This window comes from Xenopus laevis, chromosome 3L (genome assembly GCF_017654675.1).
Source record: "Xenopus laevis strain J_2021 chromosome 3L, Xenopus_laevis_v10.1, whole genome shotgun sequence".
NCBI classification, from domain to species: Eukaryota; Metazoa; Chordata; class Amphibia; order Anura; family Pipidae; genus Xenopus; species Xenopus laevis.
In genome coordinates this window covers 21873250-21989116 of record NC_054375.1, presented here as the reverse complement: position 1 = coordinate 21989116, position 115867 = coordinate 21873250, and the positions used below count along the sequence as shown (strand labels likewise).

Here is a 115867-nt window from a genome sequence, read left to right as displayed (position 1 = left end):
GGTCCCCAAATAGTCAAGGGATAAAATATACTAGCTGTAGTCCAGCAACATCTGTGTACCAAAGATTAAGAAACAAGGCGTTTTGATGGTGTTGTGGTAAGAAATATTTAATAAATAAGAGTACATGTATTTTTATAGGTAGCTATAGTATACAAAATTCTTATTTCAGTACCTTGCAGTTTTTTTTTACGTTAAAAAAAACACAATGCACTTAAAAATATTTTTTAATAGAACAGTGCTAGTTTATGGCAAATATATATGCAATGCAGTCTACTTTCATCTCCTAATTTCATATATTTATTATGTGCGTATATTTATTAATAATGAGACTCACAAAAAATTTATATAGCCTTTTTTTCCATTTCCATTGCAAGGACCACTGGATTTCTTAACTCTACTTAGTATATTATGGGTCAGCATCAATTTGATTAGAACAACATATCATATATATATATATATATATATAGCAGCACTCACAGGGCTTGATTCGAGCCTTCTTCAGGAAGTGAAGAAGGCTCGAGTGTTAGAGCCAAAACGTCGGAATAAAAACCACTTTTGTTTGCACGAATCAAGCCCTGTGAGTGCGGTTTTTTGGTTGCTATCTGTATTATTATATAACCAGCACCCAGGCAGATGCCTATTTTTTATGTGAGTGCTCCAGTTTGCTTGTTTTATATATATATATATATATATATATATATATATATATATATATATATACACACATACATAATACAACCGGTGCACTCGAGACCATACCTCATCTGCCTGGGTGCAGGTCAAAATTAATACAGGAAGACCTGAAGACGGCACGAGTGTTGGTGCCGAAACTTTGAATATAAATTTTTCTCTATTGTTTTCACTTGAAAAGTCCTTGGAGTGCTTTTTTTTAAATTATATATATATATATATATATATATATATATATATATATATATATATATATATATATATATATATATATATATATATATATATATATATTATAGTCCATAGACTATTTTCATTAGATAAGCCACACAATATGTTTTTCTCATCAAAATGACTGGCCCTAAACATATGAAGCTATAGTTTTCTGGACTAATTTCTGATTTGCTCCCATATTGCTTCTAATTAAACTATGTAAATTAATGGAAATTGAAACACTTAAAGGGGTGGTTCACCTTTAAGTTAACTTTTAGAATGTTATAAAAAGCTTATTCTAAGCAACTTTTCAATAGGTCTTGATCAATTTTGAATTATTTCCAGCTTTCAAATGTGGTGACTGACCCCATCTAAAAACAAATGCTCTGTAAGGCTACATATTTATTGTTATTGCTACTTTTTATTACACATCTGTCTTTTAGGCCCTCTCCTATTCCTATTGCAGTATTACTTAAATAAATGCATGGTTGTTAGGGTAATTTGGACCCTAGCAACCAGATTGCTCATATTGCAAACTGGAGAGCTGCTGAATAAAAAACTAAACTAACTCTAAAAAACGATAAAAAAAATTGCATTTGCAGGAATTGCAAATTGTCTCAGAATATCACTTTCTATATCATACTAAGATTTAATTTAAAGGTGAACAACCCCTTTAAAGGTGCCTTCTTGAATAACAATTTACTATAACTCCCACAACAATGCTTAGGAAATTAAATGGATATGAAATGTGTTTTTTTTCTTGTTTGGCTTTGCTTGGCATTGCAGCATGCAAAATATTGGTGATTTTTTAATAAATGTGCAAAAATACTACAAGCAGAGCATTCATACAGCTTGAATTAAAACTGTGTATTTACCTGTATCATTCACAAATCTTTACCATTTCTCAGTGAATGATAGAAATGGATAATCTATCAAACAGATAAATCTGTGATTATTTTGAATTCAATTAATGTGAATGCCCACTTGCACGATAATATTGACTTAGGTGGCCCAGTAATATAGTTGCTTTGTCAAAACAGATTTAAAAAATTTACCTAGAATCAGGATTTTTGTAGACGCATACAGTTTCCTCCATTCTATTTGTGAGGTTTATTTTTATATAATACACATGTATATCCTGTAAATTGTATCCTTATAAATGGTGTAGTGATGTCATTGGTTAGAATCTGAGCTTAGTGATGTCATTTCTGTTACACAACTCACTAAAACTTGTGTATTATAATAAATAAAGTACCCCCTGTTGCAAAATATGAGCATATTAGAAGTAAACTCGGAGTTCCGTGACCTGTGTAAAAACACTTGGCGTTTTGCTTTGTGCCTTTATATGGTCATGGAACTCCTCAGTAACTTATAATATCTTAATAGTTTACAATAGGAGGTACTTTATTCACTATATATGTTGGCATTATCATGACATTCATTATAATACACAAAAGCCATGAATATCTTGTAAATTATATCCTTATAAACGGTGAGTTCTGATGTCATCAGTTATAAACGGTGAGTTCTGATGTCATTTCTGTCACATGACTCACCGAAATTTGTGTATTATAATAAATAAAGTACCTCCAGTTGCAAAATATGAGGATATTAGAAGTTACCTTGGAGTTCCATGACCTGTATAAAAACACTCGGCCTTCGGCCTCGTGTTTTTATATGGTCATGAAACTCCTCGGTAACTTATAATATCCTTATATTTTACAAAAGGGGGTACTTTATTCACTATATTATGTACAGCTCTGTATCCATTATATGAGGAAACCAGTGTTCCCTGCAATTCGTGTTTTCGGGCTGACGTCACCTCTGCACTGGTCTGCACGAGAGTCGATCTTATTTAAATCAATAGAGATGGGGAACTGAGCGGAGCCCCTCAACCTGCAAATAATACGCAGGCAAAGAGCAGCGGATGCCCTTGCCCTAAACCTTTCTGCCTGTACATGTACTATTTTGGAAAGAATTTCATAGTATCTATGCATGCAGTGGCGGTCTTCGAGGTGATCCACTTGCGAGCTTCTCAGTATACATTGATCAGAAGATGATGACACATCATGGACAATTTATGCTATTGAGGGTTCTCTGTAGGTTGTCATATGTCAGGCTGCTGCACAAATATATTTATTATTCCCGTGGTTTTTTTTAAAGACCAGAGTTGTGACTAAAGAGAAAGCAGACCTTGCAGTAGCAAGGTGGCCCAGACTGTGGGGTCTGCTTCCTCTATAGTAAAATTAAACCTCCTCCCCAGCCACTCTCTCTTACTGGCAAGGAAGGGAGAAGCAAGTTGGGGAGGGAGTGGGTGGAGGAGGGGCATGGGCAGATGCAGCATGGGAAGTGGGAGCGGGAGGGTGGTGATGGGAGTGCCTCCCTCTGAAGATTTTTTTGCAGGGGGGCCTGGCTCACTCTAGTTACTCCCGTTAAAGACATTTCTATTCATTCTCTGATGGGATAAAAATGGCCACTCAAAAGGTTCAAAGTTAAAGTGGACCTGTCACCCAGACAGAAAATGCAGTATAATAAAAGTCCTTTTCAAATTAACATGAAACCCAAATTCTTTTTTTCATTAAAACGTCATCACATGTTATAAATGCATTTTAAGATTTCAGCTGTCAATCATATATTGCCTGCCCCTCCTCTATGCCTTAGGCAGGGCAGGCAATTACTTTCACTTTCCATTTTGCATTTCCTACATATCACTGCTCTCCTCACATTCCCCCCCCCCTCCCTGCTAACAGTCTATAATCGTGTAGCTAGTAGTAATGAGCATCAAGTCTCCCATTCTGGCACATAAACAAGATTTTAAAGGTGTCACAAAGCTTATCTTAGTAACAGTGTCCACAAAATGGTTGCTGCTTGCTTTCTGTGGTTGTGAATTTTTTATAATAATGTAAGAAAAGTTTGTTTTGCTTTACAAACACAATAGATAAGAATTTAGTATTATTTCTTAGGGTGACAGGTCCCCTTTAACAGGATACAACCCCAGGTCAAAGGCACATGATACAACAAAATAGAAATGATGTATCCCATTACTCAAAAAACTTCCATAGGAAATATAAGTTTTATTTAAAGCTCCATATTAAAAAAAATAATATACATACAGACCCCATGGTGTTCTGCCTTACGTGTTTCTTGCACTCCGGTCATATGCAGTACAGGAAGGTATGAAACGTGTAAAGCAGATTATTGTGGGGTGTGTCTGTTTTTTTTTAATATGGAGCTTTGAATAAAAATTATATTTTTATGGACGTTATTTTGAGTTATGGGATATTTTGGTTCTTTTTTTTGCTGAAGAACATTTATCAAAAATGATTTTGTCGTGTTTGATTAGTTTGCATAATCTTGAGCAATCTCCCAACAACCGAATCTGACTTTAAAGAAAGCTCTCAAATGCGTTCATTTTTTTCATGTTTGATCAAATAAAAATCTGCTGTAATTTACATGAATCCCAGCGTTCTAAGCTGTCTCCGGCCATATAAGTCGTTGACATCTTGAAAAAAAATTTGAATTCTCGAGAAAATTTATTTTTTTAATCAGTTCCAAAAATTTGATTATGCAATTCTTATTTATTTCAATGGTATTGGTATCTCCCTAAATCTGACCTGGAGAGTTTGGTTTATATTCCATTTGAGGTTTTATTATATCATGAATCTGTAAAATCAGAATTTAATGACCCTGAAATCTACAAATTGCCTGACATTGATCGGCAAGTCATTCGTAAATCAGGGGGAAACTTTATTACCTTGCATTAGCTTTATTAAACAGGAACCTCTGACCTCAACCTTTGGAAAATATGTCCCATGTTTCTAAAAAGCTCACTTCAGTGGCTGCCATTAACAAGGATGTAGTTAAAATGATTGAAACAAGTACCTAAAACTATTTAAGATTTAATAATTTTTTTGTGAAAATGTAAATATTAGCATCTGAAAATTCCAAGACCAAATGCAGTAGCACAATAGTGTAATGTAACACTGATGGTGTGTGCAGGAGAGACATTTTAGACCAAGCGTTCTTTGGTCAGGATTATCTGTAATTGCACAGTTGGTATTGCCAAGTGCTTCCATATACTCCAGCTCAATGAAGAACCATGCTGCTTTCTTTATGCAATTATTTTATATAATGGCAGTGTAAACAAAGACAAAGCTGTAATTAAAAAATATAATCTTTTGCATGAAAATAGGCAAAGGTTATGGCAACTTTTTTTTTCTTATTTTGGCTTGTAAAAGAAGAAAATATATAAATATAATATATATATATATATATATATATATATATATATATATATATATATATATATATATCTTTTTCTGTTTGTACATGGAATGTAAACATTGTTGTAATTATATTATATATACACACAAAGTATATATATTTAATCCCACATATGTTCATGGCAAATCAAAAAAAAATTAAAAATAAAGTTTTCTGACATTTTCTTTAATGAGACGAAGTTTTTGTTTGCAATAAAAAAAATTTTTGGGGTGAAGTTTTCCTAATGGATGAATAATATAATACAGGTTTCCCAATCAGCGCATCTGAAAAGCGAGTTTTACTACCCTCTGTATGCATCACTGGCTTCAATCAGCATTACTGTATACAGGATGGGTAGTATACAGGTAACTCCTGGCTTGCACATCATTTAAAAGCCAGAAGTCTTAGGGGTCACCATGCACTATAGAGCACTCTACATAGTGCCTGCTAATAGCAGTTGTTAAGTATAGGCTTTTTAGAACCTGACCATTCCTTGCACCAGATTTTCAATATGTTGCAAGGTACACAACACAGATAGGCAAGAATTTGGTGAAGGTTCTCTCCAAGGACCACTCCACTTTTGAGTTTACTTGCTTTCTAATTGCTTAGGTGACAAACATAGCAAGAATTCTAAAGGTATAATCTATTTACAAGTATGAACATATTCCCAGTGAAGATTATAGGAAAGGAACTTTAACTTTTAAAAACGTAATAGGATTCTTCAAGGTGAGAGAAGTAATTGCCTCTGACAGGTTAGTCGATAATAACAAATATTACACAAATAACAGATATATACAGACATGGGATCTGTTATCCAGAAACCCATTATCCACAAAGCTCCAAATTATGGAATGACCATCTCCCATAGACTATAGATTGTATCCAAATAATTGAAATTTTAAAAAAATATTTCCTTTTTCTCTGTAAAAATAAAATATTACCTTGTACTTAATCCAAACTATTCCTTATTGGAAGAAAAACCAGCCTACTGGGTTTATTTAATTTTTAAACGATTGTCAAATAGGCTTAAGGTATAATGATCCAAATGACAGAAAGATCCGGTAAACCCCAGGTCCCGAGCATTCTGGATAATAGGTCCCATACCTGTACAAACAGGTAAAAAAGAGAAACAAAACAAAAACTCTAATAGGAATGGTGCAGTAGCTTCTGCCCTGTATACAGATGCTGAGATGCTAAAGTGCTGTGAGAGACTAACACATTATGGGGGCAAATTCAGTAACCTCCGAAAATTCGCCAGCGATGGCTTGGCTCACACCACAACACTTTGCCAGGTGTAGATTTGCCTGGACAGGGCTAATTTACTAAAATCTGAAGTTGCGTCCAGGGTGATGAACGCTAGCCTTAGTGCGCCAAGCGAAGTTGCGCTATCGTTGCCTAATTTGCATACGGTGGGAAGTTAAAGTTGAATGGACGTATATGTGGCAGCAAATACATTACACTACACAAGCCCGGGAAACCTTAATAAAAGAAAATAGAGTTGTTATATTGCCCTACACATGAGCCCAGTGTACAGTTAATGTGCCATGTGTAGGGAGGAAGCCAGTTACCCCCAAAATAATGTATGCTCTTTTGCAGCCTATCACCCTGAAAAAAGGAAGACACCCACTTTTTTGGGACTTAGAAAAATTTTCAACTATTTTTTTAGGAAGTCCTATCTACTCTATTGCACTTCGCCTGGTCTGCGTAGTTACGTCCATTCGCCAAAGCGCAAATTCGCCAGTCGTTAGGGATCAAATTACCGCTAGAGTCTGAGGGGCAAATTCACTAAAGCGCGAATCGGCTAACGATAGTGTAACCGCTTTGCTTGACGAATTAACGCTAGCGCAACTTTGCTACCTTTCACCTCCCTGAGCGCAACTTCGGATTTCAGTGAATTAGCGGCGCCCTGTCGAAGTGCGGCCAAGCCAATGCTGGAAAAACTTCAGAGGTAAGTAAATTTGCCCCTATCTCCTTCGCTAGCGAAGTTATGCCAGCGACTGTTAGCAAATCGGCAAAGTACCGAAATGACGTCACTCTGGCAATTTTCGCCCGCGTTAGTCACTTCGCACTTTAGTAAATTTGATAAAGGAGGTTCTATTTCAGCATGGGTATACATTATTTATAGGATAAGCAGTAAAACTAAGGAATACTCTTATTTAGCATGTTTGCTAAATGCATTTTAGTTATATTTAGTTTATAAAAACAAAGTTAAGAGAAAATGTCATAATTGATACAGACATTTCCTAGCAAGCTGCACTTGATTGCTTCCAGTGTACACCAGTTATGAGAAGAAAGAAGGACTTCAGCATTTGTGCTCAGCTGTGGGCAGTACAATCTTTCTATAGGCTGGAGTACAAATGGGAACAGTATTCCAGCCAGTGGAAGAGCATGTGCAACCAGCCCAGCATGACTGACATCTGCTTCTGTGTGACAAGGAGACATCTGGAGTGTCTGGATGGAACAAATACTGCTGGGCTGGGGGAAGTTTTGAAGTACAGGTATGGGACCTATTATCCAGAATGTTAGGGACCTGGGGGTTTTCTAGACAACGGATGTTTTCATAATTTGGATCTTCATACCTTAAGTCTAATAGAAAAGGATGTAACCATGAAATAAAACCAAATGTCTGGTTTGCTTCCAATAAGAATTTAATATGTGTTAGTTGGGTTTAAAGGAATTGTTCAGTGTAAACATAAAAACTGGGTAAATAGATAGGCTGTGCAAAATAAAAAATGTTTCTAATATAGTTAGTTAGCGAAAAATGTAATGTATAAAGGCTGGAGTGATTTGATGTATAACTTGTCAGTCAGACACTACTTCCTGCTTTTCGGCTCTCTTGGTTTACACTGACTGGTTACCCTGGTTACCAGGCAGTAACCAATCAGAGACTTGAGGGGGTGCCACATGGGTCATATCTGTTGCTTTTGAATCTGAGCTGAATGCTGAGGATCAATTACAAACTCACTGAACAGAAATGTACCATTTGGCCCCCCTTCAAGTCGCTGACTAACTCAGAGTTATAGAGCTGAAAAGCAGGAAGTTGGATTCTGGCTGTTTTATTAGACATCCAGTCACTCCAGCCTTTATATATTACATTTTTGCCTAACTAACTATATTAGAAACATTTTTTATTTTGCACAGCCTATGTATTTATCCAGTTTTTCTTTTCACACTGAACTATTCCTTTAAGTACAATGTACTGTTTTATCATTACAGAAAAAAAGGAAACCATTTTTGAAAATTTGGATTTTTTGGATAACAGATGGCCTTTCTGTAATTTAGATCTTTCTGGCTATTGGGTTTCCTGACTACAGATCCCATACCTTTACTTTTGACAGAAACTACCAGGACAGGCCTACATCTTTAGTTAACTTGCCCTGTGGAAGGAAACTGGGGTAGCCTGAAGAAATGGATACAGACAGGGAAGAACATACAAAATGCTTGCAGTTCAAGTGGATCTTTCGCCCAGACACAAAAATCTGTATAATAAAAGTCCTTTTCAAATTAAACATGAAATCCAATTTCTATTTTTTATTAAAGCATTCATAGCTGTTGTAAGCTCATTTAAAAATCTCAGCTGTCAATCAAATATTGTCTGTCACTCCTCTATGCCTGAGGCATAGAGGAGGGGCAGACAATTACTTTCATTTTCCATTCAGCACTTCCTAGATGTCACTGCTCTCCACACATTCCCCGTACTTTTCACTGTTTAATTGTGTAGCCAGGACATGGGGATGGATATTAGGTCCCCCATTCTGGTGCACAAACAAGATTCTGAGATGATGCAAGGCTTGTCTTAATAACAGAGTGCACAAAATGACTCCTGCCTGCTTGGTATAATTATGAATTCCCAGACTGAAGGAAACAAGATTCAGATAATTTGTATTGTGTAATTTAAGTTCATTTTGCTTGACTAATGTTATAAAATAGGATTTTTAATAATTTTTTTTGGGTGACGGGTCCCCTTTAAAGGAGAACTAAACCCCCCAATAAGCCCTATCCACTACAATACCAATACCCTCACCCTCCCTCCAAGCAGCATTTTTTTTTAATGTCAGCAATATGAAGCATTGTTAAAAATACAATTTAGATTATAGAAACTTGATCACAATAGAACTAATGGAAAATTGATTTAGGTTTCCTTTTACTCACTCCCTATCCCTGTAAACAGGATCATTTGCTTAAAGGGAGATAAAGATCTCGGTGAAGTAAAACTGTAAATTAAAAGTGGTTTCATTTTTTTTAGGGAAAAAAAAAACATTTCAAGAGGAATCACGACACTTGCCTACCCACTGTAGGTCTCTCTTAGCTGTAGGGACCCAATGATACAACTCTACCTCATACATAAAGCATATTACTACCCAGCTAAGTTACATCTCATATTTCCCACATTCTCCTCTGAATGTCCCAGGTGTCATGCCCAGCAAGCCTCCCTTAGGCATAATGGTATGGGACTGCATTGTCCAGACACAATACTGGCGAGAAGTCCTTGATAAATTAGACACGATCCTAGAGACTGTTGAATCCTAATTAGCCTGAAGCCCATTCTGAGGCCTATATGACCTTTGAATTCTGGTTCATTCCAATGCAATTTTCTCTCTCTTATTTGAAGGAAAAGGTAAATTGGAAATAAGGGAGACTCGTTTAGGGGACAGGTGACATAATTTGACTGAAAATGGTAGAAGGGTTTGGGGACAAGGGAAATCTGGGGATTAGTATCTTATTGATAGCAGGAACGTCTTATACAAATCAATATACTTCTTTATCAGGTTTCTTAACAGGTAGGATCAGTGTATTTGCTGGACTACTGCATGGGATAAGGACACCTTGACAGATAAGGTCTCGGATTACAGGGGCAATTCCTCTTTGAGCTGCTGCTCCCGAGAACTGCAAGAGTATGTCTATTTGGAACTGGCCTTCACATACCTCCAAGGTATTCTTTATATTCAACACACAAAAAAAACCTCATTAAACAAAAATGGAAGGACCCCCCCACCCCCACGGCACTGTGGCTCCTGGAGGTTAAACATCTTTGATCCCTTGAGAGTCTCCTATACCAAATCAAAGGCAGCCTCAAAAAATATAAAAAAATAAATAAAATCTGGGACAAATGTTTGGAGTGAGTGCATAATTAGTCATATTCATTGAATACATTGGTATAGGCCGTCACTGTGATATACCTTGTGTGCTGGTAGTTTATTATGGCATTTGTCACCTTCACATCCTCTTATCAAAACGGGTGATGTGTTAAATACTGTATGTAAGTATGACTTCAATAAACCCCCTTGCAAACAATTTTTGCGAAAATAACCCCGATTTTGACAGCCTTCACACAGTTTTAATCTGCCATCCATCCACTTTATCAGTTTATTTGCACAGCTTGGAATTCTCTCCAGCTCATTAATATCCTTAAGGACTGGAGCACAAAACAATTATAGGACAGGGACGTATGAAGGCAAAATTATGTGTTCATACCTTGTGTTAATGCGCATTTTAGTGCAAGACAAAGCTTTGATTGGGTAGCAACTGACACAGTCTAGAGCTACACAGCTTTTTATACAGAAAAATCCCCAAATATTTCTCATTAAAGGAGAAGTGAAGGCTAAAATTAAGTAAGCTTCAGAAAGGTCTATTATTAATACACCAGTATACCCTCAAAGTAATGCTGCCTGAGTCCTTTGTCAAAAGAAACACAGCATTGCTTTCCTTCTATTGTCTACACATGAGCTTCTGCATCAGACTTCCTGTTATCGGCATAAACCTCCAGGGCAGGATGTGAGCATGCTCAGTTTGCTCCTCTCCCCCTCCCATCCCTGCTGTAATCTGAACTCAGAGCTGTATGTGAGCAGGGAGAGACTGAGGCAGGAAGTGATGTCACACTAAGCTTATATGGCAGCTTCTATCCTAATCAAACAGAGTGTCTAGAGCTGATACTAAGGTATGGTAAAGCATTCTGCAGAATAAATATATACCATTATAGATTGCACTATTGTGTCTAACCTGTTGGCAATAAACTGTCTTGGAGCTTTCCTTCTTCTTTGAGTCCCCCATACCACCATTTAATGTAACACTTGTTATTTCTACCAAAGTGTATAACCTTGCATTAACATTGAACCTAATATTTCAGCTTGCTGCCCAGTTTTCCAGTTTATTTAAATCTGCAAACTTAGTCCTGCACAATTTCATATTATCAGCAAAAATTGAGTTCTCACAATACCAACCTCAGCCATTAACAAACAAGTTAAAAGCAGAGGGCCAAGGACAAAGTCGCCACCCCCCACAGTAATACACCAATATTTGATATATTTCGCACTTTTCCTTGAGTTGGAGAAAAAAAAAATAAAAAAAAAAAGCATACATATATTGACACATATGGAACGGATATTCAACTGTATAATTACTGCCCACCTTAAAAAAAATGGTTTATATAAAATTTAAAAGAATAAAAAAATGTTCTCAAATCTCGATATGCAAAGTTATAGGAGGGTTTGGCTTAATTTTGGATTCACACTAGGTTTCAGCAGTCAGACTCCTGCAATGTGCTAGGATTTGGGCAATTCCCAGGTTCAGTGCATTTTTAAATATACTCCATAACAAGAATGCAATCGAGGCAAAAAAAGCCACACATGCTCTTAGTTTTAAATAAAAAAAACCTAGAACTACAATATTTATCACAGTGCAAGTTGTTAGACATGCTTCTATTATTTGTCCTGTGAACATGTGATATATTATAAACAGTACCTGTCAAAAAGAAAAGGCTGCATATCGAGGCAAGAGATTCTCCCTGGGACACAATGTTGGAAAAAGACATGGCCAGGATTATTTCATGTATTTTATTTTAAGCTTGCCAAGACTGGAATGAGAGATAAATAGAAGGCACAACAATTTTGTTTTTTTAAAGTTTTTGTTTTTTTACAAACACAAACTTAAAACATGAAGAAAAAAAATCCCCATTGAGATAAAAAGTGTTTTTTTCCCCCACAAATTCAGGTGTTGTAAGAGTCAAAAAAAACAACAAAATTTGAGTGGTAAAACAGTAGTTTCACTTTGTTAAAACTTCTTGATCTCGCTGTATAATAATAAAAAGAAAACTTCTAGTATAGAAAATTCCAATGAACACCTTTTATTGTTTTGCAGTAAACAGCACGAATGTAGATTCAGTAGCCGGAGTGAATTCTTCACTGCTAATTACAGCTTGAAAGGATATACTATCAAGACTTGAATACTTTATGCCTGGAGTTAGGCTCTCCTAGAAAAGGATTTCAATCGGGCGCCATGACAATATTCCATCAGCCAAAACAGTTTCTAACCAGCTTCCAGACTGGTGGAAAGTTTCAGTCCACTCTCCTGAAAGTAGGGGGGGGGGAATTGTTTTGTTTTAAATCCTTTTCTCCCATTATATCAAGTTCAACAAATGCTGGATTCTGGGATATTGATCAAAAAAGGAAAAAAAAATTATCCATAAAATTGAAACACAGGCAAGTTGGGACAGATGAAGTTTAGCAGTCTGTCACAAGGGCAAAAATGCCAGTGTACCCTAGGCCCAATTTTCAGAAGGCTTTATGACAGAACTGTACCCTTTCCTTGTGGGAGACCAAAAAAAGCCCCACAACCCCCACCCCAAAACATAAATCACTGGCGTGGGCCTTGATTACCCCTTCCAGCCCCAAAGCCAGGCTTCTGAGACATTGCTCCACGGGGTGGTCCTCTTAGACCTCCCCCAAGACCACCGCGTGGTCCTCCTGGGCCACGTGGTCTGTCAACGCGGCGGTCACCCTCTCTTGCAGCCCTTGTTTTCTTCTCTTCAACATTCAAACGTACATCTGCTCTGAACATTATAGGCTGTGGAACAGGAATACAAAATATAAAAGTTAATTTTAAAATTGTTCTTCTAAACATCTTGAAATGAAAAGTTGCTTAAAGGGATACTGTAAATGGAAAACATGTTTTTTTCAAAACGCATCAGTTAATAGTGCTACTCCAACAGACTTCTGCATTGAAATCCAATTCATTCTTAAAAGAGCAAACAGATTTTTTTTATATTCAATTTTGAAATCTGACTGGGCTAGACATATTGTCAGTTTCTCAGCTGCCCCAGTCATGTGACTTGTGGAACTACTTTCTGTCAGGCTGTAATTTCTCCTACTTAATGTAACTGAATCAGTCTCAGTAGGACTGTTCTTAGATCTACCAAGCAGCTGTTATCTTGTGTTATGGTCCCCAAAGACGCAAAGATTTTTCTTGCCAAACGACTGATTTTAGCGAAGTCCAACCAAACCTTCGAAATTATTGTGCGGTTAGTGGGATTTGAACGATAGTACATCTTATGATTTTTCGGCCGACATCAGAAAATTGATCGGCCGGGTTAAAAAAATCTTTATCGGTCCCAGTGCAATCTATCTATGTTTGCAGGGACAAGCAGGCAGCTACCCTTTGTTTTCCTGGCAAATGGTCTTTTGGACAATTCGTACGATCGTTTCGAGATAATCGTCGTCTCACAATGACGGTCGGATCTTTTAAATCTTTTTTAATCGTTACATCTATGGCCAGCTTTAGGGAGCTGCTATCTGGTTATGACCGCTTAAAAATTACAGTTCTGTTTGCTTTACGCGGTTGCCAAAACCAATTTAAATATCGAAGCATGTACCTATTTACCTTTTTTCTTCTAAAAGTGGTATTTGCACAAATTTGTTACATTAATGTAATATATTCTACATAGAAAATTACCCGATTTCCTAGGATCTTCTGAACTGGTTCAGCATCATCAAACACCACAAAACCAAAGTTAGGAAGCTTGCCTCCACTGTTTATCCGGAGTTCAACAACATTGCCATAAGCTGTGATTTAAAGAGAACTCATTAGAATGCAGTTTGAAAGAAATCTCAAGCTGTATACAGCTGTTTTTTGCCACATATCAGGAGATTTGTGAGAGATTCGGGACTTACTCTGAAAGAACTCCTTCAGCTCAGTTTTATCCACATCATGAGGCAGGTTGCCCACAAACAGTTGATGGCTGTCTGGATACCTATTGATACGCCTTGTTTCTGACTCTGGCTCTCCTTCTCGTACTAAAAGGGTGGAGGAAATTCCTTTTAAATAGTGGTAAAACCTGAAAACAATCCCATGTACTGCAAAGTTCTTTTCTTTAATTATGTACTAAAAATTGTGGGTGGCATACAAATTTATAGTATTTTAGCTCCTAATCTGGTTTCATGGAACCGGTAGAGCAAACGTGTTCACTTCAAATACAAACAGCTTTGTATTTGGTTCCATTTAACCCCCATAACACAAGTCTTACAGGTAAATTTCTGGGACATTAGTTCAATTTGTAATCTTAATAAAAGGTTTACATATGCACAATGATAAAATAAAAAGGCATGAATTGTTCCCTTAATTCTGCAAACAGTTAAAAAAAAAAAAAAAACTAAACCAGACACAGAAAGTCATTAAAGGGGAAGGAAACCTAGTCGGCGCAAACCCCCCACCCCCCCTCCCGTTTGTTGCCCACCCTCCCTCCTCCCCCCTGGCCTACCCGTCCCGCTGGGCAAATGCCCCTAACTTGTTACTTACCCTTCTGCGCAGGTCCAGTCCAGGGAGTTCACAGACGACATCTTCTTCCACGCGATCTTCTTCCAGCTGTGAACGGCGTTTTGGCGCATGCGCAGTAGGACCATTTCGTCGGTACGATCTACTGCGCATGCGCGTGGAAGAAGATGTCGTCTGTGAACTCCCTGGACTGGACCTGCGCAGAAGGGTAAGTAACAAGTTAGGGGCATTTGCCCAGCGGGACAGGTAGGGGGGGTGGGGGGGTAGGAGGGGCCCCTACTTTATCCCTTACCCGAAGCCCTGAGCTAGTGCTCCTGTTAACAGAAAACTGCCCCAGCCCAGGGCTCTCCTCCACAAATGAGTGTCAAGCCTCACTTGGAATCACAAAGAACTTTCGGAATTATGAGTAATTGGGTGTGTCCAGCAATGTTTTAAATGCCTTGGTAGCACTTGTGTTTGATATCCTGATGAAGGGAGGGTGAAATGAACCCCCCCCCCTAAACGTTGATGCACATGAGGTGGCAATAAAAGGGGCAAGCTCCCCACCTGCGACAATATTGGTGTTGTGAAACGCTTTTCCTACATTCAATTACATGTGACTGACGTGTGCTGACCGTCTAGAGGGATCTGCACAACCAAGCTGGGATCATACGAGAGGCAAGGAGATGCGGCAATTCACAATATTGAACCTCTTCCCCACAAAAACACAGGCATATTCCTGCTTCTTCCTTCATTGTGCAGAGTTGTACATCCGTCCCAGCCCCAGCATTGAAGAAAGAAGCAGCAGGAATAGGATTGCTTTATAGTATTTGCCGAGTACACGGGGCCGGGGAGGTTTTCCGATAACATGATCACTGGCCTGGGGTATACGGTAAGTGATTACAATCACTGGATGGGTGTCTCTACATTTTAGACTTCAATAATCCTTTATAAAATGAGCAAAAATGGCATGTCTCCTCCCACAATTCCTTAAGTGAGGGTTTACCACAAGTTACAGCGCTGTGAGGCAACATCACGGTTAAACAAAAAGAATACCCTTGTGCTTTTACAGAAATACACTACAGTGAATCAGATTCACAAAGGGCTTTGAGCTTTAGAAGTTCAGCAACATTTAGGGTACACACATTGCATTTTCAATGCAAATGTTCTAGAAAACAGTCAAGTTCATCCAAAGAAAATCAACAGAGGGATGTGCAAAGTAGCCTTAAGTTTAATAAAAGAATGAAATATAGAGAAGCCTTGCAGCCGTAAAAGAAGGATAGTATAAAAAAAGCCACTTTTACATTTGCTCTAAATGACTGGAGGCAAAGTAGAAGAAGCAATCAAGTTTTACCACAAGCGTAATAGTACCTAATAGTACCCCATTGATATACTTTGAAAAGAAAAAAAAAAAAGTTGGAGTTCTTAAACTCAATCCCCCCCCACAGTTGCATTATGAAAAATGTAATAAGCAAATTTCCAGGAATGATATTTATGAATGTTATCTAACAATAATTTACACTTGACTATTATTTAGAATTTCATATTTGCACAAGATTGCTTCTCAACCCTAAAAAATTGGATACATAACACTCACAAGGCCTGGGTCCTCTGGGAGGTGGTACTGTGGTTCTCTGTTCTCTTACTCTCTGATCACGTTGTGGTGGCCTCTGTGTTGTTGTCTGGGCTTCAGATTTAGTATCTGGTCGTGGCTGGGGGGGGGGGAGAAAGGTAAAACATACATTTCTAATGAAGCTGCTATACAAAAATAAATCATAATGTGCATTAGTTAATAAAACGTTAAGTAATATTCATTAAGTGAATATATTATAGTCTATTCTGCTAACATAATTTACAGAATACAAGAGTAGAAAAATGTTTACTTATGTCACACTAAAACAGTAATATTGAAATAATTTCCAACAATGCCATAATAAACACAAAGCTTATTTTTAAAGGTGCAGCATGAGATTGAGATGTGTAGCAGTCAGAAATGAAAATGGCACTGTATAAAGAGGGCAGGCATTAGCTGGGACAAGTTGCAAGTTTATACGTTCTTATACGAAGAACAAAGCAATGCAAAACTCAAATAAGTCTGACCAGTATACAACAGAAGGGAATGGTTTAGCACAGGAGTGCCCATACTTTACTAATGTGGGTCTACTTTTAGTGATTTTGTCCCATTATGATCTAAATCCATAATAGCATTTTGTATTGCTTAATACTATTGATTTATGGGAAAAGTTGCTAAGAATTTTATTATGTATTATAATATTATGATATTATTGTATTGTTATTATTATAATAATCTATTATTATTATTATTATTAACTATTGCTTATGTAACCTTAACAGAATAAATATCTGAATTAAACAGAAGGGTGAATTAGACAAGCAGTAGATCTCAAGACTAGACAGTGTTGAGATCTACTGATAACCAGCTAAAGGTCTACTGGTAGATCCCGATCTACGTTTTGGGCACACCTGGTTTAGCAGAACAAAAAATGAAATAGGGCAAATGGCAGAGGTTACACAGCTGATAACAGATAAGTTTTGTAGAATACATCGATGGGTTCAAGTTCTACACAGGAAGACCAAAAGGGGTTGCTGAAGGAAAACCGGTCCTGTAAAATGTAAGAATATTTATATAAAAACAAAAAACAGGTAAAAGCTTACTTGGGATGTCTGAACTTTAACAACATGTGGTGGGATACCAGACACAGGAACTGCTCCACTAGGAGGAAGATTTTTGCTGGTTACTGATGCCCATGAGAATGTCTACAATAAGAGAAAAATTAGTCAACCACCATCAGAAATAGGAAAACCTGCTAAAGTTGCTGAAACTTGAAAATATTACCCTTGGGTCCTCTTGCACTGCTGGAGCAGGATCTGCTGGGGGAGGGGAAGGGCTTTTTTCTATATTAACGGTTTCTTCCTCCTCTTCTTCTGGAGCAGGTTCCTCAGATGTTGGCTCACATTTCTCTTCCACCATTTCTGGCTCCTGTTCTAGTTCAGGCTCCTGTTCCGGTTCAGCTTCTACTATCTGATCTTCTAGTGGCTCATCTAAATCATTGCTTTTGAAGAAAAATAAATAAACCAAACAAGTTATGTTCTGTATGCCAAGCACCAATCAAATGCTTAATAGACATTTTTACTTTGCCATCGGAATACATACCTTCCAGGCTGTTCATAGTATGTAGCTTCATCAGTAGCAACCAGCTCTGGGCTTTGCTGCCTCTCTTCTGGCTCTTCTGCCTCTTCATCAGATTCTATATTTGTAAATAGTAAATGCAGAGTTCACAGCTTTGCAGAAAAAGAAGAGCATTATTTAAAGGGTTGTACACCTTTAAATTAACTTTTAGTATGATGTAGACACATATTCTGAGGCAATTTGCAATTGGTTTTCATTTTTTATGATTTGTAGATTTTGAGTTTAGTTTTTTTTATTCAGCAGCTCTTCAGTTGGCAGTTTCATCAATCTGATTGCTGCGGTCCAAATTACCCTAGCAACTATGGATTGATTGAATAAGAGACTGGTATATGAATAGGAGGGCATGAATAGAAAAAATAAATAAATAAAAAGTAGCAACAACAATACATGTGTAGCCTTACTGAGCTTTTGTTTTTAGATGGGGTCGGTGACACCCATTTGAAAGCTGGAAAGAATCAGAAAAAGGCAAATAATTCAAAAACATGAATAATTCAAAAATGAATAATGAAGACCAATTGAAAAGTTGCTTAGAATTGGCCATTCTACAACATATTAAACTTGATGGTGAACCACCCCTTTAAAGGCACCCCCAAATACAACATAATAAGAGATCACAGGCAGAGAGCATGAAAATTACATTGGGTTTACCATATTCATCCCACTTGATTCCAGCAGAAAGTCCTCATATAAAAATTAGAGGTCACAGAGCTCTCCCTACATTATCAACATGGTTTACACATCTTTCTATGAATTTTTTTTCTTTTACCACATACCTTCTGGAGGCTCTGTGTCGGAATCGCCAAAAACTTCATCTTGATAGCGAAATATATCATTGTGAACATAAAACTTGTTTGCCACAGAGCCCTGAATTGGAGAGAAAAAAAAAATTAATCTAAACTAAAAACTTCAATGTACTAACTGGCAAAATGACATGATTTTAAGGAGCAATAACTCTCTCGCTCTACAAAAGACGACAACAATGAAGGATACCAATAAAGAACTTGCATTACCATCTAACATGAAATACACACGTATGAGATTAAATGCACCTCACCTCTGGTGCCAATAGAAAGGTCTGCATGAACCGACGCATTGGCTGCCTGTTGTTTGACAGTTCTCCCATGACTTGCACCACTACTCCATCATTCAGAGTGGCATGCGCATCAACATGGCGGATCTTTGTGCGGCAATCCTTGAAATTCAAAGACATTACTTTCTTGTGGATGTCCTGCCGAAAAGGAGGAATGAATATTAGCAAGGTTTATTTGTGATCCAACTTAGAATTTATGATTTTATGACATACTTACAGTCTGCCCATAAACAGCATCTGCAGGTTTCCCATTGCTATCCAAGCCACCATGAACATAGGAAGAACTTTTCCCATAAAACCTTTATACAAAATAATGAAGAAAAAAAAAACTTGTTTGAGGCTTTGTTTTTAAGCTTAGAGAGTAACAGTTTATCCAAGAAACTTGCGTTCCTATTCCGTTTTTCCCAGCGTCACTGACCTCAGCTACCAAAACAGAACTACCATATTCATATTTATTTTAAAACTGCTCCCTGGTCTCTAAAGTGATTAACTGCTTAGCAACCAGATATCACTTAATTCAAAGCTTCAGAGTTTGCAAAAATAAATAAATTAAAAAAAAAGCTAAATTGCTTAAAAGTCTCTGTTGCAAGAAATTCACTGGCACTCACAGCTGGGAAAAACCCTTGCGTGTTTATTTGCAGTTGTACAACGTTACGGGGTACTTTGTTAAGCACTCACGGCTGATTCAAGCAGGGTAAAACCCTTGCGTGTTTATTTGCCAGTGAATTTCTTGGAACCGTCTGTCTGAGAGGGTGCCGACCCCTCCATCACCGTACACCAGGCGATATCTTCAGAAGGCCAGGGTGTGCGAGCGGGCCATACATTAAAATTCTCTGTAGACTGACAAAAAAGGATAAGTCAAACTGTCCCAACATCAAGACTGAAGACACCTCACAGGAGAACTAAAAAGACTTTTGAAGCTAGAGTACTAAGAGAATGAAAATATGGGATGTTCGGTTACCCACATTAACCACCTCCAGCATGGGTGACAAAACACCCAAAAAATACCTTACTACCATGAACCATTTGACTCACTGAAGGTTAAAAAAAATAAATAAAATCAACTCTGTATTTATAATCATTTGTTTAAATGGGTTAGTGCTGCCAAATAGTGGGTACTGTGCATCGGTCCATATATTGATAAAGTCAGAAAAAGAAAAGGCATGCACAGAATCTCACATCAAGAATTTAATAGTGCAAATTCACCAAGTTTTACAGCAAACAATTACATTATAAATATACAAGTGTTTATGCATAACACACCACATCCTCTGACAAAGTGCCCAACAGCGCGAAACGCGTCAGGAGGGAGTGGCTGACACGAGGTATGCAGACCGGGGGGGGGGGGAGAGACACTCACATGTGGTGTGTTATGTATGAACACATGTATATTTATAATGTATTTGTTTGCTGTAAAACTTGGTGAATTTGCACAATTAAATGCTTGATGTGAGGTTATGTGTATGCCTTTTCTTCTACCTCTGTATTTACTCTCAAAATCTCACTCTAAATGGTCACTCTACAGAGACTGGAACTGGGTTTATTAAATCTGGCTTTCAATTGCAGCAATCTGTAGGCTTCAAAAAAACAAAAAAAAACAAAAAAAACAAAACACACACAAAAACATTGTGTACAACATACCTGTGGAGAAAGTCCGGTGCCTGGTTCAGCAAAGTATAATACTGCCTCACAAATTCCCGCCCGACAAGCAGGGGACTTGGCTTCTCCATCACCATTTCTTTGGTCAACTGAAATCTGAAAAAGAATATGAAACAGTTTAGACAAGTTTTGGGGAAAAAACCTGCTTCATAAAAATAAAGAATATTACCACTACTAGCACAACTATGGAATCACTGACCAACCCAAAATACATTTTACATAGTGATTTCATCAACAGGCTATTGGCTATTAGATATGCACAACATACCAATGGATTGGTCTGACTGATCAAAAACAGCACAAGTTTTGAACCATAATCTTTTCAAGATCATCTTTGATCTAGCCATGCCACGTTTTCAGTAAACCTGTAATGCATCACAGGTTAAAGAAAACCAGAAAAGTTACAGTGCGGTCACTACAGTAAAACATTTCTGGCACATGAAAGGTTAAATAAAAACCCACACTTTTCAATTTGCCTTTTTTTTTTTAATTAAAGACAAAGGCTACAAAATTTAGTTATTGCTGCTTTTTAGAACGAATCTTTCTATTCAGTGAATCTCCTATTCATATGCCAGTCTTAGTTAAATCATTGTATAGTTGCTAAGTTAATTTGAACCCTAGAAACCAAATTACTGAAATGACAAACTGGAGAGCTGCTGAATAAAAAAAAAAAGTAAAATTTAAAAACCACCAAAAATGAAAAACTAACTGCAAGCTGCCTCAGAATACCACTCTCTACCTCGGAAAGTTAACCTAAAAGGTGAGCTACCCCTTTAAAAAAGGTTTCAACTGTTAATTTCAAGGCAGGTCTACCCAACACTAGAACAGTTTATTTAAGTTAATGTTCTATGAAGCATAGGAATGTCTTGAGACAAATCAAATGATTACAGTTGGTTAGTCATGCAACTTTTGCTTTCCTATTGCCATGAGTTATCCTTAAAGGGGTGGTTCACCTTTTAGATAAATTTTATTATGTTATAGAATGGCCAATTCTAATATACTTTTTAATTGGTTTTCATTGTTTATTTTTTTTATAGCAATTTGTCTTTTTCTTCTGACTCTTTGCAGCTTTCAATTGGGTGTCGTTGACCCCTTCTGATAACAAATGCTCTGTAAGGCTACAAGTATGGTTATTGCTAATTTTTATAATTCATATTTCTATTCAGGCCCTCTCCTATTCCAGTCTCTTATTCAAATCAATGCATGGTTGCTAAGGTAATTTGGACCCTAGCTACCAGATTGTTCAAAACGCAAATCGAAGAGCTGCTGAATAAAAAGTTAAATAACTCAAAAATCTTTAATAATAAATAATGAAAACAAATTGCAAATTGTCTCAGAATATCACCCTCTACGTCATACTAAAAGTTATCTCAAAGGTGAACAACCCTTTTAAATTACAAGTTAACAAGACTGCACAGGTTAAAGAAAACATTGTAGTGTTATGGTAGATAGGGAGGACCAACAGCAGATGTAGCAACAAAGCTTTTGACATTACGGAATACAAGAAGTCTGATGAATATATTAACATTTGTGACTTAATCACCTCTAAACCCGTTTGCCTCTTGGCTCAGATTGATTGTTACTATGTAGCCACGCAGCATTAACAGTTGAGCTGTTTGTAGCAACAACACACCAAGACAAAAAACTCCTCTAAAAGTAGAACACTGCAAGGAAGCCAAGTCATGCCCATATTTTTTTTTCAAATAGAGGGGACTGCTGAAGCTATATAAATAAGCTACACTACTATTGAAAGCTTCGCCAAGACAGGCATGACTATTTATGGCAAGTGGTAATATCTCCTGCTCACATATCTTAAGACTGCTAGGTATTCGCCTGTACAAATGCAAATTCATAAAGAAGGATATCGTCATAGCTAAATTACATTATATGTTCTGTGAGGAGGATTTGCCTTAGTCTGAAGAACAGTGATGTTGTAGATTATTTGATTAGTAAAATAGCAAACCGAAATCGTGATTGACTCTTGAGTACATGTCTAAGTCAGCAAAACCACATGCCACTGCTCAGCCCCAGGTCAATATCCTCCGGCTGTGAGTAATTTTAACACAAAGCTACTTGGGGGGGGGGAAGCTTTTCTCAAAAACTAAAGGTGCCTCACAATAAGTAAAAGGCACATCCATAGAGGTGTATATGAATAAAATATATTAATCTCCATAAACCTTAAAGGGGTTTTTCACCTTCCAAACTATTTTTCTAAGTCAGTTGTTTTTAGAGTGTTCCTCAGAAATAGACTTTTTTCAATTACTTTCCATTATTTATTTTTTACTGTTTTTCCAAAATCTGAGTTTAAATGTGAACGATGGTCTCTGGTGTTTGTGTGGCAGCTCAGTAATTCTAATGCAGACTCCACACGGTTACAATTTTGCAACATTTAGTTGATACATTTCTCAGCAGCATCTCTGGAGTATTAGCAACTATTGTATCAATTCTAACAGCTGCCTGTATTGAAACCCAGAGATTATGGTCAGTAGGGACAAAGATAAGAAATGTATCAACTAAATCTATTTAGAACAGTTTACAAGGTCGGCGACCCCCCCGGGGGCTGCTTCAGAAGGTGAAAAATGACACTTGACACTTCAATATTAAAAAAACATTCACACATAGAAAATAGAAGTCATTGGAAAAAGTCATTATTTCTGGGGATCTATCTGAAAACAATTAGTTGTTTGAAGGTGAACCACCCTTTTAAGCCAAAAAGAGGTGTGGCATTTCCGGGAGTAGCGTTATATCTGCAGTGCTAAAAAGATACAATTGTTTATATTGTCTGGATTTAATCAAACTGGTAACAATTGGTAACCGTGCTCCGGGTAGGAGTACCGGTATGTTTATTCATGACAGCTGCTACAAAACAACTTAGGAAAATATGTCTTTAAAGGTTTTCTCCAAAAATATAAATAAATATATATATACACATATATATATATATATATATATATATATATATATATATATATATATATATATATATATATATATATACATATATACATATACATATATACATATATACATATATATATACATATATACATATATATATACATATATACATATATATATACATATATATATATATATATATATATATATATATATACATATATATATATATACATACAGTCCAGAAGTCCTTAACGCACACCGTAATATATATCTAGCTGAGTCAATACCTGGGTGCTATCTTTACTGGCAAAATTATCCAAATAGCAAAGGAAAAATATGCACACCAGGATTTGTATACAAAAAGTTAAAATTACATATTTATTGGTTTACATTAAAAAAAAAAAAAAAAAAAAAAAAAAAATCGGCCAACGTTTCGGTCTGCTCCTAAGGTCTTGATAAAGGTCTTAGGAGCAGACCGAAAACGTTGGCCGATTTTTTACTGTAAACTAATTAATATGGAATTTTACGTTTTTGTATACAAATCCTGGTGTGCATCTTTTTCCTTTGAAAAAATAAATAAATATATAAATAAATATATATATATATATATATATATATATATATATATATATATATAATCCTCCACAAATGTATAAACTACAGTTTGGTGCAGAGCAAGTAACTATAATACTACTATACTAGTACTCTATACTATGGAGTACTTCCTGCACAAATTCTATTAAAAGCTGGGCAGGTTCATAAGTGCAAGCAAATTGCAACATGAAGTTAATAACCTGCGTGTCTTCAGCACTTCAATAAACCTGGGAACACCCCATTTTTGATACAGGTATTGGCATTCTATTTTTTTCAGTACACTAGTGACTGGCGATGGAGAGGACCAGTACCAATACCTTTTCCCATAAAACTTATTTTTGATCACATACAACTCTTGAAATCCAGTCTGAAGACAATCTATACTATCATTATCAAAAGGGTCATCAAATCAGATGCCAATGTAGGTCTGACATAGAGATGCTTTGCAGCAATTTCTGCTATTGATTAAATGCCTAAACATTTAAATTTGATTTTAGGAGCTTTTCCTCACTTTAAGCCCTTCCAGCACCATGAAGATGTTGGGAGTAGCCCTCGCACTACAAAACTGGGCTAAAAGAAAGCGTGATTGTTCTGGCAGCTTGTTTGTGACCTTGTATATTGTTGACTTTGCAGTGCTATGCAATTTTGTAACCATGTTGAAAGTAACAAATTAGTCACATCTTGTGCCAAGCTAAGGACTATACATGACCTATGAAAGAACCATATTAAAAGAACAGGGCTACTGATTAACCTACATGTCCTGATAATTATGTTTAATGGGAGAATTAAAACCACTTGTGGTATACTATTTTGATGTGCTGCAGATGAGTAGGTTGAAAACCAGTGGTGCCCAAACCCACCACACGGATTTATCTAACCCCTCTACAATGTCATCGGAGGGGCCGGGGCAAGCGTGTGTATATAAACAAGTACTCTGTCACTAGTGGTGCTCGAAGTATTGTGAAGTTGGGGCTAACTCAACACCGCCTCTGGGACAATTGTTTGGCATGAACCTGCATGTTTAGGCCAAACACATTACTGAGTAGTAAAGATGGAGGACAGTAATCATCCCTTGGTCCTTACTCCATGCAGCTGAACAAAAGATTAGACATGCTCAGCATGTGGCACAAAAGCAGCCTCCTGGGCTTTAAAGGACCAGTAACACCAAAAAATGAAAGTGTTTTAAAGTAAAGAAAATATCATGTACTGTTGCCCTGCACTGGTAAAACTGATCTGTTTGCTTCAGAAACACTACTATAGTTCATATAAACAAGCTGCTTTGTAGCAATGGCGGAAATTGAAAAAAGGCTAAATGGCACAGGATAAGTAATGGACAACAGATAACATTATATTCTACAGAGCTTATCTGTTATCTGCTGTGTAACTTGAGCTTTTGCTCCTTTGAATGGCTGCCCCCATTACTACACAGCAGCTTATTTATATAAACAATAGTAATGTTTCTGAAGCAAACACTGCAGTTTTACCAGTGCAGGGCAATACTGCATTATATTTTTATTACTTTAAAACAATTTCATTTTTTGATATTACTGGTCCTTTAAAGGACAACTAAACTCTAAAAATCAATATGGCTAAAAGTGCCTTGTTTTATAAACTAAACTTATTGCACCAGCCTAAAGTTTCAGCTTATCAATAGCAGCAATGATCCAGGACTTCAATCTTGTCACAGGAAAGCGTCTGTGACAATCACATGCTCAGTGGGCTCTGAGCAGCTGTTGTGACGCTAAGCTTAGGGGTCGTCGCTAATTATCCAGCAGAAAACTAGGTTGGCCTTTAATTTAAGCTGATGCTACAGGGCTGATCATTAAATTCTGATGTTAGTTACACTGGTTTCTGTGCTGCCATGTAGTAATTATCTGTATTAATTAATAATCAGACTTATATTGTGACATTTCTATTCTATGTGTAATGTATATTGTGAGTGGGTCCCTAAGCTCAGTAAGTGACAGCAGCACAGAGCATGTGTAGTGAATCAGCAGAAAAGAAGATGGGGAGATACTGGGGCATCTTTGGAGACACAGATCTTCCCTGCTAAAGGGCTGTGGTTGCATTTGGCTATTACAGAAACCCAAAACATAATGTTCAACATTTATAGTTACTTCTTTAGTTAAGCTTTAGTTCTCCTTTAAACTGGGTCACTGACAGCTAGTAGGCCCTTACAACAGCTGGACTTGCCATCAGAACCGAAGTTAGAGAAGAAGGAAGAGCCCCTGGCAAAGCAGAGAGGTTGGAGGTTCCATTGAGAAACAGAATTACATACAGATTACATGCTTAAAAGGGTTGTTCACCTTTAAGATAACATTAAGTATAATGTAGCGGTGGTATTCTGAGACAATCTGCAATTTTTTTTTTTTTTATTTACGGTTTGAGTTTATTTTATTTTTTTTATTCAACAGCTCTCGGTTTCCACAATCTGGTAGCTAGGATCCAAATTACCCTAGCAACCATGCATTGATTTGAATAAGAGACTGGAGTGTGAAAAGCAGAGGCCTGAATAGAATAAGGAGTAATAAAAAAAAAAAGTAGCAATGACAATTTGTAGTCTTACTGAGTATCGGTTTTAGATGTGGTCAGTGACAGGGGCGTAACTACAGAGGAAGCAGACCCTGCCGCTGCAGGGGGGCCCAGGAGGTATAGGGGGCCTATGAGGCCCTAATTAATGAGAAATGTCAATATATATTGGTAAAACAGGACAACCTCTGGAAATGTTGGGGGCCCTAAAATTAATTTGCTGTGGGGCCCAGTAGCATCTAGTTACTCCACTGGTCAGTGACTCCCATTTAATAACTGGAAAGATTCTAAAGAAAGCAAATAAAAAATAATGATCAATGGAAAAGCTGCTTTAGAATTGCCCATTCTATAACATGAACAAAAGTAGGCCGCGTCCACCTGAGGGCAAGCGCGCGTTACGTCAAGCAAAGACGCGAGGTAAGGCAGCGACAAAGGCACTAGAGTTCCCAATGAGATGCTCAGCCCTCTCTGATAAGGCGACCCAGAGTTGTTGAAGGTCTTCATACCTGTGAAAGGTCCGGCTTACTGTAGGCTTGGCGCTCCGGAGAAGCCTAGATGGTTTATACCCTCACACAGCGTCGGCACAAGCAAGCGGCGTGCTCAGCAGCCGGCTACATATACTGACCTCACATCCAAACTTGCTGTTCCTACCTACCCAATCAGGGAGCTCAGCGCAAGTACTTGAGAATCCTATTGGGCTTCTAGGCAAAACATCACGCGGATCAACAATAAAAACAACCAATGGCATGAACGGAAAACCATTACGGTTACAGCCGACAGCCAAACGCAAGGCGCAATATATCAGTAAAGACGGCCCCTCTCTTGCTAAAGGTTAACTAAACGTTCATTGGTCGGAAGATTTCTCACTCTCAATGCTAGTGTGGTTGTTGAAGCATAAGGGACCCTTGTAACATTGACTAGGAAACCCTAAGTGAATATAAAGAGAGGCGGGAAAAATGGTAAAGCTAGCCAATCACTGAGCAGATGTTGCGTTGATAGACAGAACGGAAACTGGGATTTTCTTAAAGATAAACTGCCCTGTTAATGAAGCACATAGAATGGACATAAAGCAGCGAAGTGTCTATATTAACAAATGCTGGCAAAGTTCCTAAGCCTGCCCAAATACCATGAAGATGAATAACCCAAAATACTCGACTTAACAGTCAAATAGAAAAAAAAAAATACATTCTTACACATATTCTTACACTTCCTCTACCACTGATTATATATATCCGCAAATTATGTTATTACCCCACAACACCAATTTTTAATACCAATCTCTCAAAAGCTCTAGCAAAAAAAAGGTAAATAAAATGTGGGTCCCTATGTAGTGTGTTCCCTGTTTATGACATTGGCCTTCAGTCACCCACACCCATGTGTGGAAAAAAATGTGGTAAATTTCTGTAATTCACCCATATTATTAAATATTTTTCCCACTTGATTCTTGTGATTGGAGCAATCTAATTCCACAATGGATATGCTGCTGTTCTGACACGATTTTAAGCAGAAGACGGAAAAGTTCTATTAGGGTAGGACTACATGGACGTTTTTGGCGCGATCCGACGCGATGCGACAAAACGCTTGCGTCAAGTCGCATGCATAAAAATAAGGTAAGAGATAGAAATGTCGGATGAAGTCGCAGCGTTGATCCGACGCGACACGATTGTCGGATGCAGATGCTGCACAGTCGCAGTCAATGCTTCGACTTAATCCAACATTTCTCTTACCTTATTTTTGTCACAGCGTGCCAAAAACTTCCATGTAGTCCTACCCTTATGGTGCCAAGCCGACTACTACTTTTGTTTCATTATGGCCCTGAATTGTTATCCATCAGTCATAAAGCTAGAGTCCCATAGGACTCATGGCAAAATTTAATGGGAGGTCTCATCTTTATCACCAGGTGAAAATGCAAGATTTAGTATGGCATTCATCCTAATAGCAAAAAGATTAGCATTCAGCAAAATTCTTAGAGGATTGTTTACCTACCATTTATATATAGAAAAAAACAACTTTTTATCTCTACTATTTGAAAAGAGTTGGGTCAGAATTCTTGCATTTGTATACGTAGCTTTGCAAAAAAATTTTTTAAAGGCAATTAATTTTTTCCCCATGTTTTTCTAGTCACAATCATGTTCTTTATGCAGCAAGAGATATTATTAAATAATGTATCATCAGGTGACGATAGTGACTAAAGGCGATTTTATTTTGTTCTCAGGTGATAGCGTTTGCTCAGTCCTGCTAACTGAATTCTGCTTTGTATTCAGCCAAATTTCTACCCAAATCTAATAATTTTTATTCAATGAAAAATACACTTTCTTGGTCCCTACATGTGGCATTGTGAAATGGCCCCATTACACTGCAGTGGTGGTTACTTTTGTGAAAGCTATATAGGATTACACTACACACTGTGAAATGAGAATGCACAACACATATAGCTGAGATGCCTTTGTGACAACAAGAAAAGTAAAAATACAAAACGGTACAAGGAAAGAACATCCGCTTAATCCCCAAAAAGTATATTGTAAAATTAACGGCTCATCCAGCACAGAGTAGGACCCAGGTGTACAAACCCTGGGTCTATCGTAGCGGGGTGTAGCTTTGACCAGTATATAGCATACAATTTATATATATTCACAGCAATCTTGTGTAGGTGGAAACTCACCAAAGATGTAAAGTGGTCGGGTGCAGCGCCCCGAACCCGTAGCTGGGGGAGTAATTCAGTGAAGATAACGAAGAAGCACGCACTCCAAGGGCCAGTTGATGCAATTAAAAGCCTTTATTCAAGAAACAGCTAAAACAACCAATCCTTACGCGTTTCGTATCCGAGGATACTTACTCATATGCTTTTAATTACATCGACTGGCCCTTGGAGTGCGTGCTTCTTCGTTATCTTCACAAAACAGGATAATCAAACTGGAAGCTGAAACATATTCTGCTCAAATAAGCATATTTATAACAAAGCGTTAGAGTTAGAATATCGAATAGCAGAAACAGAACCCCTACTTCTTTGGGCTATGTAGGAACTTCCACTGGGCCTTGATACCCCTACATGTTCCCCTTCACAGCAAAGTTAATTAGTTTTGATCCTTCTCTCTCATGGACATCCCACTAATGTTTGTACAGGTATAGGATCCGTTTTCCAGAATGCTCGGGACCTGGGGTTTTCCAGATAACGGATCTTTGCAGAATTTGTCTACTAGAAAATCATGTAAACATTAAATAAACCCAACAGGCTGGTTTTGTTTCGAATAAGGATAATTACTGTATATCTTATATTAACTTATATTATAAGTTGGGATCAAGTACAAGGTACTGTTCTTTTATTACAGAGAAAAAGGAAATCATTTTTAAAAACTTGGATTATTTGGTCAAAAATGGGGTCTATGGGAGTTGATTATTCTGTAATTTAAAGCCTCCTGTATAACAGGTTTCTAGTTAACAGATCCAATAGTTGTATAAGAAATTTTTAACTGTGTCGCTATTCAATCTCATCATTTCAGTGGTTGTGATCAATGATATGTGAACTGCAAATGCATACTCATTAGATTGTAGCACAGGATTGCCCATACTTTACTAATGCAAGGTCTACTTTTAGTGAGGTTGTGTCAATATGATCTACATCCATTAAAGCACAGTTAGCATTCTGTTCATTGGAAAATATTACTGAGAAAATGTAAATTGCTATATTTAACAAATAACTATTTCTTAACTATTTCTACTGATCACCAGCTAAAGGTCTACTAGTAGATCCCGATCTACCTTTTGGGCACCCCTGTTGTAGCGCATTGTATTTTTTCTTTTCAATAAAATCTAAGTTAAAAGAAAATATTTATTATATGTAAGTTATACGTAATATGTTGCCTTATTTTACCTAGCAACAAGAACACAAAAAAATATGATATTCTTGAAACCAGGCATTTCTTCAGTCAATCTGCTTTCTGGTTCTTGGATGGAATGCATTTGCCCTTACACGTTAATCTCATATCCCTCTCCCCATGTATCCCCTCCCTAAACACTAGGAATGAATTTGGCTCGTGAGGCTGCCTGCTCTGTATTTATAGCGCCCAATTCTTATTCTGCTATTTATAAAGTAGTTGCAAGGCAATCTGGCAGGCTTTAAATCCCTGTATTAGAGAGAAATCAGGGCAAGTGAGGCAACTAGCAGTCTCCATACAAAGGTATCATCTATTTACACTGCCTTAAAGGGGTTGTTCTCCTTTTTGAGTGTGCGAACATACAGATAAAATACATGGGTGCACCTGAAACCCATGTAATCCATGGGTATATCGGTTTGGGCCACATGGGCCAACTGGCATGGGTTCAGGTACATGGCGGGTCTAATTGCTATTAATGTTATATAAGAATTACAAAGCAGCGCTTATTTTTGCAAAGCTGTAAAATTGTGATTTTGGGGGGGGGGTCAAAGTACAAGCAATAATGCCTTATTCTACCTTTTTCAAGTCTGCTTGGTCACACATCACACTGAATACTGAACAAAACTAATCACAACAGTACTCATTACTTACTCTCTGGGCAAAGGTTTTTGCTGCGACTGCACCCATGCACAAAGGCATTTTTGTGGTTGTTGCATTTACAATTTTGAGAAAGACTGGCTGGAAAAGTAAGACTTGCCTTCATAGTCCCTGAACCTTTTTCCTGTGCCCCCCCCCACTACCCTTTGGTGACATTAGTGAGAGGCCGGTCCTCCTCAATGACATCACCTGTGGTTTTGGGTCCATTTTTTGGGGAGGGTTTTGGGTTATGGACAGTGGCGTAACTACCGGGGAGCAGGGGGTGCGATTGGGCCAGGGCCCGCACCCCCTGAGGGCCCCCCCGGCAGATTGCGCGTCACTGACTCCCACTGATTCTGGGACTCCTGCGGCAGAAAAAATGGCGTACAGAGGGGGCAGGGGCACCGGCTGCACGTCCCGTGCCAGGACCCACCCCCCTCTAGTTACGTTACTGGTTATGGTTTTTTGGAGCTGTTTTTCAATACATGTGATATCAAGGGTATGGTGCAAAATGTTTTAATTTCCTGACTGGAATCTTGAGAGGTATGCCAACACCCAGGCCACTAGTACGGCCTTGACTTCACTGAACAACCAACTAGTAACCACTAATCATAAGCAAGTATGAAACCATTCATCTTAAATTCTTGTATTAGGAAGGAAACATTTCCTGCCTGCCCTATGCTCCCTGCATGGGCCATGCTCTGCCTGCTTGTGCCATACTCTGCCTGCCCTATGTTACCTGTGTGTGCCATACTCTGCCTGCCCTATGTTACCTATGTGTGCCATACTTTGCCTGCCCTATGCTGCCTGTTTGTGCCATACTCTGCCTGCCCAATGCTGCCTGTTTGTGCCATACTCTGCCTGCCCTATGCTGCCTATATTTGCCATACTCTGCCTGCCCTATGCTGCCTATATTTGCCATACTCTGCCTGCCATATGCTGCCTATATTTGCTATACTCTGCCTGTCCTATGCTGCCTGTATTTGCCGCCTGTATTTGCCATACTCTGCCTGCCCTATGCTGCCTGTGTGTGCCATACTCTGCCTGCCATAGGGTGCCTGTGAGTTCCCTACTTTGCCTGTGGGAGGAGAACCTTGAAAATACTTGTTAGGAGATCCCCAAGGTGTTTAATTTTATTCTGGGGGTTGTTGTTCTATCCACAGGGGAGAATGAGGTATATAGATTTAAGGATATGTCTTAATATGACAAACTTTTTCAAATATGAGGGATGAGTGATATCCCTACAGTGAGCACCAACAATTTGGTTTATTTTGGTGTATTATCAACATTAATGTGGGTACTGCCTTAACATTTCTTGTGATAAAATGGGTGTGGTTTAAATAAAGAGAGTGGTCAACACTGGCTTCCATTATCGGCCCTCCACAAAGTAAACCACATAAAAATTGCAGCCCTCCGTACCACAGAAATTGGCAGTGGCGGAACTACCAGGGGAGCAGGGCCACCCCCTCAGGGCCACCCGGCAGCCCGTGCGCCACTGAAAATGCGGGCGGTACGGAGGGGGGGCGGGGCCTGGCTGCACGTCACGCACCAGGGCCCGCCCCCCTCTAGTTACGCTACTGGAAGTTGGACAGCACTGAACTACAGTATACAAGATACAGGTATGGTTCCTTTACCAGGTTATCCAGAAACTCCTGAATTACAGGGAAGCCATCTGTGCATTTTAAAGGGGTGGTTCGCCTTCAAACAACTAGTTGTTTTCAGATAGATCACCAGAAATAATGACTTTTTCCAATGCCTTTCTATTTTCTATGTGTGACCATTTTTCTAATATTTAAGTGTCAAGTGTCTTTTACAGGGTCGCAGACCCTGTAAACTGTTCTAAATGGATACATTTAGTTGATACATTTCTTATTTTTGAGCAGAGTTTCATTACAGGCAGCTGTTAGAACTGATACAATAGTTGCTAATACTCCAGAGATTCTGCTGAGAAATGTATCAACTAAATGTTGCAAAATCTTAACAGTTTAGAGTCCGCACCTGAATAACTGAGCTACCAGACTCAAACATCAGAGACAGAGACATTCAACTTTACACTTAGCTGTTAGAAAAGCAGCAAAAAATAAATAATGGAAAGTAATAGCAAAAAGTCTATTTCTGGGGAACAATCTAAAAACAACTGAATTGAAAAAAGTGTTTGGAAGGTGAACAACCCCCTTAAGCAAATAATCCAAATTTTTTAAAAATTATTTTATTTTACTTTGTAATAATAAAACCTTGTACTTGATTCTTTAACATTCTGCATAAATCCACATTGGTGGTAAAACATCTCTCCAGTTTGCAAGTTCAGCAATTGGGTTGCTAGGGTCCAAATTACTCTAGCAACCATGCATTGATTTGAATAAGAGACTGGAATATGAATAGGAGAGGCCTAAATAGAAAGATGACTAAAAGGTAGCAATAACAATAAATGTGTAGCCTTACAGAGAATTAGTTTTTTTTAAATGGGGTCAGTAACCCCCATTTGAAAGCTGGAAAGGGTCAGAAGAAGGCAAATAATTAAACTATAAAAAAAAATTAAGGCCAATGCAAAAGTTGGTCATTCTATACCATACTAAAAGTTAACTTAAAGATTTTTGATGTAGAGAGTGATATTTATAGGCATTTTGCAATGGTTTTAATTTTTTATTAATTATGTTTTTTGAGATATTTAGCTTTTTATTCAGCAGCTCTCCCATTTGCTATTGCATCAATCTGGTTGCTAGGGTCCAAATTACCCTACCAATCATGCACTGATTTGAATAAGAGTTTGAAATATGAATGGGAGAGGGCCTAAATATAAAGATGTAGCAATAACAATACATTTGTAGTAGTGATGTGCGGGCCAGCTTCTGCACAAAATCTTTGGCCTAGCCCTGCTGTCTTCCAGCCCCTAAATTTATAGACTCGCATGGGTTGGGAGGGGTAGGTTAGGGTCGGGTGCAGGTCGAGAATTTCTCACTTATTGTAGCCTTACAGAGCATTTGAAAGAATCAGAAGTTGAAGGCAAATAACTGAAAAACTATAAAAAAAATTAAATAAGTTATAATTAGACATTCTATAACATACTAAAAGTTAACATAAATGTGAACCACCCCTTTAAAATACCACTATATGTACCTTTCACATTATTCTTAACCAGGAGCACAGATAGCACCAACTAAATAAGCTTATGTTATGAGAGAAGGGACAAATTCTGGACACCCACTTAATATGTTGTGAAGGGGTAACAAGGGGACCTTTTTAAGGTGCTTTACTTTAGTTCCCCCAATAACTTTCAGTGTATTAAGAACAAGAGTAAGCATCTTGGAATATACCCTGCCCATAGGCAAAATTCCAAATATCATGCATCATCTGTGCTTTGATTAAACCCAACCTACCATGCTGCAAATAATTTGCATGCATACATTCTTAGCTTTACAATAAATACATTTTTAGCTTTATTATAATAAATAAATGTCCCCATATTCCACCATGATGTTTGTATTAAAGAGGCAAACTGTTAATCCATTCTAACGTCCTTTAACCCTAATCTGTGTTTAAAGGGGTCATTCACCTTTGAGTTAACTTTTAGTACGATGTAGAGTAATATTCTGAGACTACCTTAGCAGCCACGTATCTGAAACTGCAAAGCTGTTGAATAAAAAGCGAAATAACTCCAAAACCAACTGCAATTGGTTTTCATTTTTTTTTTACTTGTGGTTTTTGGGTTTTTTATCTTATTATTCAGCTGCTCTCCAGTTTGCAGTTTCAACAACGTGGCTTCTATGGTCCAAATTACCCTAGCAACCATGTACTATTTTAAATAAGAGACTGGAAAATTAATAGGAGAGGCCTGAACAGAAAGATGAGTAATAACAAGTAGCAATGCATTTGTAATATTACAGAGCATTTGTTTTTTAGATTGGGTCAGTGACCCTATTTCAGAGCTGGAAAGAGTTAGAAGAAAAAGGCAAATAATTAAAAAGCTATATATAAAAAAAAAAGAAATAACGAAAGTTTCTTAGATTTAGCCATTCTAAAACATACTAAAAGTTAACTTAAAGGTGAACCACCCCTTTATGGTATTACCAGGTTAATAACCCACATGAAATGGCATGATCATGGAACCAGTTACTAAGTAGTGGATAAGCAACCTTCAGTGTTGCAGAACCATACCTCCCAACATTTTGGAAGTAAAAAGAGGGACAAAAAATTTTTCAGCAATTTTTTTGACCAAACCCCTTTATGTGGCCACCCCCCCAATTACCATGTTTGTTTTGGCAGGTTATGAATGTTTGAAAATATTTCTCCTTATCTAAACTGTGTTTTTGTGTCTCAAAATTGTTACAAAGTATCTTATTTGCACCTGTTAGCTGTTCTGGGCTCTCTGCTAAAAGCCAATTAAGTGAGAAACTTTGTTTCTTTTTCTGGCTGTTCAGTGCAGAGAAAAGAGGGACTTTCCAGTACAAATGAGGGACAGCGGGTTGAGCTGTCAAAAGAGGGACTGTCCCTCCGAAAAAGGGACAGTTGGGAGGTATGCTCAGAACTGCTGACTTTACTAGCTCTGCTGACAGGGGGTGGCTGGGAGTTGTAGTTCTGACTGCAGTGCTAAAAGTTGCTTAAGGCATACCAGATTTGTCAGCTTTTGTATTTTAAGGTACTTTTCAAAACTGTGCAGAGATAGGAATCTGTTGTTGTATATAGATAATCCCTCCAAAGCTCAAGAAAGCAACCCCCCAGTACATACTTTCTGCCGGTTTCTGCCATGCTGAGGACTGTTTCCTCCTCACTTGGGCCATGCGGACCAGAAGATGGCAGCAGCATCATTTCCTACGGCCTTTCAGCTAAAAGCACACTGGGCTCTTGCTTTCTTTCCTAGTTACAGAACATCCTCCTCCTCCTCCTCCTCCTCCTCTCAGTCATGGGACAGGAAACAGGGCTGGACGTGATCAGGGCTTCCCTTCCAGCAGGCAGAGCTGAGCTGAGCGATTTGAACTATACAGCGCTCTGGACGCGTGACTCACAACCATGCCGGTAAGTGATCCGCCAGTGTCGTTTAGTAACAGCGGATCAACGCTGCCCACATAAGCGCAGCTGGAATTGTAACCGCTAACACAATGGGTCTGCAACAACGTTCCATCGTTCGGTGTGTTTGTTTACACAGCTCTAGATGGAAGTGTCGATATTACCGTTTATTTTAACTAGATAAGGGGATGAGGCTTCCAACTCACAATGAGTTGTAGCCTGTAGTATGGGTATAGGGAAGTGATTTAACTAGATGAGAGATAAGTATATGCATATTTATTTATTTTTTTAAATATAAAAAGTGTAATGTAGTCACTAGTTAAGTGGTTCCCAAACGATGTGACTATCACCCAGGCTGAAGGGTGAGAATTAGCCCTATTTACTCCTGGAAGGTTAATTATGACACATAACTGTTCTTTGGGGATGTCATCTAGGGGCTGATGCCCCAGATCAGGCATGTCCAAAGTGTGGCCTGGGGCCAATTGTGGCCCATAGTCAAATTTACACTAGCCCTCGGCCTCCATCACAAAATTAATAATAATGATGCCCCCCAGCACAGTGTGATCAGGAATCCCATAGCAGTAATATTTGGGCACATTAGTGAAATGATCTGCCACTTGGTCTATACTGCTGCCTGTGTGCTGAAGGTGTTAGCAATAGACACGTACTTGAACGTAGTGAAGCGCTGTTTTCGCATACTTCTTTAGGGCTGAAGGTGTCAATAGACGTACTGACGTGCCAGTACAGTAAACTAAAGAAGTATGGCATCACTATGTGTCAGTACGTGTCTATTGCTAGCACCTTCATTACACAGGCAGCAGTATAGACCATTTCACTAATGAGCCAAAATATTACGGCTACGCGATTCCTTGTTTAAATGAGTTCAATGTTAATGGTTCAAAGAATGTCAGGCTGAATGGTCCCCCCCCACATTTTCACCTTACCAAATCTGGCCCTCGTTGAAAAAACGCCCCATATCCTGTGTTTTATCGGGGTGAATGCAGGGCCCCAATGGTTGTTGCCATTGTGATGACAATTCCTCGCAAATATTCATATGCACACACTGGATAGTAATACATAGCGATCAATAAGATGTTTGCATTTAAACAAGTGACTAGTAAATGTTGCCTGCTGATAGGTTGCTATGAGTTACTGCCCCTAGGAAAACTTAGTGCCTTTTATTACATAACCCCCAAAGTGTGCTAATGCCTTTGCGACATTGCACCAAGACTAATGTTATGGCAAGAGTTTAGGTAAACACTTGTTTTTTGCCCTAGATAGTAATATAGTTAGGTTGAAAAAACACATGTCCATTAAGTTCAACCTTTTAACTTTTTTTAACCTGCCTAACTGCCAGTATCAACAAAAAAAATCTGAAGCCTTTCCAATTTGCCTGAGGGGGAAAAAATTCCTTCCTGACTCCACAATGGCAATTCGACTAGTCCCTGGATCAACAGGAGGCGGAACCTCCTTTCTTCTAATCAGAATATATATATATATATATATATATATATATATATATATATATATATATATATATATATATATATATATATATATATATATATAGCAAAAAACTTCCGCACACATAGGTCTTGATAAGTTTTATCAAGACCTATGTGTGTGGAAGTTTTTTTGCTTTATAGATATGAATTTTTGTCCAGCACCTATGCATCAACATGGCTATCTGAGTGCACCTATCTAGTTATATGTCTATATATATATATATATATATATATATAGATATATATATATATATATATATACAAATATGTGACATTTTATCCAGAATGCTTGGGAACTGGGGTCTTCCGCATAATGGATCTTTACATAATTTGGATCTCCATACCATTAACCTACTAGAAAATCACATAAACATTAAATAAACTGAATAGGCTGAATTGGCTTCCAATAAGGGTTAATTATATCTTAGTTTGGATCATGTACAAGGTACTGTTTTATTAATACAGAGAAAAAGGAAATCCGTTTTAAAAATTTGGATTATTTGGATAAAATTGAGTCTATGGAAGATGTCCTTTCCGTAATTTGGAGCTTTCTGGATAATGGGTTTCCAGATGTATATATTCATCTAATGGAAACATGTTCATATGCAAGCGGACATGGTTATTGGCCAACCACAATGACCAATCAGTATCTGGACAGTGGAAAGCTTACCATTTTAGTGAAATGGCACACATTCTCAGTATCCCTACAGATGCTGTGATAACCATGATTCACTTTATAGGCAGATTCATGTTAACTTAAAGGGATACTGTCATGGGAAAAACAATTTTTTAAAATGAATCAGTTAATAGTGCTGCTCCAGCAGAATTCTGCACTTAATCCATTTCTCAAAAGAGCAAACAGATTTTTTTTATATTCAATTTTGAAATCTGACATGGGGCTAGACATATTGCCAATTTCCCAGCTGCCCCAAGTCATGTGACTTGTGCTCTGATAAACTTCAATCACTCTTTACTGCTGTAATGCAAGTTGGAATGATATCACCCACCCTCCCTTCCCCCCTCCCTGCAGCCAAACAAAAGAACAATGGGAAGGTAACCAGATAACAGCTCCCTAACACAAGATAACAGCTGCCTGGTAGATATAAGAACAGCACTCAATAGTAAAAACCCATGTCCCACTGAGACACATTCAGTTACAGTGAGATGGAAAAACAGCAGCCTGCCAGAAAGCATTTCTCTCCTAAAGTGCAGGCACAAGTCACATGACCAGGGGCAGCTGGGAAATTGACAAAATGTCTAGCCCCATGTCAGATTTCAAAATTAAATATAAAAAAATGTGTCCAAACGTTCATAAACTGCCAAATATTGTAAAATGAACATGCTAATTAGTGGTTGTGGCCACGAAAATGAGCTTGGTCAAAAATCCTTTTGTCCCTCTTTCTATTTCCAAAATGTTGGGAGGTATGGAAAGTGCACCTCCTAGTGTGAAATCAAGGCAACGGATGATAGCAGACCTAGGAAAAGACAATCATATTCCCCTATGTTTACCCATTGCCTGTACTGACACAAAGCAATATTTAGCAAATGAATAGCAGAACAGTATATATACTGAACCTATTGGCAGTTTTGAGGTCACTGCACTTTGATCATTTCGTTTTTCATTTACTTTTTATCAGGGTTCTATGGTAACAGGCAAAGTTTCACCAGGAAAAGTGTTTTCGTGGTATATGTGTGTCTTAAAGTATTGTTGCAGTAAGCTGTAGTCACAGTTGCAGTCAGAAGTAGCCATGTAGCCACAGTGGCAGTTGGGGGAAGATTTTGTGACAGTGGCAGTTGGGGGAAGATTTTGGGATAGGTCAGCAACATCCTCCAGACTCGCATTGTTACTTTGCAGGCACCACTGCCAGACCCAGGACAAGGAGCTTTGGCACCCAAGGCAAAAGGGCAATGTGAAAGCCATCTTGCGGTAGAGTCCTGCGTGGAACCAATATGTTAAACCCGGACCCTCAACCCCACATACTTACCTGCTTGGACCTGCTACCCGACCCATAGGGGTGATCAGAAAAAAATGAGTAAAACTCGCAATTGAGAAGACCTGCAACCTGCAACCCTGGAGAACCACCGAGCCGCATCTATACCCGCTGCCGAAACTTCTACCTGCAACCCTACAGTTTAACTTGCAATGAAAGGGAGAGATTAGGACACTAAAACTACAGTAAACCACAAATTTTTTGTGCGACTGTACCCCCCCCCCCCTTGTTGTGCCCTACGCAGATGCATAGAGATGACAACAGCACATGCCATTTGTTTCTCCAGCCTTTGCCCTTTCAGCTCTTGTTGGGCTACAACTCTCTCCACCTAAATACTGTTGGATGATGCTGAGAATGAATAGATTACTGTCCGCTAAAGGGATGCATATCATAAATATTACATAAATATATAATACACAAGAGCCATGAATACCTTGTAAATGATATCTTTATAAACAGTGCTTAGTGATGTCATCAGTTGTATAATTGGTGTTTAGTGCAGTCAGTCACATGAGTTCCATGACTTATAATATTCCTATATTTTACAATAGGGGATACATTACTCACTATATATACAATCTAAAAGACAAGGCTTATTAATAATGAATTCAGATTCCTATTACATAGCAGCATAGAGACCAGTACATTCTGCATCAGAATATGTTGTTGATGTGTGGATGATTTGCAATAATGCCTTGGCTTAGTTTCTCAGCAGCAGCCAAGAGTACACAGAGCACATGCAGTGCCACTGATACTCCAAAGATGGCTTAACAGGATCAGAGGAACACAATAAGAAGCGCACTTGGGGATCTCCAGATCAGTCACAGGATATGTCTCATGAAGATCATTGGTTAAAATCCAAGTTTTTTTGAGTCTTGTTTCAAAAACATGTAACATTGGAGATAGGGCAGGGGAGTGCCCGGCTCGACGCGTTTCGTGACTATGCTAGTCACTTCATCAGGCTTCTGATGAAGTGACTAGCATAGTCACGAAATGCGTCACTGACCAGAGTGGAATGGATCTACTGGACAGCGGGTACTGATCATCATCATCATCATCATCATTTATTTTCTCTCTCCTACATTTGGCGATCCAATGCGCATCTTCTCTCCCTAACAGGATCAGACAATGAGAAGATGCTGGGAACTTTGAAGTCCTGGCTGGTGCAAAGTTATGTACAATGTCTGTAGGTTTATTCTTAAGTTGAATTTCTATGTCCATTGGAACAGATACATTTACTTATTAAATGAGACACACACACCAGAGGGAGCTAAATGCTAATAAAGGCCAAGCAAACCATAGTACACTACTGTAACAGCTTTCGTTTGTAAGTGCGAGTTGTATGTAAGTCGGATGTTTGTAACTCGGGGACTCCCTGTATAATGTTTAGAACATATTCTTTCTAGGCTTTATTTCTCCTTTAAATCCTTTTTTTTTCCATTTTCAGAAAGAAGAATTCTTTGTAGATATGACCTGCGAAGGCTGCTCCAATGCTGTGAATCGTGTTCTCTCTCGGTTAGAAGGTAAGCAAAACACTAATTTAGCTCTATATTCCAGTGCATTGCTGGAAAACAAAAAATCCTTACGCTCTGCGAGAGCTGTGGTGTTGGAGTTGTGGAGTCTCCAAAAATGCATCGACTCCTAGTAACTAAATAGAAGCACTGAAAATAATCAAATCAGATTTAAGAGCTTCTATGAAGGAGGATATGGCAGGAGCAGTTATGTTTCTAAGAACAATGCTTTAGTTAATTTTGGATTGTATTTAACAGCTATTCTACAGCTATATGCCAGGTTCAATTAATATATAAGTTGTTTTTGGTTTTCCAATTGTTTTAGGTTTATGTAGTTTAACTTTGATTTTGGTTTAGAATTACCTAAGGATGTGGTTTATATTTTCGAGCTTTGGCAGCGATAACATGCCTTGTATGTTGTGTACTTCACTTCTTTCAACATGGAAAATACATCAGTATATTAAAGGAACACCATACAATGAAAGCTTTTTAAAGTATATATATATATATATATATATATATATATATATATATATATATATATATATATATATATATATATATATATATATATATATATATATATATATATATATATATATATATATATATATATATATATCTCCATTCCAAAAGGATCAGCACTCACAGGACTTAAAATTCTGAAGTGAGTTTATTAGTTAAATAGCTTTAGGACTAATGTTTCGGCCCCTTCAGAGGCCTTTCTCATTGAGAAAGGCCTCTGAAGGGGCTGAAACATTAGGCCTAAAGCTGTTTTACTAATAAACTCATTTCAGAATTTTAAGTCCTGTGAGTGCTGATCCTTTTGGAATGGATGGAGATGATTTGTGTTCGTATGTACTCAGGCATACGAACACTTTATTTGAGAGTGCTGGTAAAATCTGTGTGTTTGCATCAGAAAGACTACTATAGTTTATATAAATAAGTTGTTCTGTAGCCATGGGGCACATGTTACATAGCACATAACAGACAAGCCCTGCCCAATACAATGGTGTTTTATCTGTTATGTGCTATGTAACCTGTGCCTTTTTTGCAGCTTGAATGGCTACCCCATGGCTACACAGCAGCTTGCCCTCTTCTGTCACCGCTCTCCTGCCTCAGTCACAGAAACTGAAATTTACACATGCGTGTGTGTGTGCGCGCGATTGGAGTGGTGGTCTTGCTGCGTCTTGTGGCAGGGGCCGGGTCCCAGTGGAGGCTTTGCAGCAGTGGTGGGGGCCAGAGCAGCTGGAGGAGGCCCCCGGGACAATAGCCCCGGTTGGGCCCTGGCCCCCCCCATCCATCCCTGACTAGAATGGCTCCACAGTTAGCCAGAAGGAAATTTCCCCACTCTCCACTTAATTGTATAGGATTTTTACAGGTTTATCAAAAGGTGAAAAAGTGGTAAGCTCTTTTGATAAATATGCTCTTAAAAAAACATGTACAACCAAAATAAGAGTGTTGACATTTCCCTGAGGTAAAAGAGTAGGGATAAGGGAGGCTGTAGGTCCAGAGGCTAGTAGAATGCTTACCTCCTTGACAAGTTCTCCACCTCAAGAAGGTGAGCTATGAGTACCAGGTAGTGGAACTACCAAAAACCCCACCAATGAGAGTCAGTGGGAGATATTACCCCATGGAAAAGAATCTACTATAGTGATGCCCTGTCAAGTCTAATGGTGTGAGTGCTTGGGGAAACTTGTTGCCGCTGGAATGCTTACAGAATACCTACTTGGCATCTGGCTGTTTATAAATTATTGTTAAACTTGCATCCATTGGGGTGAACCTTCACTGCAATAGTCAGTGCACACAAGCCTAAGATATATGACTTGAAACGTAGCCTAAATTCTGACGGATCAATTCATAAGGATAGTTAGCACAATTTGCATTAATCAATGCATCAGAAAGTTGATGGGTTAAATGCCATCTTTAAATGATTGCAAACCAAGACGTGTTAGCTTGCAACTAATCTTGCAAAGCCTCTATGACTGTACATGTAGGGCAGAGGCAAGAGGTACGCATGTTGTTCAGTTACATTCCCCAGGGGTCTAATTAAAAAGATACATTTAACAATATAATTCAGTGCATTATTGTGCATGTATCACTCTGAGGAGCTGCAACTGTTTGATTCTGCATTCTCTACGGCACTCATATTCAGGTTAGTTTGTACAGATAACAAAAACCTGTTTGGATGATTCCTAAATGATCTCCCTATGGGACTACAGTTACATCTTTATTATAATGAATGAAAAGAGAAAAAGATCTGACCCTTGAGATTGCATCTCCCCATCCCTGAGTCTCAAGGGTCAGATCTTTTTCTCTTTTCATTCATGATTCATACTTCAGACCCTGCATACTATCCACTTTTTCTCTAATTGATGGAAGGTGCTCCCAAATCTATATTTCGTTATTTTGTTACATCTTTAATATAACCAAGAGTGCCTGACGTATTACTGATCTAGTCAAGGAAGGGATTACCTTCAACAGAACCAATACCTTCCCCATAATTTATAAATTTCTGTCCTAAGTGAAGGCTTTCACATTGGTTTGTGCTGTGGGTCACAGGCCGAACTCTACCATGGCCCACTCCATCCTTGATTTTTAGGGATGCACAGAATCCAAGATTCGGTTCGGGATTCGGCCAGGATTCAGCCTTTTTCAGCAGAATTCGGATTAGGCTGAGTCCGAACCGAATCCCAATTTGCACATGCAAATTAGATGCGGGGAGGGAAATCACGTGACTTTTTGTCACAAAACAAGGAAGTAAAAAATGTTTTCTCCTTTCCACTGCAAATTAGGATTTGGTTAGGTATTTGGCCAAATCTTTCGCAAAGGATTCGGGTGTTCGGCCGAATCCAAAATAGTGGATTCGGTGCATCCCTATTGATTTTACAGTGTGCTTATTTATATACTCGTGGCTGCATACCCCGCCCCTTCTAGTCACATCAGAGGAAAATCCTGCGGGGTATATAAATGATGAAGGCACAATGGGTCGTGTAGATTTGGGGGTTGGGTGTGGGTCTGCTTTTTGTTGACCTGTGCATCAGCACATTTGTAACATTAGATTGGTCTGGAGAGGTGCCCTGTTCAGCCTGTATGGCCAGAAATGCTGTATAACGTACTGTAAGCTGAACTTACTTACCAGCCAAGAAGTTCAGCAGCACTTAACGGTAGCAATCCAGACCTTCAAAGTTGTACACAGGAGCTCCCTTATTTTAGATCGTTGGGCATCTTTGAGTGTCAGTGCCTCTGCACAGGCTCAGTGAGCTCAGTATGTTCTGAGCTGATGTGAGAAGCTGCTTGTGGGAAATAATCAAAACGTTAGCATAAAGTGAAGTTATAGTTGGCATAAGCGCTCATGCTACAGGACTATTAATTAATTCTCATGCACAATTAACTGGGTTCTGTGCTCCCAGGAAAAGTGACTCTGAATGCATTACTAATGAGCCTTGTCTTGTATACTATATGATGTAGTATATTGTGAGTTAGCCCCTCAGCTCAGGCTCAGGTTACTGACAGCAGCCCGGAGCATGTGCAATAATGATGATGGGGAGCTACCGGGGGCACAGATCTTCATTGCTAAAGGAGTGTGGTCGCTTTCGGCTGGTACAAAAGCTCCTTTAATGAAAATGCCATTTATCAATGCATTTTTATTTAATTTCTGTTTCACCATCTCACACATGATTTACATCCTTGTATAATCAGCTCCATCATTCCATGTATCTGTGCTGCTTGTGCTCTCCTGTTAAATATGGATGTTCTCATTATACAGGCAAATAAGCTGAGTTGTTGTGTGAGACTGTATAATTCCCTTTTCCCCAGTGGAGAAACAATTACATTAAAAAAGAGCTACTGTATGTTCCACATGCAATATTAAAAATAGCTGGCAAATAAATACTGTATATGCAAGGGAAAGGTAAACCTGAAATGCATTGCTAAATCAGTGCTTGCCTGGAAATGGGATCAATATGTGTAACAAGATATGGGTAAATACGATGGATGTAATATAGGTGTGGCTGCACAGAATCAATGACATGCCTGTGCTCCGGACGAAGGCATAATAGAAATATCAACTGTTTATTTGTATAATCTTTTAGAGATGTATTTGTCTCCTTACAGCATCATTGCCAGTATTAACCACTTAGCAGTCAGCATGGCCAACCAAGTGTCCGCTTGTGCTGAGAATTCTTAAAGGGATACTGTCATGGGAAAAAACATTTTTTCCAAAATGAATCAGTTAATAGTGCTGCTCCAGCAGAATTCTGCACTGAAATCCATTTCTCAAAAGAGCAAACAGATTATTTTATATTCAATTTTGAAATCTGACATGGGGCTAGACATTTTGTCAATTTCCCAGCTGCCCCTGGTCATGTGACTTGTGCCTGCACTTCAGGAGAGAAATGCTTTCTGGCAGGCTGCTGTTTTTCCTTCTCAATGTAACTGAATGTGTCTCAGTGGGACATGGGTTTTTACTATTGAGTGCTGTTCTTAGATCACCAGGCAGCTGTTATCTTGTGTTAGGGAGCTGCTATCTGGTTACCTTCCCATTGTTCATTTGTTTGGCTGCTGGGGGGGAAAAGGGAGGGGGTGACATCACTCCAACTTGCAGTACAGCAGTAAAGAGTGATTGAAGTTTATCAGAGCACAAGTCACATGACTGGGGCAGCTGGGAAACAGACAAAATGTCTAGCCCCATGTCAGATTTCAAAATTGAATATAAAAAAATCTGTTTGCTCTTTTGAGAAATGGATTTCAGTGCAGAATTCTGCTGGAGCAGCACTATTAACTGATTCATTTTGAAAAAAATTTTTTTTCCCATGACAGTATCCCTTTAAGCAGCCTAACAGAGGTCATACACTAGCAAACAAGTGTCTTTCTTTTTCTTTCTCTTTCTTTCTTTCTTTCTTTCTTTCTTTCTTTCTTTCTTTCTTTCTTTCATAAAATGTTGCCTAATTAAGAAAATTTAATTTTAAACAACTTCTTAATATGCATTACATTTGAGAGCAGTATCTGTCTGTACCTTACTGCACTCCTGCTTCTGACTCTTGAAACAATGTGAAGTCAGCTCTCTCCAGCCAAGACTCCATTTGCCACAGTGTCTTTCATGTTGAAGTTATGTCCTTATTTAACACCAGACCCCTGTTAAAATAATGTAGTGACATAAGGTGACTTTCTTAGACCTATCGGCAGGTTACTGACAGCAGCCCGGAGCATGTGCAATAAAGATGATGGGGAGCTACCGGGGGCACAGATCTTCATTGCTAAAGGAGTGTGGTCGCTTTCGGCTGGTACAAAAGCTCCTTTAATGAAAATGCCATTTATCAATGCATTTTTATTTAATTTCTGTTTCACCATCTCACACATGATTTACATCCTTGTATAATCAGCTCCATCATTCCATGTATCTGTGCTGCTTGTGCTCTCCTGTTAAATATGGATGTTCTCATTATACAGGCAAATAAGCTGAGTTGTTGTGTGAGACTGTATAATTCCCTTTTCCCCAGTGGAGAAACAATTACATTAAAAAAGAGCTACTGTATGTTCCACATGCAATATTAAAAATAGCTGGCAAATAAATACTGTATATGCAAGGGAAAGGTAAACCTGAAATGCATTGCTAAATCAGCTCTTTATACAGTGCTTGCCTGGAAATGGGATCAATATGTGTAACAAGATATGGGTAAATACGATGGATGTAATATAGGTGTGGCTGCACAGAATCAATGACATGCCTGTGCTCCGGACGAAGGCATAATAGAAATATCAACTGTTTATTTGTATAATCTTTTAGAGATGTATTTGTCTCCTTACAGCATCATTGCCAGTATTAACCACTTAGCAGTCAGCATGGCCAACCAAGTGTCCGCTTGTGCTGAGAATTCTTAAGCAGCCTAACAGAGGTCATACACTAGCAAACAAGTGTCTTTCTTTTTCTTTCTCTTTCTTTCTTTCTTTCTTTCTTTCTTTCTTTCTTTCTTTCTTTCTTTCTTTCTTTCATAAAATGTTGCCTAATTAAGAAAATTTAATTTTAAACAACTTCTTAATATGCATTACATTTGAGAGCAGTATCTGTCTGTACCTTACTGCACTCCTGCTTCTGACTCTTGAAACAATGTGAAGTCAGCTCTCTCCAGCCAAGACTCCATTTGCCACAGTGTCTTTCATGTTGAAGTTATGTCCTTATTTAACACCAGACCCCTGTTAAAATAATGTAGTGACATAAGGTGACTTTCTTAGACCTATCGGCAAAGAAAAAAAATTAGAGCCACCCTACAAATACACTTTCTGTGCTCCTAGGTAATGTGACTCTAAATGCATTAATAATGAGTCTACTATTGTGACTTATATGATGTACAGTAGTATATACTGTATATTGTGAGAACCCACAGCATGTGCAGTGAAAAAGACTGAGAGCTACAGGGGGCATTCAACTACACTTACTCCCCACCCACCCTTCATCCACATACTTGTGCAGACTGAAGCCTGCAGCAACTTTAAAGGGGTGGTTCACCTTTAAGAACTAATTCTGCACAAATTTTCAATTAGTCTTCATTATTTATTTTTTCACAGTTTTTGCCTTCTTCTTCTGACTGACTCCATCTAAGAAGTAAGATTTGTAAAGGCTACAAATGTATTATTTTCACTTTTAATACTCCTCTTTCTGTTCAGGCCTGTTTCTATTCATATTCCAGCCTCTTGTTTAAATCAATGCATGGTTGCTAGGTTAACTTGGAGCTTAGCAACCAGATTGCTGACATAGCAAACTGGAGAGAAAAACCACAAATAATTAAAAATGAAAACTAATTGCAGATAGCTCTATAGTATCTTTATAGCTTCTAGGAGGGTTGCTATTTAAACCACATAGTGGCTGCTTGGTTGTACCTAGAGGCGACTGAGTGCAGCCAAGCTTATAACATGAAACATATGACTATATCTATTGCTTTTTGCTTTATTTCCAACAGGAGTCCAGTATGAAATAGATTTACCCAACAAGAAAGTGGTAATTGAATCCAATCTCTCTGTGGACGTGTTGCTTGAAACACTGAAGAAAACTGGAAAGGAAGCAAAGTACCTGGGTTGCAAATAACGGACCAAGTCCCTAAAGGTAATAGGAAAAGATGGCAGCTATTTAGCTGGCAATTGGCCGCGTTAGTGTTGTGCTATCCTTTAAAGGGACAAAACGTGCCACTTTTTACATGAACTCAATAAATAAGTCTTATGCTGAACATAATTATTGCTTATTGTTTTAATTAAGACATTAACTGCGCTAAGCAAGAAAGTGAAACTGCTGTAATTTTAACACTTCCTGCTAATGCCAAGTCACGGTTTGCAGAGAAGAAGCTAGTAAAACATTACCAGTCCATGGATAAGCCCTCTGTAGCTTCTTATCTCAAAGCTGCAGTTTAGGGGTTTTGTTTATACAAATTATTCTGTTTACAGGAGGACAGGGGGATCTTGCAATACATTCCCTGCATGTGTATATTAAAAAAAACAATGTGTGAAATGCCATACTGCTTATTATAGATAGCATTCAGAGCTCCCAATTATGACTGTTTTAAAATATTTTTGTGGATGCCTCTATGCCTTATTACACTATTATTCTGCATTAGTATATAGCATTCGTATATACTGTATGTATGGGTGGGAGCTACCATTTTGCTTGCCTCTCTCTGCACATAGAACAACTGAATTAGGGGATCCTTAGATCTTCATATACAGAGCTTTCAGTATTTGACTTAATCCAGATATAGCTGATGAGCCCTTACTGGTCATAAATAGAGGTACTATTGTATTGAAGTCTAAGAATAGCAATCTAGTAGTGATTATGTAGCCTCCAAATTGTATTCTCTGCCCATAATTGTAATTTCACTTGCAGTGACTAAAAACAATGAAGTCAGACATGGAACTTCTTTCACTTTTTATCTTATGATCCAGCTATTACATTTTGTATGGTCTCAATTTGAATTTTATAATGATTTAGCAATCTAAAACTGCATCTAAATCCTTACATTATTGACACTTTGACAGTTGTGTATTTTACCAGCAGAGGGTGCTGTGTTTATATAAATGCAGATGAGTGCACCAGAGCTGCGAGGCCTCTGCATTGCTTTCTAGAGAATGGGTGTTCGTTTTGCCTGCACTGTAGCCAAAGCATAAACTTCCTCTGCCACATTTGTGTACATTTTGTAACACATAAATAGTTATTTATTTGTGTTAATCGTGTGCTGGCTGGTATGACTTCTTACACATTGGTGTTCATGAGATTCCATTGGGGCCAGCTCTCATATGGGAAAAAGTATTACCCTGCTAGTGTATTTCTAGCCATAGCAATCACATCTATCGGCTTCCGTTGTACCTCTGCATTCAATCCAGCTCTTCTTAGCAAAACATTGTTGAATATCAGATGCAATCATATTCACAGTGGTGCAGTGGTTAACTGTGGTGCCTTGCAGCACTGGGAAATGCCTCAATGGAGTGTGATTGCTTTGCCAGTGTTTGCGTGGGGTTTTCTCTCACCCTCCAAAGTTTATTGGCTCAAAATTAATTAAATTGACCCTATTGTAAATGTGGTATGAAACTTAAAATGTAATATCGCCAGGGGCATTGACTAATGCAAATAATGAACATTCTCTCTATAATGAACTGCATAATATTTAATTGCTATATGAAATAAAGGATAATCATAATACAACCTACATTCCAAAACCCATGGTATTTTACATTATCTTTGCAATAGAGTATAAAATAGAGTTTAATAGCAGCTAATAGTTTTAAATAATAGGAGGAAAGTTGAAATTACATGCTCTGTTTTTCTCTCTTTCTATGTCTGACTCACTGTTGGCCCAAAAAAAATTTAAAACGGTAGCATAGGTCTATTTAAATGTGAAATTTCACTGTAATGTTCTACCCCTTTGTTATAGATTCAAAAGGCTTCTGTCTCTGCAGTCAGATTGAGCCACAAACTTTTATTTTTAGATGATCTTCCACATTTAAACGCAGTAAAAACCTTTTGCTGAATATATTGTGCAAACATCCTTAAGCATTCCTTTAGCGTAGAGCTGAAATAATATTTGCCAGAGAAAGTGGAAAAAAAGTGGAATAAATCAAGCAAGGAGAAAAATAAAAATAAAAAATATTTATTCAGTGTCATATTAAAAAGGTACATACTGACCCCATATAGCCCACCTTATGCATTTCATACCATCCGGTACTTAATCATAGGTGTGGTATGAAATTCGTAAGGTGGGCTATAAGGGGTCAGTATGTACCTTTTTAATATGACACTGAATAAATATTTTAGATTTTTAACTGAAGATAGAGTCTTGGGACTTATATTTTATATATTTATGTTTAATTTTTTATGCCCTAGGAACTGGGGCGAGTCCCTATCACTCAGGGCTGATTATTAAATGCTGATGCTAATTGCACTGGTTTCTGTGCTGCCATGTAGTAATTATCTGTATTAATTACTAATCATCCTTATATTGGGACATTTCTATTCTATGTGTACTGCCTATTGTGAGTGGGTCCCTAAGCTCAGTAAGTGACAGCAACACAGAGCATGAGCAGTGAATCAGCAGAAAAGAAGATGGGGAGCTACTGGGGCATCTTTGGAGACACAGATCTTTACTGCTAAAGGGCTGTGGTTGCCTTGGGCTGGTACAGAAGCACAAAACATTATGTAGAACATTTCTACCTACTTCTTTAGCTAGGCTTTAGTTCTCCTTTAAAGTTATCTAATGAATAAGCCAGCATGACTGATTCAGGGAGAGAATTTTACATCTTCACAGTTCTCACTCTAAAAAAAATGCTTAGAAATATTTAGGCAGAACCTCCTTTTTTCTAATCAGAATGGGTTCCCTCGTGTCAGCTGGAAGGACCTACTGGTAAATATACATTAGAGAGATCATTATATGATCCCCTTATATATTTATATATAGTTATCATATCCCCCCTTAAGTGCCTCTTCTCCAATGTAAACAACCCCAACTTGGCCAGTCTTTCCTCATAGCTGAGACTTTACATCAGCTTAGTTGCCCTTCGCTGGAGCCTCTCCAATCCTATAATGTCCCTTTTGAGCACTTTAGACCAAAACTGTATGGCATACTACAGAATTAGTACTCTCTAAATTGGCTTACTATTTAATTCTTCTTGTGTTTTTTTGCAGAATGAAGACAAAATGTCCTATATGTGGGTATTCGTGTTTGTGTAAAGAAGAGTATTTATACCTATAGTGCAAAAGACTTTAAATTAACCAACAATCGAGCTGTGTCATGCTTTTTCTACCTTTTTTCCCCTAACTCTATTACTGTGGGTTTCTATCATGTGCATGGTTTTTCTACCTGTTTCCTAACTCTATTACTGTGAGTTTCTGTCATGTGCATGTTTAAAATAAAAATTCACTTAATTGTGTGCCTGTTTTCTAATTCAAGTTCCTATCTTCATATTTGAGATGCAAAAATACCTGGAGATTATGTGCAAATCCAATGTACAACTTTTAATGGATACATGATGGGGCAATGTAATAAAGATGCATTATGCTTAGGATACAAATCCATAGAAACTAGGTCCTGCACATTTTATTGCACTGGCCTAAACTTGAATAACTAGGTTTATATCTAAACCCACTGCAACCAGCACTTACTGATCAAGCCTGGTTAGAATGGCAAACTCATCTGATTGCTGGATCTGCATTACAGGTCTAGGTAGAACATTGCCTACAATGTGCAAAGGGCATTATGCTGATTTATCAAAAAATGAAGTTAGAGAAATCCCATATAGCTGAATGGAGAGAGGCGGTATTTCAATCTAGCGGACTGTGGTGATCCCTAACTTCACTTTTTGATGAATATACCTCATAGTTGGCTTGAAAAAAAGAGCAAAGTCCATCAAGTTCAACCCCTCTGAATGAACCCTTAGTGCACATACTTACACACACTCATGCTGAGCTATCTATACACTCACATATAGACGTATAAACTATGATTACCAATATCTATACTAATTGTATGCTTGTCCAAGAAATCATCAAGTCACTCATAAAGGCATTAACAGAATCAGCCATCACAACATACCCGGCAAGGAATTCCACAGCCTTACTGCCTTCAATATGAAGAACCACCTACGCTGCTTAAAATGAGAGTTCTTTTCCTCTAGTCTAAGGGGTTGGCCTCTGGTGCAGTGATCCTTTGTATGGGGAATAAAGGTACCCCGCTATTTGTGTATAATGTCCTCTAATGCAGGGTTCCCCCTGCGGCCCACTACCGGACAGCGGACATACTTGAACTGGGCTGTTGAGTCGAGTCTGACTTTTACACTGGCACGTCCAAATTCCTCATGATATTCGATGCGTGTATGGTGGGAGACGAGCCGACCGAAGACTTGGATAACGGTCGGCAATCTGGAAAATTTTTATCGGGTTCCTTTGAAGGCACCTGAAGATCGTCCATTGTTAGTGCTGAATCATCAGAAACAGGTAGAATTCTATTGTTTCTACCTGTATATCTGGCGATTCGGCTCTACACGTGTGTATTGAAACTAACAATCTTATTGTTATTGTAACGTTAATGGCTACCTTAACAACTAGTTATTCATTTCTAGAGACAATGATCCAGAACAGTGCTGTCCAACTTCTATGGTACTGAGGGCCGGAATTTTTCCAATCTACATGGAGGAGGGCCAATAATGGAAGCCAGTGTTAGCCACTCCCTGTTTTTTAGACCACACCCACTTTAAACCACACCCATGTTACCGCAAGACCATGTCCACATTAATAGCACAACAAAAAACCAAATGGTTAGTGCTCACTGCAGGGATCAGGGCTGGAACTAGGGGTAGGCAGAGTAGGCAGCTGTCTAGGGCGCCATCATTGAGGGGCGCACTTTTTTCAAGCGTCTATTAAATAATTTGTTTCAGTAATCATGGTCACCCAGTTGGGTGGAATCCATCTCCTTCCCCTTCTCCCTCTTGCCGGCAAGTAAAAGCTCCTTCTGTGCGGTGCACCGCGATGTGCGTACATGCGTCAATGATATCACTGATGTGATGACAGAGAGATGCAGAGAGCTGGCGGCCTGCTTGGTGTGGCTCGCTCTCGCTGCTCTCAGCCTTGCACAGTTGCACTGAACGGAAGACTTTCTATTACTGTGAAAGTTCAAAGCTTCCTGCTGGCACAGCCAGGTACAGATTTGGGTGCCATATGTTTGCTGCTGGGCACTGGCACAGGTACATAAATACTCGAGGACAATATGATGTGATCAGATTTATTTTTGTCTGCTGCTGACACAGGTAAAGATTGGGGGCAATATGATGGCTGCAGGAGGGCTGTATGATGGATGGCTGCTGAGCTTGCTGGTACAGGTACAGGGGGCAGTAATATAAATGAAAAAGTGTTGTACATTTTCTTGCTCTCTTTATTTAAAAACCATCATGGTAAGGAGGGAAATGGTAATGTAGAACAGGGGGGCACTGAGTGAAGCTCTTGCCTAGGGTTCCAAACTACCTTGTGCCTGCCCTGGCATGGATGCCACTCATATGTGAAGTTAAAAAGTCAAGTCGTATTAAGACATAACCATAAATCCATATGCCTCCTCCTCCCCTGTGTATAATACAGTACCCCAGCATATGATTAAACACCTTAGGGGCCACTAACAATAATTTTCAAATGCTAATAAACCCCCAGAACAAATACCAAAGTATGACACACAGGGAGCATAGGGAAGACAGAAAAGAACAGGAGACAGGAAAATCAGGACCAGTCTAATATGTACTACAAACAGTGACACAGTGCTGGTGCCCCATTAGCAGTTTTTATAAAATGTGAACAATGTGGGCAATTTCAGTCTGGGTCTCAGGTAGAACAGTACAGGGCTTTATGGGAGTGAACAATAGAGGTATCACAAGTGTGAACAATACAGGGGGATCACAGGTGTGAACAATGCAGGGGATTAGTCTGAATTTGAGGTTTAGACAATGCAGGGGCCAGTTAATCTCTGTAGTGATACCTTTTAAATCTTACATATGGTAAGCAGACACAGCAGGCAGACTTTGATGTGGAGGGCCACATGAGGGGGGCCGCCAGTTGGACAGCCCTGATCCAGAAGATCTGTCCTACAAACTCTCTAGGCACCTTCAATCACTGCACATTTCAATACCTGCTGAAGAAGCTGCTTGGATGTACTGTATCTCGCTGAGGTTACTCAGCAAATCCGGTTGCTTTGGACTTCTCATTTCTAGATACTTGGTTTGGTTGCTTTGTTGCAGTCATCTTAATCATTTGTAACAGGAAACAATGCTTGTAGCCACTCGTAGTTGTTGTTTGTAGAAAGTAAAACATTTTTGCGTATATTGTGTGATCTGCATCTGCCTGTTTCGGGGGAATTAAAAAAACATGAAATATTGCGACCCAGTGTTTTGGTTTGTTTTTTCACCAGGCAGAGCTGTTATCGTTAATAATGGCTATCAGGACCCACCCCCCAGTTTTTAGACCACTGGTCACCTGGGTGGTGGGCTTGTTAACAAGTAAAGGAAAAAATGCCCTTTGGTCACTAAGCAGCCATGCTGGATGCATCTAACTGAACCTCCAATGCAAGATGTCTTGGGAATCCCAATATACTGAACAGGGCACAAGGTATGGGAAATCTTAGCTAGGAGAAAATGGCCAGATTGGGGATGTTCACTCTGGAGAAGAGGCGCTTAAGGGGTGATATGATAACTATGTATAAGGGGATCATATAATAATCTCTCTAATGCTTTATTTACCAGTAGGTCTTTCCAGTTGACACAAGGTCACCCATTCCGATTAGAAGAAAGGTGGTTCCGCCTAAATATTCACAAGGGGTGTTTACAGTCAGAGCTGGGAAGATGTAGAATTCTCTTCCTGAATCAGTTGTACTACGGTGAAACATTAGATAGCTTTAAGAAGGGGTGGGATGGCTTTTTAGCAAGGGAGGGAATACAGGGTTATGGAAGATAGCTCATAGTACAAGTTGATCCAGGGACTGGTCCGGCAAATTTGAGAGGCTTCAAATGTTTTTTTTTTTTGCCTTCCTTTGGATCAATTAGCAGTTAGGCAGGTTAAAATAGAGTTAAAGGGTTAAACTTGATGGACGTGTGTCTTTTTCAACCTAACTTACTATGTTATTTTAAAGACAATCCCACTTTAAAATAAAAAAGAACGCCAGCGTTTTTTAATAATTTTGATAAATTTTAGACATACAGGATATGATGTCACTGACATTAGATTGAGGAAGATGTAGCTTCATCTAATCAGTTCGACAGGCCAAAGCTGGGGAAACTGGAGAAAGTTGTAACGTTCTGTAAAATTCGCACTCTAGTCAATTTGTGGAGTAACGATCTTTCTCCTAAGCGTAAATTCGCCTGGCGAAAGGGCGCAAAACTTCATTAGCGATGTACTCCTTCACTAGCAAGTTGTCCTCTACGCCTGTTACTAAATTTGGCGATTTCTTGTCCCTATGAATTTTGCACCCCCACCCACAATTCTGTTGCTCATAAATACTCATTTACACAAGTCTGGGTGCCACAGTCTTTGCATGGAACTGGAGTCGGCTTCTTACTGCACAAGTAAAATCATAAATGTTTCAGGCAGTGGGGGGAGGTTTGCTTGTTGCTGTACATTGGTTTCACCTCGAATGAAATGCAGAGAATGAGAATGCCCTTCTATTTAAACAGCTGTTTCTAGTGGGAGAATGCAGATGGTGGATGAGTTTATCTCCGTGTAAGCCCCTTCCTGCCTCCCCCAATGTTGATTCCACTGAACTGGTGGGATCTTCAGCTATACTTTTCCTATCCCATTGCTGTTGACCCTGTGTAATATCTCCCTGAACTTTCCCAAAAGCTCAGAGACATCCTATCCTGGCTCATAAACAGCAATGGGATTGGACATACATAATGATGAAATATGAATATTTTTGGGCAGGGGATGTGTAACTGTAATACAGAGCAACAGCCGGAGAATAGAACACATAAACAGCATCTTATCAGTGGACACTACATTATAGATGCTCCCGTACTAGGATATATATTAATATGGTATAGACAATAATATAAAACATAAAATAAAAGGATATTATAAATCACAGAAGAGTTCCATGGCCATAAAAAGGCTGAAGGCTTTTATACAAGCCATGGAACTCCATGATACTAATATCCTTGTATATATTTTACAGGTGGTACATTATTTGTATTTATTCAACGTTTATTGACATGTAAACATTTTAAGCAGAAATTAAAATATCAGTTATTTCTTTTACATATCATTTCTTTCTTTGTGTTCCTCCTCCTGTATTATACACTTTCCAAAACACAAAAATGCAGAAGGAAATATATATATAAAAAAAATTTAAACTAAGCAATGAAATATTACACTAATCTAAAGCTTAGTGAACTTTACATAAAACATTGTTCTATTCCTGGTGGATGGTACATTATTTTTAATAATGCATGTTTCAGTGAGTCATGTGACACAAATGACATCACTAAGCATCATTATGAACATTTACAGGATATTCATGGCTCTTTTATAAGGACAACTGTATTTTATATGTATTATTTTGCACATCCAAAGACAAACACAGCATTTATACTGGTGTTCACAACACACCCTGCAGTTCTTTTTCCTGTTCTTTTTATAGATTACTTAGGGCAAACTTCCCAACTGTCTCCATATAAGTATCTCCATCTATACTGTAGCATAAAATGATGGTATCATCCAAAGAAATTAAAAGCTAACTAAAAGTTAACTTTCTAGTATGTTAATTCTAAGCCAATTGTCAATATAAATTTTTTTATAGTTTTTTAATTATTTGCGTATATTTTTCCTGACTCTTCCAGCTTTCACATGGGGGACACTGACCCCATCTAAAAAACAAATGCTCTGTTTTGTTTTTGGTAAAAAATACCATCTAAAACCTGTCGAGGTCATGTAGGAGTCAATGAAAGAGGTCCCTTGAACCATTTGAAGATGTTAATAGCCTTAAGAAGAAAAGAGGTTCCGCCTAAATATTCGGAAGGGGTTTTTTACAGTGAGAGCTGTGAAGATGTGGAATTCTCTCCCTGAATCAGTTGTACAGGATGATACATTAGATAGCTTTAAGAAGGGGTTGGATGGCTTTTTAGCAAGTAAGGGAATACAGGGTTATGGGAAATAGCTCATAGTCCAAGTTGATCCAGGGACTAGTCCGATTGCCATTTTGGAGTCAGGAAGGAATTTTTCCCCCTCTAAGGCAAATTGGAGAGGCTTCAGATGGGTTTTTTGCCTTCCTCTGGATCAACTGGCAGATAGGTAGTTAATAAAAAAAAAAAAGGTTGAACTCGATGGACATGTGTCTTTTTTCAACCTTACTTACTATGTTACTATGTTACTATGTATGTTAATGGGTTTCGAGGTTTTTTTTTTTTTGTCAAAAACTTGGTTCGAGTATTCAGCTTGTTAACCCCCAAAACTCATTAAATCAAGTTTTTTCCATTCAAGAATTGTGAGTTTATTCAAGGTTTTAAAAAGCTCACATAGCTCTATAATTTGACCTTTGATAAGTAACCCCCTAATTGCTACTTTTTATTACTCATTGTTCTATTCAGGCCCTCTCCTATTCATATAACAGTAATTTGGAATCTAGCAACCAGATTATTGAAACTGCAAACTGGAGAGCGGCTGAATAAAAAGCTAAATAACCCAAAAACCACAAAAAATAGAAAATGAAAACTAATGCCAAATTGTCTCTCTACATCATACTAAAAGTTAATTCAAAGGTGAACAAGCCCTTTAATATAGCTATTGTGGAGCCTGTGGGCCTCCAGTTGCACCTCTCAGAATAGGCAATATATTATCAGTGCAAACTAAATAAATACAGGTATGGGACCTGTTATCCAGAATGCTCAGGATCTGGGGGTTTCCAGATAACAGATTTTTCTGTAATTTGGATCTTCATACCTTAAGTCTACTAGAAAATCACGTAAACAACCCAATAGGCTACTTTTGCCTCCAATAAGGATTCATTATATTTTAGTTTTAATTAAGTAGAAGGTAGAAAAAAAAATTGGATTATTTGGATAAAATGAAATCTATGGGAGACAACCTTTCCATAATTCAGAGCTTTCTGGATTTTCCGGATAATCAATCCTATACCTGTATTAGCTTTGCACATGGAGGTATTCCATGCTCTCTTTCAGGTTTCTGCAGTGGTTTTTACTTTACCCCTACAGGTCTGTTTACATTTCCCCATTGCCTTTACTGCTGTAATGCTCATGCACTCATTCCCGCAGCCTAAATGCTACTTTCTAATTATGAGGCTAATTTAACCTTCTGCTTTGTTGTTCAACATGCCGGCTGCTGGGGTGGGGGCAATGACAGTGTGTGGGGCTGGAAATGCAATGTGGTTGCAGCAACGTGTCAGATCATCTCAGAGTCACACGCAGAATCTGTGCTGTCATACAGTTCTATTGTACAGCTGGCAGTCAGAGGATGGAGTAACTTACACACATTCCCAACCATTATTTTCTAGTATTTTCTAGCCCCTCTTTGTCCTAATTCTGTTTTGTTAATTAATCCAGGCAGCCTGCTGTCACATGATCACAATTTCATATATTTATGTTATTTCTTGGTTTTATTTGTGCTGCCTCAGGTCTACTTTCTTAGGGCTCTTACACTTGAATGCCCATCTGTTGAAAATTTGAAATGTGAGTATGCATTGTTACATACATCCCAACTGCAGGACAGTCCCGATTTTGACAGCTCAACCCGCAGTCCCAGGTTTGTTACTGAAGTGTCCCACTTTCTCTTTGACCTCCTGCGCTGACTCAAGAAAAAAATATGTGGCCAGTCTAAAGTTTATGTGCCATATGTAAGGAAATGTAGGGGGGAAGCCGGGTACCCTAAAAAAAATTACGATCTTTTGCAGCCTATCACCCTGAAAAACTGAAAATACGCCAGCGTTTTTTGGGAACTCCTATTTACTCTATTGCACTTTGCCTGGTCTGAAGTCTGGCGCAAGAGGTAACGTTCATTAAAATCCGCATCTTAGTGAATTTGCATAGTAACATCCAATCGCCTGGCGATTTTTGCCAGCTTTAGTCACTTCGCCCTTCAGTAAATTTGCCCCAAAGTTTCTGAAACAATTAAAATAAGAGGCTTTTTGGCAGAGCCCAGAACAGCCAGCAGCTGCACTTGGATACTTTTGTAACAATTTAAGATAAGCAAAGAATTTTTTTTAACTATTTAAGATAAGCAGGTCTCTTGGGGGAACTGAGACTCACAGCTGAAAAGGCAATTCACTTTCATAAGCAAAACTGTTATAACGCATAAACACATTGCACTACAACTCCCAGAAATGTGTTCAAACTTTCATAACCTACCAAATTTTGTAAAATGACCATGGTAACTAGGGGGTGTGGCCGTAAAATGGGCATGGCCAAAATATTTTGCCGCGCTGCAAGTGGCAAGTTTTTGTCTTTTAATATTTCAAATGTTGTGAGGTATGTAATAACATAACATAAGCAAATATTTATAAAGCGCCAACATATTCCACAGCACTGTTGTCACAATGTTTTTTATGTTTTAGGTTTTGACTCCCACATGTGCAGTAGACTTTTTATAATGTATCTCTATTGTGCATGCAGGAGTTTTAAGACCATGCATGCACAGATGTGCTGTGTTGGTCAGTTCATAGTTCTTCAGCAGATGAGCTAGTAAAGAGGAGCTACACCTGTTCTTCTCTTTCTGCTCTTCTTATTCTTTGTACACATGACACTGCCCAAACGAGTGGAACAATAGGAAGGCGGCCATAATGTGGGTGGCCCCTTGTATGCTCTCTGTTCGGGCCATATGGCTGCCTTAAGTCTACACTTGGGACATATGGGAAAGGTGCATTAGTCTTTGTCACCCAAAAGACCTGCTTATCTTATTAGTTGAAATTGTATTTAAGTGCAGGTACTGAGTATTCTGGGCTCTTTGCCAAATAAAACTCTTATTTAATTGTTTCAGAAACATTGTATCTTTTCATGGTGTCAGTGCAGTAGATCAAAGAAAATCCTGTGTCCGTGTAGGCTTGCAGTATCAGCCTGGGGCAAAACAATCAGCTCAGTTAAATTTGGCCTATATTGTTGGTCACCCAATTGGAGAAAAGATCTGTTCTTTTGGAAACCTTACCAAGAAGCAGATCTTTATGTCTATGGCCAGCTTTTAAATTACACATACAGTACCTTTATATAGCCCTGACATATTAGAAAATATGTGTGGAGACATCACAAAGGGAATAAAATAAACGGGGTTGGCTAACTCACTCGTTTTTCTATACCCTGTTTTAAGGGCTGTTAACTCATCCCGTTGTACAGAAACCAATGCAGTCTGCATAATGCACCCAAGCTAACTATGTTTTATACAAGCAGAATAAAGATGTGAGACCTGTCTATTTTTAAAGGCATAAAACCGTAACTCTGTCATCAACAGAGGCAGATGGATGCTCAGGCCCAGTGTGATCAGTGGCTCATCTAGCTTTTTCAATTATTATTTGTATTTTCTTTTAATATTTGTAGCTCTAGGCCCGGTTGGTGCGTGCATGCACCTGGACCCAGCAGTAGCCTAGAAGCGGGGCATCTAAGGATGTTTCCTAGAGGCCCCACATGTCATTTATCTGCCACTGGAAATCGAGAAAGGTCATTGTTTTTAACTGTGTGCTGTGACACTTATTAACAAGAGGGTATAAAAGCGAAATTCCACTTGCAAAGGAAGTAATGGCAGTCAACAGTTCTGACATTTAAACATTCAACAATGCCATCTTTATAATTGTCAAATCATTATCTAAAAGGCCAGAAGACTCATTCCGAATTCTGAGAGGAGATTCATCAACATCTCCAGTGGCATTTCATCATTCTAGTTCAAATTAGATCATTATGGCAAGGTTTTGTTATTTGTTTTCTTTATGGAATCTTGGGATTAAAAGTGCACATTTCAGAGATGTAGAAAGACCACAGTTAACCTTACTTACTGTGACACTGAGTAGTTTGGGACTGGCGAGAATACATCGCTAAAACCTGTTTGCTGGCGAGAGTTACCAGCTCAGTATGCCACATAATGGTGCATAAGCTTTATTAAGAGTGGTGAGGTTGCCAAACAATTGATCTTGCCCAATTTGGCCACTGAGGAGCTAAATACAATGGTTCATCATGGAGTGATGTGTGAGTCAAAAAATCTTAGATCCAACCCAAACATTACCCTCCCTCCCTCACCCAGCCCAAGACCAATCCAGTCCAACCAAATAATTTATAGGCCCATGTTTGACACTCCTATATCAGACATAATGCCAGTATATAAATAAAAGAGCAAACTTTCAGCAGTCAGAAGTTGGTTTGGAAATTGAGGGGAAGTGTAGAGGGGCTGAGCTTATATCATCAGCTTTGTGAGTGCCTGAATTACCTTCCTTTTATTGCATAAATTGGTTAGAAATCTGACTAATAAGGCATGTAAAAGGTGGGTATTTTTGCTATTTATAGGACTAATCTACAGAGATGTAGCAAACCCTGATTGCCTCTTTGGTTACACCAGTTTTTTTTTATCTCTTGCAGGCCCTCTCCTATACATATTCCAGTCTATTATTCTGTTATACACAAAGCACTTATCATGCATTAAATTGGGACACATTACGTGAGGGCCTATGAACTTGTTGTTTACCATGGGGTCATTTATCACAACTGTCCAGCTTAAGTTTTAATGTTAAGTTTTAAACCATTTAAAATCAGTACCATCAAGAAAAAATGCCTATCTTTATAAAAGTGGAGAATATACTGTAGTAGCATGGTGCTTGTTTACATTTTTGCAGTCGGTAAATCAATCATTTATTCTTGATTAAATTGATTTCCCACCCTAAAAGAAATGTGTATGCACGTCCACCGTGCCTACCCACACCGACTACACCTGCACCTGTGCCTGCACCCCCCATAGAATAACATGTTCGGAAGGGATGGCAGGACAAACAGGCAAGCATCTTCAACTATTTCCCGTCCTTCTGGATCTCGCACAAGTTCGATCAATTGCAGAGGATCAGGAAGCACAGAGACCCATGCTCCTAGAACCCCCTGGTGCTCCTTTATATGCGCCGCCCCTTTATCTGCACTGCCCCTTTATCTGAGCCTCTCTAAGCCCGTGCCTTTGTGGCCTTGTCACAAATCCGGGCCTGATAAAGAATGTCTGTAAAGTGCTGTCAACATGTTGGTGCTGTTTAAAGCATAATAATAATACATTTATTCAATGACAAGTTTTTCTCCATACAAATCTAGAAAATGCTCAAGCATGCTTGACAAAGGGGCGTGTCCACGAAATGTCGCACAATTGCATAATAAAATTGCAAGGGCTTGCCCTGCTATCGCAACTCACCAGTGAAATTCTTCTTACCCTTGTTGTGAGGTGGCCGATTCCTCTATCGATGGGCACGAGGATAAGAATCTTTGGGTTTGTGTGTTGTGCGGCTTCTCCAAAGCTCTTCCAGAGCTCAAGTGGAACCTACACAGGTCAGGTCTAGTAAGGAAAGGCTACTCACCCTAAGAGGTCACTCTAGGAGTGACAGATAGACAGGCTATTTAGCTGAGCAGCTTGAAGCTCCTCCGAGGAATGTGAGTGGGATTATGATCCCGGGTACCAATTGCCCAGAAGTAGGGACTAAGTGTTCAGACCTAGAGATGTGAGTTTCCCCTCAGGTTCCACTTATGGAATAGGCTGAAAGCTGGGTGTACCCTGAGCGGCTGTTGTGTACATTTTCCCCATCCCTGTAGGGACAGCTACTGACCGAAGGTGCTGTGAGTAAATGCCTAACCACTGTTCTGTATGATCCTGTTTGCCCTGTATGTACACTCCAGTGTGGATTTTCTTGTATAATAAATATGTTCATTGGTTAAGTTATAAGAACCACTGGCGCCCAATTCTTGCACCCTGCATCTAGTTACAGTTACACTACACCCACACCGTTCGTGAGGGCTTACTCCCTAAGAATTAAGGTCTCATCCGGAGCACAATATTGGGAGTGGAGCTTATAGATAGAGAACGATGCACTCAATTTACTATAGCGCTACACTGATATTTTTGTAATAGTGTATATGGGCAAAATAGCAACAGAAGTCGGGGCTGTAGATGCGTAATTACTCAACAATAATGTGCAGTGATAACAATTTATGTGGCAGGTTACAAGTGGACATATAATTGGAGCCCCCAAGGGGGAGAGGGTCCTGCTAACTTAGTAAATTATGGCAGCCCTGGCTTGATGTACCTAGTTACCATCTTAACACATGGGTTTCTCCACTACAGTTTTTGAGCTGGAAAAGTTTCTTGGGATACAGTTTCCTAAGGTACTTACAAAAAAAGGCAAGTACTGTCAGTGGGGTTATCACTGGGTTCCAGGTGCAATGGAAAAAAGTATAGCCTTAAAGGAGAACCAAACCCTAAAAAATGAATATGGCTAGTAATGCCTTATTTTATATACTGAGCAATTATACCAGTATAAAGGTTCAGCATCTCTATAATAGTAATGATCCAGGCCTTCAAATTTGTCACAGTAGTTTCCCATCTTGGATTTTGGTTGAAGTGACAGCAGCGGTTGAGAGGCTAAGTTTAGGGATTTCGCTAATCAGCAGGAATAAAGTGAGGTTTGTCTGTCTGATCTATAATCTGATGCTACAGGGCTGATTATTACATTCTGATGATAATCATGCTGGTATCTGAGCTGCCGTGTACCATTATTCTGAATAATCCCCTAAATTCGGTTCCTAAGTGCAGTAACTGACAATAGCACGTAACATGAATCAGATAAAAAGAAGATGGGGAGCATCTTTGGAGGCACAAATCTTTACTACTAAAGGGTTGCGGTTCCCTTGGGCTGCTAAAGAAGCCCAAAACATTGTTTAGTTAAGCTTTACTTTTCCTTTAAAAAAAAATAAAACCGAAGCTATTTTAAGGAGTTGCGAATTGAATTGCCTTCAAAGTGGCTTGGCATGGAACAAAACAAGTTGATACAGTACTGAACCATGTCATCTTCTTGTCTCTTTCTTTTGTGGGTATTAATAGTTTAAATGTGTTAATATGTTGCTTATTAAATATGTGCTGGAAAATAAATAAATCACATAAAACCCAAGACCCCAATACATTTCATTATTATAATATAAATCTCAGGATTTGGCTGATATAAATTTAAAGTCCCATTTGTTACTTTTGCTATTAGGTAAGAGTTAAAAGCATCCTAATCTTGTGACGGAGAAGCCACGTACACTAGTGCACATCACAATTATAGCCCTGCCATTTGGTTCTGTTTACTGGATGGGAAGGGAGCTCTGGGCCAAAGCTGGGAGGATTTCTTCTTTGCCACGTCGTCAGTCCAATCAGGTTATTGCTGTCTGCTATGTAACAAGCTCTAACCCAGATGTTTTTTGTCTTGTAGAGACATGTAGGAGCAGCTGCTGCTGCCTTTCTGCTAGGGAGACAAACACAATCTATCCCCCCTGATTCCCTACTCTTACAGAAGCCAAAGGATGTTCAAAAAGGTGCCTTTCCAACTGCTGGGAATTACAACTCACAGAATTATGTGCTAGCCACTAGAAGTTACTGGAGCCACAGCCAAGGCATTAGAATCTACCACCTCCAAACACTGGAGAAACCTTAAATAATGATTCTGCGTCACCAGGGTGGAATACAAATCCCATAATGTCCAGAATATTATTTAGTGTTAATGAATACTGCAGTCGTCTTACAACATCAAGGTTTTCATCCAGTCTAAAGTGGTGCTTCAGTCAGGGGCCACTGTAGGTCCTTCTATCAGCTAGTAGTAATGATTCCTCTGTTGCACCCTGAACTGGCTACAGTGTCATTGCTCTGCTGTGTTGACATCTACCTCTCCAAAAACCTTTGGCCTGTGTAGATATCCCCAAAAACATTGTGCACTAACCCCACTAGAGCCTGCTAGGATTTCTCCCAGTATTCCAATCGAAACATGATTAGCTAAGATTCAGATTCACATCAGGGCCCCCAAAGACAAGTCATGTTTCGCACATATATTAAAATAGTCCATCAGTAACAAATACCTCTCTACCTTGTTGTCGATATCAGTCAGTGACTCTGTTGTATCTATTATTTTGCCCCTACTGAAGATGTTAGCTGTTGTAGTAAACTATAAGGTAGGAGAAAGTATTGTCTGTGCCCCACTTACATACCTCTCTATACCTTTGCAAACAACCAGTGATGTAATTAGAAATTAATGCCAGATTTAGGGATCTCCCTATTCAAGTGCAGGCAAGCTTCTCATTTATTATTTTGTGCCTAGGTAAGGAAATAGACAAAAATCCACCCTTTGTGTGGCAACTGAAATGAGTTAAAATTCAATGTGAAATGCTACCCAAAATAATTCAACCAGTGTAAGCTCTTTAGTACAAGAGACCTCATTTTAAGAGAATAACCTATTTTTTTCTTAATAAGTGCCTGTACTATAGGAGACTGTATACTCAAAGCATAGATATACCACTACAAATTTGGCTTTACTGTGGACAGGGCAATGCTTGTATTTTATTACTATCTACTATTGTTATCTAGAAGTATATAACAGCCAATAAGCTAGTAGGTTTCCTTATGCTACCAGCAGTAGATGAGTGAAAGTTAACTTTGGGTAACTGCATGTTTTTCAACCTGCCAGGTTGAAATAATTGGGTACAGTGACTCCTGAGCAGTGCAGCGGTCTTTTCCAAGCACCCATTTCACCTTCTGACAGGGCCCAATCTGCCATATAGCCACTGTATTGTCCAGTACTGACCTAGCTTACTCAAATTAAATGACCATACATCATTCTGTCTGTATGCACTGAATAAACAGGTTCCACCCAACCTGCACAACCTCACTCTTTGTAGGGAAACAGTGCAAGGACCATTTAGCCCCAGATAAGCACTAACAGAATTTATCCTTTAGGTGTAGTTGGAGAGCCCCTTAATCCGGTTTTCACTGATGCACTTTTGGGCCCCTAGAACTTTCTGCTGAGGAATAGGTGGGGATCCTCAACATGGCAAAGGCATTCAGAGTCTAGGTACAAAAAGGATCAGGCAAAGACAAGTCGTGGACAGGCGGAGGTTCAAAAGGCAGGTAGCAAAGTTCAGAGGTCAGAAGACAGGAAAAAAGGTCAACATCCAGAAGATACAATTGATAAAAGGCTTTATCTACAGTCAGGAAACTGAGAACCAGCTTGGGCACTCAATACCAGCCAAAAGTGCCTTTTATTTTTTAATTTGGCACGATACGTGACGTCATTGCGCCCGCCGATGTCACAATGCACCGTTATCGTGCATGCACGTCTTTTTTGTTGCGGCCAGAGGCATCCAGGGACCGGCGCGTTACACCTTGTTGTAGTGTTTATTTATCCATAGGGCACTAACAGACAGGGTTGTTCAAGGAAATTTTTAAATAGCCAAAAAAATACCATGTATCAAATAAAGCAGCAGCACTCCGGTATCTTTGAAAATTTGAAAAACTTTACTCAAATATGGCATTTGAGTAAAGTTTTTAAATTTTTCAAAGATACCAGAGTGCTGCTGCTTTATTTGATACATGTATACTTTGCCCTGGCAGGGGGTACGGCTTGCACCGGGGCTGCAAGGAGCCCAATCCGCTTTTGAAGCACACTTTAACTACATTTCCAAAAAAAATACCATAACACCAAAAACAGCTGCCCAAGTGACCTACACTGAAATCACACATATCACAAACACTTGGGTGCCATTGCTTTTAAGCATAGATGAACACTACACATACAGTAATGATTCACTAGGCTATGCTAGGCTTACTACAAACACATATACAGTCATATGAAAAAGTTTGGGAACCCCTCGGCTGAGCTTTCAAAGTAGCAACTTCCTTTTAATATATAACATGCCTGATGGAAACAGTAGTATTTCAGCAGCGACATAAAGTTTATTGAATTAATTGAATTGAATTTGTTTATATTTGGTTGACTTCATCCAACCCTCAACTTTAACAAGGGCCCCAGTCCCTGAACTAGCCACACAGCCACACAGCCCCACAGCGTGATGGGACCTCCACCAAATTTGATAGTGAGTAGCAGGTGTTTTTCTTGGAATACGGTCTTCCTCCATGCAAAGCGCTTTTTGTTATGACCAAATAACTACATTTTTGTCTCATCAGTTCAAAGCACTTTGTTTCAAAATGACTGTGGCTTGTCTAAATGAGCTTTTGCATACAACAAGAGACACTGTTTGTGGCGTGAGTGCAGGGCTTCTTTCTCATCACCCTGCCATAAAGATGTTTTTTGTGGAAATTACCCTGAATTGTAAAGTGATGGACAGATACGCCATCTGCAGCAAGATGTTCTTGCAGGTCTTTGGAGGTGATCTTTGGGTTGTCTGTAACCATTCTCACAATCCTCCGGATATGCTGCTCCTTTATTTTTCTTGGCCTGCCAGACCTGGGTTTTACAGCAACTGTGCCTGTGGCCTTCCATTTCCTGATTACATACTTTACAGTTGAAACTGACAGTTTAAACCTCTAAGATAGCTTTTTGTAGCCTTCCCCTAAACCATAATACTGAAGAATCTTTGTTTTCAGATCTTTTGAGAGTTACTTTGAGGATCCCATGCTGTCCCTCTTCAGAGGAGAGTGAAACAGAAGCACAACTAGCAATTGGCCACCTTTTCTTGTGATCGGAAACTAAAGTTTGAGGCTTAAAGAGCTAATCCAACCAATTTGGTGTTGTCAGTAATCAGTATTGAGCAGTTACATGCATTCAAATTAGCAAAATTACAAGGGTACCCAAATTTTTTCACAGCCAGTTTTTCACATTTGCTTTAATGCCATACAACTTAATACTGCTTCACTAAAAATCTTTGTTCAGAAAACACCTCAGTACTCAGATGTTCCTGGGAAATGAAATACATACCACTGTTTTCTTTTTTGATGAAAGCATAGTAAATTATGCAGGCTGATAGGGGTTCCCAAACTTTTTCATATGACTGTATATTTTGTGTATAGCACTATTTATTCCTCAACTAATAACTATCATTCCTCCCTGAATACAAACGCTTTTCAACTTTTATACTACCCACAACCCTGGGTTGAATTGGAGCTTCACTGCACTGTTAGAATATTATTGCATTCCTGAATTAGAACAATTTCCCTGAGTCGGCACTTTAGGAAATACATGCCCTGAGGGTAAGTGTTACAGCTCAGACTGCAGAAAAAATAGTGGAAATATACCAGCTGCAATAAATGTGCCACCAGTCACTGATACAAATATGTATATATATATAGTATCAATCAGATTTGCAAGCAAAAATTAACATGGGGACATGGAGGTAAGTTAAATATGTCTGCACTATTGTAATTGCATATAAGTTATTCCCCATATCTGGGGCCAAAATTTTATAGGGATATATATATATAGTGCTGAATAACACTATATATACTTTTGAATTACTGATGTGTGGGTCGAGAATTTCTACTTAATACTGTTAATTCAGCACACTGTCTGGGGGTCATATTTGACCAGTCTCTCTCTCTTTCTCTAATCATATTAATAATACTGTCAATACCTGCCACTTCTCCCTCCAAAATATAGCCAAGCTACCTTACCTTACTTTCACAAACACTAATCCATGCCCTTATTCTATCCCGTTTAGACAATTGCAATCTCAATTAAATTAATCAATTAAAATCCTTAGCATGGCTGCCTGTTAAGCAAAGGATAGCATATAAAATTCTTATCTACTATATTTAAAGCCATTTAGTCCTCTGCCCCTCACTATATTTGCTTGTCTCACTGTACATTCCTGGTAGTCTTCTCCGCTCCTCTCAGAGCCACTGTCCTTTCGCAACTTCCACATCTACTGCCACCTTTCGTTTCAAACCCGTCTATCTCTTTGCTCCTTACCTCAGGAATTCCATCCCTGAATTCCCTGAAGTGTGCACTCTCAATCTCTTCAAGAAAAGTAATGGGGGAATGTCATATTTGTTGCTAACACAAAAATCGTTCGCAATTTACTATATTGTGCATTGTATGTAATAAAACGTATTAATAATATAATAAGTTGTTACATTTGCTCCAAAAGTTTACACCACCTTCAAGCAGGTCTTAAAGATCCACAATGCGCAATTATGATTTGCAATGCAATAAAAGCAACATGCACATTTTTATTCACAAATTTGTTCTCTTTGTGTATTTTATTACATTTCCCCCCAAAAGTCTACCTTTTGGAGCATGGGAATATTAATCTAGTCCTGGCACCTATTGGACAATACCTTTAGCTTGTGCATTTTTCCCCTCCAATTTGTGCCTATATGTTAGCCACTCACCCACATTGTAAGCTCTACGGGCCAGGGACCTCCTTCCTACTGTTTCTCTTACCACATAAGACTTAGGGGGAAATTCACTAAAGGGTGAAGTGACTAACATTAGCGAAAAATTCTCCAGCATGATGTCATTTCGGGATTTACTCACGGGCGCAGGCGTAAATTCGCTAGAGAAGGAGATAGACTGTAGCGCTACTTTGCACTCTAACATTTTCGCCTGGTGAAGTGTGGCAATGTGAGCGAAGCCGTCGCTGGCTCTGTCTCCTTATATAAGCTCTGTGTACTTTGTGTATATTTATTATATTTATTATGTGATGTCCTCATTGTGTGTACTTTTATTTACAGTATATTGTACTTTATGCATTGTACGGTACTGTGGCTCCCTAACAGCGCTTTGCAAATAAAATTATACATACATACATATAACGGTTGGTCCCCTGTACCATGATCGCATTAGCCCAATTTTCCAGTATGTGGGTGGACCAAATTGGGCACTTTGTCAATTGAGTGGGTCTATGTGTAAGGTCAACGTAGAACTCCCAGCACCTGGTAGCAGCTGAGGAAAATCATTTTTTGGCCAGGGACTTACTAATTCCAAAGACAGCCCTGCTATACTGATTTTTTTTTTCTTTCACAAACTGGACATGCCAGTCTTAATTCTACTGCTGAGCTAGTATCAGTCCAGGCAGACAAACAACCCCATCCAAAATACCACACACTCATTTCTTCATTTATTTACTTTCTTAAGGGGCTCTGTGGATTGCTCTAGACCAGTGGTCCCCAACCAGTAGCTCGCGAGCAACATGTTGCTCCCCAACCCCTTGGATGTTGCTCTCAGTGGCCTCAAAGCAGGTGCTTATTTTTGAATTCCTGGCTTGGAAGCAAGTTTTGGTTGCATAAAAACCAGGTGCACTGCCAACCAGAACCTCCTGTAGGCTGCCAGTCCATATAGGGGCTACCAATAGCCAATCACAGCACTTATTTGGCACCACCCAGGAACATTTTTCATGCTTATGTTGCTCCCCAACACTTTTTACATCTGAATGTTGCTCACGAGTGAAAAAGGTTGGGGAACTCTGCTCTAGACTGAGTCCTTAGGATAGGAGGGGCGGCATGATGTGCTTAGGACAGCCTACCATTTAGAGAAAAAAAAGAGAATGAGAAAAGCAGATGTCCTAGTCCCACCCACCCCTATTAGTGCTCCCTGCAAACCTATTCTGTAACTTTCAGATTTCTCCAGACCATCTAGGAGCCTGAAGTTTTCTCCTCTGTGCCGAGGTACAGTATCGGCTATTATTTATTTCTCTTTAAAATACAAGCTAGCTTAGCTGCCTTGCTTTCTAACCTCTATACAGCAAACTTTATAAACTCCTTATGCTTTCATTTCTTCCACCACCCCAAAACTTTTAGTTAGAAATTCTTTGTGCAACTGATGCTTAACAGACCTGAAATGATCTATCTCATTTACCCTTTCCCAAGACTGTAAGGCAGATATTTAGCTATTAAAATATATAGATCATGTTATGGTACTAATGAAAAAGTTTTTTGATGTTATCACTTAACTCCAACTGGAATGCGAATCAGCCACTTAACATACTTGCAAACACTTATGGCTCTTTATTCTTTATGAAGATAGCTCTTTGGCCACTTAACACTGCCTCCAACTTCTTTATCCAGCATTTAGTTAACATTTTTAAACTGCCATCCAATTATGAAATATTTACTACATTTCCAGAATTACATTGTATCCCTAAATCTATCTATCTATCTATCTATCTATCTATCTATCTATCTATCTATCTATCTATCTATCTATCTATCTATCTATCTATCTCTCATCTATCTATCTCTCATCTATCTGTCTGTCTGTCTGTCTGTCTGTCACTCTATCTGTCTGACTGTCTATCTATCTATCTATCTGTCTGTCTGTCTGTCTGTCTGTCTGTCTGTCTGTCTATCTATCTATCTATCTATCGATCTATCTATCTTATCTATCTATCCACATATATCCATAAACAACAGATCAGTTATATAAAGATCAACCTAGAAATAATAATCTACTAGATCTCAACTTTTTAAAGACCAGATTTCAAATTCACTCAAGTAGAGATAATTAAGACATTATGTAGTCCTATAATCCCCATTCTCTGTGTTCCGCTGCCATTTTTCTAGATAATGCCATGACTTAATGAAATGACCCCTGAACTGAGTTGTCCTTCGAACATAGTATTGAATACAGGGACAGGGAAGCTGCTGGGCTCTGACATGTTCTTATCATAGGAATGCATATGGTAATATTCTTGACATGTTCTGGCAAGCGTTATAGTCCAGTGATAAATTCCTCTTTAGTTATTATTGGGTTTATTTGTTTTTTCTTCGCCCCCTCAAATGAATCAGGTGTTGGATCTAAAGTTTGAAACAAACCGATTAATTTGGTGCCTGGTTCCCATGAGAGACAGAAAACATTCAGACCTATGGCAATGTATTCCAAAAGATACTCATGGCTAATATTAATACCAGCCTTGGAATCTAGGTTGCTATTGATATGCATGGTAATCCAGCACAGCATAGCAGTTTGGGTTGATCCCAGTGTTGTCTTGTTAAGAGATTTACATGGGGTTTCTCCCTTCTCTCACCTATCTATGTAGCAAGGATTTAACAAGGCTAAACAATAATGATGAACATCAAATCTGGCCCCTTTGTATCATTTCCATGCCTATCTGTGAACTGCAGGGACTTACAGTCTACAAACTCAGCACCAAGTAGTTAGTAGATCGAATTGACAGTGCTCACCAGGTCCCTCTAGCAGAAAGGGGGGGTTAACACATCCATTGTTTGCCACATAAGCAGAAAATGGGGGATGGGTGGGATTGGAGAAAAGAAAGGAGGGGAAGGGGGGTTGATGTTATATGGGAGAGAGAGACAACTTTTCCAAATGACTATGTGAGCTCCGCTCCACCCTGCCTGGCTCCAACTGAGCATTACTCAGGCGCTCAGGAATGCCTGCTGTTATGGGAACAGTGTCAGGTGCCCCACTGCAACCTTCTATGAGTCTGGGCCTTCTTCATTCTTAACGAGAAAACAAATGTCACTCTTATCAACTTTCCAGTATACGTTTATTAAAAAGTTTCAATGGTTTTAAAGTTGTTTATCTCTTTCTGCAATGGCTCATGAAACAATGTTGCAGCAGTCCGTTCTCCTTGTAGATGGCTTCTGCTGCACTGTTTCAGGGGTCGTAACCAGCAATGCAGGGATTATAAATGCTGCTCTCAATAACAAATGATACTTGTCTTTAGAATTAACTTTAAAACCACATCAAATGTTAATGAATTAATGTTGAAAAGTGGTTTTGAATTAAATGTTCTTTTTTTCAGTAATGAATGGATGCATGAATTAATTAGCATAGTTTTTTCTGTTCTTTCTGTTCTTTCTTTCAGTGTTATCTTACCGTATATTTTTGTTTCAGTTTGTATCAATAAAAAAAAGGGAATGCTCCATCTCTAGCAACCCATAGCAACCAATCTGATGTTTGCAGCGAATGCTTCATGTTGGTATAGGCTGTTAGAACTGGAAGATAAATTGAACCTTTTATTTAAGGACAAGGCAAGGTTCAAAGACCAGATCAGCCAATGAGATAAAATCATTCATTTGTTGGTCCAGTCTTTGTTTGTTTGTCCACAGAAGCAATTGCATTTTACATTCATTGGCAGGATATAATTCCAGCTGTTCACTCTCCTCTGATAATGACTGTTACAAAGGTCAGTATTAGGAGTAAAGAGAACAAATGGTGTTATTTTAAGAAGTCACAAGGTGACGCTAGTAGCCAGAGTACAAAACAGTAGGTGACAACTGGCAAAGTATGTCAAAAGAGGCACCTCTAATCTAAATGAGACATTATCATAAACTCCCAAAAGAATTCTAAAATGAAAAGATTGCTTGCAATATATAGTATATGTTCAATGGTTTTAAAGTTATTCGTAAACTGCAACTGAAAGCAGGATATGCCCCTTTCTGCACTAAATGCCTAAATGCTGGACAAAATAATTTTCTTCTTTTAGTCTCTCTGAAGAATGCAATGCTCTGTGCCCTTTAACATTACAACAGGAGGCCAGAAGTAGCTTCCTATTTCATGCTGAATAGGAAGTAACTAGTGAGTAACTCTTTTATCAAGGCAGAAGGGGCAGTGATGGGTCATATAAAAGCTAAATATAATCACACACCTGACTAAACATTGACCAAGGAGTTAGGCATACAGAATCAGGCTGTGCAGGGAAGCACTTCCCTTTTATTATATACTATATTATATATAATGGACATTCCCAAAAAGTGTAAAAACCCTTCTTATGTCATGAACTATACCAATTTTCACCCTTTGAGTGCCGTGGTTGGCTCTTTTGATCCGTAGCTCGTATTGCCATGTAAATGATTACACAGACTTTACAGTGCAGGTCTTTATCAATTACTATTAATAAGTAATTAGTAATTACTATTAATTAATTACCCATTTATGCATATCTAAGTTGAAATGGACATTAACACATAGGAATGTGCAGGCTACATAACACGGTGATCTTTAAAACTATTGTGAAGTTGTTTAATTTGCCCAATTTTGCCAAATAATCTTGTTAACGGCTGTGACACACATGGGGGTTTGGGGTGATTTGCCCGTTACCTTTCTAACATGAAAAACCCAATAGTCAAAACAATGGGCTCCTATTGCACCGTATTGCTGTCTCTGTAGATTATGTGAACATTCCAGTCCTGGTGATTTTCACAACCCCCCCTCACCCAGAATGCATCCAGGTGCAGCTTAGGGTGAGATGTTGCTCATTTAGGTGTTTCAGTTTTTTTCCTATAGCCAGTAATACAAGTCAATGTATGTGTTTTCATAGTGGAGAAAAAAGTGGGTAATGTTCTGGAAACCACCATGTATAGGTTTGACCCAAGCTCCCTTGTATTAAGCACAATTCTGCAGGAACAGCCCCCTTGTTCATAGCCCGTACTAACAGCTGAGCCACAGCTGCAGGGTCCTGCGGAAATCACAATGTACTGATCTCAAACCCCAGATGGTTATAAATGCTGAACATCATTGTTTCATAATGTGAATCCCCTTAAAGGGGTCTTTCACCTTTGAATTAACTTTTAGTATGATGCATAGACTGATATTCTGAGACAATTTGCAATTGTTTTCATTATTTATTATTTGTGATTTTTGAGTTATTTAACTTTTTATTCAGCAGCTTTCCAGTTTGCAGTCTCAGCAATCTGTTTAATAAGGACCAAATTGCCCTGGTAACCTGATTTAAAAAAGACATTGGATTATGAATAAGAGAGGGCATGAATTGAAAGATGATTAATAAAAAGTAGCAATAACAGAAAAATGTTTAGCTTCAGGGTCTGGCAACACGGGCAGATTTGGGGAGATTAGTTGCCAGGCGAAAAATCTCCTCTTCTTCGCGGCGACTGATCTCCCCAATCTGACAGCTAAAATGTAAATTGCCTGGTGGCAGGCACATGGAGCGATTCACTTTCCAAAGTCGCCGTAATTGCCTCACGAGGAAACTTCGGGCGACTTCAGAAAATAAAGCACTCCAAGTGCCTGCCCCAAAGCGATTTACATTTTAGCCGGCGGAAGGCAGGGGGATGCAGATTGGGGAGATTAGTTGCCGCAAAGAAGAGGAGATTTGTCGACTGGCGACTAATCTCCCCGAGTCTGTCAGTATGGCCGGATCCTTACAGAGCATTTGTTTTTAGATGGGGTTAGTGACCCCCATTGGTTATAAATAATTACAGGTTATAAGAAAACCTACAAAGGTGTCCCTGCTAGGGAAAGTGCTACTTTATTTTCTACACTCACAACAATATCCTACCACAGCAATTTGACTGGTAGGCTATGACTCATTCTGTTTTCATTCAATTATAAACATAATATGAGACATAAGGAAGGGGATAGAAAACTTTTTTATGGACACAAATGAGTGCATTTGTACCACAGGGTAAAGTGGTCTTTGGTATGGCTATGTAAAAAAGGTGCACCAGGTCTAGTAACACAGTGACCAATAAGGTATTTATTTTAAAAGAGATAACTAGAAAAAAAATCTTCCTGCTGATTGGCTGCTAAAGCTTCCTATGCCAATGATGCACCTTTTATATCGTTACCTCAAGGAGCAGTACGCATATGGTCAATAGTATAAACTAATATTACACAAAATTATGCCTTTCTTGTATACAAATGTAAATGTTCTTGGCTGCATTTAGAAGTTTCGATAACACTGCTGAAGTCGGCTAAGGCCGAGTTACTCTTTCCCCTGTTAAACAGAAAGTCTATGGTTGACTTGTAGCTTGTTCTGTTGGTAGATCTTCCACCATTACACTTGCAATTATGAACTTCAATATAAGTGTCCGAAGTGAAGTATTTCCAGACATGAACTAGGCACAAGAAGAATTCTCTTTTCATGGACTTAGTTTACTCTTCGGAAATAAACTTGTATTTTCCCGTTCTGAGATCGGGAAGCGCTGGCGTTTGTTTGCTGCAGGACATCGTTTCTCTGCAGACCTGTCCAATAAAAACACAGCAAGTTCTGGAACTCTGCATCTGTTAGGACCATTCAGTGTTTTACTGGGGAGCTAGCAGTCTAGACAGCTATGAATGTGTCTGTAGATCTCAGGTACAGGACTGAGAGAATTTCTTCAGGGAATGATATCCATGGCAAAGATAAAGAGAAACGGTTGTCTGATGAAAGCTAGTCTACATGAATAGGTTATGTAATATGTGAGCCAGGGATTGGTTTTAGGCAGTTTTTTTTTATTATAAACAAGTGTATATACTTGCCCACCTTCGGCCTCGTGTTTTTATATGGTCATGAAACTTCTCGGTAACTTATAATATCCTTATAATTTACAAGAGGAGGTACTTTATTCACTATATAATACACAAGAGCCCATGCTTTCCTATATGATACACCTTGGTTTGTTCATGAAAATCCAGCCAGTGGTCTAGGAGTATGTATATGAATTACTCAATCTATGTACTCAACAGTTTTCAGAAATGCAATTTAATATTCACCAATCACATGGATAGATCAGTGCTTAATGCTACACGCAACACCTTTATATGTACATGCTGCATGTATAAAACAGAATCCTCATAAATATAACTGCTTGTACCTTCAAAATGTTTTCATGCTCTGATCTAAATTTAATTAAATAATCTTGTTTATTTGCTTGGCATGAAGGGAATGTTTTCTCCACGATGAGTGTTTACTGCAATTACTGGCAGTAAAGTCTGATTGACTGGGCTAGGAAGGTGGGGATGGTCTGCAGATACTGCCAGCCACGGCTGTAATTTTCCAGAGCAATCAAAGCCAAAAGAATTGAAGTGACTTGAGCACATCGAGGGGAAGACATGTCTGTACTAAAAGAGTTGAAAGCAAATCAGCTCATTGTACATGGACGAATGTTTTCCTGGGAACAGCAGATCCAGTCAAAATATACAGTCTGGAAAGAGATTCATGTGAATGATGTGAATGGACAGGAACCTTGGTTGGAGAGAGCAAGAGAGCAATTAAAGAAACATTGCAATAAAAGTGCAACTTTCTATTAAAGAGTATGCTAACAATCAAAAACTATATATGACATATATACTCTAGTAGAGCTTAAAGAACATTCAGCTTGTCTACTATCTAATTCCTTTCTGCTATGCCTTTTCCAAAAGACTACATTCTCCTCCTTCCATGGAAAAGACTGATATAAGGCAATAATAATAATAACAGATATAATATTTGTGTGCAAATAATTGCGAACAATGGAACTGTGTTTTATGCAAGCACACTTTGTGTTTGAAGTGGACACGTGTCCATCGATCTAAGAGGCAAATTTATTAATGGCAGAACCAAGGAAAGGCAAGCAAAAGTCTCAGGGTATATTGGAAAGTTATTTAGGATTATATTTAATCTTCGTTGCACAAAATTTTATATTTACATCCCCTTTGTAGATGCTAGTTAGCCATTAACCTAGTGTGTTTGTGCAGAGGCGATCCGGGGGCTACTGCCGCCTGAGGCAGCAACCCTGATGCCTCCCCCCCTCTCCCGCTCCGCGCTTAAAAGTTTAGCGTCAGAGTGTGTCAAAAGGGGCTGCATCGCTAGTGCTTTCTGCACTAAAGTTACAGGAGGCGGCTTTTTGCTGCCCCTTGTAACTGGCAGTTCACTGCCGCTTGAGGCAAGGTGCTCACCTTGCCTAATGGCAGGAAGGCCTGTGTGGGTGCCTTTTATGGGGAGATTTACTAATGTTTCAATGGTAAATTCTAATTTTCTAGTCGGTTTTGGTCAAAACTCAGAGATTTATCATCCCCCTACCCTGGAAGTAATTCGAATTTGATAGGACGCCACCTAAAACCTGCTGAGCTCCGCTTGAAGTCAATGGCAGATGTCCTCTGACCTATTTTAAGAAGTTTGTTTGTGAGAAAACTCGATTCGAATTGCTTTCAAATTGCGTTTGAATTCGATTTGAGCTTTCGGGTCGGTAACATTAGATAGAAATTTAGACATTTTTCATTATTAAGGTACCATTCAAGTACATTCCATTTTATTGAATAAAAAAACTCACATCAACTCTAAAATGATAAATAACCCCCTTAATGTGTTTTTTTTTAGATAGTTTTAATATGTGTATATATGTATCATTCTTGCAATCTTTTCCTTTTCTTGCGGTTTTGTGTTTTAATGTCTAAGAAAAGATTTTACTAATAATGTTTTTTTTTAGGTTTGACTTCAGAATGAGGGTCTGGGTCTTCTTCGTCTTGTGCCTGGCTGGCAAAGCACTAGCTGCCCCTGTGAGTATTCTGCTGGCTTCTATAGAGATATATTGTATGTGTGGGTCCTTAATAATAATATTTTTGATATATCCACCCAGCAACAGGATGCTTTGCCAGAAGAGGAAGAGGTGATAGAAGATGTTCCAGCAGAGGTATGACCGCAATCATCATCTCAAGTTGAACACTGGTTAATTAGACAGGGTTTACTGTCTTGAGTCTCTTGCTTGGCAAGAGGTTCTGTTTTGTCTGTATGGTAAATACAATTAATGACCTATTGATAACACATTAGGTATTATGTAGTTACATGGAATCAGATCTTTGCTTCCTTCCTGCATACTACAGTAGATCAGTATATTGATTGGTTGGGTTACTCAATCAACCAGTGCTATATACTATATGTGTTATATTTGACCATTATTGTGGGCATCTTTATTGTGACCATTCTTGCTGAATCAGTTAGTCATTAAAGCGCATGTAAAGTCTAAAATAGAATAAGGCTAGAAATGCTGTATTTTGTATACTAAATATAAACATGAACTTACTGCACCACAAGCCTAATCAAACAAATAATTTATGCTTGGGGTCACCATCTTGTAACTTTGTTATACATCTTTGCAAGACTAAGACTATGCACATGCTCAGTGTGGTCTGGGCTGCTTAGGGATTGTCATAAACAAAGCTGCTTGAGTTCTGCATGGCTGGGAAGTAAGGTGGGGGCTCCCCCTGCTGTTCATAAGTATGATTGTTTCCCTGCAGAGCAGTTAGGGACCGTCTGACAATTTCTATCCACAGCAGTAAATGAAGGAAGAATTTCACTGCATACAGTCAGGTTTCTTATAAAAACGGTACACATTTTTTAATTGGAAACATGTTTCTTTGTCATTAAAGAAAGTAAAAATGGGATTTTATTTTTTTGACTTTACATGCCCTTTAATATTAATAGCCCATCATAGACACTTAAATCTTTGCAACGTTCTTATATGCTCCCTCTTGTTCTTGTTATAGGAGACAGTGGGAACTAATCCCGTGCAGGTTGATGTTGGGGAGTTTGACGAAGCAATCAATGAGGAGGAGGAAGAAGAGCCATCTGAGAGTAAGAACAGTTTCTAACCAAATACTAAAATATCTTTAATTTATATTGCATATAAACGAACATTACTGTACAAAATTACTGTATGTAATAATGTAGGAAAGTGGTATTTACAAGGTCTGCAAGCACTTTTCTAAAGTGATGTCCCTTATTCTGTTGTCTGAGTACGATCCCTGAATATATTGCTTCTTATTTTTCACCTTCTCTGTGACCCTATGAGCACACTCCTAGTCAAATACAGAGTACTGAAAACTGAGTTATTCAGTTCCCCATTCTTCTGTTGTGCCTCTTAAGAATTTGCTTACGCCACACGTTAGCTGTAAACAGGAGATGGGTGCCCATGGTGAAAGAACTGGCATCATCTTGCCAGGCTTATGGTGTTAGATGGAAAGGCATAATCTCATGATTTAAAACAGGGAAAGACACCCACTGGAACACAAACAATAGACAATGGCTGATAAAGCAATATAAATTGTAGTTTGCAGCCTAGAACATCTAAGATTGTTTTAACGTTCTTTAAATTTCTTAATTTTTTCTCTTTTCTGATAGATCCGTGTCTGAACCATCATTGCAAACATGGCAAAGTTTGTGAAGTAGATGAAAGCAACACCCCATTGTGTGTGTGCCAAGACCCATCTACCTGTCCTACCAGTGTAGGAGAGTTTGAGAAGGTTAGTGCAAGACAGCATATGAGTTAACGGGAGTATGATACATATAACCTGTTGATCAGATTTTCCTTGGATATAACTATATTTAACTATACAGAAAAAAGACCAAGTATTTGTGCCAGATACCATTACATGATGGTGCCATACCAAAAGGAGTTATTTGGAAGAATAAGAATGCCTTAGAGCAGAACTCTTTAGCTGGAGACCCAAGTTATTTCAACGTAGCTGTCTTTGGAATTTGTATGGCCACCAGCTAAGCTAAAGGTTTCACTGATGCCTTTGTGTAATATTATAATTTTACAACCATATACTTGACTTACTGTTACAAGGCACTATCTATTCCTAAATTAAGCTGGCCATAGATGCAAAGATCTGACAGTGACAATCTTCCACTGAAAATCGTACAATCGGCAATACATGCAGAGAAATTATCAGCAGCCAACAGAAATCTTTTAACCTGTCCGATCGACCAAATGACCGATCTCCGCGGGAAGAAAAATGTTGGGACTCTCCACACACAGTCGGGAAAACGAACGAATCCTCGATTCATACGATCGGATCTTTGCATCTATGGCCAGCTTTAGGCTTCGAGCACACTGAGTGTTGGCTCTGCTGCCCTAAGCCTGTGGTTTTTTTGTTGGCTAAGAGAAGAGGATCCACTGCCTGCTACTATTGAGCTCACAGACTCCACTTGTGTGCAGGCAGTCGTAGCAGAGAGGAGCAGATGTTGGTCTGGAAAAACTAAAACAGGCCATTTTGGGCTGACCTCTGCTCCATTGCATCTGCCTGCAATCAAGAAGAAGCTGCATTTTGTCATGCAGATCTAAGGAGCTGGTGCATGAAGCAAATCTGTTTCTCTCAACCTGCAAAAAAAAAAGGCAAGCTGAGAGTTGCAGAGTCAATGCTGTGTGTGCCCTGGCCCTTAAACAGCCCTAGTCAGCCTGTATGGATGATGAAACAAACTTCAAGGAAAACAATATGTTTTATGGTTTCATAGCAGACACAGCTGCTGTTATATATACATTTCATCCCATCCATATCTCAGAACAGTGGATCTGTCACAACCAAGATCATCATCTGTACACCTGAATTGAACTCAGCCATCCAAAATAGCCAAGTTGCACAATCACAGCAAAACAGGATGAAGCTTGTAATACCTCTCTTCTCTTTTTATGACATCTTAGCAGACAAAGTGATATAAACTCTGTCATCAATATCAATTAACTTTTGGTAAAACATTGGCACTATATTGACTTGAGTGTCTCAAGGGTTTTTACTACAGCTGAGATCCTTGGTACAGTTAGATCAAGTTTGAATAAGCACAAAAAATAAAATAATTGTTAGATTTTGAGGGGGGGTATTCACATAGATGGAGCACAGAAACACTATTTCCAAAAGTCTTTTTATGAATCTGTATCTACCATCTGCATATCACATAGATTTGTGTAGGTCCTTCAGTCAGCCATTCTGGGAATCTGGTGTCAGGGTTATTGGGTTTGATGCTCTGGACTAAAGGTGGCCATACACGGGCAGATAAAGCTGCCGATATCGGTCGTTTGGACCGATTTGACAGCTTATCTGCCCGTGTATGGGGGCTTCCGACGGGTCTTCCCGATCGATATCTGGCCACGATATAGATCGGGAAGGTTGGATTTTTACCCGACCGACCCGTCGGAGCCGCTTGGCGCATCGTAATTCGGTCGTTCGGCCATACGGCCGAACGCTCGAATTACCCCCGATATAGCCACGCAGTTTAGTGGCATATCGGGGAAAGATCCACTCGTTTGGCGATGTCGCAAAATGAGCGGATCTTTAAGTCTATGGCCACCTTCACTATCCTTTCCGCCAGGGACACCCAATGGTGCATTCAGGAGTTTATTACCCAAGATAAGAGGTCTCCGTCACTTATATTAGCCTATATATACACATATTTAGCAATGCTTTTAATGTGTTCAAGGTGTGCTGTTTTTAAGTACTTCTTGCATGCTGTTCAATGGGGCACTGTACCTATATTTATATTAGGGCCAGATGTTGGGCACATGGTAAATGCAGGAATACATTGTATCTGTGCTTAAAGCATTAGGCCTCAAATGCAGGGCTCCCTAAACATATATTATAAGTCCTTTTAAATCCTCATCTGTATGCAGACTGTTAACATATACCTGTACTGTCTGGTCCCATGTTGTTGATCAGTGTAATTTGGCCATATTTGTGTGCTCACATGGGTTTCCCTACCATACTCCTACAGATCTGTGGCACAGACAACAAAACCTATGACTCTTCTTGCCACTTCTTTGCAACCAAATGCACCTTGGAAGGGACCAAGAAAGGCCACAAACTGCATCTGGATTATATTGGACCATGCAAATGTGAGTCACATATACAGTATCATATTGAGAGGATAATGTGTGTTCTTAATGCACCTTACTGATAATATTTCCAATTGTCAAAATACATCTCCATTGAAAATATACAAGCATCCTATTCTTATAACGTAGATTGATTTTTGTGATTTTTGCAAACTATAAACTAATCATGGTCCATCATGCATTTACATTTATTGGTGCTGATGACCTCTACAAAATCAAAAGTGTAGTCTATGCTAGCAGCCACTTTACATTCACTTGCCTTGCTTATAAGAAAAGCTAATTTTGTCATATGTTACATTTACGAAACATATAATTATCTGTGTTGTGCTAAAAATTAAAGAAGGCTACCAAAATGGGCTCCAAAACCATGGCTTTGTAATTGAACCTTTTGCTCAATGGCTGCCATATTTGTCGACTACATTATACATAATTGTCCAAAAGGTAGGAGTAACAGGAAAGCATCATCATTTCCTCATTGTATATTGTAACTTCCATTGTTAGCTTTTTTTTAAACAAGATAAGTGTCAGCAAATCTGCATCTAGTGCCAATGAACCTGTTGTGTCTGATATTATTAATGAATAGTAAGGGACAGTATACATATGTGAATTGCACTGATTACATTATTAAAAATGAAGTCTCACGTTTTACTTGGAAGTCCCTTAAATGTGATCATTCTCTAATATAGTAGAAAAAAACCAAACCATAAACTGACTGTACCCAGAAAACATAAATGTTATAATGAAGCTGATATCCCTGTTAGGCTTGACAATTTACCATGCAGCATTCAGATTTTCCACTGAAGTGAGTCAGCTGCCAATAGCACCTCAGGAGAAATAGACTGTTTTTCTGGTCTAAGCTTGTATACTTTTCCCATAGGGGATGTGTGATTTCCAGCTGGAGTTGGTGAGCCTTGGATATCCTGTTGGTGCAGCTCTCCCACTCTACAGAGAGGCTACCCTTGGGGGCTTCCACATATTTCACTTATACACAGATGTGTTGCTGCCTGCCCCTTCCCTTCTGTAAAAAGTTAGGCTGCCATGGGTCTGAAGGGCTGGTATTGTAATTCTTACACTAAGAATGTGTAACATGATATGGAACAGTGGAGAATCCTCTTGCAAACAAAGAAAGCTCTGTGAGGCATTCTATTACAAACGATTCCCCTGGGGATTCTGGGAAGCCTGATTGTGAAGCAATACATTGTTGTGTCTAAACAAAAACATTATAATCCGGTAGTTTTATGAGTTTTTATTCTAGCATTAACAATACACAATGGTGACATTTGAAAGGCCAGAATGTTGAGCAAAAAAAGATAAATAACTATGTACAACCCCCCCAGTTAATAATTGACTTAAAGAGATACCAGAAAGTAAACCTTTTTTCACATCTATCATAATATTGTCTTTGCATGCTATCTATAATTTTGCTATAAAAGTTTTACAGATGCTTTAACTTTACCTATCTCATCACCCATGTTCCTCTGTGAGGGGGCTGCCATATTTGAGCTTCAGCAGTCTGTTAGCATTAGAAACTCTAACTGACATGTTGAGAATGGACAATCAGGTGGGCAAAACAGTCAGGTCTAGGAACTTCAAGTAAAAATTACTTACAAAAGCAGCTCTATCAGTGAAAAATTATCAACATGAGCTATAGGTAACTTTTGATGTACATTAATATTTTGAATAATAATTTTTAGTATCAGTATCACTTTGAAGCACTTGCACAGCAGGCATATTCAGGCCGATTTCAACTCTGCTGATAACATTGGATCCGATTCTCTCTGACTGATTAAAAAGCGCAGAAAGAAAGAAATGCTTGAAATGCAGTGTGGGCACCTTTTATGGCCACCATCATATGAAACAACAGATTTTAGCATGATCCCATAAAATTGTTTATTTGGGGTGTAACATTTATGACCATATCATCCCAGTAGTCCTTTGGACAGATATAACATTTTTACTCATGGAACAATGAAATCTGTCAGTGGATGGGACAATCAGTTAATCATCATTAAACTAATTTTCACTGCACATGGTTGGGGGTTGAGAGGAAATCTGAGAATTTTTCAAAACGGGACATATTCGACTATCACTGTAGGGGGTGATTACGTGCTTCCAATACACTGCTGACTAATTCAGCAAGTGCTGTATTCAAGGGGGTGTCACAAGTCTCTGTGCTCCAAAATAGAGAATGTCCCCTTTAAGAATCAATCTCTGATAATCTAAGTGGGGGTCAGGGAGGGGAAAATATAAATCATTCTAAATATGGCTTCTCTATATTATTTATCATTTCAACTGGATGTAAAATACCTAGAACAGAACATCCATTAAATTTTCTTTATACTAGGGAAATTCATACTTACAGTAACATGCTAAAAATCTCCGAAAACAAATTACAACGAGGTCAAGTCTTCATGTTATTTCTGGAAGGCACCCTGGTACTCATACATTTGCTTATTTCTGGATTTTATAAGTTAATGGAACAAAGTATCTAATTTGCAATGAGGTAAATGTATTCCTCACCTCGGCGGGAAGTTGGAGCTCAGAGCTACCATTTAGATGATCCTTTCTGCTGCAAATATAACAGTGTGTGTTGTTATACTTACAGACATCGCTCCCTGCTTGGACAACGAGCTGAGTGAATTCCCCCTGCGTATGCGTGACTGGCTCAAGAATGTTCTGGTCAGTCTTTATGAGAGAGACGAGAACAACAACTTACTGAATGAGAAGCAGAAACTGAGGGTGAGTTAAAAAAGAAGGGAAAAGAAAGTATAAAGTGCCAACTTAAAGGGAACATAACCTACAGCTCCCAGCATTCTCCTACACATTATTCAGTTCAACTCAAATCAGCTACCAACGTTCCTCTGCAACTTGCAGTTGAATCCTGTCAACAATCTCATATAGGTCCCTAAATCACTTACCTTGGGGAAGTCTCTCTTTCATTAGGATAAGTATGTGAACTGAAACATGTTGTGTCTTTCTAATGTACCAGGTGAAGAAAATCCATGAGAATGAGAAGCGCTTGGAAGCTGGAGACCACACAGTGGAGCTGCTGGTACGTGACTTTGAGAAGAACTACAACATGTACATTTTTCCTGTACACTGGCAATTTGGTCAGCTGGATCAGCATCCCATTGATGGGTAGGTAAAACCTTTGATGTTAGAACTAAGTCAACTGTGTTTAATTAACCTAAGGAGCCATGATAATATTCCAGTTCTCACTTTAGGGGCTTTTGTCTTTTTTCAACTCAATTAACTATAAATAACCCTAAATAACCCCCATACAGGTACCTTTCCCACACTGAGTTGTCTCCCCTTCGCGCCCCATTGATCCCCATGGAGCACTGTACCACCCGCTTTTTCGATGAGTGCGACATTGATGACGATAAATACATTGCCTTAGAAGAATGGGCTAAGTGCTTTGGAATCAAGGAACGTAAGTACCAATATAGAAATAATTTTTGGTCTTGATTACTCCCATGACCCATCTAGGTCAACTGTGAGCATCACTCATGTACTATAAAGGATACTCCAGTACCCCAGTAACGTAACTAGCTTGGGGCGTGCCGTGCAACCCCCCTCTATATCGATTTCCTTACTCCTGCTCCCCCAGTCGTTCCGCCACTAATGTACCTGTTACTGTACCCCCTACTGTAACTTATAAAGATATTAGAAGACATCAGGTGTTGTGTGACCATATGAAGGCACAAGGCTGTAGGCTGAGATGTTTAGGGAACTCTGAGTTCAGCAAGAGTTTGGTCAGCACTCATACCTTCCAAATCGTTTCAATCTGATGCACATCCCACAGTTTCCACCTTAATCTTTACTTCTCGTCATGGACAGCGCCATTCACAGGAAAGTTTTCTTTAAAACGCCTTTATTTAGACATGGGCACCGACCCAGAAAAACACGACGTTTCAGACCGACATTGGTCTTTTATCAAGCCTTGATAAAAGACCAATGTCGGTCTGAAACATTGTGTTTTTTTGGTTCGGGGCCCATGTCTAAATAAAGGCGTTTTAAAGAAAACTTTCCTGTGAATGGTGCTGTCCATGACAAAAAATAGGGAACTCTGAGTATCGCTCATGTATTATAAGGGATCATTCAGCCCCACTGTAAATAAGTATATTAGAAGTCACTGAGGAGTTTGGTAATAAAGACACAAGCTGCAGACTTATTATGAAACTTATTATACATGAAGCTTTGCGTATCACACACATGTTTAATAAGGTAATACATTTGTTACTTCTAAATAATAAGGATATTTGAAGTCACTAAGGAGTTATGTAACCATTTAGAGGCACAAAGCAGGCAGGCTACAGGGAACTCTGTGTATCACTTGTGTATTATAAGATATAATGTACCCCTACTGTAAATCATAAGGATATTAAAAGTGACTGAAGGGTTCTGTGACCATATAAAGACACAGGGCGACAGGCTGAGTTATACAGGGAACTCTGTGTATCACTCATGTATTATAAGGAATGATGTACCCCCTACTGGAAATCATTATCACTTGAGCATTTGGCACTGTGGTCCGCCTGTTACCATTCCACATTCGTCCAGTTGCATGCTTTTCATTCATTAGTATTAAGATTTAAGTATTAAATTATAAGGATATTAGAAGTCGCTGCTGAGTTCTGTGGCTCTAGAAAAGTCTGAAGTGCTTACATATAAGTGTTATTAAAGTCTGAGATTACTTCAGATATCCTCATACTTGAAGACGATGAAAGTACAGGTATAGGATCTATCATCCAGAATGCTTGGCACCTGGGGTTTTCGGATAAGTGATCTTTCTTCAGCGAAAATACATTTAAACATTAAATACTGTTTGATAACAGTATAGATCCAAAAAGCTCAGTTACTGTCAAGTACAAGGTACTGTTCTATTATTACACAGAAAAACATTTTTAACATTTAGAGTTATTTGCTTTAAATGGAGTCTATGGGGCAGATTCACTAAAAGGCCAAGTGGCTAATACTAGCGACTTTTCACCAGCGTTGCCACCCGCAGGGACATTGCAAATTCACTAAAAGGTGCCAATTCGCTAGCGAACCGGACCGTTGCTAGCATTCATTCGAACTCTGTCGACTTTTCGCTCTGGCGAACGATTGTTACTCTGCAAATTCACTAAAGTGCAGATTTTACTAAACATTACCTCTTTCTCCAGAGTTGACTTTGCCACCTCAGACCAGAGGAAGTGCTAAAAAGAAGCTAGATCTTCCTCAATCTTCTGTCACTTACATATCCTGTGTGCCGAAAATGCATTAAAGTTCAAAAAACACTGGCGACTTTTCCTTTTTTTTAAGCGGGATTGGCTACAAAAGTCCTAACTTAGACTTTTTTTGGGTAACCGGTTTTCTCCACACATTTTATAACATATGGAACATTAATTTTACAGTGGGCTCATGTGTAGGGCATTATATTAAGTCTCTTGTCTTTTTTAAGGTTCCCTGTGCATGTGTAATAAAAAGTGGTAAGCATTTGCACCAACATTTACAATAAAGTCCTCCATACAACTTTAAATTTCCCACCCTATGCAAATTGACCTAAGCGCAAGACCGCTAGTGAATTTTTGGTAGGCACGAACGTTAGTGCATCTTCGCTATAAAATGCTCTAACAGCCGAAGTAACGCTAGCAAAAAGTCACCAGCATTTGAAACCTGGGATGAAACTGCATTTTAGTGAATTAGCATATTCGTAGCACATTTGCTCCTAGTGAAGTGGTGCGAGGGATGTGAAGCTGACGCTGTCGAAAATTTGCCCGTTAGTGAATCTGCCCCTATGGCAGATGGCCTTCCTGTAATTGGAGTTTTCTGGATAGTCGGTTTCCGATAATACTGTATATCCCTTACCTGTCCTGATAATTAGTGATGACATCACTAAGCACTGTTCATAAGGATAGATTTTTATGATGTATGCATATATTTCCTTTTTAACTCTTCGGATCCCTTCTTTCTTGCAGAGGACGTGGATAAGGATATGATCGTCTAAGCTACACCGATGGACTCCTGTCTGTGCAACTTTTATTTGTGTCATATTTTATTTTGTATCTCCTCTTTTCACCTTTTAGTTTGGAATATTTGTCTATTGGGGTTGGGCAGCAAAGGTGCTAACTTAGAAAATGTTGTTATGGTGCTAAAATGAACATGTAATGAAAGACAATAGCAAATGGAGGAGATCACAGCGTTGTCACCACTAGCTCTGAAATCCAGTCTGGCCAGTTAATGCTTATCTTTTCCTTTTCATAGACTGTCCAACGCCTAATGTCATCTTCATTCTAAATCAGAGATTTTCTTTCTTTTTTAAGCTATTCTTGTTATATCTTACGGAAAAAGAGTGTTAAAGCAGGACTTTAACCCCTTCATCTGCTGGAGGTCCCCTCCAAGTGCTGGAATAGCCCTCTAGCAATGAAGGGGTTAACCCCTAACTGGATGCAGGGAGTAGAAGTTTTAATAGTTTTTCAACAAGAAAGGTGGAGGAGGAGGGCTGTCATGGGAGATTTTAATTAAGGGAGGGGGGTCCGCCTGATCAATATTATCAAGCAGTTCTGCCATAATGTCTCTATATTTTATTTAGACAATTCAGCATAAGTTCCATAAATTACTGCACACCACTCCACTCAGAGAATAAACAATAAAAAAATGCCTCTTTTTGTTATGTTGCTGCGCTCTTGCTCTGTGTTACTTGCTTTCCAGTGTCATCATGTAGAGCAGTGATCCCCAACCAGTAGCTCGCGAGCAACATGTTGCTCTCCAACCTCTTGGATGTTGCTCCCAGTGGCCTCAAAGCAGGTGCTTGTTTTTGAATTCCAGGCTTGGAGCCAAGTTTTATTGCATTAAAACCAGGTGTACTGCCAAACAGAGCCTCAATGTAAGTTGACAATCCACATAGGGGCTACTAAATGACCAATCACAGCCCTTATTTGGAACTCCAGGAACATTTTTCATGCTAGTGTTGCTCCCCAACTCCTTTTACTTATGAATGTTGCTCACGGGTTGTAAAGGTTGGGGATCCCTGATGTAGAGAAATAAAATATTTCATAGGTGCTTTTTTTTCTTCAAAAAAAAAAAAAAGGCATCTCCCTCTACCTGCAAAGTAATTTGAGGACAATGTGGCTTTTATAAAAAAAACTGAAACAATAAAGTTTAGTAATTGTAAAAAAAAATATATATTAAAAATATTGACACAATCTTAAGCATTTGGGGGATTTACATGTATCAGTCCCATTCATAAAGGGCAGTGCTCTTGACTGGAATGGGTTGCTAAGTCCACCATGGCTAGAAGATAACTGAGTCACCTTAAAGGGGTGGTTCACCTTTCAGCTCCCTTTTAATAGGTTATAGAACGTCCTATTCCTAGCAATTTTGCAATTGGTCTTCATTGTTTATTTGTTATAGTTTTTGGATTGTTTTTCTTTCTCTTCTGCCTCTTTTTAAGTTTGAAATGCAACCAAAAAAAAACAATCTATGTAAAGCTACAATTTAATGGTTATAGTTATTTTTTATTATTTATCTTCATAATCATGCCTTCTTTTCATATTAAAATCTAGTATTCAAACAACACCCTAAAAAAATAACACCCTGGCAACCAGATAGTTGCTGAAATACCAGACAGGAGAAGTGCTGAACAAAAAATATCAATGACTACACCATATCAAGGGGCCGATTCACTAAGCTCGAGTGAAGGATTCGAATGAAAAAAATTCGAATTTCGAAGTATTTTTTGGGTACTTCGACCATCGAATTGGTTAAATCCGTTCGAATTCGAACGAAATCGAACAATTCGAATTAAAAATCGTTCGACTATTCGACCATTCGATAGTCGAAGTACTTTCCCTTTAAAAAAAAATTCGACCCCCTACTTCGGCAGCTAAAACCTACCGAAGTCAATGTTAGCCTATGGGGAAGGTCCCCATAGGCTTGCCTGTGATTTTTTGATCGAAGGATTTTCCTTCGACTCGTTCGATTCGAAGGATTTAATCGTTCGATCGAACGAAAAATCCTTTGATCGATCGATCGCAGGATTTGCGCAAAATCGTTCGACTTCGATATTCGAAGTCGAACGATTTTAGTTCACAGTCGAATATCGAGGGTTAATTAACCCTCGATATTCGACTCTTGATGAATCGGCCCCTAAAAGTTAATTTAATTGTGAACTACCCAGACATAAAAAAACTGTATGATAAAAGTCCTTTTCAAATGACACATACAATCCAAATTCTTTTTTTTATTAAAGCATTCATTTAAAAATCTCAGATGTCAATCAAATATTGCCTGCCCCTCCTCTATGCCTTAGGCATAGAGGTCGGGCAGGCAATTACTTTCACTTTCCATTCAGCACTTCCTAGATGTCACTGCTCTAGCCACATTCCCCCCCAGCTCTCTTCACCATTTAATTGTGTTAGTGCATGGGGTTGGACATCAGGTCCCCCATTCTGGTGCAAAAACAAGATTTTGAGATGATGCAAGGCTTGTCTTAATAACAGTGTCATCAAAATGACTCTTGCCTCCTTGCTATTATTATGAGTTTCCAGACCAAAGAAAACAAGATTAAAATAATTTATGTAGTGTAATTGAAGTTAATTTTGCTTGACCAATGCCATATAATAGGATTTGGAATACATTTCATATGTTCTGAGATTCCCCAATATATAGATTGATGTCTTTGAGACTGTTCACACTAGCAACTGCAGCAGCAGCCAGCAACCTGAAAGTTAAATCAGCAGACAGCAACTTTCTTGTAAAGTGTTCTAGTAATGTCCCCAAATGATTACAATTATTTTTTGTAACTATCTTTGTAACCATGCCTGTTAGTCACCTTTGCAGGGAAGCAAGGCCAGGGTATCAGAGGTAGACACTCAGGCAGACTCAACAGTGGGAATCTATAGGGACAGCATATATAGAGCAACCCTGTTATACAGGATGTCTCATGAGAGATTGTAACTGCTTTTGTAAACAATGAAAAAAATCTGTCTTGGTTTCCACATGCAATGCTAAGGCCTAGTGCAGGTATGTGGCATTCATTCGATTTAGAGGAGTGCAAAAGCCTGAAATGAATATGGCTATGAATTCTGTTTTTTATATACTGAACTTACTGTACTAACCCAGAGGGTCAGCGGCCCTATAGCAGTAATGATCCAGGCTTTCAAAGCTGTGCACAGCAGCTCCCCATCTTGGATCTTGTTAGGCATCTTTTGAGTGGTAGTGACACTGCACATTCTCAGTGTGCTCTGGGATTTTGAGAAAATACTGTATATTGCGAGTCAGTAACTCAGCAAAACCATTTTTTGTCAGTGAGTCAGTCCCTAAGCTCAGGTAAGTGACAGAGCATGTGCTGCCAATAAGCAGAAAAGAATATAAGAAGCTACTTGGCATATATAGTGGCTGTTGTGGCCTTGAAAGAAGCTCAAGACATAAGGTGCAGCTATGGGACCTGTTATCCAGAATGCTCAGACCTGGGGTTTTCCGAATAAGGGATCTTTCTGTAGTTTGGATCTTTATATCTTAAAGAAAAGCATCTAAACACTATATAAACCCAATGGGCTGGTTTTGCCTCCAATAAGGATTAAATATATCTTAGTTTGGATCAAGTACAAGGTATAGGTGTGGTACCTGTTATCCAGAATGCTTAGGACCTGAGGTTTTCTAGATATGGGATATTTCCGTAATTTGGATCTCCATACCTTGTCTACTAGAAAATCATGCAAATATTAAATAAAACCAATAGGCTGGTTTTGCCTCCAATAAGGATTAATTATATCTTAGTTTGCATCAAGTACAAGCTAAGCTACTGTTTTATTATTGCAGAGAAAAAGGAAATCATTTAAACAAATTTACATTTTTCTGGATAAAATGGAATCTATGGGAGACAGCCTTTCCATAATTTGGATCTTTCTGGATAATGGGTTTCCAGATAATGGATCATCCCATACCTGTACTGTTTTATTATTACAGAGAAAAATGAAGTCTATGGGAGATGGACATTCCATAATTTGGAGGTTTCCAGATAACTGATCCATACCTGTATAGCATGTCTATGCCAGTTGCATTCGCAGAAAATAGGCAACATTATTTTCTGTGATCATATTAGAGGTTAATTGAATCCTTATTATTAGAGTCCTAAATTGAATATAAATAACAGGAGGTGATAAATTCAAAGAAATTAAATTTTTAGAAACTATTTTAAAGGTGAAAACACAAAGCAATTACCGTAGTTGTATCAAACACCAGCTATGACTGAATATTCTGTATATTTACAAGTATGGTCGGTTTGTGACTGACCATGCCCTCTGTTACATCGCAAAATAATTTCATTGCCAAAAATTCCAAATATCATCTCTCCTTTTGCACAGGGGATTACAAGCGAATTATAACATCACTGAAGTATTTTGAGAAGGAGGCTTTGGATGACTGGATTTGATAGCAGAGCGTGTAATGCATATTTAGATGCTACAGAAAACTAAGTAAAGCACAAATAACTATGCTTTCAGCCCTTCAAATATCCATAAGAAAAATACAAAGTTTATATACCACTGAGATGAATAACAGGTGGTAGTTAAAATACAAAAAAGTTTCCTGTGGCTCTTTAGCAGAAGCAAATGCCTTGAATATCTTATAGATGTAGTTTAGGGATAAATTATATAAAATTACACATTGGGGGTTATTTATTAAAGTCTGAATGCTAATATAAAATCTGAATTTTTAGTGAAAAAGAAAAACTCAAAGTTTTTGAGATTTATTATACCCCGAGGCTGGAAAAAGCCAGAATCCAAAAATACTCCATCTTCATTCTGTCGAGGTCCTGTAGAAGTCAATGGCAAAGGTCCTATTTGGAATTTGAAGATATTATTGTCTGCTCCGGATTTTGGATGATAATCTGAGCATTTTGGGGTTTTCCACCAACTTCACAAAAAATCCGGACTATGTGAAAAAGCTGCGGTTTTCGACAGTCTGAAAAAGTAGCAGCGTTCGTGCGACAATCGAAAAGGTTGCCTTTTTTTCCCAATCTGATTTTTTTGTGTTATTTTATTGATAAATAAGGGCAAATCATGGATTCTAGTTTGGTCTGACTTTTTTTTATTTAGAAAAATTCTGATTTTGATATACAACCCCCATGGTTATGTGTCGGTCCTGTGGGAAAGTGAAGCTTAATGATTTTTAGCTTCAACGAAAAAGCCAACCGATCTGTATCAGTAAAAAATGTGGGTGCTGCAGAAGAGCCTCATATAAGTGCAGTTAAATTAAGATGCTGCTTTTCCTATTGAAAAATAATAAGGGACAGTAAGCACTGGCCTCTCTGCAGAACCTAATGCCAAAGCAAAGGACTGATCAGTCACTGGGAACCCTGAAAAAATGCACTCACTGTCCTACATCGAATGTGACCTTGTGAACGTTTTTATCAGATGTAGTGCCACCGGTATAGGATCCGTTATCTGGAAAACTCCAAATTGCGGGGAGGTTTTTAAAAAATTTCCTTTTGCTCAGTAATAACTTAACTGTACATTGTACTTCATCCGAACTAAGATATGACTGATCCGTATTGAAAGCAAAACAATCCTATTGGGATTATTTCACTATTAACCATTTTTAGCGGACATCCAAATTAAGAAAACTCCAAGTCCTGAGCATTCTGTATAACAGGTCCCATACCTGTATTTAATGAATAATATTTAATGCTAATCCCCTGTCCTAAACCAACTAACCAAATTCTTCCCTAAAACAAATAAGGGCACAATTGTTCAAGTTTTTCCAGAAACAGAAGCAGTGTGCATGCTCTGATGCTTATCTGAATACATTTCATTGACCTACAAAGTGCACTTCCACTGTCCAATCAAACACCGTGTTTATGCATGCAGCCCTATTACAAATATTTGTGAAATGCAGAGGAGATTCTGTGGGCTTGCTTCTAACTGATACACAAATGTGCAAATCCTTCCACATACACAACCTGTTATCCATCAGCTCCCTCGCAGCCCAAAAATTCCTCATGCAGTCTGACTTCCCATCAGCGGCTTAGCATTCCTTCCAGCTGAGTCCTCCCTGCTCTTGCCAACAGCCAACCACAGGGCAGATGTAATATATCTAACAGTAACATGTAATATATACAGATTCCCTTTCTTCTTTTACACGTTCATGCTGCTTTCTCCAGTCAGAATAGTGAAATATATGGGTAGATACCCACTCATCTGAGTAATCATTACCCTGTGTTTTTCTTGCTGTATGCCTTATATACATCTTTAAGAACCCGTAGCTCTTTAATAAAACCAGGGACTAGTGATGGTCGATTTTGCGCCGTTTCGCTTTGGGAAAAATTTGCAAAACGGCGCTGGCGCCTCCTTTTTTATTCCGGCGTCCTTTTTTTGCTGCCGGCAAATTTTCGCACCCAGTTCGTGAATGTATTCGCCGGTGGCGAATACCGCAAATTCGCAGTGAATTCGCGCCTGGCGAATAAATTCGCCCATCACTACCAGGGACTGGTCCGATTGCTGTCTTTCAGTCAGGAAGGAATTTTTGCCCCAATGAGGCAAATTGAAGAGGCTTCAGAAGGGTTTTTTTTTGCCTTCCTCTGGATCAGCTAGCAGTTAGGCAGGTTTTATACAGACATAAAAGGTTGAACTTGATGGATGAGCATCCTTTTTCAACCTAACTTAAGTTATTTTGTAATGTAAATTGCCTGGGGGCAAGCACACGGAGCGCTTCGTTTTCCGAAATCACCCAAAGTTTCCTAGTGAGGCAACTGCGTGCGACTTCAGAAAACATGCTCCGTGTGCCTGCCCCCAGAACAGGAGAGTTGTTGCCTGGCGACTAATCTCTGCGAATCTGCCCTTGTGGCCAGACCATTAGTATACAGTATCTCACACTATATTCAGCATCTCAGACTAAAGCTGGACATACATGTAAAGTTCCGCTCATTTGGTAGAGGATGCCCCTTGGAAGGCCCTATATACAGTTAATGATAAATGGAGGGCACACCAAAAACATTCAATTCAGATTAGTGAGAGGTGCAGAAACAAATGTTACCCCTACCTCAGGTAACCCATATCACTGATTCATCTGCATGTTTGCACACTCAAAACAAAAACAATTTGGCAAAAAGGGTGGTTTAAAAATCAATTTTTACTCTTTGTTCAAGAAAAACATTTTACACAGACAACGCCTTACAAAACATGGCATAATTTTGACAATGTTAAAAAGTAGCATAGAATATCAACCACCCATTAGTTATATGCAGCAAGCAAGAAATCAGCAAGGGAGCGGATACACCTACCAGAAAAATGAGAATGGCCCCAACGTTTCGGCACCAAGGCCTTTGTCAAGGGGATTCTGATCGAGAATCCCCTTGACAAAGGCCTTGGTGCCGAAACGTTTGGCAAAAAGGGGCATATTCTATGCTACTTTTTAACATTGTCAAAATTATGCCATGTTTTGTAAGGCGTTGTCTGTGTAAAATGTTTTTCTTGAACAAAGAGTAAAAATTGATTTTTAAACCACCCTTTTTGCCAAATTGTTTTTGTTTTGAGTGTGCAAACATGCAGATGAATCAAGGCCCTATATACAGGCCAATAAACTGCCAACACGACCTGCAGCTTTTATCAGTCTATGTATGGCTACCTTTATATGCTTTCTTTTCTTATCAGTGAATTCTCCAGGTCCAGCTGTGAAGAAAATCTTTACTTTCTGGAAGACTGAAAACTAGCGATGGGACGGATTTCTCCCGTGTCGCTGAAAAATTTGCGAATTTCCCCACGAAATTCACTAGATGGCAAAAAATTCACAAAACGTGAATTTTGAAGCCAATGACATTTCTGACTCCGCGACAATTCTGATGCCAGCGACAATTCTGATGCCAGTGACAATTCCGACGCCCATTAAAGTCAATGGGCGCCTTTAATTGCCCCGAATTCGTGCCTGGTGAATAAATTCGCCCATCACTACTGAAAAATCATACAAGAGTATAAAATTCCAAGTACAAATTTACAGAGCACTTTACAGAGGTTGTTCATCAATAACAATAGTCCCTGTACCAGTTACAGTCTAAAGTCCCTATTACATTCACACACATCCTGTCTGCATTTTATACTGCATAGATCCCGCCCTGCCCATGATATTCAGCATATACATTCCACTTCTGTTTCTGTTATACATCATAGATACCTTTCCCTGCCAAAATTATTACCTAGCTCATGTTAGACAGCATAGATCCCACCCTGCCAAAGCCATTCTACATATTTCCACTCCACTTTGATCCATGTAATACTAAACAATATCCTTGCCCAGCTTATATTGCACATATGCCCTACCATTCCAATGTTAAGAATGCACAGATCTGCTGGGGTTATTTAGCACTATTTACTCGGGGAGGCCCATTTATTAAAGGTCAAATTTGAGTGGTATTAGAGCTTTTTGAAATCACAAATTAATTCTATTTTTCTAAAATCGTGAATGCCATGAAAGTTATTAAAAGATCTGCATATAAAAAGTACAAACTTTGAGGTTTTTTTTAAAATTACTAGAGGAAAAAAGGCTTAAACCTCTAAAAGTCTAAATGGCTAAAAAAAGTTCAATAAGATCAGGGCAGCTCCCATTGACTTCTATGGGACCTCTATTGCTTTTTACTTGGCGACATTTTATATTCAAGTTTTTTGTGGTTTTTACACTTAAAAAAACTTGAATTTTTAGAGAAAAAATAAGATTTGTGAACAAATATGTAATTCGTGCTGAATTAAAAATGCTCTGTAAAGGAATAGCATCTTGCAGGGACTGTTTTATGTGGAGGGGGGGTAGAGTAGTCACAGCTTCTGCATAAAACAGGTGGGCAAAAGAAGGGCTCAAAGAGAGAGAGCTTGTAGTTTGGCCTTAAGATGGCCATAGACATGCAGATTTTATCCTATGTGTGACGAACGATGTTTGTTGTAATCTCCCAACCTACCACCAACCATTCAGATTAAATAAAGTAGTAAAAATAAATCAATGTTCTAGCCATTAATTCACAGACAGCAATCATATGAAAATTCCTACTGACAAATAGTAGTGACAGTCACCTGCTGATATCGTCAATGTATGCAGAGATGTTATCGCTAGCCGACATAAATCTTCAAACTTGTCCGTTTGACTAAACGACTGATCGCTATGGTAAGAAAAATGTTGTACAAAAATCATACAAACCTTTGTTTCATTTGATCATATCTTTGCGTGTATGGTCAGCTTTAGGCTCAGGGGCGGACTGGGTGGCCTGGGGCCCACCGGGACTGCTGTGCAGGGCCCCCGCTACCTACTGTTAGGCGGAGCGCCGCTCGGCATACTTGCCCAGGCAGCGCATTGTGCATGCGCAAAGATCACTAAGCGTGCATGCGCAAACTGTTTGGGAGAGAGGGTCTGGCCCAGCTGGGGCCCACTAGGGTCGGGCCCACCGGGTATTTTCCCGGTGTCCCGCCGGGCCAGTCCCACACTGTTTAGGCTCCAGTGCAAATTTCTGCACCCTCTAGCATGGATGCCTGAGTTTAACCAGATATTTATGCTAAGATGTGCTCTATAAAAGCTATTAAGGGTACACCACTATATATATATATATATATATATATATATATATATATATATATATATATATATATATATATATATATATATATATATATATATATATATATATATATATATATATATAGGTAATGTAAGGATCAGCACACTCGTTTGTAGAAAAGCAAAGTGTATTTTATTTCAACACAGCATTGTGTCCAACGTTTCGGTTCCTCCTGGGAACCTTTAAAGGTTCCCAGGAGGAACCGAAACGTTGGACACAATGCTGTGTTGAAATAAAATACACTTTGCTTTTCTACAAACGAGTGTGCTGATCCTTACATTACCTGTATCATTAATTTGATCCTGCACCTCAAACTCATCCAAGTATCGAGTGCTGATACCCACAGGACGCATATATATATATATATATATATATATATATATATATATATATATATATATATATATATATATATATATATATACCCAAATAAATCTCAGATGAGAAACAACAGTAATAATAAAGAGACACACATTTTTTTATTTAAATTATTAATAATTACAATGAATAAAAGTAGTAAACAAGATGTGGCTGAAAAGGAGAGATGAAATGAATTACAATAAGTGATCATTCATCATTGAAACTCTAGTAATACTGCCAGCATTTTATTTGCCATTATTTCTACCCGGTAAGGTGTAAAATAATGTTTTCTCTCAAGCTTACAATTTCAATTTCATGGCATTGCATTTATAAGCACCCTAACTGGAAAGATCTTTAATATCATGTAGATAGTATTCAAAAGTTATTAAAATGTAAAAGAAAATCAAATAACAATTTAAATAGTAATCTTTAACATTATAAATGCCTGATTTTTAAGAATTCCAGTCTAAGTTAAAGTCAAATTAAAACCCATATGCATTTATTCTCAACAGCCAACGTCACAACTGTGCTCATACATGGGCTAAACTGAATATACTCTTTCTGGCAGATAACTGTTAAAGAGAAAAAGATACACTGACTTTCAACCCATATAATCAGAACAATAGAAGGTATTCTTCTGATTTATATCAGCCTCAAGCTGGCTTTGTTGTCACTGTTGCTAGCAGCCGCAGAGCCTCCCGATCAAACAGCGTTTCCAAATAAAGATAAATATGTTTTTTTTGTGGCAGGTAGGCAGCTCAGTATTTCCCTAAACATAGAGAACATATTCCAAGGCACAGTGGCATATTCTTTAAATGGGAATATTTTTTGAAAGTTTGCTAATCTCTCTTCATTTCTATGGATTTTTCTTCTTAGGGTGAAAGTGAGCGTGCACTATTCAATAATTATGCCTCTAAATATCCCATTAAAATGAATAGAGAGAAGCAGAGTGGGTGGGCTCTGGTTTCAGTCTTTGATAAATATGCTTCACTAGTAAAACAAAAGAAAAAGCCACCAATGACTCCCTCTGCTTCTGGATCCAAGCTTGAGGAACAAATAAGGACTCACAGGTGCGGTTCAAATCCAAAGCAGCACTCCTCTGCTGAAAATCCAATACAAAAAGCGAAAAACTCTGCACTCCTGTGTCCAAAGTAAAATTAAAGTTTATTAGTGAATTAAAAACACAAGTGCCTCTGTGGGAGACTAGACTTATGATTTAGGTTTCTCCCACAGAGACTTTTCTACATAGGATCTGTGTAGCAATTCAGAACAGGCTGAAGGGACACATTGTCACTGATGCCACTGACACTGGCATGTTTGGGTGCAAGTTGCTTTTTTATAGCATCAGTACTGTACATGCTAGTACATGAAGTTTGCTTCTAAATTATCTCTTTCCACTTGCTATTGTAAATGTTCCATATAATGTTTCTTTACAATTAATTTTATACAGTTTATACATACTTATAATAATTTTTTTTTATATGGGATGGGAGGAGGGAGGGGGGGAAAGGGAGGAGGAAAGGGAGAGAGGAGCAAACTGAGCATGCTCAAGCCCTAGCCCTGGAGGTTTATTCTGAAAACAGGAAGTCTGATACAGAAGCCCATGTATACACAATAGAAGGAAAGAATAAGGTGTTTATTTTGAGGACTCCGAGCAGCATTACTGGTGTATTTATATAGACCTTTCTGATAAAGCTTGCTTAATTCTAGCCTTTCCTTCTCCTATAAGTTTAATAATGGTCAAGGCATGTTAATTCTGACAAGAGCCATTCTCCTTTTTGGTTACTTGACTCCCAATGGGAACAGAGGCTAATGCCCACCAAGGATGCTGGTTTTTGGCTTGCATATTTCAGCAAGTTGATTTCAGTCCCTTCTGACATTTGCCTAAAAGTCACATTAAGGGGGTTATTTACTAAAATCCTAATTTTTCTTATATTTTATTTAAAAAAACTACAACCAAATTACCATGCTCAATTTGACCTTATTTATAAATAAAATAACCCAAGTTAATTAGATTGCCGAAAAACTCAATAAAATTGACTAAAACTCAAATCACTCAATTTTTTTGGCTTTTTTTCTGAATCGATCAATTTTTTTGTTTTTTTTTTGCCCAAAAGCCCAGAAAAGTCAGATTTTCAGGCTAAAACCAAAACAAACCACGATAACTTGAAATTGAGTAAGGTGCCTCTCCCTTGACAGGTCTGAGATATCGGATTTTCCAATTCAGGCTTTTTGCAGCATTGGGTTATAATTAATGTGGAATAATTCAAGGTTTTTTTTCATGAAAAAAATTAATGTTTTTGCCCTAAAAAGTCCAACCAGATAAATTTGAGGTTTGAGTAAATAACCCCCTAAATGCAGTGCAAAGTCCAGAAACCACACACCAGTTAAAATTCTTAAAACCCTATGCTGTCACAATCTCCTGCCACTAGATGTCAGGGCGGTATCAAGTGAAAAGCAAAGACCCAGCACTGCACTTTTGAACATCATTAATAAACTATGTTTACATGCTTAACATAACAATAAAATAAAAAAAATAACAAAAAGGTGGTATAAAGGTGATAGCTTTATTAGCTAATTATTGCATTTTAAACAAAAACAAAATAAACAACACAAATATGCTTGGCTTATGTTTACAATTACTTCATATGTACAGTGACGGTTTCAAGGCATAGAGAAGCATACAACATAGTTGGCAATTATTATCATAGATGATATAATTCAGTCTGCCAATACAGGCCTTCGGATCGCGGGACCGCATCTATGAACAGATGCAGCCGCAATCCAACGGAATTTTTAACCCTGTCTGATCAACTTCCGGGTGACTTTCGGCCAGATATCAATCGGGGAAGCCCGGCGGAGGGCCACGCACTGTTGGCAACGTGTATGGCCAGCTTTAGGATATTAGAACATTTCAAAATAAATTACTTTCCCTTTAATAGAGACTGATCAGTATATACAGTGGTGTACTATAGAGGAAGCAGACCCTATGGACGCAGGGGGGCCATGGAGGACAGGGGACCTGGACCATGGGATGTGCTTTCTCAATAGCTGTAAAGAAATCCCACCTTCCCGGCCGAGAGCAAGCAGTGGGAAGTGGTAGGGGCTGAAATGTGTGCCAGGCCTCTCTGTAGATTTTTTGTACTTATGCTACAGAACACAAACATATATATATATATATATATATATATATATATATATATATATATATATATATATATATATATATATATATATATATTTATATATTTATATATATAAACTGTATATATAGACAATGAAACTGTTCTTGGGCCCTGGTGTACTTGAAATGCCATAGTGGATTTTGAATCTCAGTCTAGACATAATTGGCACTATGGCATACCTCCCAACTGTCCTGTTTTCAGCGGGACAGTCCCACTTTTGACAGCTCAACCCATAGTCCCGCATTTGTACTAAAAAGTCGAGACTTTCTTTGCACTGAACAGTCAGAAAAAGATACAAAGTTTCTAACTTAAACCGAACAGCCACCAGGTGCAAGTAAAATACTTTTATAACAATTTTGAGATAAGCAAATAAATAATTTAGCTAAACAGGTCTCTTGGGAGAAGACTCACAGCTTAAAGGGCAATTCACCTTTATTAGCAAAACTGTAATAACTGGAACTTTGCCAACTTTCATAACTTGGCAAATTTTGTAAAATTAACATGGTAATTATGGGGTGTGGCCAAAAAAAATTCGCACCATTTTTTGTCCCTCTTTTTATCTCCAAAATGTTGGTAGGTATGCTATGGTACTTTTATCTTTGGCAGGTTTTCACTTAAAGGAGAAGGAAAGGCAAAAATCATGCACTACCTCCCTCTAAAGTACTTACATTGATGACCTTAATCACTATATTTTCTGCTCAGCAATCCGAATACAAAAGCATAAAATCGTGTTTGATGTTCTGCTCTGCTTCAGAACAACACAGTGGCCATCTTACTTATTTATTAGAGGCTTCCTTCACCTCTCTGTGCATGTGCGGGAAAAAAAATTCCCCTCTCCCCAGGAGCACGTCACACATGACTTGGTGCTCAGTTCCAGGCAGAAAGGCAGTGAGTGCGCACAATATAATAGGCGTGCTGCCTCCTGTAAATGCTGATTTAAAAAATGTCCCCTCGCTGCGCACAGCAAGCGCTCAAAGTTGCCATGTAGCTGTTACCTTTAATAATAAAAAAACAAATGATCATGCGTCTCAATAGATACGAGGCATTGTCCAGGGGTCAATGATGACACGCACATAGCTGATTTGCATGTGTGTCATTTTACATCGGAGGAAAGCTCAGCCTCTGAAGCAGGTGCAACAGAATAGAACTTGGCCCTACGCAACTCAAGGCTGCCTCGCAGGGCCGGCCTTAGGCCAATTGGACCAATTGGGCCCAATTGGGCCCCGCACCTCTGGGGGGCCCCGCACCACAGGGCAGCACAGATAATATTTCCCTCAGCACATGATGCTGCCTGACCTGCCCCCAACTTTGAGAGTCCAGCCCATCCCCAAATCCATAGGTCTAGCCTGCCCCCAACTCTCATAGGCCCAGCTTTCCTCCAACCTTGATAGGCCCTGCCTGCCCCCAATCTAACCAAGCCTGCTCCCAAGCTGAATCGGCCCAGCCCCAAACTTATTGGCCCAGTCCACTCTCCTATTTCCTCCCTCTCTCTCTTACCCTGTGTGCCCCTATTATGTTACCTTGTCTGCCCCTTTCCTTTCTATTTTATGCCTGTATGCCCTTATTTTCCTAAATACTTGGTGTGTCAGTAGCCAGCAACACTTTGTCTAGGGGCCCCGCCAACATGGTCCCAATTGGGCCCCACATTTGATAGGACCAGCCCTGCTGCCTCGGGCAGCAGGGAGGACGCTGCCTGCAAATACTCTGACGTCACTGGAGCCCTACGCTACATTCTAATCAGAGCGCAGTTCCTGCTATTCGACACCAGGGAGACAGCATTTACTATGTTCTGTAAGTAATTAGTATACCAGCCTTGTGATAGAACTTTACTTAGGATTTAGCTTTCCTTCTCCTTTAAGAGCAGGGCCGCTCCGGCAGTGAGGCAAGGTGAGAATCTTGCCTCAGGGGGCACGGAACGGGCAATTACCAGGGGCGGCTAAAAGCCGAATTTCCATTTTTTAAAACAGAAATTCGGCTCTTCTAGTGCAAAGCTTGCCTTAATAACAGTGTTATAATGACCATTGCAAATTGTCTCAGAATATCACTCTCCATGTCAAACTAATAGTTAATTTTAAGGTGAACAATCTATTTAATTAAAAGAACAGACACAAGTACCATTTGAGCCAGAGTGCAGGTCCCTTTTGAATATTTACATACATTAATTTGGCTGAGCACCTGGGACACGAAAACACGGGACAGGGTGCGGGTACTATCTACATTGCTACTATTTATATATATATATATATATTTCTTTTAGTAGCAAATCCATATCCTTTATGTTACAGTTATTGCGCCCAAAAAAGCACTTGAGGTCATTACCAGGAAACATGCATTGATGTTACCATTTACCATACGAGAAAGGATTAGAGGCTGCAATATTCTGTGGTTTCAGACAATTTCCTTTCATTTAACAAAATGCTCCATTCGCACAGTCAGTCACCTGGAAAACTGCAGAGAAGAGCAAACAGACATTTGAAAATACAATATCATTTATCGTTTAACAGTATGTTATCACAGTGTTAACAGATGTATATACTAATGAGCCTACAAGCCTACTTTGACAAAAAATTTTAAAAAATTATATGGGGGCATATTGATCAAAGGGTGAACCAAGGAACAAGAGGAGCTCTATTCATCTGTGCATGAATTCTGGAATTCTCCAAACCACCCTTTGTGTAAGTACTGTGCAAGTGCTGCTCCTGACCTCTTGTTCTGTAGTATCCTGCAGGTTTATTTCATTTAGATATCAAACTTCCAGGAGGGGGTGTGAATCTGCTCCACCTTAGGCTACTGCTACATTTCTCGGATTTGTGTATAAATGCGGAGGGGATTTTGGTGCAAAAATAAATTACACATTGAAGCAAGATGCTGCTTGTGCCCCTTTGCCCAGTCTGCCACAAGACACCCAATTGCCACAGGGTCTACTTTCTTTAAAGCTATTCCCCTCATCAGGGCTGTCATCAGAAATCTAAGTGCCACCTGGGCCCCTGCACTATAGAAGGCCCCAGACCTCACTCACCCCCACACCACAGTAGAAAGCCACACAAACATGGGCACTAAAATATAAACAATAAAAACCTATTAATAGCCAGGGAACCCCCTACAAGTTAAAAACAAAGCTGGTGGTCAGGGCCCCCCATAAAGGTTAAAAAGCTTCACTGGTGGCCAGGCTCCCGCTACAAGTTAAAGGTCTCTATAAAAAAATATTGCATAAAACAGCTCATATGTAAAACCCTGCTTCATGTAAATAAACCTTTTTCATAATAATATACTTTTATAGTAGTACCACTGGGTAATCATAAATAGAAAATTGCCATTTTAAAAATAAGGGCCGCCACCTGGGATTGTACGATTCACTGTGCACACAAACATACCAACAAACTATACTTGTTAGGTCACATGAGCCAATAAAAAGAGTTCCGTCTTTTGCTTCAACACTTCTTCCTGTTACAGTTAGAGCTGCAGTATTTCTGGTCAGGTGATCTCTGAGGCAGCACGCAGACCATCACGAAATGGTGGCTCAAGGCAAGATATGTAAAAGGGCAATATTTACTTACATATATAGACCAGTTTGGTAAGATTCTTTTATATGCCATTTAATGTGATGTAAACTATCTATTGATTAAGTGTTCATTTTGGGGGTATAGTTTTCCTTTAATGGTCAGGGCCCCCCCTACAAGTAAAAAAAAAAAAACAATTGGTGGCCAAGGCCTCCCATAACAGTTAAAAAAAAACTTCATTGGTGGTTAGCCTCCCCCTACAAGTTAAAAAAAACATTGATGGCCACGGGCCCCCCATAACAGTTAAAAAAAACTTCATTGGTGGTCAGCCCCTCTTTCAAGTTAAAAAAAAACATTGCTGCCAAGGCCCACCCCCTTACAAGTTTAAAAAAAAAACCATTTGTGGCAAGGGCCCCCCTTACAGGTTAAAAAAAACTGGTGGCCAGGGGCCCATAGAGAATTAAAATAAAACATTGATGGCAGGGGTTTAATACAAATAACCATTGGTGTTCAGCAGAGCTGGGCCACACAGGCCAGATGCCCTAGGCAACCTGGCCGGCCCAGCTGTGTGCGCATGCGCGTAGTGATGCCGGCGCTCATGCGCGAAGTGACGCCAGCGCGCATGCACAGAAGCAGCAACCGACGCAAGGAGAAGGCGGAGAGTAGGGGACCGGACGTGGGGTAGGCGATAGAGCAGGTAAGTGCCTGCTGCCCCCCCAGCTTTGCGCCCTAGGCACGTGCCTACTCTGCCTACCCCTTGGCCCGGCCCTGGTGTTCAATGGAACTTACTTTAGGTTCTTCTTCCTTGTCATTGTCGATGGCAGATTCTTTGGGGTTTTTTTGTGGCTTCGGGTCTTTGACTTCGTTTTCGGATTCAGGTCTTCAGCTTCTTTCATGGCTTTGAGTCTTCTTGCCTTGGGTCTTCGGCTTTGAATCTTCGTTGATGTCCACGCTCTTTAAAGGGGATGTTCACCTTCCAAACACTTTTTTCAGTTCGGTTGTTTTTAGATTATTTCACAGAAATAAAGACTTTTTTCAATTACTTTCCATTATTTCTTTTTTATTGTTTTTCCAAAATCTAAGTTTAAAGTTGAATGTTCGTGTTACTGGTGTTTGAGTCTGGCAGCTCAGTAATTCAGGTGCAGACTCTTAACTGTTACAATTTTGCAACATTTAGTTGAGATAATTAGTTGTTACATTTCTCAGCAGCATCTCTGGAATATTAGCAACTATTGTATCAATTCTAACAGCCGACTGTAATGAAACCCAGAGATTCTGCTCAGCAGGGATAAATATAAGAAATGTATCAACTAAATGTATCCATTTAGAACAGTTTACAGGGTCGGCGACCCCCCCAGAGCTGCTTTAGATGGTGAAAAATGACACTTTACACTTCAATATTAGAAAAACTGTGACACATAGAAAATAGGAAGTAACTGGAAAAAGTCATTATTTCTGGTAATCTATCTGAAAACAACTAGTTGTGTGAACAACCCCTTTAAGGGGGCCCAGCTAAATCAGAAAGTGAAGCACAGGCCCCCCTTTAAACCTAAATTCTGCCCCCTTGTGCGCCCTGATGATGGCCCTGCCCCTCATTGACCAATCTATGGAATGGTGTGTGCTGCACCTATTGGTGCTGGGGAACCCTGTACCTGGAGGTAACTACAACTTTGAGAAAATTAGTACACTGTATAGCACTATCATTTTTCTCCTTTTTCCTTGCTTTGCCCAATACCTGAATTGCTACGTACTCAATCTCCGGAGCTTTTTAGCGCTGACTCTATCTAGTTATTTTTTGGATCTTATACAATTTTCACTCGAGGGAGAACGAGTTTCACAAGAGTCGGTTTAAGGGAGAACTGCAAGGTTTTTTGGACAATCTAATTTTTATAAAAAAAAACCTGCCCCTCATGAGGAATCCATGGAATAGCGTGTGCTGCACTTATTGGTGCTGGGGAGCACCGCAGCCACCTCCACCCTGTACCTGGAGGTAACTGCAGGGCTTCCACAGTGGGTTAATAGGCGCACCAGTCTTGCAACCAAGGAATTGGAGGCAAACACTGTTTTGAGGGCATGCTCCAGAAGTAACATGGAACCAACCATGAAAATTCTAGACACAGCTTGTACTGGTGTCCATTTAAACACCAGGTGCAAATGTGGTGGGCACAACTCATGGCCACAGTTACCGCTCCTTTGTGAGGAGATGATGTATTATGTGTAAAAAAATTACGATTTCCATCTGAAATTGCACTTTACAAATTGCACGTGTTCATAAATGACCCCTTATATCTTTTTAAGGCAAATGAATAAAGAAATTCAGTAACACCAACACCTTCCCCATTTGTCTCCTGTGTTTCACCCTATGCCTATGTAATCCCAGAGGGCACTTACTGGCACACAGTGCATGTACAGTATATAAAGTAGCAGTGCCAGAGTAAGTGTTAGAAGATTAAATACAGTAAAACATTAGGCTACTGGGGTACCTACACCTATAAGAGACTGTGAGGGGACTCTGACTTCTGTGCAGTTTTGATACAAATCAGTATATCTTCTCATATGACTCTTATAAGATGCTGCTCTAAGGCCTGTTAACTATGAGTTAAATTGAGCAAAACCAAACAGTATGGTAAAACCCCACTGATATTATTAATGAAAAATGTTTCTGCATCATATATGACCCATATTTTATTCTCTATTCTTCTGTAAAAAGAACACAAGAACAACTTCTATATAATTCTCAAGTTTCATAAAGGTCAAATCTGCTTTATGATCATAAAATAATGATGTGAAATAAGATGAGGAATTGCATCTTTTTTATGCTGAATAGAAGAGAGAATTTTCTCTTTCTGTAAAATTATATATTACCAGGTCAAGAATGCCCAGGTAATAGAAAGATTGTACAGTTCTGTGAGGTGCTTGAAGACTGTACAGAATTTACTAGCTGCACAAACAGGCTCTCAGATGTACTAATTGATACACAAGGAGCTAGTCAAACACACACAAACACAATAACACAATTTACACTTACTGTATCTGAAAATATATTGTCTATTGACTGAGTGTGCTGAACTGTGGCATTCTGCATATGTATTCATGCATAACAAAAGGTCACCATTACACTCTCAATGTCATAGCTCTGGATTCAACATTATAAAATAAGAGAGAGAGAGCGAGAGAGAGAGAGAGAGAGAGAGATACAGAGTGAGAGAGAGACTCCCTCTAGCTTTTGCTGCAATGCCCAGAAGGAGGTAATTTCAGGTGGCAGAAAGTCGCACATCCAGAATCAGAACTTTCCCACACAGAAAACTCTGGGAACTTGCAGCACCTTTTTTTTATCTCTGTTGCTACTCCCAGCACTTCCTCTCTCCCACTTCCTTCATCCCAGCTCCCAGAGGGTGGGGGCTCCTCCCCCTCTCCCCCTCCAAGGTTGCCAGTTTGGCAGGTTTCCAGCTAAATTGGGCTACTAATTTAAAGCCCAAGGCGGGTTATGTGCCAAGTCTGTGTCTCCCAATGCATGTTGAGTAATGTAGTTTCTGTTTAACAATTTGCAGACTGCCAAGTTTAATGTAAGACTACAATACCCAGCATGCAATGGGGCTGACTTGTGTAGAAGTCAGGAGTTACCAGATTTTGGGCTCTGTACCCCAGTCTCCCATCACTCTTAAGCATTCTCACATTTTCAGACAATTTTGGGGGCAAAAATATACTGGCCACCAAAATGTCTATAGGTTGACCTGTTTTACCAATATTTATTGACATTGTATATGTATTGGGTCTTATGGGGCCCCTATACCTCCTGGGCCCCCCGCTGTAGTTACCCCCCTGGTGACAGGCAAATCTGTCCCATTTTACTTCATGGAAAAATTTGCAAATCAGTGAAAGTTTGAAAAAGGTGTATTTTCACATATATTTAATTTTTTTAGAATTTTTTTTCACCGCACATATGTGCTAGTTTTGGGCTACTTTTGAAGTGACTCTTGGCTAGTTTTGGGCTGGTTTTGAAACTGATTTTCCTGGTTTTGAAAATTAGACATGGCAACCTTGCTCTCCTCCCTGCACAGAAACAATGCAGAGTAGAGACAAGCTCCACTACATTAATATTACATGGTCTAGTGTCCCTTTGAGCTCAGAGTTTTAATGTGTTCGGGTTTCAAAGCAACATGCATGGGTTCCTGCAGCAGACAATTTTCAAACCTGGCCGTGTTAAGGATTTAGAAGCCTACATTAATTTAAATTAGAGGCTTCAGGTGGGATCCTAGATCACTGTGTTCTGAATATTCTGTTGTAAATATAGTTAGAATGTCATCCATAAAGTGACAGAGCTGCTGTTTGGTGAGAGGGAGCAATGTTTCATATGCAAACACATAAGTTGCTATACCAATTAACACCGATAGGTTATTGTACATAAAATTACAAGCAAGAAACAGATTACGCTGCAATAAAATGTTGGTGCGCATTTATGTAAGTGACTGTGCATATCTTAAATAGATATGTACTTATCTCTCGGCAAGAGAACTAATGACTTTGGATCAGAACGCAGCCCATTAATCAAAATCCCTTATTTCAAGACCAGTGTGGGGGCTGGTTTAGCAGATTTTTTTCATTAGGAAAAATGGAAAAGTAATCTCTCCTATTTAGTTTCATTCTATTTTCCAGGCAGTGGCCAGCAGTCTGTTAGTCGCCACATCCTTGAGAAGGACATGGAGTATCGATCCTTATACAAAGTTGTGCATTTTGACTCCATTCGTAAAAGATACTAAAAAAGGCCCAACCCACTTTCTCTGATCAACAACACGCAAGTGTATGTATTTACTTAAGCAAACCCTGTAATTACCCCCAGGATTATTTACATCACACATTGGATTCAAAGAAATGATCAAGGCAATTAGCGGACAATTTGGTTCATCTTGTACAATTATGGTCAATGTACACACCGATGCTAAAATTCTAGCAAAATATATTCATTGTGGTAGAAAAACCTCCATGTGCTGCATTCATTAATGAGGCTTTATTTAAATGATCTTCTTGTTGTTATTGGTGTTTTAGCAACATATTTACTAACGTTTAAATCTGAAACCTTGAATGCAAGTGCAGTCACGCTAGAATGGACACAGAGGGTATGTGAGTATTGACAGTATGCATTAAAGGAGATGTTCACCTTTGAATTAACTTTTAGGGGTTTTTTTTTTACTAAAACTCAAATTAATCTCAGTTTTCCAACCAAAATCCTTTCCACGAATTGAACACATTTAGCAATAATGACAAAATGGAGCGTCAATTTGCTGTTGGATTATTGGACGAAAACCCTGACTTCAGATTTCTGATTATCCAGCGCAGATCATGATGTCCACGTAGTGAACAACTTCAAGGATATTTGCCATTGACTTCTACCTGACATCGACAGGATGAGATGGAGTATTTTCAGATTTTTAGCAGCTTTGGAATAAACTGTACTTCTCTAAAAATGTGAGTTTTTGTTTTTCCACTAAAAATGCGAGGTTTAATAAATGGGCCTCTAAGTATAATGATAGTTTGTATTTTTTTTATTTTTTTTTATTTTTTTGTGGTTTTTCAGTTATTCAGCAGCTCTCCAATTTTCATTTTCAGCAATCTGGTTGCTAGAGTCCAAATTACCCTAGCAACCATAAATTGATTTGAATAAGAGATTGGAATATTAATAGGAGAGGTAGTGAACTTAAAGGAACAGTAACACTAAAAAACTGAACTTGTATCAAAGTAATTAAAATATAAATTACTGTTGCTCTGCACTGGTAAAACTGGTGTGTTTGCTTAAGGAAGACTACTATAGTTTATATAAATAAGCTGCTGTGTAGCCATGGGGGGAGCCATTCAAGCTTTATGAGGTTCCACAGACTTGCACCCAACAACCACTCTCTGAAGATGCTAGTTGCAATATGGACCCAGTTTAGGGAAACATAGATATGCAATAGAGGTGGTTTTAAAGCACCACAAGACCAATTTCAGAGAATGCAAGTTATGGTCTGTCTGAAGCTGTCACTTGTTGCTACTAGAAAGATGGTAAAGCATGTGATAATGCATTAATTAGGGGATAAGTGTTACATATTTAACCCAGAAAGTATATATATATATATATATAGATATAGATAGATATAGATATAGATATAGATATATAATAACAAACAAGGGAAAGTTGTGCTCACCACTATTTTTTAAAACCATTAGGCAGGGGTAAAATGAGGCTGTGACCACAAAATACATATAGTCAAATACAAGAGTCCTCTGCACTCAACCCATTATCAATATATTTAAGACAGCGACATTTTGTGCATACTGCTACTAAAAATGCCTTACCCTTTAAACAAAACAGGGATTGTTTGTCCATATATTGCAATATATTTAAGCTGGCCAACTAAGTCAAAGTCATCCCATATCTGGCCAGTCCTATGCTCAATTTTATCTGATTCATTAAGAATTCTATTGCTTCATTATACATTTTACAAAGGGACTAGGTTTTACCTGCAACTTACTTGCTGCTTTCAAAGTAAACCTCCATACTTGGCTGCCCTTTTATTAGACACCAGTGGGATCACCTGACTATAGCTGGGAAGGGTGGGAGCTACAACATGGAGCTGGTCACTGCTCCTGTATAAACTATAACAAACAAGGGAAAGTTGTGCTCACCACTATTTTTTAAAACCCTTAGGCGGGGGTGCAATGAGGCTGTGACCACAAAATACATATAGTCAAATACAAGAGTCCTCTGCACCCAACCCAGTTGGCCAGCTTAAATATATTGCAATATATGGACAAACAATCCCTGTTTTGTTTAAAGGGTAAGGCATTTTTTAGTAGCAGTATGCAGAAAATGTCGCTGTCTTAAATATATTGATAATGGGTTGAGTGCAGAGGACTCTTGTATTTGACTATATATATATATATATGTTTGTAATATGATCTTTACGGATAATAAGCCATTTTTTTAACAGGACCTTATCATCACTGACAAGCCAGATACTGTGCATGAATGTAACAACACATTTCCTTTAATCTGTTCATGAAGAAATGTAAAATATGTAAAGACACATGATCCCTCCGTTTGAACTGTGACCTTTCCTTTAAAAAAAAAATGTATAGCTGATTCTGGAACCCCTAGGGCATGCAATTTTAAGAGATCATATTGCTGTTTTTCTGTGGGGAAATAAATACAGTTTATGGAATTATTTTATCATTTTATCTTCATAGAAAAAACTAAAATAAACCCATTTTTTATCAACTGTGCATAAACCTTTTAGCGTATAATCACAATTGTAGTAAAAGAATATTCACCTTAAATAAACGAAATGTCCCCTTTATTATGAAATTACAGTACAGCATTCTATATAAAACCAAACCATACATTCCTAGGTTATTGGGATGAGGGAAGGGGCAACCTTATGGCCAGCTGGGGTTAGTTTTCAGCTTTTATTAGGTAAAAATTTGGAAGACATGCTCTTAACATAAACTACAGTATATGTTTCCCACAATGCAGCAATTTCCTGGAGTATTAATTATGACTAAAAAAGTTTACACCTGCCTAGAATACCCTTTTGCAAAACTTGCACTCAGATGAGCATGTTGCAACTGCTTCAAAAGATATCTGGCCAGGTTGGACAGGCTATTGGCTTGGCCCCATACAAAGATAAGCTACTGACTCAGAATAGAGCTGTCAGTCTGCCAACATAGTTAAATAATGTACTTTTAGTATCCTGGAAACCAGACACTTTAAGTTCTGCAAAAGGATAAAATGTATATAAATATTTATGAACGTTATAAAATCCCCCATGATATGACTAATCATGGAATTCATAATATGACGACGATAAGCTTTTGTCCTCTGAGATAACAGAAAAGATTATATTTTTGGATCCCTTTTTTTTGCAGAGATATTAGATCCATGAAAAAAAAACATCTTTGATCAAAGAGTATTAAAATGAAGCAAACATATTTAAGGTCTGGTGTTCTGTATAAGCCTGTAAAAATGCAGGTAAGTATTCTGAAGTTACATTACTTGTAATAACATCTAAGCTCTGTGGTTTGTTGAACTTCCATACCTGCCTTGAGTAAAGTCGATAGTGCTGCATGCCAGACTTTGCAAAGAATGGTTTGAGACAGTTTACCCCTTTTTAAACTCTGTGCCACTCACAAGAAAAACAAATACTTTACTGGCAAAGACTGGTTTTAATCTTTGTGTATTAATAATATGATGTACGTGTATTTAAAGGGGGTTGACTCTTATATAGTTTAACTGAGAAGCAGATTCATTGTGCCAGTAAATTTTACTGAGCAAAAATAATAGTTATGAAATCATTTCACTCCAGCATTAAGCAGCATCTATGAAGCAGTGAGCATTAACACCTGCCTAAATCCTTGATCAGTGCTGATTGGGCTCTATTTTACCTATAGTTTCTCTGTTACACCCTATGATCTTTTTATATGCGAAGCACCTTAAAGGGCATGCACCATGCCAGTGATTCGTGGCCCAGCTCAAAATCCATCCTCATCTTATGTGCACGCATGGGGTGCAAACAAAATAATTCACACAATTGACCTTTGGGAGCTCCAGGATGCAGCACAGGCGGTGCTTCAGCTCCCCACAACTACAGTTTGCATGCAGTCTACAAAATACTCCTGATTGCGCACAAGTAGTTTGTGTTGTCTGTTGTGTGGCCATGTAAAAATTTGTTGCTCAGTGAGTTTCGTGTGCAACAAAAAAGACGTGTGGTAAGCAAGAGTGATGCCCAGTAGACAAGAAAAATGCTTGTCGAATATTATCCTCCCCTCGCATTTCCCAGATATTATCTGCTGGTGGTCGTATTTATTAATTGTGCCTGTGTTTGTAAGTAATATATATAGATGGTACTTTTTGGTTAAACAGCATCATAGCTACTAAGGGACAGATTTAGTAAGGGTTGAAGTGAAAATTAGAATTCCATTCTTTGGTCAAAACTCTCAAATTCAAATTGTGAATTATCCAAACTCGATTCAAATTTTTATTCAAATTTGAATTTCGAGATTTATCATACTCTGGTCCTTTAAGAACTCGATTCGACTATTTGCCATCTAAAACCTGCCAAATTGCTGTATAAGTCAACGAGAGGGGTTCAGGGGTCAATTTGGTGATGTTTTGTAGCCTTCCTGACATTGAGGGGCAAATTTACTTAGGGTCGAATATCGAGGGTTAATTAACCCTCGATATTCGACTTTCGAAGTTAAATCCTTCGAGTTCGAATATCGAAGTCGAAGGATTTACCGCTATTCGTTCGATCGAACGATCGAAGGAAAAATCGTTCCTTTGAATCGAACAATTTGAAGGATTTTAATCCATCGATCGAACGATTTTCCTTCTACCAGAAATTTGTTAGGAAGCCTATGGGGACCTTTCCCATAGGCTAACATTGATGTTCGGTAGGTTTTAGTTGGTGAAGTAGGGGGGTCGAAGTTTTTTTTAAAGAGACAGTGCTTCGATTATCGAATGGTCGAATAGTCGAATAGTCGAACGATTTTTAGTTTGAATCGTTCGATTCGAAGTCGAAGTTGTAGTTGAAGGTCGAAGTAGCCAATTCGATGGTCGAAGTAGCCAAAAAAACGTTTGAAATTCGAAGTATTTTTTCTTCTATTCCTTCACTCGAGCTAAGTAAATGTGCCCCTGAGTTTTTTAAATTCAAATTGAGTTTTTATAATTTGATCCAAGTGTTTGGGTCATTTAAATGGGTTTAAAAAAAAGTTTGAAAAAATTAGATTTTATTAATAAATTTCGACTAGTCAAAATTTAAAATTTATGGGAGATTAAAAAAAATCACATGAATTTGAAATTCGACCCTTGATAAATGTGCCTCCCCGTGTAGTAGTAGATATCATTCCAGTCTACAGAGATGTTCTTAAGAAATTGGCAACATGGGAGTTTTTTTTTCTACTGAAAAAGCAGCTGTAGCCTAGAGGATAGGAGGTACTGTAACAATGTAGGGCACGCGTGTAGCATTATACTGAGCAAAAAATGCATGTGATTTTACCTTCTCATTGACTTCAATGCAGTTTGTGAATTGTAAAGCCAGTTTGTGAATTTTGACACAGTCAACAAGGCTTGAAAGTAAGGAAAATGTGTTACTGGTACCCCAAAAACAAAAAAAAGTGCCACAAAAAAAATGCCAATAGACACAAAAAAAAAAAGTCACCCATAGACTTGTGTTTCTCGAATTTTCACATATTTTCATGAATTTTAGGATTGAAACCGTACAGGTTCGTTCATCACTAGTACAAGCCAATCAATCCTTCTAAGAAAGGACCTGGGCTCCTCCCAATGCTGCCACCCCACAATCACGTTGCACTTTCTTCCTTCTTGTGGCTTTATTCGGGGGCCAGGGGTGTCATGCCGGCGCTCGCAATTCCATCTACCTACCCATAGATGTGGCCCTGAGGAGCAGTCACACCATTTGTGAACCGCCAGAACAGAAGGACACAGGAACATGGGGATACAGGAGATCTTCAGGTTAAAGGAACATTTAAAACCAATAAAGTATTTTAAAGTAATTAAAGTATAATATACTGTTGCCCTGCACTGGTACAGTTGTGGTGTTTGCTTTGGAAACTTTACTGTAGTTTACTGTAACCATGGGGTTAACCATTCAAAGCACAGGTTAATTAGCAGATACCAGATGTACTATGTAGAATTCCATTGTATTCTATTGCAGGGCTGACCTGTTATCTGCTAAGTAGATAACTGTGCCTTTTCCCCTTTTTCAGCTTGAATGGCCC

The 115867-nt window shown here is 38.8% G+C and overlaps 3 protein-coding genes across 4 annotated transcripts; 2 read left to right on the top strand and 1 right to left on the bottom strand.

Moving 5' to 3' along the window:
- Positions 1-11985: 11985 nt before the first annotated feature.
- g3bp1.L (GTPase activating protein (SH3 domain) binding protein 1 L homeolog) lies at positions 11986-36052 on the bottom strand. 2 transcript variants are annotated; one of them, XM_018250732.2, is made up of 12 exons: positions 35913-36052; positions 20634-20747; positions 19210-19291; positions 18957-19130; positions 18676-18766; positions 17867-17960; positions 17549-17765; positions 17368-17469; positions 16289-16403; positions 14112-14234; positions 13894-14003; positions 11986-13008 (listed from the first exon to the last, which is right to left on the bottom strand). In XM_018250732.2, the coding sequence occupies exons 1-12, from the start codon at positions 35990-35992 to the stop codon at positions 12799-12801; spliced, it is 1512 nt and encodes a 503-aa protein (XP_018106221.1). In that variant the 5' UTR covers positions 35993-36052; the 3' UTR covers positions 11986-12798.
- Positions 36053-36077: 25 nt separating this feature from the next.
- atox1.L (antioxidant 1 copper chaperone L homeolog) lies at positions 36078-51607 on the top strand. Its single transcript, XM_018251945.2, has 4 exons — positions 36078-36199; positions 41134-41209; positions 48157-48299; positions 51363-51607. The coding sequence occupies exons 1-3, from the start codon at positions 36194-36196 to the stop codon at positions 48279-48281; spliced, it is 207 nt and encodes a 68-aa protein (XP_018107434.1). The 5' UTR covers positions 36078-36193; the 3' UTR covers positions 48282-48299; positions 51363-51607.
- A 19151-nt stretch (positions 51608-70758) lies between these two features.
- On the top strand, positions 70759-89112 carry sparc.L (secreted protein, acidic, cysteine-rich (osteonectin) L homeolog). Its single transcript, NM_001086283.1, is given in 10 exon segments — positions 70759-70808; positions 78291-78360; positions 78441-78494; positions 79348-79435; positions 79982-80103; positions 82349-82469; positions 85075-85208; positions 85459-85607; positions 85754-85902; positions 88433-89112. Coding segments are annotated over 9 exon segments (903 nt in total). The 5' UTR covers positions 70759-70808; positions 78291-78303; the 3' UTR covers positions 88462-89112.
- The last annotated feature ends 26755 nt before the right edge of the window (positions 89113-115867 follow it).

Bases quoted from the DNA above. Each gene is read 5' to 3' on its own strand.
- g3bp1.L (XM_018250732.2), bottom strand. From the start codon at position 35,992: ATGATGCTGCTGCCATCTTCTGGTCCGCATGGCCCAAGTGAGGAGGAA. The intron at 20,748-35,912 runs GTATGTACTGGG...ATTCTTTTTCAG, and splicing joins ATGGCAGAAACCGGCAGAAA to ATTTCAGTTGACCAAAGAAA. The intron at 14,004-14,111 runs GTAAGTCCCGAA...TTTAAATCACAG, and splicing joins GCTGAAGGAGTTCTTTCAGA to CTTATGGCAATGTTGTTGAA.
- atox1.L (XM_018251945.2), top strand. The intron at 41,210-48,156 runs GTAAGCAAAACA...TATTTCCAACAG, and splicing joins TGTTCTCTCTCGGTTAGAAG to GAGTCCAGTATGAAATAGAT.